Raw genomic sequence first — 104,948 nt, 5'->3', positions numbered from 1 at the left:
TTTGTACAGTGTAAGGAGCCTCCACTCTTAAGCCTCTGACTCCACTGTTTCCAGTTCCCCCTCCCCATGCACTCCATCACTTATAAATGGCCTGAAAATTCCTGGGGATATTTTGTTTTCATTTAAACTCAGGTAGACTCATAGACTTTAAGGCCAAAAGGAACCACCATGATCCTCTAGTCTGACCTCCTGCACATTTCGGGCCACAAACCCTCATCCACCCGCTCCTGTAATAGACCCCTAACCTCTGGCTGAGCAATGTGGGTTCAATTCCCTGGTCTGCAACAGACTTTGTGTGTGACATTGGGCAAGTCACATATCCTCTCTATGCCTCAGCTCCCCATCTGTGGGACATGAACAGTAGCCCTTCCCCTGCCTCGCAGAGTTGTTGTGAGAATAAATATATTAGTGATTGTGAAGCCCATTGAGCTCTGCTGATGCAAAGTGCTATCTTAGAGATAGGTTTTATTAGTAAGCTGCAAATCTCCAAGTACTTCATAAGCCCATTTTTTCCTCAATAGACAACATCACCTCATTTCCAAAACTGCCACTCTTCAAACCACTTACGCTGAAAAATACATATAATTTAAATTTCAGACACCACACCATTTAAATACAAAAGAATGATGCATATCGGACCAAATGTCTCTGTGTAAGTGAACTGACTTAAATCTATTTTACACCAAGATTGGTTTTGGCCTAATCTGTATTTTTGATCTTCAGTGTTTAAAAATCATAATCCAACATGCTGGTATTACTGTAATATATAGTCCCATTAAGAAGTTATAATTGTGTTAAAATAGTTGGGGATAACGCCTCACAATCCCCTGGAAGGTAAGTAAGTGTCTTTACCCTCATTCTGCATCTGTAGCAAGGCAGAAATGTTTAGGGCCCAATTCAGTATTGCCAGGTCTTACAATTTTATCACAAGCCTTACAGTATTCAAAGATTCATATTAATAAAGTGCTTTGAAGATGAAAACTCTCAGTATAATAATGCCAGCTGTCATTGATGATTTCACAGGGAGTGCTACTTAAATTTCAGTGGCACTGTATGGCTCTCACAGTAATTTACATCTATGTTTCTGTTATTTTAGTGACCACAAAACACAGATTTTATGAGGAAAAACTATTTGGGAGCAATCAATATCTCCCAGATGAGTATAAGTATGGCCATCAACAACCATAGCTGTGCTTCTTGACCTTATGTCTTGAGGTCGGAATATGATACGACTATAAATACTGCTATGTCCCCAGCGACACTGACTTGTTGGTGTTCCATTATCCTTTCCAGATATACAGCCTTCCAGAGGAAATATGCCCATATGTTTGGTTTAGCCAGGGATCTCCATTACTTTCCACTTGCAATCAGTACTACTGAGATGGACCCCAGCCCAAAGCCTGTTGAAGTCATTGGATCTCAGGGGGCTGTGGATTGAATCCGTACACACAAACAACCTTTAAAAATGACCACTGGGACCGAGCAGCAATGGGAGGAGGCCTTCTTCCCTTCTGTAAGATATTTTTTATCACATTTCTTTTTACTTCGGCACAACATCTTTTCTAATCTAAATCTTTGGTTTACCATTTTTTTTTATGTTGCTGGCCCAGAGACATACAGGGCCCCAAGTGAAAATTGAGACAGGCGCCCTCATGCTCTCTGCAAGGTTGTGAAAAAAACACTAAGCATGACCTCTAGGATCTGTGGTCCTTGACACTGTAAGTATAAGGCTCATTGTTTCCTAGCCTAGTGGTTCGAGCACTAGATGGGGACTTAGGCAAGCTGGGTTCTGTTCCAGCTTGGCCACTAAGCTGCTGGGTAGTCTTGTTTCAGTTTTCCCCTCTGTAAAATGGGGATAATGGTACTGCCATTTTTGAGATCTATTGATGGAAAGCACTATGTAAGAACTAGGGGTCTCATTATTTCAACAGCAACTGCAGTAGTTTCTCTAAGTACTGGGACTACGCGGCACTTGATTCCCATCCACAGCCTCTTACAGAAAACAGTGATTTCTCCAGGCAAAAGTAAAAACAAGATGGGGGGGAATCTTTGTTTTTCTTTCACTAGCACGAGTGCATTTTTAAATGTAGGGCACTGGACTGGGAACTAGGAGACCTGGGGTCTATTCTTGGCTCTGCCACTGATTTGCTGTGCGCAGGCAGGTCACATCTCCGCTCTGGGCCTATATTTACCTTTCCAGCCCTTGTCTATTTAGACTGTAAGTTCTTTGGGGCAGGGACTGTTTCTTACCATGTCTGTACAGCACATAGCACAATGGGACATTGGTCTTGCCGGTGGCTCTAAGCACTGCTGTGATACAAATTCTACTGTTAATAACAACAGATCTCCTGCCGCTTGCTAGAGCCCGCGTGGCCCTGATTGCAACAAGCAACCAAGATGAATTATTCAGTTAAAGTCCCAGCTAAACACGTAACCTAATTATCTTTATATTCTTAGGGCTTGGCTACACTGGAGAGTTGCAGCGCTGGTGGAGGCTTTACAGCGCTGCAACTTAGTAACTGTCCACACCTGCAAGGCACATCCAGCGCTGCAACTCCCAGGCTGCAGCGCTGGCTGTACACCTGGTCTGCTTGGGGTATAACGAGTGCAGCGCTGGTGGTGCAGCGCTGCTCGTCAAGTGTGGCCACACACCAGCGCTGTTATTGGCCTCCAGGGTACTAGGAGATATCCCAGAATGCTTTTAACTAAATTACTCTCTTTGTTTTGTTGTGAACTCGGGGCTGCGGGAGCTGCTTATCTAAAAAACAAACAGCTCTTGTTTGCTGTGATCAATCTGTAACTGACTGTGAACAATCAATTGAGATAACCCACTACCTTGCTGTGAATGAGGCAGGCAGGGGGATGAGTGTTTGTTTGAGGAGAGAAACAGCGGGCCGGGAGAGTGGGGGGAGAAAGGGAGTCCGTTGGAGCAGCTGCTTATCTGGTCTGCAGGCTATTTGCAGTTAAGAGTAAATGAGGGGTCGAGGAAATTTTCAGATTTTGCAAGGCAGGGAGCTGACACAGAATTTGCAAGGCAGGGAGCTGACACACAGTGTCGGCTCCAAAAATCCACTCTCTCTCTCTCCCCCGCTCCCTGTCACACTCCACTCCACCCCCCTCTTTTGAAAAGCACGTTGCTGCCACTTGAACGCTGGGATAGCTGCCCATAATGCACCACTCCCAACAGCGCTGCAAATGCTGCAAATGTGGCCACACTGCAGCGCTGGTAGCTGTGAGTGTGGCCACACACCAGCGCTTTCCCTACTCATCTGTACGAACACAGCTGTAACTCCCAGCGCTGTACATCTGCAAGTGTAGCCAAGCCCTTTGTCTATAATTTATCAAGTGCTGGCCATCACCACTTTCCACATGGCTACAGCTTTGTTTCTCGGGTTGCTCATTTTGGTTGGACGTATGCCTGGAGGTTTCATCATCGCCTGACAATCTTTAATTAAAGATTAATCTTTAATTCCAGAAGACTCCAGGGCAATCCCGGAGGGTCAGCAACCCTTCCTCTTTGGATGCTATCTATGGCCGCTCATGGCGATGGGAATGGACATTAATGAATGAGACATTGCTGCATGCTGCAGATGCACTGTCCAGGCTGAGCGCTGAGCAGCATTAACAGACCAATACGTACACCCATGACACATTAGCACACACTTTGTAGTGTCTTATTCCTTGGGGTAGCCAAGAAAGGGAGCTCAGCTCCTACCCAAACAAGAGTGTAGCCTTTGGGCCATATGAACTCCAGTAGCTGAGGAAATGGTTCTGCAGGTCCCATCTGCTGCTAGCAATCCCTGGGAGGAAGAGCGCCACTGACTCTAAATGCAGAACTTCCACTCACTGACTGACAGGAGGCGCTGCTGTGCATCCAGGGCAGCCCATTCACCATAGCACACAAGTTCTATCTACCACTAGAGCTTTCAAACAGGGCGTAAATGGGATTTGCCTGGTGTATAAACCTTGCGCTGGCCTGAACTTAACCTTAAGTGAATGTAGAGCCCGTGAATGGTGCTGGATTGACAGCCCCTGCAGGATGCAGAATTAGATCCCCCAAACCTATGAAAACATGAGTACTGGCATTACAAGTGTCTCTCCAGCATGCCCCAAACCTGCCAGGGAGGAGCAATCTGCAGACATAAAAGAGCACAGTTCAGTCTCCACCTCCATGCAGTCTGTGGCCTCTCTACTGACATGGGCAACATGGAGACTTACGATGATGTTTTAACCCGGTTCTCTCTCATTTTGGGTTGATGTTTGCTCACCTCAGTAGTTCTTGCTCAGGTGAGTAGTCCCAAGTCAATGGAGTGCTCAGGTGAGTAAGAGTTTGCAGGATCAGAGCAGTGGATGATCAACAATATTGAAATTCTTCAGGGTGGCATTTGACTCTTCTTGGGCTTTAAGTTTGGAACATGCAATTTCTGTGACAATAATAGTTCCCAGGGCTTTGCCCTGCACCTTCCCAAAGGGCTGAGCAATGGCACGCTTTGTGGGGGCTATTTTTTCCATTTCATCCATGAAGATTCAGTCTATAAAGACTTCCTGTGTTTCACTCACATCCATTTTAATGATCACATTTTCCCTTATTTAGGCTTCCCCTGCCCTCCTCCTCTAACTTATGGGTGCCACATGAGCTTTCACAGCTCGCTACTGAGGCCTAGACACAGAGTGTGCTGCTTTCTGCTGTTCTGCAAGGAACTCTACCTATCAAGAGAACTGGCTAACTAGCTAACTTCTCATTGATAGACCATCCTGCTGGAGAAGGGGAGTATGACACGTATAGGACCAGCTCCTCAGCTGGCATAAATCGGCACAGTTTTGACTTCAATGGTCAGCTACACTGATTACACCAGCGAGGGAGCTGGCCTTTGTTATTCTCTAGAATAGACACAGTTGAAACCCCTTCTCAGCAAAAGATTCTCTCCCTCACTCATTCAGGCTCTGCTTTTGTGAAATGTGTCAGTTTCACCTTTGCCAGTTTCAGCTGCTATTCTCCCTTCTCAAAGAATCTGGGTTTTTTCCTGGGCAAGTCCCACAGTGATTTTTAAAAAATTATTTTAAAGACACACTGTGATAAACTCAGAGTAAAACTGAATTTGACACATATGCACAATAGATTCAGTTCCAAAGGGTGCTTTTCTTTCCCCTGGGCAGGTTGTCAAAAAGGAACTGTGGCAGATGTACTCATTATAACTAACAACAATACCTGTAAGACAGAGCTTCTCAAATTTTTCTTAGTGTGGCTTCCATACAAAGGCAGGGTTTGTCTTGCCCCTTCCGATCCTAGTTACTGCCTGAGAATGCGTTGGGATCAAATATAGCGCTGCGGAGAAGAAGAGCTCTCAAGAAGGCACCTGAGAAGGCCACACCTGCTGGGTTAGAAGCCCAAAGAAGTTCCGGTTAAAAAACAAAGGATTGGGAAGTGTTACTTGTTATTCCTAAATTAAATGACACTAGATTAGATTGAGATACATGGTGCTAAGATGCAGTAGTGCAGAGGTGTGTCTGCTGGGTGGTGGATGGAAGTAACCCATCTTGGGGAACTCCACCAGTGTCGCACCGAATATTATGGAATAAGGTGCCAGAAACCAACTGTACCGAGGAGAAGAGAAACTCCGATTTCAAACTGGGGCAGACAGGGCTCCCTTAGCCTCTTTTAGGCAAGTCTGCACAGGAGAAAGACAACTGTGATTTCAAAGCCAAGCAGTCCAAGCTCGTTAGGCTTGGAAGGGAAGTGGACTGGGGTGGAATCACTGATGCCTGTTCCTACCAGGCCAGCAGGCGGTGTCATGGCATTCCCATAAGCTGGATAAAGTGGATTGGGCTAACAAGACATTACACTGACAACTTACTTCGTATAGAAGCAGTACGGCAAGACAGACTGACATATGGATTTCGACCCAGGCCTATCAAACCTAGCAGATAGAAAGGGTCGTGGATTTCAGATAAGGGTTAAACGTATTACCCATATTGCGAGCTGGAATGTAAAAACGCTATTTGTTCCAGGCCAGACTGAGCTAGTAGCAACATAAGGAATTTATAAGTTCCCTTTGCTGCTATCCAGGAGACATATTGGCTGGGTGCAGGCAGGTTCACCGTTGGAAGTTATACTTTCTGTTATTCCAGACATTCGAGTGGACATGCAAAGTCCAGGAGTGGGGTTGCCATAGCAGTGGATATGAGGACAGTTCTTCAGCGAACAGCTGGAAACCGGTGTCTGTGCAGATTGTCATGGCAAGGTTTATTGCTGTCTACAATAAACTGCACAACTGTGAGCTGATGTTACACACCATCAGAAGGAGCAGAAGAGGAAGAGAAGGATGGGTTTTTATCAACAGTTGGGTAGCATTGTAGACGAGTTTCCTGATCATGATATATGATTTTGATAATGGGAGATGATGATATTCTGGGGTGCCATCCAGACCAGGGAGGGACTGTGTCACCCATGCCCTGCAATTTGGGGTGCCTCACAATGCTTTGCTGCTGTAGCTCCCAACCTGGTGTCCTCACAAACAGACAAACAGCATACAGGTCACCCCTGAGTGTTTGCGTATAGTGTCATGGTTTATATTGTTATGTTCACCACTTTTACAAAACTATGATAAATTTTGTACAAAGTATGCCCTGTGGAATTTCATTTGAAATATCATAATCTGCTGAACATTAGTGTCCTGGTAAAATATGTGTATCACCATTGTATGTGAAGTAATTCCTAAGTGTGCTTTCCTGGGTTCTCAAAATGGGTTGGGTTTTTTGCACTTGGGTGGTGGCAGCACCTACTCATCCAAGGTCAGAGAGAAGCTGTGACCTTGGGAGTTTAATACCAGCCTGGAGTGGCCAGTATTAATTTTTAGAATCCTTGTGGGCCCCCGACTTCTGCACTTGAAGTGCCAGAGTGGGGAATCAGCCTTGACACATGCTAATAATGTTTTTATACAAATATGAATTTGAAAAAGTCAGCAAACATTTGAAAAAGTTGACTCTTTTTTTGCAAAAAAAACCCCAAATAAAATCCCATTTTTGAGAAAAGCTAATAGCCTTCTTTGCACCACGCCACTGATCTGCACTGTCCTTTCTCTGACAGGAGAGTAGGGTTTCTCAAAGAAGGAATCCCACCTTCCTCCAAAGCTTTGCACTGTGACCTTCTACCAATAGGTGGGAGGCCCATCAGACACAGCTGCCAGGTTGAATACTGGAAAGTAACATCGTACTTCCAATGCTCCTTGTTCATACTGAGGACCAGAGCCAGGAATCATACCTCAGTCCATCACAAAGTAGTACTGAGCACCAAACATGGCTACCAACCTACAGAACTTATCTTATAAAGGAACGTGTAATCCAGCACTGGATAGAAGTGACTTGCTGCTTGAGGGGCTGAATGCTTGTGACTTTCATTGACATCAATGGGGAGCTGTGGGTGCTCTGCACCTCTTGTGATGAAGCCACGTGGTTGCATTTGTTACATATCACTAGTTTGGAATAAAGATGGCAATCCAGAGGGATGGCCTGAGGAGCTGATGATTTAGCAGTGGATCAGCAAGGGTGTTTTTATAGCAATATAAATAAAACGTTCTTCCACATGGCAACAGCCCCTATAAAACACCCAGCCTGGGTTATAGGTTTGATGCGAAAGTGAAGTGTTTATTGTTCACCACACTGCAGCAGTATAAGAATTTCATTGGCAAATGTACTCAATTCTTCTTGCCAGAGTTCTCAGGCCTAACTTGGCCCATTTCATTTTGTTGAAGGCGGGGAGGAATTACATTGACTCAATTGAAATTAATTCTTCATTACTTGCAGGGAGCAGCATCAAGGTACCGAGCTGGGTTTTGCAGCCCATATTTCTTTCAGCTCCAGAGGGGGTGTATATCCTCAGCTGCAGACCGCAGCTGCTGGAATGGGACATTCTTGTGTCTTTATTTTCCTATCAGTATTACACAAAGGCAGTTGGCATCGTTCATGTTGGGAGCCCGGAGACCTGCAATAATCCAGTAACCTATTAAAGGCGCCTGGAATGTCACAAACTCATGAAGTATCATTTGGTTCAGGAACCCTCCAGTAAATCGAACCTTCCTCAAAGATGGGCTTGCCCTTCTGTAGCCAGGCTAATTCATCAGGCTTCATTTCACTGTCAGGACAAGGATAGATATGGACGGAGAAAGCATTCAGGGGAGGCCCGGAGAAGGGGGATGGAGAGGTTCATATGAACAGAACAGACAGGCATCCATCAGGGCCAGATTTTCAAAGGAGCTCCAAATCCATGATCACAGCTAGAGTTTGTTGCATGAAAGTGGCATATTTGGAAGTGAATGAAGTCAATGGAGCTAGGTTAATTTACACCAGCTGAGGATCTGGCCTTTGAATGTTAGTTTCTCTTTTACATACCTGCTAAGACTGGATTTCAGGACTGTTTCTCTAGACACAGTTGATGGCATCAGACAACCTATATCAGAGCTTGGGTCCTGGCACCCTGGATCAGCTCCCTCCTGATGGCAGGAGTGCTTGTTAACACCAACCTGGCCACAACGGGGGGTTGAAGTGGCAGGGGGAAATGAGGGGCTGGGAAAGGAGAGGTCCTGCAGGGAAGCCCCTGGGAACAGCCAAACATGGGGAATGAGTTTACATGAGAGGTGATGTTTTGCCATTGTATGGGTACCAACTGAGCCAAATCACCGGAAAGAGAGGTCATGTAAGGGGTGGTCGCACAGATACACCCACCTCAAGGCCCTTGGATGCTCTGAGAGCAGTGAAAAATGGCCTTCGAGTAAATGAGAATCAGGCCCTTACTGTCTAGAATAGGGTGGGAACGTCACTGGCTTGCAGTCGTCCAGGAGAGAACCTATGGTTGTAAAGCCACAGGCCCACAGCCAGACTGCCCTGTCCCAAAGGGAAGGGGAGCCGGGCTGGTTACCCAAGGGGTGTATGGATTCACAACCCTGGGAACACACAGTAGACAGACTCATTGAATGTGGGGTGAAGTTAAAAGCTCCCGTTCCCATGGGTGGCGGGTATAATAGGCAAGGGGAGGCGTTGTCATGAGCAGAAGGGATCCCTGAGTAACTTTACACAGTGAAAAAGCCTTCCAGAGAGGTAGTAGCAGAAATCACTGAAACTTTAAAGAGCCTTTGAAGTGGTAATGGAGCCATTTAACAGGCATTTGCCAGCACCCAGGAAGCCTTTGGCCACATTTGCTGGCTTTTCTATTGTAGGAAAATGTGTTATTGGGGTTAAAAACAGTTTCCAAATGACCCATCAGTTATTCTTTGCACCCAGCAGAAGTAACTGCTGTCCTGGCTCAAGGAGGAGGTGACATAGCCAGTGAGTTTATTTCTTGATCTAGTCATTTTATTCAAACTCAGTAAATGAGCCTGGCCTGGAATTCTGTGTAAGGAAGGTGATTAAACTACTGCCCTAATGCAGGCTGTCAATGACAGGCACTTTTTCAAAAGGAGCGATCAGGCTTCAGGTTGGCGCAGGTAGCCTGGCTTTTCGTCTCTGTCTGTACAGCGTACCCCGAACTCCCCGCCCCGCAGAGGAGAATCGATCTGGCAATTGAGCTAAGCCTGTTGCCTGTTCAGTTCCCTTGGGAAATGTTGTTAGTGCTTTAAGGTGAAAAGGGGAGAGGGTGTCACAGGGAGAGGGGGCAGCAGCAGGGTGAGGAGGTGAGGGCCAAGCCAGCTGCACAGCAGGTGGTGGTGGTCTTGTGGTGGGCAGGGAAAGGGTCTGGCGGGGGGGCGAGGAGGCGAGCAGCAGGTGGGCGAGCGGCAGGCAGGTGGGGGAGAAGGTGAGCAGAGGGAGGGTTGGGGGGGTGAAGAGGTGAGTGGCAAGTAAGTGGTGGGTGGGGTGGAGCAGGGGTGGAGTGTGGGTGGGGCAGTGGGCAGAAGAGGCAGGACAAGGAGCTCGCTTCCCCCAGGGGAAGTTTCACCCACGGCCCATGGCCGTTCCCCAGCAGAACTCCCAGGAAGGGTAGTAGGGCATTTCCCCCTTTCTGTGACCGACAGCAGCAGGCACCAGATGGCAGTAATGTTCTGCATTAAAATGTGAGCTACACTCCACTCAGAAAGTCATTGTGCATTTACCAATGGAAATGGCCTATATGGGAGCCAGAGGCTGCACCGAGTCCTGGGCACCAAAGAACTCTGTGCGGCTTTGTGGGGACACCAGATTGGCTGGCTGGACCTCAGTGCAGATGCTTTCAATGGCACAAGAGGGTGGATCTAGAGTTCCAAAGCCAAGGCTCAATGAAACAAGCCGAAGTGATGGTAAGAAGCCCTGTCTGCCAGATTCCTTAGGGCCCTCAATCTTCTCTCTCTGGCCTTGAATCTGCAAGGCTTGGAAGAGGTGCTGTAATTGTCAGTTTCAATGCAATGTGTAACCGACACCCGTTCAGTGCCGCCCCCTGCCCCCGCCCCTGGTGGTGGCCGGGTCACAGAGAGAGGTTGATGAGCGTGCTCCAGGCTTGGCTGACAGAAGGGGGATTTTTTAGCTCAAGCAGTAGAGGATTGTGCTTTTCAATCCCAAAGTCCAAGGTTCAATCCTCCACCCAATGACCACGCTTAGCGCAGGGCCATCTAGGCATCCTGATCTTGGTGTAACGGGAGCCAGGTCAATGACACACAGTGTCAGAGTGCAGCCTTCCTCCCAGTAAGACGCTCTTCCACAGTCACAGAGCCACCCTAGTCGCCTTCCCCTGGGCCCCGATCCAGTGACGTAGTTAAGCTCATGTATAACTCTGAGCATGTGAGGAATCCCATTGGCTTCTACTCACATGCCTGAAGGGAAGCACCCACTTAAGGGCTTTGCTCGAGCAGGGCCCTCATGTGACATGCAGTTTAAAGAGGGATGGATGAAAGAGCTCCATCTAATTTCAAATCCACCCTACCAGCATGGGTGGGGAAGTCGGGGCAGTCGTATTATTAATGTTGTGTTCTGCTTAGGAGAGACTGCGAAAAAGGCATCAGAAAGAAGAATTCTACTCAACAACAGAGTAAAAGCCTTGGGTCCCATTCCCAGCTCCACCACGGCCTGCTGAGTGTCCTGGGGCAAATCATGTGACTGCTCAGTGCCTCGGTTTCCCCTCCCCATTGGGTGCTGCCTCTATTTAGACTGTAAGCTCTTTGGGGCAGAGACCATCTCTAATGATAGGATTGTGCACTGCCCAGACCCACTGATCTCTGTTGGGTGCTGCTGCATTACAAACAATACACACACCGACCTTTCCAAGGAACTCTTGCCCCTAAAGGGAGGAGAGAAGGGGAAGACAGCAGCCATTCCCTCTCCAAAGCCAGGAATGGGGTTTCTCCCCCCCAAAAGAGCCAAACCACCAGTATATCAGAGATTCAAAATGTCAGAGGAAGTCAATTTCTATAATATTTTAAAATATACCATGTCTCCCTCGTCTTTCCCTTCCTATCCTTCACTTTTCTTAGAAGGCAGAAACCCTCCATATATTTGAGACATTCCCAAGTTTCCCCTTAGACTAACTTCTCTCTACTTTCCCTTCTTTTCACATGTATAGTATAGTATTCCCCCTCTCCCGCCGACCCCTCCCTTTCTTCCGGATCGTTCTCTTTTCTGATTGGTCTCTTCTGCGCCTGTTTTGAACGTGAAAATTTTCAGGCTGGAATTTTCCAACAAGCCTGTCACAGGAGGGGCTTCCTTGCCTTGGATTCCTCTTTGCAAGCATGTGCTATCCCAGGTGATGGGTATTAGTGGTTTAGATAATCCCACTGTAATTCCATTAAGGAATGGGTCGGAAGCTAATAATCATCCTAATGTTTTGTTTGACTGCTGCTTCACTGAGCGTCACACCGTGATACCCAGACCTTTCCCTGAGTTGGCAGAGTTAGTTTAGGGCCCAGTAAGATGTATGAACAGATCAGATTATTTCCTTCTATCTGAATTCCTTTGCATTTTGTACCACCAACTCTCATCCACTCTCTCGCTCCTCTGATCTGAGCTTCTGTTTCTAGTTCAGATCCCCAGAGCGTTACTTGTTGCTTTTCTATCCTTTTGCACCTCTTCCCAAAGTAAAACCCTGGCATAATATTTAGCTCCCCAGGTAAATTCAGATCCAAATAGGGGGCAGACTGCTGTACATTGTTAATTACCCTTTGTTACCACTTGATGGCAGCATCACATCGGTCACTTTCAAGAAAGCCACTATGCTGTAGAAGGGTCTCACAGGCCAGTTTAAGGGTGCCCCAGCTTCAGGAGCAGGCGTGAGAACAGTGGCAGGGTTTGGAGAGATGGCCAGGCTCACATCCATCCTTCCCCACCCTGACACGTAGTGATGTTCTGTCGTGACTAGCACTTGTTTAAATGCAAACAGAAGGAATGCCTGTGCGTTTCACTGCAGCCTGGCGCACGTCCCAGATCTCAGTCCCTGATTACATTTCCTTCCTGAAGGCTAGAGATTAAAACCAAACCAAGTCATGAAGACGCCTTCATCTGCAGCCTTTGTTTTTTAGTGATCAAGGCAGCGCCAGAAAAAGCAGAGCTGCGTCACTACGTTCCCGAGTCCTCTTCCTCACTAGTCGTGTATTAGGCGTTCCTTGCTGGTAACAGTCACGTATTCCAACTTCATGGAATGATGCAAGAGAAGAATGGCTCAATAATATACTCTTGAAGGCCCTGATTTAGCCAAGTACTTACGCATATGCCTCAATTGAAGCACATGAGTAATCCCAGCAATACCCGTGAGTTTACTCACTCGCTTAGAGCTAGGCACATGCTTCAGTGCCTTGCTGAAGCAGGGCCTGATGGCCCAATCCTTCATAATCATAAAGGGCCATAAATTCTAAGTGGCCCCATTGACACGGAGGCCTATGAGATCAGGGCTTTAGGGCTTGTTGACACAGGGATGTTTATTGCCATAACTGTACCATGATGGTTATGATGGTTTAACTCCCTGTTTTGACATGCTTATACCGGTATACCTCCACAGAATAATTATACAGTATAGTTATGCTGGTAAACTTCCCCACCTAAAACAAATCATTTGTGTAGAATTCCCCAGCACTGCATAGAAAAAAAATACCCCCTAACAGTTATGTCCGATTTGTTTTGCTTTCACGTTCAGCCTTAAGGCTGCAATTTTCAAAGCTGTTTGGCCGCTCAATGCCCCATCATATTAATATTAATACAAATGTCTGCTATAGCAAGTCTCTTCTATAGGGAACAGAGGGTTTTATTGACTGGAATTTCAGCAGCGTTGTTTGTGGAGGGGAAGGGGACTCAATTCCCTTCTCTCATCAGCATGAGAACAAATGTTCCCGTGCAAAGTATAAACAGTTAGTTCCTATGACAAAGCTTCTTTTCAACTCTGTTACAGAACAGTAATCGCTCCACAGAGAACACCTTGGTAAATGTGGTGACTGCTATGGCTCAAACTGAGTGGGAAACATCTGCTTTAAAATCTAAGGATAAAAATAGAGTTCACGGAGTTGCACAAAATCTGCTCTTGCAGTCATAACCTGTAAAGGGACTTTGCATTTCTATAGCCCTTTATTATTGTTATCCTTCATCTTACAGATTAGTAGTGTCTAAGGACTCGTGTTTAGATCAGTGCCCCACTATGCTAGGGGCACGGTGCAACCACATAGGAGGTATCTGCCCAGGAGAACTGACCATCTGAATACACAAGACAGCCAAAGAATCGGTGCGGGGGGAGCTTGGGGGGAAGGAAACTGATATCTGCCACAGACAGAGACTTCCTGGGCAAGTCAGCCAATCTGCAATGGGACAGTCCAGCCAGAACCCGCCGGAACTCCCTTTGGGTACTTTTGGGAAGAGTGCGCCGCACCGAGGATGCCATTTTGCGGAGCACGCTGCTCTGCCCGCGCTGGCATGACCTTGCACAGCTAATCTTATTTTGCCTCAATTCTCCATCTGTAAAAGGGAGGTAACGGCTCTTCCTGCCTCCCATTCTCTGTCTCCCTTGCGTATTTAGATTGTAATCTCTTCGGAGCAGGGGTTGCCTCTTACCATGTGTCTGCACAGCACTCTGGAGGAGTCACTCCTTGGCCAGTGCACCTCCTCCTGGCCCATTGCTCCCCCTCCCAGCCGGGCATGCTGCAACAGCATCTCCAGCTCTGGCACCTCCCATCGACAGCCCGTCCGAGCCCGCAGTGGTGGGTCCTTCTCACAGCTCAGCCCTGCAGCCAGGTCACTCATGGTCCCCACTGGTGGAGAGTTTAGCACACAAGGAGTCTCATGACCTTATATGGCAGGTCTGGGCTCTGTGGTCCTTGCCCCCTTGCACCAGGAGGGCTCTTACATCCCTTTTCCTGGTGGCAGGCAGGGGAGCCCAGGGCCTCCCTCTCCTCTGGGTTCCAGCCCAGGCGCCCCGTGCCAAGCAGCTCAGGGCTGCTCCCTCAGCCTCACTGCTGCTGCCCGGTGTCACTTCCCACCTTCATCTGCCTCCAAGCCCCTTTCTCAGAGCCGCTCCTTCCCGTGCTTCCTCCCTGCAGGGTCCGGCTCCTCCAGCCACTTCCTGCCAGCTTGCGGCAGATGCTACATCCCCTCCGCTCCTTAGCAGCCTCCTCCTCTCTGCAACCCTTATCCCAGGCAGCTGTTGATGGTCTGCCAACCAGCCACAGCTGAGGGGTATCTACTCTGTCTCTTAACCCCTTACTGGCTGTGGCAGGATGGGGCTTATACACCCCATCACAAGCACCTAACAAAATGGAGCCCTGGTCTCAGATAAGGCCTCTAGGCACTATCATAAATGTAAACAATAACAGAAGATGACGTCTGTGCTAGTCTCTTGGCTTCTCGACTCCCAGCAGGCACAAGTTTCACAATTCTATTTGCATCCCATCCTAGGGGTTTTTTTGTTTTCGGTAAAAGTTGCCATTTCTTTTGCCCCCTGTTTGCAGCTGCGGGGAGGTGTGCGAAGCCATCATCAGCCTCTGCAAAAGCGGCAAGTGTCTCCTGCCAGGTCCAAGTGCTGAGGCAGGCTTGCAAATAGACAATCATCCAAGTGATGAAGAACCAACTTCTCGCCATCACCACTCAGACAGAAGAGTTTCTAAATATCTTAAAAAAACCAAGCAGGAAGGAAACTGCTCGGCCCACAGGGACGTAGAGCTCTCCACACCTTGTTCTAGACACAGGTGGGTGGGGGTGCTCTGGGGCAGCAGTGAAGGATTGCGAGTGACAGTCAGACAAAGCTCACCCGACACGATTTCTGATTTCTTTGGTCAGCTGGTGTAGAACAGGAGGTGAGACATCAACCACAGCGGAATAGTGGCTAATAGCTTCTTCCAAGTCATTATAACGGAAGCTGGATCAAGCCCTATATGCTAATTTCTTCTCTGGGTTTTTTGCGACATCCTTTGTTATCATGAGGTTTCCAGTCCCGTGTTGCTAAGACTTTTTGCCACTTTAGCCCTCTGGATAATCTGCTTTGAGTTGATCTCTGATATCTGGCTAGTCAGATACCTAACTAATGAAAGCACCTGGGCCCAGATCCTTTCAACCTTTTTTCATTTGTGGACTCCTAAAAAAATTCAAATGGAAGTGCAGACACCTTTGGAAATCTAACACGCAGTCTGCTGACCCCCCAGAGGTCTGGGGACCACAGGTTGAAAATCACTGACCTACATAGTTATATATTCACTGCAGTGTCTGAAATACTGTGCTCCAAAATTCATCTGGCTGCTTCACTGCCTAGTCTCAGTGAGATTCAGACAAGTATCCTGCCTCCTTCCATGTTCTTTGCCTAATTGCTTCATTCTCCTGCATGCATTCGTATTATGCTAGAGACTTGTTTGGGGTTGGTCCTTTAGGGTACGATTTTTCAGCTCCCATTGAAATTAAAGGGAGTCTTTCCATGGACTTCAATGGGCTGCAGATCAGACCCTAATAAAAAGAACAACACTTTTCACTGCCTGTCTATAGGACCTTGCTGCATTTTACAAACACACGTGAATTCCTGTTAACAATGGGAACCTCATTCCTGCTCACCTTGACACGGCCTGTCACTTTTCTTTGGGCGACATGGACTAGCAACCACCACGCACCTGATTTACTGAGAAAGGAAGCACAGGGCTGTGTCCTCACTGTTACGGGATGGGCAGGCAGCCACTCTTTACCAGTCCGTGGACCGGGAAAGTAGTGGAACAGACACATTTTAGGCAAGCAGTTCATAGTCTCAGCTCTCTCCATTTTCAGAGGCATTTTCACTGGCGAGCAGCTGCTTTTATTTAGCTGCACAGTTTCTTGGGGGAATGATTTGGCCAGAAGCCAAGTTTAGCAACTGAAAAAATGGGTCAGTACTCAGGCCATGTTTACACTACTGACCGTTCTGACATTGCTATGTCACTAGAGCACGTGCACGCTTGGCTGCTTTTGCTGGTGCCGCACATTCTCCCAGGAGAGGTTTTGTTAGCAAAAGACATTGTGCACCATGGGTAGGCATCCCAATGTCTTCTGCATCATCAACCAGTGCAATGCCTTGTGGGATATTTTTGCCATGGATAATGGGATACCACCACTTTGCTCAGAGAATCATGGGATCTTGGGGTCAGGGTCCCACAATTCCCTTTCCTCCATCCCATAATTTTCCTTTAAAACAAAAATTCCCAGAGGTCATCATGCTGTTTATTGTTCTCTCTGCCATCCCACCATCAGAACCATGGACCCAGCACAGATCAGCGTCCTTGTGTCTCTTTTAGAGACAGGGCACACAATTCTTCTATATTTGCAGAACTTGGGTCACTATCACTCCCACAGCGGATGGCGACGTGGTGATAAAAACGAGACAGCCCATTTGGAGAAGAATGAGTGAATGCTGCAGACAGCACATAAAAATCGCAGGATGCTGCAGACATTCGTTGACCAGCTACACGTGGTGGAGAGCCCCTTCTGGACCTGAGAGATGAGCACTGACTAGGGCGATTGCAGCGTGAAGCTGATCTGAGGTGATCAGCAGCAGCTGCAGGACTTTCAGATCAGGGGCGGCTCTAGACATTTCACCGCCCCAAGCACGGCATCATGCCACGGGGGGCGCTCTGCCACTCGCCGGTCCCGCGGCTTCGGTGGACCTCCCGCAGGTGTGCCTGCAGAGGGTCCGCTGGTCCTGCGGCTTCAGTGGGGCGCTTGGCGTGCTGGGGCCTGGAGCCACCCGTTTCAGATCTGCAAGGTCACGTTCCCAGATCTGTGTGCGGAGCTTGCCCCAGCCCTCCAGCATAGATAAACCAGAATGAGAGTTTCTTTGACAGGTGGGATCACACTCTGGGAGCTTACAATCCCAGACTACTATTGGTCTGCGGGAAAACAATTCAGGGTTGGAAAGTCCACAAAGGGGGTAATTGTCATCCAGGTGTGCAGGGCCATTAAGTTACTGACTACAGGTTCTGCGGGTGCTGGTGGACGACTAGGAATATTTTACTCATACTACCGTTGGCTGGTCAGGGAAGGTGCATGATGTGCACATCTTTAGGAATACTGGACTATTCCAACAGATGCAACCAGGGACATTCTTCCTGGACTGGCACATTCACACAGGTGGGGTTGAAATATCAACAGTGATTCTGGGGAGCCCAGCCTACCTTTTGCTTCCCTGGCTCAAGAAACTGGATGCGTAGATTTTCTTTGGTGCAATGGTTAATTTCAGAAAAACTGGGAGAAGGATTGGTGAGGGGGGGGGGGAAGATGACAACACAGCATTGTGATACAACAACTAAAAACACCCTAAAAATAGTGACCCTCTGTGAATCATAAGTGATCCTTGCACTGGCCTCAGTACCACAAAGATGCTGACCCATGGCAGAAGTAACTCCCACTGAGATCTATTAATAGGTTACCAGGCAGCCTTGATCCCACATTAACATGTAGTCACTGTCATCTCTCCCAGGATTCACAGTTGCCTGGAGATTGATTTCTTCTCTCTGTGATGAGACAACTATTTTAATAATGCATCACACACAGCATGGGTTCTTTGTGCTTTGCTCCCAGGCTACCTTCTCTCGCCGGTCATTGGTAACGCTCACTCACCAGCTCTCTGAAAAGCGACGAAGTACGAATCAAAACGAAGCTGGGAAATTAATTCGCTAATTTCAACCCAGATGCTGCAGTCCTAATAAATTTCATGCTTAATTAAGACAGGTTGGAATTTTATTCCAGGCCTTCTCCTTTGCAGTCCCAATATTTTCCCCTCTGAACAGTCTGTGGGGATATTCGCTTTGAGAAATAAGTAACATTTGTACCAGAAGTGTATAGATGTGTGTGCGCACAAACACACACAGACACACACAGAAAATATCAGATTCCCAGGGAAAACATACAGAAGGGCAATGGGCCATAGACCTTCAACAGGTGTAAATCAACATAGCCCCACTCACTTAAAGCCAATTTACACCAGCTGGAGCTCCAGCTCATAAGAGAATTGCTATAGAGTAAGAGAGCCAGAAGCCTGATTCAAGCCAATGGGAGAGTTCACTGGGTTTTGCATCAGCCCCCAGATCCGCAGCTCATGTAAACTGGGGTAGCTCTATTGAAGTCAGCTGGAGCTACACTAATTTATACCAGCTGAGGACATGGCTCAAATTATTCAATGCATTGAGATAACTAAACTAAACCTAGTGTATAGCGTCTAACAACCACAACAAGACACTAGGTTGCCAAGAAAGTGTCTAAATGCTAAACAGCTTCTCTGTCATACCGATGAAATACATACAAGGAAATAGAAATACGCCCTGCTGATAAATAGGAATTTGTTCACTTGCAACCGAGTTAATGGATCAGATCCTCAGCTGGTGTCAACTGGAACAACTCCACTGATTTACGCCACCCCAACACATGACCCAATATTTGTAATTTGAGCTCCATGGCTAAAAGATCGTATAAAAAGGGGAAATTATTTATTAATGATTATTATGATAATACTCATCATCTCCTCAGAGCAGCCTCAGCACTGAAGGTTTATTTAAGCCGAGGGCACTGAAGTGCCATGTTTGCCTCATTGTAATGAAGGAGGAAATAGTACTTTCCCTTTTCTGCCCATGTGGGAAGCTCTTTTATTCATGCAATTCATGTCATGTGGACTATGCTTGCTCACATCCTCTTACTGTTCTCCTCAGCCCACAACTAACTCCAGGCTAGTTCAGCTCAGTGTATATGAATGGATACAGGACCCTATCTGTACTGTGTGGTCCTGATTCCCCACATCCTTACACCAGCTGGTGGAACGTTGGCGTCACAAGTGCATACCTGTGTTGGATCAGGGCCATAGGCTTTGGGGAAGGAGTGTTATTTACACTAGGGGAGGAGTGTCTTTAACACAACTCAGTGCTGGCTAAGCCACAGAATTCACTAGCCGTGTTCCCAGGGGAGGCTGCTCACTTTAACCCCTGAACAGATGTAAGGAGCCAGATCTTCAGCACCTCCTAAGGTCTCTCTGCACTGCTGGAAGGGTGAAAGGGGAGCATAACCCTGCCTGAGGCTGGCCAGGATTATGCTACACCTGCCTCACTCTGACTGAGGGGGCATGCTGGGGAAGGAGATGATGCGGAACAGAGGGCACAGCCCTCTGGATGATCCTTGGTTGCAATACAGTCTCTATGGGACTACTCCAGCCGGCATGACTCAGGGCTTGTCTAGATGAACAGTTACTATATGGCAAGCGGGAGTGTAAATCTACCTCGCACTAACGTACCATGCTCAGGTCCCTTTGAGTCGCTGCTTTCTGTGAATGCCCAATCAAGCATGCTTAATAGTGCACCGTTCATTGACAGCAGTTCTCAAAGTTACATATTTGACGGAGGTACTTCTGCAGTCATCCAGTCAAGGACCAGAAGGAATACCATGTGACTTAGCTAACCAATCCCAACTAAGCAATGCAACTCAAAATCCAAATTCTGAGTATCAAATACTCGCAATGAATTGCCTGCAATCAGCCCTTAGAGTAAAATATTTGACAAATAAATGGGTGCCAGTAGAACAAACATCCTCGAGGAAAGGCAGGAAAACAGGCTAGGTTCTTTCACAACACTTAGTCATTGCATATTATTGGCTCAGCTGTAATTATCTGATACATCTTCCACGGGGCTCTAGAGGTGCCATTTGCATGGGGATGGATGTGATGATCTAACAGGCCCCTTGCATCCCTGACTTCCATGATTTATAAGCAAACCCCCAGCTGACCAAAGAGACATAGGCACAACCCACGCCAGAGATTATCATTTATCAGTGCCATCCCTGGAGCTGGCTGGGTGAGTAGCTAGATTGTGGCCCCAGGCTGCTGTAGCATTACCACATCTGGTAGCAGTGCTGGCCCAGAGCCCAGAGATGGGCTCCCACTCGACCACCAGGTCAGTCTTTTATCATCCCACTTAAAACTCAGCTAACGGGAGCAGGAGAGGAAAATCCTGATGAACAGGGATTGAGGCTTCACCTTTTTATGTGCTCCCCATTCCGAAGAGAGGGCGAGATCCTCACCTATTGTAAAAACGAGGGTAGCTCCATTGAACTCAGGGGAGCGATGTTGATTTACGCCTGCGGAGGATGCACTGAAAAAAACAAAACACAAAACATTGCAGAATATGCAGCAAGGAAGAGATCCACTGAGCAGTGATAAGAATGCAAAAGAGTCTTCTATTCCCTCCCTTGGGTTGGTTTTGACACATCCCAACAGCTGAGCTGGTTAAAAAAACCACAGGCAGGAAGGATGGTGGAAACTCCCAGAGCTGCTAACATGGGTCCTCCGAACAGATTCCTCTACACCCGCATTGCTAACAACCTGCAACACAATTCACAGCAGATAGCCTTTCCTATTCATGGTTTGCTCAAGACCAGAGGCACTTTTGGGGACCAATGATTTGTATTAACAGGCTGTTAATTGTCTTAGCTAGAATTGCAAAGAACATACAATGCTTTTGTACAGAGCAAGGAATAAAATCTGAGCCGGCTCCCTCAAAGAATATCAGAACAAAGCAACACTATAATAATACCTGGTTGGAAATATTTATGCATATTCTGAGAGATAATTTTAGCTAAATCTACTGGGAGTGCTTCAATTTGTTATAACTATGCCAGGCTTCATCACTGTACACCACTAGCTAACGACTTTTAATGAAAACTCAGTGGAGGGAAAAAATATAATAATTAAAGTGAATTGAGCAATGCTAGGATAAATGCCTATGGCGATAGATAGATAGATAGATATTACTGCCAGAGCTATTGTGCTCAAGAAGTACAAAAGACAAAATGCATTATTACATAGTAACTATTGCTATTAATATTACAGCAGCACCTACTACCTCAACCAAAACGAGGGCCCCACTGTGCTAGGTGCTGTACAAAAGTCCCTGTCCCAGAGAGTTTACAGTGTAAATCGACACGACAGACAAACGGTGGGAGACAGGAGTATTATTATCCCCATTTTACAGATGATGAACCAAGGCCCAGAGAAATTAGGATGAAGGTTTCTCAAAGTGCCTCGGGATATGGGCCTGAGAGGTACTTAGGTGCCAAACTCCCATTCATTTCAAAGACTTAGTACAAGACCCACTGATTTTCAGCTCTCAATGACTTATGCTCGTAAGTCACTCAGCTGCTTTTGAAAACCCCGTGGGAGCAACAGGGAGCTGCAGGGTGCTCAGCAGTTTTGAAAAATCAGGCCATTTAGGTGTTTAAATATAGAGTTGGACGGATCCCATTGAAAAAAAGTCTTGACACTTGGTCACATAGGGATAGGGTGACCTGATTTTATAGGGACAGTCCCAATTTTTGGGTCTTTTTCTTATATAGGCTCCTATTACCCCCCACCCCCTGTCCCGATTTTTCACATTTGCTGTCTGGTCACCCTACACATGGAGTCGGTTGCTGAATGGGAATAAAACCCAGATCTCTGTAGTCCCCTTTCAGTGTCTTAACCACACTTCACTGTCGTTAGTGCGATTTATTATTTGTGTCACAGCAGTGACCACTGTTATTCAATTGTTGAAACATACATCCCAGACCAAACCTCCCGGCTCAAGAATGTCGCTTGCCTGGACTTTGATACCAAGTGGGGATGTGTAGTACTAGGAAGCAGACAGCTGTGTTGTCATCAGCGGAAATATTGAGGCTACTTCCGAATAAATGTCATTTGTAAACCGATCACAAAACATTAACAGAAACTGCATACAGACGCCCTGTGTTTTGTCTGTGTACAATGAACACTGAGAACAAACACACTGCATCCACAATGCACGTGCAAGGCTTAGGCACGGTGGCTGTTCTTGGAGTAGTTTCAGTAGGATAAGCAGTGGGTTTAAATGCAAAGAAAGAATGGAGAGAAATGAGACTACACAAGGTTTGTGGACAAGCTGGGAGCCGTTTGTTATCCCAAAGCTCTGGGTGACATTCCAAGTCTCCTATCACAAATACACGTGTACCCATCTGCCAGGTGCAGTCAGCAGCAACAAGGGCTGGGTTCGATATCTAGGGGTCCCTCTTAACAATACGAAACAGAACCGCCTCAAGCCCCCTCCCAGTAATCTGGAGAAACTGAACACTACCCCCAGGTGCGTCTTAGAGGCAATTCTTCCCCGCTCTATTAAAAGGGAAAGGGAACCAAGCATTAGTTTGGGAAACCACCATAACCACATTCAAAAGCAACCGACCATAAGCAAATCCGACTCCACAGTTCACTGGGCAGTGTCTTTTGCCTCAGTTTCCCATCTCGCGGTGGGAAAGTGCAATGAATGAATGTCCCCTTAATACACCACTCCCCCCTCCGTCCCCACTCACAGTTGGCTGTACTTAGTTAGCAATGACCCAGAGTTCAGAGGTGTGTTCTATAGGGTTCATCTCCCACCCCAGAAAAGGGAGATGAGGGGTGTCGAGCAATGTCTCTGCGGTCGCTGCATGCCTCTGCAACGGGCTGTTTGCTGCTGCCTCTGCTGCCGCTGGCTGCATGCTGCCGCTGTCAGATGCTCACTGCCATTTCTGCTCCCCGCCAGTCTGAGGTTCCACCACTTAACCCCGCTCTTTAGTGATGTCAGCTCTTAGTGCTTTCACTGCCAGTACAGCCTCTGCATTGTCTTTCCTTGCACCACTGTCCCTGCAGCATAGCCCCTACACCTGCTTATCAGCCATTCAGCTCTAGTAATCACCAGACAGAAACACTAACCAGGGCCACTTGGGGGGAGGGGGGAAGTGGGGCAATTTGCCCCGGGCCCCACAGGGCCCCCATGAGCCCTGGCCTGGCGGCGGTCTGGTCTTTGGTGGCATTTCAGCGGCAGGGGGCCCTTCAGCGCTGCCAAAGACACGGAGCGACGGAAGGGTCTCCCGTTGCCAAAATGCCACCAAAGACCCGGACCGTTGCTGGGTGAGTACAAGCACCGCAGCTCCCCCGCTTTGCCCCAGGCCCCCTGAATCCTCTGGGCGGCCCTGACTCTAACTCTCGATTGGCTCTAATCAGCTCTGTCTTTAGCCACTAGAGAGAAGAAGGTCAAATGATGTCCAGGACTCCTCAGGCAAAGCCTACACCGCTAAGTAAGAACACCTGTCTTCCCCCTCGCCACTAGGCTTTGGCAACCCTACCCCCTGCTTAGTGAGGTTCCGTTTAGGGTGACCTCCCCAATCAGGGCAGCTAAATACAGTCCTGCTGCCCTTTCCTCTCACAATCAGGATAACGACATTCCGTCACCCCCGCACTAAAGTGATTCGTAACCCAACACCAGCCAAAAGTGATCATTTCGACAGAGCAGTTCCATCATGGTGCGCACCTAGGCAGAGGAGGCGTGTCTATGCAAACACGGTCTGTTCCTGAAGTCTTTGTCCCCATTCATCACTAGATGTCAGGGGACAGCTCATGCAGATCCTGCTCACACATGACAATATGGTACCAGGTAAATAATCACTCTATTCCTGGGCCAAATCTATCCCTGTGTAACTCCACTGATTTCAGTAGGGGTGGTGCCAGGATGAATTCGGGCCTATGTGTTAATGCCTGCGTGAGTCAGTTGGCTAATGCCACAATCTAATCATCTCACTCTCCAGGGGAGGTTTTTTGTTTTCTTTTATGCATCGCTGGAGCAACAGAATGAGGGATGGTTTGCTTTGGACAGAAGCCCCCTGAGAAGGCAGCTGCCAGGCCTCAGATTTAGGTTGTGCCTTCCTGAGCTCTGATGTACCCCCCCTCACATCCCCCGACACATACCATTACACATACCCCTGCCCTGCTCTGTCATACCAGCAGGAGCCATTCGGTCCTCAGGGAATGATGGTCTGTGCGTAGCCCTTTTCTCTGCAATGACTGCTGGAGTGCCAACCCCAAGCACTAAAATATGAGTCAGGCCCCCAAAAATCATGAGGTAAAGAGGAAGGGTAAAGTCCAGTAGTTGAAGCACTAGCCTCAGACTTGGGAAATGTGAGTTCCTGTCCCTCTCTTACCACAGATTTCCTGTGTGATCTTTGGCAAGTCACTGAGGGGGTGTCTACACTGCAGTTAGACACCCACTGCCGGCCTGTGCCAGCTGACTGGGCTCAGGCTAAGGGATTGTTTAATACTACAGTGTAGCCTGAGCTCTGAGACCCTCCCTAGAGCCTGGGCTCCAGCATGAGCCTGAACGCCGACACCGCAGTAAAACAAACCCTTAGCCTGAGCCCTGCAAGCCCAAGTCAGCTGGCACGGGCCAGATGCGAGTATCTAATTGCAGTGTAGACGTGCCATTAGTCTCGCTGTGCCTCAGTTCCTCATCTGTACAATGGGGATAATAGCACAGCCCTGCCTCACAGCAGCGTTGTGAGGAGAAAGGCATAAAAAATTATGAGATGTTATGGTAATAGGGGTATATAAATACCTAAGATGGACAGATAAAATACAAAATGAGTCAAAATATATCGTGCACACTCTGATAGTTTGTAAGTAGAAGCTAAGGTAAAGCAAAAGAGGATCAGGGCTGGCTCCAGGGGTTTTGCCGCCCCAAGCAGCCAACAAACAAAAAAAGCCACGATCGCGATCTGCAGCAATTCAGCGGGAGGCCCTTCGCTGAGCGGGAGTGAGAGACCCTCCGCCGAATTGCCACCGAATACCTGAAAGTGCCGCCCCGCTCCCAAGTTGCCACCCCAAGCACCTGCTTGATAAGCTGGTGCCTGGAGCCGGCCCTGAAGAGGATGAGTGGATAGTACAGGAATAGGAGTGAAAGGGCAGAAAGCCGGGTGAGAGAAATGGGACTGAAATTGCTTGTGATAAATTACACCAGTTGAGGATCTGGTTCATTTGACTGAGTGGAGAGAAACAGAGAAATGAAATCACATTGAGTGAGCATTCATTTCCAGACAGCTGTTAGACCAAAAGTCTCTAGTTAAGAAACATTTAAATGTATCCTTGTTAACTAACATCTTTACTGCTTTGCCTTAGGTGCTTCATGCCCTTATGAACACCCTGGGCTGATTCTCAGCTGATTTCCAGCAGCTCAGCATCACCATTGTCAATGAAGCTAGGTTGATTTGTACTAGCTGAGGAGCTGGTCCTGAATTTCACCTTGTCTTTTTTAAGGAAACTCTAGTTCCTATGCCAATAAACCAATTACCATCTATTATATAACCACAAACCTGTGTACATTGTTCTCAAAAGCGTGGCTGCGTCGCCTCGGGAGTGGAGACATTCAAAGACCCCACAGAACTGCCAGCCTTTGATCCCACAGGTGGTTTAGCATTCTTGAGTGTTAATTTAAATGAGCTAAGAGTTCACCTTATTAAAACCAGGCTGATTGTTCAGGGTATCTGTATTTCCTTTGGGTGAAATGAGGACACGCATGCACTGTAAAGATGTTTTAACCTCCCGAACTCATGAGAGTGGTTGGCCCAGTACAGGTTGCTGAGACAGGGATGGACTTTAGCACAGCTAAGAGGGCAGGTGATAGCTGGGGTGGATGCAGATACTGTCCCTGAGGTTAAGGCTGGATCTGAATCTGCAGGAGCTGCCTCACTCAGCCCTACTTATCCATCTAAACCAACTTAAATCTTCCAGCGGCTTTGTTCTCACACCAGCTTCACTTTGTATCTGACTGAAATCTACTGTAGGTACTTACAGGGCCTCCATTACTGTAGTATCTGAGCAACTCTCACTCTTTAATTTCTTTATCCTCACAACACCTCTGAGAGGGAGGGAAGTGCTATCATCCCCATGATGCAGATGGAGAACTGAGTCGCAGAGTGACTAAAGGCTTTTTAAAAGGTATTTACATACCTGGTAGGATTTTCAAAAGCATCCACACCTCCAACACCTATTGAAATCACCTACAGCCTTCTGAAAATTCCACAAGGTGCCTAAATACTGATGAGGTTCAGGGCTAAGTGACTTGACCAAGGTACACAGGAACTCTGTGGCAGAGCAAGAAACTGTACCCTGGGATCCGCATGGAGACACACTCAAAAGAGAGGCTCCAGCTTCCCCTCAGACAACTCCTACTGTTCAGTTATGTGTATTCACAGCAAAATCCCACAACACGGATAACAATTTTGGGTTCAGTGTAAAATCAATAAAAGCAGCAGAATTTAATACCAAATTCACTAATGGAAGGGAGATTGTAATAATTATATGAATCATTTTCAGATTTAAATTAAATACATATGTTCAATCTGCAGCTGCCGCATCATTTCCAGTAGTGGGGTAGACTTAAAGGGTTTTGCCCAGAATAAAGGTCAAGTTTGTCAGAGAACACGTGGTACTTCGGATACCAGGCCAAATCCAAACATGCTGAAGTTTTGGAAGATTTGGATCTGGACTGCGAAACCCTCCAGTCTGAGCATGGTCCAATCCAGATTTGTTATTTGGCCCATTACAGAAATATAAAGTACGGTTCTAAGGTTTCGGTTTGGGCCCATTGCTAGTATAAAGAGGATCATTCTAACAATAGAACATTGGCCAGACATCTGTGATGGAACATATGGCACAATCTTCTTACCTTAGGTAAGTGAGCATTGGAAAAATGTTTCATTAAAATCACTGCTCTATGTAGGGAGGGCTGGGCCCATCTCAACCAGCCCAGTGCTTGGCAAATGCTCGGAAGCTAGGAGAGAAATTCCATCAGGCTTAGCCACCACAGTGCAGAGACTTTCTAAATCAATTCCTTTGAGGTCTCTTGGCTTTTGCAAAGGAAACTCCAGGCTTGATTAAAACAAATAAACAAAGCTGCAGGTGGCAGGACCATACTCACTCAGAACCCACAGACTTCAAGGAATAATTAAGGCTTAAAAACAGTCTCTCACCCCCTGGCCTTTCCTGTTTTTCGTTCTCCCCTGCCAAATGCCGCAGAGTGCTCATCTCTGCAGTGATGCTGGGGGCTGCCTGTCTTGTGTTCCCATAGGAACAGGCAACGCCCGGCAGAAGTGCTGCAGTGGCATGCAAGTACTCAAAGTAGGGTTGCCAACTTTCTAACTGCACAAAACTGAACACCCTAGCCCCGCCCCTTTGCCAAGGCCCTGCCCCCTGCTCACTACATTCCCCCTCCCTCAGTGGCTTGCCCCCCCACACTTTCACTGGGCTGGGAAAGGGGGTCATGGTCTGGGAGGGGGTGAGTGCTCTGGCTGGGGTTGCAGGCTCTGAGGTGGGGCTGGGGATGAGGGGTTTGGGGTACAGGAGGGGGGTCTGGGTTGCGAGAGGGGTTAAGGGCTGGGCCAGGGAGTTGGGGCACGAGCTTACCTCATGTGCTTCCCAGTAAGCAGTGCAGCGGGGTTAAGACAGGCTCCCTGCCTGTCCTTGCACGGCGCTGTGCCCCAGAAGCAGCCAGCAGGTCCGGCTCCTAGGCAGAGGGGCCAGGGGTCTCAGTGCGCTGCTCACGCCCACAGGCACCGCCACCCCAGCTCCCCCTGGCTGCTATTCCTGGCCAATAGGAGTGCAGAGCTGGTGCTTGGGGCAGCACATGGAGCCCTGTGGCCCCCCCCCACCCCTGCCTAGGAGCTGGACGTGCTGCTGGCCACTTCTGCGGCACAGCGCGGTGCCAGGACAGCTGGGAATAGCGCCTGCCTTAGCCCTGCAGCTCCGCCGACTGGACTTTTCACCGCCCGGTCAGCGGTGCTGACCAGAGCTGCCAGGGTCCCCTTTCAACGGGCGTTCGGGTCGAAAACCGGACACCTGACAACCCGAGCTGAAAGGGGCCGAGCGCTGAGGAGGCTGGTTTGAAGAGGAAGAGCAGCAATGTCTCTAAAGCGCTGAAGACCAACATTTTCTAGAAGCTTCCTCTCACGTCGGAGGCACCCCATGGTAAAGACGATTGAAGAGGTGGGTTCTCAGCACCTCTGAAACGCAGGACTGAGCTGTCTCAGGTTCAGCATCCAAAACCAGGGGCCTCCCACATTAAGTCTATAAGGTCTCGCTCCTCTGTCGAATCCCACCTCAAGATTCATTTTTCCTCTGACACCAGTGAGAAGCCAGCCCTGAGCCAAGCAGTAATGGTTAGGCAGCTAGCTGGGCCACCTGGAGAACAGAGCAGCTACTGAGGCCTGAGGGGACGCGCTGCTTCATCAGCCTTCCCCGGCCCACAAGGCGGAGAAGGGAGCTCTCAGCTGGGACGCTTACACATGCCAGGAGCCGAGGCCAAAGGAGAGGAGTCAGGCTGCCTGGAGAGTGTTGCGAAAGTAACCTCGTCCTTGCAACTACTCACCGACCCATTGGACACCAGGGAGCCTTCTGATGCCCGAGCCCTAGCTTTGTGTGTGTGTGGGTGGGGGGAGCAGCACCGGGATGGGAACGAGGGGCATTCGTGGCAATAAATTAACGCTAGCAGAGACTGTAAGGGACACTCCACAGCGTTCCTGGGACCCTGCCCACACCGTTCCTTCGGTAGCAGGAGTTATCGTCCCCCTCGTCCCTTACAGTGGAGAAACTCCTGTCTGAGGGGCCTCCACGACCAGGACCCCCGAGGATACTCCCTGCAGCCCACCCACGTGAAGGATACTCTGGCACAAGTTCTATGAGGAGCTGAAGGAAACACAGCGATGAAGAGAGAGACTCACCTTCGTCCAAGGACTGGGTCAGATCTTGTGACCAGGCAGTAGCCGGCCAGTCAGCCTCTGGCTGGGTGGAGCAGCCGCAGGCACTGCAGCAGGGGGGTGGGGAGAAGAAGAGGGTAAATTGGGGCCTAGATGGAGCCACCCCTCCCCCATTAACCCCAGCTCCAGAACTGTGCAGGGAAGGACCCCTCCCCCCACCACTCCAGGGACACTAGTACCCAGGTGATGCCTCCCCTCTCCCACCCTGTGCGGCCTTAGGGGAGAAAAGCAGAGACTCCAACCACAGGGACAGGAGCTGCCCAAGCAGGAGGCTCTGGACAGTCCAATCTGAACTGTGTCTGTGCTATTCCTGCCCAGCGGTGACTGGCCACTCGCTCCAAATCCCTCTGCCCCGCCCCCCGTTTCTTTACTTCAGCTTCCCTCCACACCTGCCCTACTGAGTCCCCTTCAGCCCCCTCCCATTTAGCGGAGCCCCTCCTAACCTCCCCCCCCCGCCCAAAAGCCCAGCCCAAATAATAGAACTCGTATAACATTTGGCCAGACAGTTCACTCTGCTTGTGTGTTCTATCCTTTCACTCACCCAGATAGTCCATCTGGTTTACCTAGACACTATTGTTTCCTTGGATTCCCATCTGTGCCCAGCTGCTGTCTCGTTTTAAATGTGTATTTTAAACATTTGGGGCAAGGACTCATTTTGTCCTGTGTTTGTACAGCACCTAGCACAAAGGTGCCTAATGGATTTCCTAATGGAGCTGCAGGAGGAGGAGGCAGCAGGGGAGTACCCTGGCATCATACACTGGCACAGCTGCTGATGCCCACTATGAGATCACAGCAGAGACTGGTGGAATAATGTAGTCATGCAGACCTGCCATGACCAGCAGTGGGTCCAGAAATGGAGCACTGGAACTGATCCAAGAGGTGAATATAGCTGAACCACTTGATAATAGCGACCATAATATAATTCAATATATCATTGGGGGGGGAGGGGGAGGACACCAAAGAATCCCACCACCTTAGCTTCAGAAAGAGGAACTACACGAAAACGAGGAAGCTAGTGAAATGGAAATTAAAAGGTACAGTCACAAAAGTTAAATGCCTGGAAGCTGCATGGGAACTTTCTAAAGACACCATAATAGAGGCTCATATTAAATGTATACCCCAAATTAAAAAGCACACACCACCAGCAGCAGTTTAATATGCTGCTCTCATTGGGTGTACAGCTCAACCTACCCAAGCAATGAAACGTGCAACCCTCTAGTGTAGTTAGTACATCAGTTTGTAAATTATGTTGTATTGAAAACTGTTAACATTACAAGCTATCACTTTAAATTCTCTGGGTCTTCAAATCATGCAATCTGGGTCTTCACTCAGGCTGTAAGAGAGCCAGTCTGGTGGGTTAACAAGCACTTGGGCATCTTTCAAGATAAATAACTGAATTAAGAACATTTTAAAATTTCATCACAAGCTGCAGTCTTACAGATTTATGAATCTGGATCTGTACCAAATAACACCCCTATGATTTACTACTAAACAGTTGGCTTCAAACCAGTTTAATAGTTAATGAAAAAGAAAAATTAACAGCTGTTTTTAAATTCAAATTTATTTTATTTTTTTAAATAAAGACAATTTCCAAGTACTGTGCTGTTTGTGGAGGACAAAAGAAATTTAACTACGAGATATGCAAGGCAAGCTAAAAGAAACCCTTTGCCTCAAACTATTCAGTGGTGCAGGCCCAAATACATATTTGCAATTGTTCATGTAATCAATTCTATACAGCAACAACAGTATTTAAAGATTATAATACAAGCTATCAATTTCATTGTCAATTTACAACAAGGGAAAAATAAATATTTGGGTTGTTTTTTTATTAGACATGAACACTTCAGTAAAAAGTTATAGCTGTTGTGTTGCCATGACAGTATCTTACAAGGTACAAATTGAAGAACATGCATACATACCTAACAGGATTTTTTAAGATATAATTTTGGAATAAATTACAGAGGACAGACATCAGCCAATAGAGGATAAGGATTATCTGAGAAATCAATTTTGAAAGCAAAAATCACAGCTGTTGCAGAATACAAAAAAGTCAGTAGTCTGTAACATGTAGTAAGATGAACTGTAGTTGGTAAAAACCTTATTTGAATATACTTACATATAGGCTCATGGTTTTAGGCAACAAAGATTAAGTGTTTTAGTTCATCCCTGCTACCCTCCCACTCAACTAGCACCTCAAGGATGCAAGGACCATTGCAAACACCTATAATTTCATGCTTAATACCTGAAGCATGCATTTTGTAGAATTTGTGCATTATATACTTTTGCTCTTTTAAGATTGTTGTGCAACAATAAAGTTCTTAACCAATGAAAAATCTTTTGTGTGTGTCTAAAGTTATTTGCAACGTTTTGAGGTTTGGCAGGGTTGTGCAGGATTAATTAAAAGCTGTACTTGTGGTTCGCCCTTAACTGCCATATATAGACTTTATGCCATTCAGTTGGCTGGTAAAGAAAAAAAAATGGCAGCAACCTAAATGTTCTAACAGAGTGAGAAAAATCAGTTCACGTGCACTGCAGTTTACTTAAAAATATATCTATACTGTATATACACACATTTTAAGATGGCACAAAGGTTTTTTACAATTGGATGCATCAGTGCAAATACATGCATATGAGGTACTAATTTATTCAGGCCAGATCTAATTATGCATACATTACAATCACTCCCCTAATCTGATGCCAGATTAGTACTGGAATCAAATCTATGACAAAATGATACATCAGCAGTTTCAATATCATATCACAGTAACCTCTAGAATTTCATCTTTGAAACTACCACACCTCAGATTGCTCATTTTATAAAAGTTATGTTTGCACACTGTTACAGTACTTGGTTTCGATTTTAAGATTTTGAACTTGTTGATTGTGATATTTAAAAATTGTATATGTAAACTAGAACAATAATTATAACTGGCCTAACATTTTAACAGAATTTTAAATTCTAGCAAGTACTGTCTTGGAATAGGAACATAGTTATTGCTCAAAAAAATGAAGGCATAGATGGCACTGCTCCAATGGTAAAAATTAAATACAGAAAGCAGAATCTCGCCTATGCACACTTAAGTATCTGATAAGTTATCTATGCCATTCATTTCCATACGGCTATTACGACATTTACACAGAGACGTGGTGCTAAAGTGGCTAACAGTGGGACATGTACAGAATTTCAGCTCTGGTAATTCTTTCTTTAGACGTTCCAGCTGCTCTACCTGGAATATATTTGGTTGTTCAGGCATCCAGTCATATATCCTGAATAAATGAGAAAAGAAAAGTCTGTAAGAAATGATGTTCTACAGAAATAATGCTACATAAAACTGTTAAATTTCCATTTTTTCTGCTTAGAGTGAAATTAGGTAGCTAACACCTCTATAAATTAGTACATCTGTACTTAACACTTGAAACTTGTCTCTCTAAACCATATCCTGCAATAGAAAGTGGTAGTCCTTTATCAGCATGGTTAACGGTTTGACTGGATATGCTAAAAAGCAAGCAACTATGATCACTAACATCCACTTATTCTTCTGAAGTCATGACTTTACAGGAGGTGTTGTACTCATTTAGATGGAATATATGAGCCAAAGATATTAACATAACCCAGTCACTATCCAACATTAAACAGTGCTGGACAAGGTCCGGAGTTTCGTATGCAGAGATTTCAGCCGGCTTTGTACCATTGCAAACACCACTGAAAAACCTTTTAAACCTTCTTTTATTGAAGATAAAGAAGAGGAAAAACACTTATAGCATTTGAAATGTAAAGTGGTAAGAATGTTAAAATGAAACATTTCCTGTTTTCCTGTTCTTTTCTCTTTAGCCGGAGAGAGTTTTCAAAGAAACCTCCAGCCCCTTGTTTGACAGTCCCTTTGAGCAGCAGTCCTCAACCAGGAGTCTGCGGCCCCATAGGGGGCTTACAAGCCAGTTTCAGGGGGTCCGTGAAGCAGATCCAGTGTTAAACTGGCTGGAGCCCCGGAAGGCTGACATATATCCAAATAGTCCAAATTCAAGTTTGCTGTTGCAAATTATAAACGTTTTTTTAAGGAGCATTGTTCGTGTTTAAATAATCCCAACAGAAATTGCCACTGCATTCTATATTGGTCCAATTTTTAAGACAACTCACTGGCAGCAGTGTAGTAGAAAAGAGGTGTGTCTGTTCTTCTCCACTATCTCTTGAATGGCTCCTAACAGGATGAAACTAATGCCCTCAATGGACTTGCATCCTTTCCAATCTCCCAGAAACTCAGCAGTTCATTCCATTCTTCGCTCAGTAGCTCCCAACTTTCATCTTTGCTTGTCAACTCACTTATTTAACCCCCAATAATTAGCTTTTTAAGAAGAGTTCATTTAGACATTAAAGTATAAAATGTTGTACTTTAAAAGTCCAATTAAAGCTTTGTATTAAAAACTAGTTCAAGTGCCACCAATATCAAACACAAACTAACACAAAGGCATATCCGAGTGGTTCTGTGATCAGTGTGATGTTCTGTTGTAACTAGATACTGACGCTCATGCAGTATAAAACTTAAGGGCCCAGTATCAGCCTTAGAAGGTGAAATTTCCTTGATTCACATATCGTTATAGGAGTGTGTTTTAATACTGGGTGAAGTACACAGTGTTTCAAGATTCTCGTGCCAATGAATAAAACAGCAACAGTTTGGCTTTCCATTCCACTAAACATTTCCATCTGCTTTACTAAACACTATTAATTCATCTACACTAGTTTTGTCAACTGGAATATTTTTCTTTTAAAATAAATGTTCAGGTCCAAAATACTCAAATAATTTCAGACTGGGCTTTTCAGGAGTACCATTTATAATGCATAATAAAGCAGAAAGCTTGTAACCAGGGAAGCATGTAGCAACACAGTAAAGTAAATTTATTTCAGAGCTCAACAATCATTTAAAGAGTGATTCTTTAATATTTGTTTTTCAGTTGCACCCATGGGCCCCCAATCAGGATTTAAGACCCACCATGCTTGAGACTATGTCCATGTCCTCAAAAAAATTACAGTTCCAGGCAAGTAACATAGGAAGGGACAGTGTGAAAGGGAAAATATCAAATACGTAAGTTTACACACAAACTAAATATAGTACACCTCTACCCAGATATAACGTGACCTGATATAACACGAATTCGGATACAACACAGTAAAGCAGTGCTCCGGAGGGGCTGGGCTGCGCACTCGGCGAATCAAAGCAAGTTCGATATAATGTGGTAAGATTTTTTGGCTCCCAAGGACAGCGTTATATCGGGGTAGAGGTGTATTATTAAATGGCTTAAAAGTGAAGAAACCAGTATGACAGGCAGAAAATCTTTTTAGGAAATATCTATATCTAATGTTTCTGTCATCATGCTATTTAGGTGCCAAACAGTAATTATACAGTAAACATCTTGTCAGTAGAATTATTACATGCAGACACTATATCTATCTGTATACTTACAATATCTGTCTTTTATTAAACATAGTTAGTTGAATATAAATTAATGTTTAACATTTATTAAACATTAATTCATCTAATAAAACACTATTTAACTTTAATTTTACAGGAAGGCACTGCTAATTTACATGAACACTTAGGCAATTAAGGCCCCAAGTTTAGAATTTGTATAACTTTTACAGAACATATGTTGTTTTTTTAAAAAGAAGTTATTCCAGTGAGTTTGGATTGAACATTCCCCTGTAGTATTTGCAACACAAATTCTAGAGCTTTGCATCAGTGCATAAGAATTGACTACACCGGGCTGCCAATAGTGTCTCATCTATGCTAAAGCTTCCATTTTTGTGAGTACACATGACAACAATAGTGAGAGAAATTAAGAAAATACCGTTAGGTGGGGGAGGCCCAAGCTGTAAGTTATGTAAAACAATTATGTACCAAAACTAACACTGGAAATGTTTTTCCTTGATGGTTTTAATTGCAATTAAAGTTTGTTAGATTGGATGTAAATATTCCACTGTGTTGGTTGCAACCTAAACATTGCAGTTTTGTGCTAGAATGTAAGAGCCAGAAAACAAAACTTCAGTTTCGACAGCTTTACCAAAGTGAAAAAATAAATGGTGAAAAGTTTTTTTTAATTTAGGTTTAATATATACTTTCATACAGAATTTGTTAAATTATTTTAATCATTAGCAAGTTCTTTAACTTTTTAGCTATTAGTCACTTAATTTTCTGTGCCTCTGGTTTCCCAGCTAGACCCCAGTTCTTTCCGGAGTACGTAAGTTCTTCTGTCCTCATCACCCCTCTTTACTGTAGTATCTCAGCACCTTGAAAACATTAATGAATTTTCAACATCTCTGTAAAATAGGCAAGTGCTAGCCTCTTTTCACAGCTGGGAAACAAGAGGCACAGAAAGTTAAGCAACTTGCCCAATGTCACAAGTTTGAAAGGAAAGGAAAGGAGGATGGTTTTGTGGTTGGGTAGTAGACCGGGACTCAAGATATCTGGATTCACTTTCTGGCCCTCCCTCAGTCGGCAGATCCATTCCTATGGCAATCCTCTCTGTTACACCACCAGCTATAACAGTTGCAGTACATGGAGGAACAACTACCTTTTAGCATGTTCAAGAAAATTACTATATAGCATTTATTTCCACAGCTAAGGGTATGGCTACACTTACGGTTTGCAGCGCTGGTAGTTTGCAGCGCTGGTCATCCAGCTGTGTAGGAGCAGCGCTGGTGTGTGGCCACACTCACAGCTACCAGCGCTGGTGTGTGGCCACATTTGGAGCATTTGCAGCGCTGTTGGGAGTGCTGCATTATGGGCAGCTATCCCAGCATTCAAGTGCACCAACGTGCTTTTCAAAAGAGGGGGGTGGAGGGTGGTGTACTGTGACAGGGAGCGGGGAAGATAGAGAGAGTGCATTTTTGGAGCCAACACTGTGTGTTAGCTTCCTGGATTGGAAAAATCACAAAATGTTCATGAGCCCTTAGTCTTAACTCTAATTGCAAACAGCCTGCCTCCAACACGGACTCCCCCCTGTTTCACTCACTCCCTGTGGTGTACTGTGACAGGGAGCGGGGAAGAGAGAGATTGGAAAAATCACAAAATGTTTGCGAACCCTAACAGCCTGCATCCAACACTGTTTCCCCTGCCTCTCATTTGATCGTTCACAGCCAGGTACAGATAGCTCCTGTTTGCTGTGATCAGTGTTTGTTTTTATAGATAAGCAGTTCAAACGGAGCTCTGATCGGCTCCGTTCTGTTTCATTCACTCTCCCTGCCTCTCATTTGATTGTTTACAGCCAGGTACAGATCGGAGCTCGTTCACAACAAAACAAAGAGAGGCTGCATAACAAAACAAAGAGAGTAATTTATAAAAGCATTCTGGGATACACCTTATTCCCTGGAGGCCAATCACAGCGCTGGTGTGTGGCCACACTTGATGACCAGCGCTGCAGCACCAGCGCTGGAATCCTTATTCCCCATGCCGAGTGAGGTGTACGGCCAGCGCTGCAGCCAGGGAGTTGCAGCGCTGGAAGTGCCCTGCAGGTGTGGCCACTTACTAATTGCAGCGCTGGTGGAGGCTTTCCAGCGCTGCAAATCGCCAGTGTAGCCATACCCTAAGAGGCATTCACTTTCAGCTGCAGTTTAGGAACTGCTGCTGATTGAGGTGTTAAGTCCTTTCGATCAATGAAAACAGCAAAGAATCCTGTAGCACCTTATAGACTAACAGACGTTTTGCAGCATGAGCTTTCGTGTCTTGCATCCGAAGAAGTGGGTATTCACCCACGAAAGCTCATGCTGCAAAACGTCTGTCAGTCTATAAGGTGCCACAGGATTCTTTGCTGCTTTTACAGATCCAGACTAACACGGCTACCCCTCTGATATTCGATCAATGAGACACTTTTATGACAATTTCACCAGTACCTCCCCACCTCCCCCAAGTTAGGCCTAGCCCTTTTCATAACCTCAGGACACAAAATAATCAGTCTTCTCAAATCAAAAGACAAGGTGGGTGAGGTAATATCTTTCACTGGACCAACTTCTGTTGGCGAGAGAGAGAAGTTCTAGAACTTACCCAGAGTGCTTCTTTACTAACTGGTCCACCAATCATATTATAGGTGTGCAGGGGTGGTGTGCGCGCTCCGGGAAGCTATATGCAAGCCTCTCCTCTTATATCTCATTATTTCCTTACTTTAAAGGAGATGTAGCATTCTACTGCAGAGTTGGAGAAGAGATGTGACACTTTGGGGTTCAACCCAGACCAGTAAAGAGGTTGTGTCACTGTGTTCTCTTTTAGGAATCAAACGCAAGGCCACACAATAAATTGGCCATCCATGTACTTGCATCCTCCTCCTACAGAAGGAAGAGTCACCTATGTTTCACATATGCAACTGAGACAGTATGTGAGTTTTAGGACAACTGTCTCTTGAACTTGGGTTTACAGACACATACAGAGCAGGATATTCTAACACCCACTCAAATCAGGCCAAAATCAAAGTGAAGTCAATGCAGGATCAGAAAGAACAAACATTTCATATGCTCACTTTAAGTATTGTAATTCTAAAGAAATATCTGAAGAAATAAATACCTGTCATATATTAGCCCATTAATGCCATATTCTCTCAACTTCTTCCTGTTCTCTGGGTCATTCGTATCATCACCCCAACAGAAAATAACTAAACCTTTAGATTTGGCCTCTTGAATATATGATGGGTCCCTAAGTAGGTCTTCAGTGTGCACATTAATTCCCTGAAAAGTTATAAAAAAAACACTTAAGAAAACACAAATATAATCTAGACTAAATACTTTTAAAAGTCAGCATTTCTAGCTTTTGATCACTGAAGCGTTTCACAATTTTTAGACAACTAAAAGAAAAAAATAAAATGAATTAAAAAGGAATTCAATGACTATTGAACCGTAGTTAAAGAAGCAAGTCTTTAAAAATGCAAGAGGGCTGAAGTGCATTCTTAGTACTTTAAAGCAATGAAAATTCATTACTTTAACATGTTTACTAAATGTTTATGTATTCTTTTAACAGTTTGCTTGTCACCTTATTCTGCTTCCATATTTTAAAAGTCAGTTTATCAGCAATTATGGAATGGAGCAATAAGTTAGTTTCATTTCACAGAGTAACAAGAGCATGACAACTTACCAGCAAGTTTTCAAACTGGGCAAAGCTCATGGCAATAGGAGTTGTACGAGACCTGAGATCCATAAGTTCTGGATAAATTTCAGATGTTCCTTGTGTCAGAAACAACACAGGATACTTATTTTGCTTTTGCCGAACCCTGTAAAAGAATATAAAAATACAATTGCAAAGGGAAACTTCAGTAGTGTTTCTCTCACACGGATGAGAATATGAAAGCAGAGTCACCATTCCCAAACTGTACTGACATGTAATATGCAAAGTATTAATCAAGGATTAGGCAGTTTTGTGGGCAGACACCAGTCTGTCTAGACAGTTGGATATGACTAAAAAGTTAACATAATGCAGTAACCTTTACTATATTCCAGAAAAGACAAGGCAAATGTTATGAGAAAATGGAGAAATTCTTTTTCACAAGACTGATTTTTTTCTCCCCTTTCTTCCTAAGCAAAAGGGACATGACTGCCCTGGATTTTAATTCCAGAAAGATAGTTTGGCATAGTGATGTCTCTCTTTCCTGCATAGTAATATGCACATTTGCATGTTTGAACACATTCACTACAAATGACAAGTTCAGTCTCATGGTTAGAAGGGAATACTTTTACTTATTGGATATTCATTTAATCCTTTGCAGATGCAACAGATAAACACTGCAGTTTTGCCTCAGTGTGTACAACATACCATTGTCCCTTTCACCACTTTAGAGATTTACATATTTCAACTATTTAAAGTAAGCTAAAGTATGTTCCTCCTCCCCAAAGTTTTCCATATATAAAATTCTAGAAGCAAGTAGCCTTCTATCATTTTTCCCTTTGTAAAACACACAACAGCAAATGTAAAACATTCCCAAGCCACCTTGACCGCTTTAGAGTTGGTTCACCAGCACAACTATGAAATAGTAATAGGCCGAAGTAGTATTCTGGCCATGGTGATTCATCAACTTTGACTCCGTCACTTACTCTTCACCTTTCATTGCCCCCTCCTAACTAGCCCCTTTGAACCCTTCTTCCACTCTTTTTCCCAGGCTGTCCCTTATGTTTGGAAGTCCTCTTATTGTCAAGTACCCGTCTTCTTTCAAATCTCTGCTTTAAAGATTTCTTCTACACCAGGGGTAGGCAACCTATGGCCCGTGTGCCGAAGGTGGCACATGAGCTGATTTTCAGTGGCGCTCACACTGCCTGGGTCCTGGCCACTGGTCTGGGAGGCTCTGCATTTTAATTTAATTTTAAATGAAGCTTCTTAAACATTTTGAAACCTTATTTACTTTACATATATAATTAATCTATTGTTGTATTATAGACTTATAGAAAGAGACCTTCTAAAAACGTTAAAATGTATTACTGGCATGCAAAACCTTAAATTAGAGTGAATAAATGAAGACTCGGCACACCACTTCTGAAAGGCTGCCGACCCCTGTTCTACACAGTCTTTCAATAGGGAATTCTGCAATATTTCCATACAAAGACTGGTGTAGTATGTCGATTACTCTATGTCGTAGACCATAAGTTCCCTATTCAGGGTCTGTCTCTTCTTTATTCAGCACCCAAAAAACCAACATAAGATGTGCCACAACAGAAAGCCAATATCCACTAACTGTATTTATGTAATTTAAGAATTTTCATGTTTGTATTTTTAATCAGAGATTTATTGAAAATTGTCAATAGAGAATTCTATCATTATAGATGTATATTTAATTTGCGTGCACTAAATAACTGCCAAATAAAGATGATACGCCCTGTTCTAACATGGTCGCCTATTGTGACAAGAATTGGTTGTTACCAGGTAAGTGTACTGTCTTGGCATTTGTTTGCACAGCAGCATATGGACACTGACATTACCCAAAACTGTCCTATACCTGAAGAGACATTAGAGCTGTTATCTGGCCCTGACTTTCCTTATGCAGTACTGTGAAGCAGAGCATTTCAAACAGGTATTTTCTTGTTTTGAGACTAAATATTTTATCCTCCAGCTGAGAGGAAGGAACAGTTTGACACATGCTGGAATGGCCAGGAAACTGAAGCCAGAGGGAAAGTGAAACCCCAGTATAAAGTCTGCTCTTTTCCCTGTTTTAAGAAAATAAAATGTTTACTCAGACAACTGAGCCACTTTAACAAATAGTAAATTCTCTATTTTTTCCAATGCCTTTTCTCTTAATATGTTGCTGGCTTTGTTTTCAGATTATATTTTTGGGCAGGAGTCAGATGGATGAAAGGTCTAAATCCATGTTTAGCAACTAAACTTAAGCATGTTGGCATTCAAACTCAAGTCACAAAAATAACTTCTTAATGAGTTTTCCATTGTGCACTAACACCGAAAGTGAAATCTATTGAGTCAAAAATGGTTTAAAGTTGAGTTGTAACTTACATTGTGCAAATGTCCGCATCAAATGAAGAAAATATAATTCTCCTTCTTCCAGCATTTTCTAGAATAGTTTTTAGAATGATATCTAAGAAGAGGTTCATATCAAAATAGGTTGACAGGTTGCCATCCCATTTCCCATCCTATAAAAACAAGAACAAGTAGCTGAACTAACTCAATGACTACTATAATTATTTCAAATGACAGGAGTCTATTATTTAAGTTGAGTGAAAAAAGAATCCAGCTCATCAATATGAATAAAAAAATAGCACTCTTCTCCAGTCTACCAAGTGCTATTTGCAACACTATAGAGCTGGCTTTCAACAAAATTGTTCAGAAATATTCAGCTTTTAAATCAGTGTTTTAAGTTTTATAACTTTAAATGGACTTTTCAAGATTCATTAAAACAACTTACTTTATTCCTAGGAACATCAACTATACATGAAGTATATTAAAATTAAAAGATCATTTGCATAATAAAATAATTTAAATATGGGTTATATTAAAATATAAAAATGTAGTATAATATATTATAAAATATATTAAAAAGCCAAATGTAGTATAAATTAATAAAGGAAAGGGCAACTAACATTAGATGTTTTGTACAACCATCTGTAAGTGTATAAATGTTGTAGCAATATTTAATTATATAAATAACTCAGGAATCTTTTCATCTTTAGAAGATGATTGCCTACAAAAAATGGTCAGTTCTGCATTATGATCCCAATACAAACACTTACGCATGTGCTTAAAAGGGAAGTATGTGTCTGTTTATTTGCAGGTTCAGTGTCTTATTTTCTAGTTCTAAAGCTAGTAGGATACACTGTCAGTGGAACAAAACTGCCTTTTACTGTTCAAAAGAAAAAAAGTCTGGGTAAGCCTAATTACTATTTTACAGCTATTTTTATTTAATCAAAGTTGTTTAGGTCTGTGTCACATGCAAACTGACTTATCAAGATATGCATGGTAGTCTGCAATGTAACACAAGTTATCACAACAAGGAACATTATACATTGCTTACTCTTTGTTGGCAGATCCATTTTATTTCTATGTTAAACCCGACATCTTCAGGAAGGGATTCCAGAACCTGGATACAACAGTATTATAAAAAGGGACCAAATCACATGCTGCTCATTAAATACTATTGGCAAGGATAAATACAGAACAAAAAATGCTGAAACATCACCCAGCAAGGGCCAAGAAGTACAGCATATATATGATTCTTTAACACTTAAAGGCACATTATCCCTTTTCTACTCTGGTCCAAAGTGGGTCAATGGAATAATGAGAAAAACCTTCAGGAATTAGCTACAGCATTATCTGCAACTAATTTCTTATGTACTAACACTTTGGGATGTATATTATTTACAATTTATAAATACTTAGTGCATACATTTTCTGTTTGGCTACTTATTACATATGTTTACATATCAAAAACAATTGCTCTGATACATGAAAAAAGTCACAATTTTCCTGGTTAACTGCCAAAAATTGTCTAGGCCAGTTCATTATCCATTTATTCATGTTTACCTCTCAGACAAAAGATAAAGATTTAATTACTTTCATTTGGATTTGGGAGAAAAGTACCCAGCAATTGCTGTAAGGGGCAAATAGAAGCACAGTTCAAGAAAAAAAAAAGTTTCAAGCATTATCACAGACTAAGTCTGGTGAACAGTTTCTGAAGAAAAAGCCAACTCAGAAACACAACTTTGGCAAAGATTAGTTATTAATGGAATATACTGGAACTGTACTCACTCAGTGATATATGTGCCTGTGCTAAGTGGCAGAAGCTAAGTGGTGAACAAATGCAATTCTAAGGCTAAAGTTTTGAAAAGCGGCCACCAATTGCGGATGCCTCAAATTTGGTGCCCAATTTGTCACTCCCCAGAGGTCTGATTTTCAGAGATGTTAAGCACCTGCGGGTCCCAAAAACTTCTAGAGTTGTGGATGAACAGGATTTCTGAAAAGCAGGCTCTAGGTGCCAAGCTGGACACCTAAAAACTGAGCCATCCATAATTAGTGGCCACTTTTGAAAGTTCTGGCCCATAGCCTCCTTTTAGTGCCACTCCACCCATTTTCTTTGGCTTTAATGCACCGTTGCTGGTAAAAAGCGTCTTGTCAACTGCTGGGAAGAAGTATTTCATTACCCACCAGTGAGCTCTTATTGCAAAAATCAGGCTGATTCAGGAACTGGCAAGAAATGGAATTTTTTTTTCCAGATCATCTTTTTTGGCTTTTCCTCAAAATTGAAGCAGTAAATCAAAAGATGTCCCATTTATAATTCATGTTGGAAACTGAAGAGGTTTTGAATATGGCTGATACATTTACAGTGGCTATACAACCTACATTGGTTATTTACTAGACAATTACAGCATTTCAGTGCCCTGAATTTATGTGCACGTAGACAGTCAAAAAAATGTTCCATTTTGAACCCTTTCCTCGTCCTGTGACAAAAACCTTTGGAAATTTGTGTTCTAGACTCCACTTCTCCATTAAGCATGCAAGAACCCAAACTTATTTATAAATATTTGCAAAATTTCAATTTGCCTAGCATTACATTGCTCAACATTGTCTAGTTCTATACTGACTGCTGCTTACCGTCTGGAGAGACGGAAATGGTTGGTTCTCAGAAGCAGGGCTTTCCTCCCCTTTAAAAGATGCTGAAATTAAATAAAAAAATATATTTAAATAAAGGTGAATACCAGTATTGCCAACCCCCAAATTAGGAGACTGTCTTCAAAATCATGAGATTTTAAAAGAGATTAACTTTTTTTGAAGTTTGTCTTTTGATTATTTAACTCCTCCCACCCCACCTCCAACATGTGTGAGACTTAGGCCTGGTTCACACTGGGGGCAGTGTCGAGGTAAGATACGCAACTTCACCGTAGCTGAAGTCGAAGTATCTTATCTCGACTTACCTCCCATCCTCACCGCTCGGGATCGACGTCCGCGACTCCCCTGTCGACTCCGCTACCGCCACTTGCTCCGGTGGAGTTCCGGAGTCGACGGGAGCGCGTTCAGGGATCAATATATCGCGTCTAGATGAGATGCGATATATCGATCCCCGCAAAATCGATCGCTACCCGCCGATTTGGCGGGTAGTCTGGACGTACCCTTAGTGTTGCCAACTCAAACATATAGTGAACAAGGTGATTTTGGCCCATGCTGCATGAGCTTTTCCTCGAGTACTCAACTGAGATCGGTCCCATTTGCGCTATGGTCTGTCCAAACATATAGTAAGAAAGTTATGCCCTGAAGAGCTTACAATTTAGTGCAAAGTTTGTGACAGGGCAGCTGAAAGTTGAACTCCGAGGCTACCAGACTTCCTTTAAATGGGAATGCCTTTTTATCCCTGCTGAGCTGGATTTCATACTGGTGACCTATGGCTGAAAGGCTCTACAGCTCATTAGCAATGCCCTGAGACATACAGAGCATGTCTACACTGCAATAAAAACACCCACAGCTGGCCTGTGTCAGCCGACACAGGCTGCGGGGCTATAAAATTGCCATGATGATGTCCAGGCTCAAGCTGGAGCCCAGGCTCTGGGACTTAATTGGGCGGGGAGGTTCACAGACCCCAGGCTCCAATCCAAGCCTGGACGTCTACACTGCAATTTTGTAGCCCCACAGCCCTAGCCCCACAAGCCCGAGTTGGCTGACATGAGCCAGCCATAGGTGTTTTACTGTAGTGTAGACAGACTCATAGTTCCCTATAAGTGCTAATGGTATGCTTTGAGAATTAAGCTTGTTTTCTAGAAGTTCTGACCTTTTTGGAAATTAGAGACAATATCTTCCACTCAGGAAACAGAGTCTCCCACACATTACTCTCAGCCTCAAATACCTCTCTCTATAGGCAGTCTTAATCTCACATTCTGTTCTTAAAGTGACCACTCCCATTAAACCAAAGTACAAGCACAAAAAAAATGCAACAGTAACTTAATACCACATGTAAAGTCACTTCTAAATGCAATGTTTTGCAATATAAAACCATTCCAACTCTTACTTCAGGGTCCTATACTAACTTTTATTCAGTATAAATTATTCATTTTATACACACACACACACACACACACGTTTCACTCCCACATGGGTCATTGTCAGAGTTTAAACCTTCTGTTCCACAGCACACATCTCTTCTACTTCCACTAGAGTAACTGGTGAAAGGAAAAGCATGCTGTTATCCTCAGTAGGAGCCTGTCCATACATCATACACACAATGCCAGTGGATTACACAGCATTTGAGAAACAGCCTAACACTGGGCATCAGAGTTCTTGGTTTTTTCTTCTGGTTACAGGACCAGATTGTGGTCTAGTGGTTACAGACAGCATAGCTAAACAGAACAATACCCCTGTAGGTTGTCTTTGAGGAATGAGACAGAGACCTCTGGATGTAAAAGCACAGGCCTTTACCAGATTTTTTTTTTAACACGGAAACCATAAAAGTCATAAGCTGCTGTGTGTGGTGATAGAGCCACACTGTGTTAGCATGGGTTACAGAAGCACCTAATTTGCCACATTCCTTTGGCAAACTATCAAAATGGGTAAGATTTGGCTCTCTTATATTGGATACCTAGATTCGATTCCCAGCTTTGTCTAAAATGACTTTATACACATTCTCCATTATCCTGTGAAATTGATGAATGATACTTAATCCCTTCTCCAAGGCAAAAGTATGAGACCTTGACTCAATTGTGAAGGGCACAGATATATTAAAGAGCTGAAACTAAAATTCATGGTCTCTTGGGCTTGCAGTTCAGTGCACCTTCCTCAAGACTACAGTGTAGTATGTGGGGAGCTCACTCTGATTTTGCTTTCCCCAAATTATATAAATGGAGGGAGCTTTTCACATCATTACAAGACTGCCTATAGGAGGTGGCCAAAATCATGTTATTTCCAATAAATCCGAGTTGGCAACACTGCAAATTGCAAACACCTAATGCTGGAAGACATGTATCCAATAATAGCTAGATAAAAAGAATAATATTTATCAAAATTAAGCTAGTCAATGGATTCTATACATGAAAGTGGCAGTCAAAAGTTCAGTTGCACAATACTTTAATTGGCATCTCCAGCTAAGTGGTATTACTAAAACTTTAAAAAACAAATTACAGTACATTTACTAGTTCATGATGAAATCTTAATATATTTTGCCACTTGTACTTCAATTTAATATAGTACAGTGTGATGCGCAAAACTTGGGACAATTTGCTTCTGGATTTGTATGCCAGTCCTCAAAATTCAGTAATTTTGAATGCATTTCCTGGGATATGCTCACTAGTAAAGAAGTTAAGATTCAACTACAGTTTGCATAATGGATTCTGAAAAGGTACATCTTTTTTATGGAAATATTAAAAAAGTATGTTACCAAGCCTGAGCAGGATAATGGTCTAATTCAGGAGTCGACAACCTTTCAGAAGTGGTGTGCCGAGTCTTATTCATTCTAATTTAAATCTTTGCATGCCAGTAATACATTTTAATGTTTTTAGAAGGTCTCTTTCTATAAGTCTATAATATATAACTAAACTATTGTTGTATGTAAAGTAAATAAGGTTTTTAAAATGTTTAAGAAGCTTTATTTAAAATTAAATTAAAATGCAGAGTCCCCGGACTAGTAGCCAGGACCCGGGCAGTGTGTGCCACTGAAAATCAGCTCGCGTGCCGCCTTTGGCACACTTGCCATAGGTTGCCTACTCCTGGTCTAATACATGCAAGTCATATACAAACTAAAAGGTTCAATGAGTGATCTTAAGGAAGGTTTAAAAGACCATAAGTCAAATAAAAATAAATTCTCACATTTTTCTGATGAAGCTTATTATGAAAGGCACCAAGGAAAATGGCTGAGAACACAGAATTCTGACATCTGATAAGAAACTCCTGCTTTGAGAGACTCCTCTAGTTATTCTTATTTCCCCAGGGCCTTGTTTCAATAATGTACTCATGCTTTGAGCAAACCCAGTAAATTGATGATAGTGTTCACTTCATTACATCAACTGCGCAATGGCAACACAAGTGGTAAAGAAATTCAGCTCAGTTTACAAATTTAAATAGTGCACTAAAAGCTTTTGTAATGCAGCAAAATTACGTATTTCACTGTTATCAGAACTAACTAAATCCTGGTGATATTTAATTCTATAGTGAACAGTACTATGAAATTCTGCAGCAAAAGAGACCGTGTTACATATTTTATAACAGCCCAAGTTTACTAGCATTTTAGGGCACACTGCAAGGTCCATCTTTTGTCCCTGGAATATCAGGAGCTGAGAAACTGGTACGGTCAAGAAGCTGTTGGAGGGAGACACTGGTGGTGATTTTGTTAGTGGAGTAATTACAATTTTTCTTAAATATGTTGGAGAATGGTATTACATGCTACCAGTGATGCCGTTATACATAACTTCCCTGTGAAAATACTATGTGATAAATAGCGCTCTCAAATATTTGAAAATCTCAACTTTCAGTTTCTAGGAATAAACAAAATTGATTGGAAAATAAACATTTGAATGACAATATAAATTCTTACAAACGTTTTTATCTGCTGCCTTATATTAGTACATACCATTGTGATCTTTTAATTTCAAGGCAGTCACATGAGCCAGCTAAAGATCACAAAAAGAATATATTAAATTAACAAGTATTCTTTTATCTGTAGAGACTGTACTATTTTGGTAAAGAACAATTAGATTTTTCCTTCTGAATTCCCTTACATTTGTTTTTAAAAGTTTAAAAAAAAGTCTGCCAAACATGCAGTTCTGGTAGGAAGACAGACAAAAAAATTCTAATACAAACATCTATTTTCTTTCCAACTTGCCTACTTTAAGATTTTAGGGAGAAATAAATATATATATAATTATCCAACCAAAAAAAATGTACAAGTGGACAGGGCGATAAGGATAGAATTTAAAAGTTAAGATGTGTAAGGCACATTATGAAAATTGTACCTTCTCCTTATGCAATGACCATAACGTGCATCCATGAAAACTCATCTAATCTGTCTGTATACTTTCTGTACTCTGGGCCCCACTACAAGCAGAGGGCTGACCACAGTTTATGGGATGGGGCCATGCATCTGACTTAAAATACTGTGGGGCTTCAGCTGAGACCCTGCATCCACTCAATTTTCTCTTTGAGGCTGAAGGAGAAAATTAGGTAATTTAAGAAAATAAGAGTACCTAAAATTCTTGTTTCAGTCACATCTTTCCTTGACTCTGAAATAAGCAGTTTCACCCCCCGTTTTCAACTCTCATGCTTCCCAGACTCATCTCCTGTTCTCTATTTTTCCAGAAAGTCAATGTCCCCACGGTATCCATAGTGACAGGCCAATATCCTACTCTCCAATTTTGCCTGACCAGGTTAGATTGGATTATGCATCATTCCTAACCTTTGCCCTCAACTGCAAGGGTCTGTTTAGATTAAGCCAGGATTATCTGATATACCCTCGATGTCTTTTCCTAATGCAGACAAACCCCCAAAATAACAAATGTAGTTTTTATATCCCTTCCTTGGTAAAGATTCTGAACTATCAGCTTTAAATGACTTCTAACACCATCTTCAGGCTATTCTATTTTTTTTTAAACTCATATTGTTGTAATACTCAATGTTAATGGGTCATCATCTGGGTCTGTTTAGCATGCTGTTCCACCTTTCCACCCAGTGTAAGAGTTATAAGGACAGAACAAGTTGAAAACAAAGTAGCATTTGATCAGAAAATAAGCTATTTTCCTTAAAAGCTATTCGATTGATCACAACAGTAAAAATACCTTAAAAATCCTGTTAACATGAAAAAAAAAAACCAAAAAACAAAACAAACTAGTGCCAGATTTTTAGAGTTACTGAGTACCCTCAGCTTCCATTAACTTCTATGCAAGATGCGAATACTTAGCTCTTCTGAAAATTAGGCCCTTGACCTCATCTTCAGTATATTCGGAGTATCATGGTAGTGATACTACAGATATGGCCATTGCATTTTAAACCCCCTACTCCCAATCTCTTATATCTTTGTCCAAGAATCTCTCTTTTTATTAAGTTTTTGGGGACGTAAAGGAGATCCACGTAGTCATCTACAACTAAGAGGTAATTTTTTGTGCTCAGTAATTCATATGGCTTAATATTTAAACTCCCATCTTGATATATAGCTAGTCTTCCATAAGGAATGCTCTCTGCTAAAATTGAAAAAAAATGCTTTTAAACTACTTATTGTGTAGTACATACAGAGCAGCAGCAAGAGCTCCCTCAGACCGTAAATATTTCAAAATGAAGATCTGATATCCAGTTTTAATACAAACATCTACTGTGCAGCAACATACTAAACTAGCCTACCATGACATTACCTTTAATAATTGCAGTTGGTCATATGAAAGTTCTTTTACTGGTATCTCAAACAATTCCAATGGCTCAGCATCGTATTTCTTGGAAAAAAATATGTATTTGACATAAAATGTTGAAAATGCACTAGTATAAGCAATACACTTATTTCAAGACAGACATCACTAAAGCATTTAGCCAAGCACACTGACAAATATGTTGTTTACCACTGATAACGTTAAAATGGCACTTTATCAATTTATGGATGAGAAGACCAGTTTTCAAAAGTGGTGTTTTGATGTGCAAAACAGTAACTGTCTTAGTGCACTTAGTTAAGGCAAAAGTAAGATTTGCAAGCACAATTTAGGACTTAATTTTCAAGTGGTGAACTATGCACTAGGCTGTTGCTGTACGTTATTAAAAATTCTTGTAACTGCCTACATTTGTTCATTAAAAAAGATTAATTTATTGAATGCAGAGTAACATCAACTTGAAGTTCACAAGATGGAAAGTGTACAATAAAAATTCTAAAACCCCAAACACCTCATTTGACAACCCTTCCAAATTTTTGTTTTGAACATCTCAAAAACATTGATAAAGAGAACACGTCATTTCATATGATGTCCTAGTGTCCCAAGAACTTCTTTCAAGACATCTGTCCCCATTTTTCATTTCAAATGTTCTCCCCGTTCCAACTAAAAAGTTTTTGTTCAAACATTGCTATACTGATTTCAGATGTTTTGTACACCCATTTCATTACTCACATACTGAGTGCACATTTCATGCCAACCACAATTCAAAGCCAAAGCTTGTCATGTGTCAGGTGACAATATTGCAAGCTGAGTATGAGGAGTTGATAACCCTGTCTACTCAGTGAAAAACACTTGCTCAAGCTTTTCAGGGGAAAGGGGGTGCAGATCTATCAAGTTCTCCACCTTCACTTCCTTCTTCTCTATGGATGTCAAAATGTAGCGAAGAGGAAAGAAAGGGGAAAACGTAGGGTTCAGCCTACCTGACCTGGTCTGCTGACCCATGTGGACAAATCCAATGAGAGAATGTGATGCACTCAAGCATTTTGTGACAAACTACCAGAAAAGTGCCTCATTTTTATTATGAAATCTATAGTCACCTTTTTCATAAACAATATTCAATGGTCTGTATGCTATGAAACTTGGAGGTTTAAGAGAAATTCTACACGTCTGCTGTAAGATTGTGCCCTCCTTAGTGAATTTCTATCATAATCAGTATGCACTACAACAGTGTTGCTCATCCAATGAGTCACATACAGGGGCCTCGAGAATCATACTGTGAGAAAGCAGAAGAATTGTTCTGGCAGGTGACTGAAGAAGCATCTTGTTTCCAGGACCTTTCTTCCTACTACTATCACTTCTGCCCTGGCTCCATCTTTTCTGGCCTAACACTCAACCCCAGGGAAGTTCTTCAGCCCCAATTTTCCTCCCCACAAAATGTTAAATACTAAAATAGGGTAAGCAGTGCTTCAAGGGGCTGAGAAGACAAAAAAGGCCAAAAAAATCCAACTTGTGACAATATATTATGGCCACAAAGGCTTGCGAGATATGGTAGATTACAGGAATTTCCTGCGATTTTGTAGGTCATGGACTAAGAGGTTGAGAACCACTGCACTACAGCATAGAAGGAAGTATTTCAGATCACATATCTGAAGGGCCCCTAATATCAAGATAAAGAATTACTATTAAATTAGCTCATCTTTTGTGGTATATTTTCATACAAAACCATAATTTCCAATATATTAAGATTGTATTGTTTGTTTCCATTCCATACTTTTTCCTGAGTTACCGAACTATTTTTACAAGACATCTTGGAATTTCAGTCAAATAATTTGAGTTCCAGTAATTGTCACACTAACAACAGAAATTTGGTCAGCACATTCATATATACCTTTTTCATAGCCATGCAACAAGTAAGATCGTGATATACAACAGGCACATGATCCTTAGAGAGATGTACATCAAATTCCACAAATGCTGCTCCCTGCAGAGAAGAAAGTAAGAACTGCATATAAGAACTAGAGAAGAAAGTTTTCATATTTATAAATTTTATATATAGCATGTCAACTGATATACAATAACTACAGTAGCTGATAAAAGTTAGAGTTCAGTACAGCATTGTAGGGAACTACTGGTTATATGTTGACCAAATTCTTCAGTTCAACAACTGATAAACGATGTACAGGAAAAAATATTTAAATAACCAGTATGCAAGTCTGATAGCTATTATTTATTCAATCTCTTAAGGGTTCAAGTGTGTGTCAGAGTATTATGCACTCTTCACTGAAGAAAAGCCATGAGAGGAGATACACTTCATATACTGAAATTTACACACCTTTCTCTGCTCTGACATATAAGCCAAGGTCTGCTCAAAGGGGTGATTTGAGATACTGAAATTGCTGATGAGCATTCAAGTATCAGTTAAAAACTAAAGCAGCAGCATCAAATAAATAAGTGTAACCTATTTGGATTGAGCTAAATTGTTATTTTTTATGTTATGACTATATAAAAGCACTTAGAAAGTTTGTTCTTTTTAAAGAATAAAGCTGAAGAACAACATGTGCTGCTTTTATTAGAAAAGTCAATTGAAGACCAGTTTTATTTTTGGTTGATTAAAGAGGAATTATTCAGAAGTAAATCAAGTCCTCTGAAGGTAGCACTCAAATTCTCACACCTGGATCATATGTTCTCTCTCCATTAGCTTTAGAAGCTAAATAGAAAGTCTAGGACATTTCCACTCTCTCTCTCAGAAGGATTATTTATATAGTACCTTCACAGAATTCATTTTTTAAATTTTCCCTACATCCAATGCTTCAGAGGACTGAAAGACAGGATCCTGATCTACAGACCACTGCTGTTTTTCTCTCCATTGGTAATTCCTGTGTTCCCATCACGGTCGTCTGTTTCTTACTCTAGCCACCAAGAGAACATCGGTACAGGTGGATCAGTAGAGAATAAAATAGAATTAGACCCAATTTCCATTTCTTGAAAACTTAGTTTCATAGAAAGACCACATCTCCACTGGACTAAACAGGAACTTTGTTTTAAGTGAATGACTAGTATCAGCGTTGGCTAACAAAAATCCCTGACTCTGAGGGAAGAAATTACTCACCTTGTGCAGTAACAATCGTTCTTCAAGATGCGTGTCCCTGTAGGTGCTCCACTATAGGCATGTCTGCATTCCTGCGCTGCTGATCAGAGAACTTTGGTAGCGGGGTCCGTTTAGCCCGTGCATGCACAGTCTCCTCCCCCTCGTATGCTCTGCCACAAGGCTAACCAGCATTGTGCAGGCGACTCAATTCCTTCTCTACTGCTGAGTTTATTATGAGAACTCTGAAGTAGAGGGGAGAAGGGGGGGCGTGGAGTACCCACAGGGACACACATCTCAAAGAATGATCACTACTGCACAAGGGAAGTACCTTCTTCTAGTAATGTCCTTATAGATACTCGACTATAGATGACTCCTGAGCAGTATCCCCCACTGGAGGCTGGGACTTCAGAGTCGAATATATTTACGGATGATAGTACCCTGGCGTCAAATCTGACATCTGCAGCAAAGTCTCCTAGGATCGCATAGAGTTCTGCAAAGGTATGTGCAGATGTCCAGGTAGTTGTTCTGCAGATGGTGACTAGCTGGGCTTCAGCGACAGAACACAACCTGCCGAGACAATTGTCCAGGTATGGGTAAATCATAATACCCTGGGAGTGTAGGTGGGTTGCCATTACTGAGAAAACCTTGGAGAATACTCTGGGGACTGATGAGAAGCCAAACGGAGTACTCTGTACTGATAATGGTCTTGGCCTAGTGTGAATCTGAGGTATCGTCTGTGACTTGGTATGATCAAAATGTGGAAGCAAGCATCTTGAAGGTTGAGGGACGAGAACCAGTCTCCCTTTTCTAACGCTGGAATAATCAAGTATCGGGGGTAGCCATGTTAGTCTGTATCCACAAAAACAACAAGGAGTCTGGTGGCACCTTGAAGACTAAACAGATTTATTTGGGCATAAGCTTTCATGGGTTAAAAAACCTCGTCGCCAAGGTGACCATATTGAACTTCTGAGCCTTGACAAATTTGTTCAGCGCTCTGAGGTGTAGTATGGCTCTTCAATCTCACTTTTTATTGGGTATCAGGAAATAGCAAGAGTAAAAACCTTTGCCTTTAAGATGTATGGACACTTGCTATAAGACTCCTACACTGAGGAGATAGCCTCCGACAAATGAGTGCTGAGGATTATTTGAAATGAGTACTCCATCCATTTCACCTCTCTCCCAGCCCTTCTCCATCCCTTTTCAGAGACCCTTCTCACGAGAGCCTGCTACAATAAGAGATAAGCTATCTGTTACAAGGTGCTGCGGAATGGGGTGAGTCATCCACAGGGATGAGTAAGGTTTTCCAGCATCAGATGGTATTGAGGAGAGTGGTCTGATGGCACCTCAACCAATTTGTCAAAACTGTAATTTTGTGGTAGATGGCTGTGAAGAAGCAAGCTGAGAGCCTGAAGGTTTCTGTACGGGGAACCTGCACTTCTTTCTTTGGGGTTCATATGATCGTTGAGATGAGTACTGTGATGAACGGAGTCTGAATGAAGGTTGAGGAGTATATTCTCTTCTAACCAGACGTAGATTCTGAACATTTGAAGAGTAACTCTGCAATCTTTAAAGTGTCGATGGAAACATCCGTCTTCTCAATGAACAGTTTTGAAACTTCAAATGGAAGGTCATCCACAGTTGTTTGCACCTCCTTGCAGAAACCAGGTAAGTGCAGCCAAGAGGCTCGTTTCATCACAACTGCAGTAGAGATGGAGTGTGCCGCCATGTCAGCTGCTTCAAGCGCAGATTGGAGTGATGTCTTTGCCACCAATTGGCCTTTTTTAACAATGTCTTTAAATTGTTCTTTGTGAGAATTTGGGAGCTGCTCAATAAGGGAATTTAGTTTTGAATAGTTTAAGTAACCATATTTTGCCATTAAGGTTGATAGTTTGAATACGGAATTGCAGGTTGGCTGATGAATGTTTTCCCCCCCCAAAAGATCTAGACGCTTCCAGTCCCAGTTGTAGAGGGTAGATTTGAGATGGTGCCGGCAGCTCCTTGAGTTCACCATGTCCACGAATTAAAAGGTAGGTCAGAGAAAAGAAGCTGTCTCTCTTTTGCTGGCACATAGTACTTTTTGTTGGCCCGCCTGCATGTTGGTGGGACTGATGCAGGGGTCTGCCATATGAGTTTGGCAGGGTCCAAGACAGCCTCGTTAATCGGGAGGGTTACTCTGGACAAGGCAGAAGAATGTAAAATGTCCACTAGTTTATGGTGTGGCTCAGTCACCTCTTGTAATGGTATCTAGAGTGCCTCTGCCACCTGCTGGGCCAGCTCCTGAAAAAGCTTAAAGTCATCTGTCAACGATGGTGGAGGGTGCATCACTGTATTATCTGGTGATGATGAGAAATTAGTCTGGGGGGTAGCTATCTCCTCTACTTCAGCCTCCTGTTCCTCTCTTAATGGTTCAGGGGACTTGGATGCCCTTGATGTGGAAGCCGAAGCAAGGTGTCTCCGTGGCTCTTGATAGGCCATGCTAGTCCCAGTAGGGCCATTGAGAAGATGGGAAGGGGCCCGATGGTAGATACCATGGCCACCCATATCAGGGAGGCTGCAGATCAGAGGGGCAGTACAGTTGAGGTCCATACTGGAAATGGGTACTGTAGGATGGGTGAGAAGAGCAGCAAGAGACCACGTCCTCTTGCTCACTATCCAACTCAGTACTTGAAAATGGGGGTGCATGACATGATGTTGCCTCCAAGTCTGGAGCTCTGGGCAGACTTGTACCAGGGCCCCAGTACCAAGTAGAGGTGAATCCAGTAGAGCAGGTTATGAGATGCCTTATGCTTGTCCAGACCTTTCAGTGTCTGACACATACCAGAAGTCCTGTGGTGCCTAAGACGTCATTACTTGTGGCGGTTGACGGTGCCAAGATGTCTGCACCGAAGGAGCCTGTGATGTGGACCTGATAGTGTAGTCCATCAGTGTCTAGTGTGCCAAAGACCGTACTGATGTAGGCTGAAGAAGCCTTCCCCATGGCAGATTCTCTGGATTTCTCACGCCTTGTTCATACCAATGATTCCTTGCCTGTGCCCATATGGTCCTTACGCAGCCCAACATGCTCTGTCGAGTTGGTACTGTGTGAGCTTTGGGTACCAGACTTAGATGCCTTCGGTGCTGTAAGTACTAATAATATTGAGCGAGCCAGAGATTGTTCTCAGCTCGGTTGGGGCTCACAGTGGGGACTCACTGCCCTTTTCTTAAAGGCCTCATGTGAGTGGCTCATTGTTGCCTTCTTGGGCTCACTACCCTTAGATGTAGAGGGTTGTGGTGAGGCTTCCCACCTTCTGGGGTCTTGGCATGGCTCTGAGAGTGGTAGAAGGGACACCTCCATTAGGAGAAGCTTGAGTCTCAGTTCTCTATCCTTTCTGAATCTGGGCTTCAGTTACTGGCATAAAACCACACTTCTGGGGAATGTGGTCCTTTACCAGACAGTGGATACACTGAGAATGTCAGTCAGTCATCGGGATAGATTCCTTGCAACTGAGACACTTCTTGAAGCCCACTGAACTGGGCATATACCCTGTCCAGGGGGGTTGAAGAAAGACTAAGTCTAAATAAAGCATAGGATTTTTTGTTGTTGGTTTGGTTTTTTTTTTGTGGTGGGGGTAAGAGGTTGGTTGGTAAACAAAAGATAAAGGAGAAAAGAAAGGGAAGCTCCAAAAGGTAGCTAAAAATTAACAATTCTAAAGAAGTTAAAATCCGCTAATGGACAGTGAAAGCTCCCTTGCTAGTCCAGGTGGTTGAGAAGAGTTTGCCCACACAACTCTGGTTAGCCTCATAGCAGAGCGGCGGGGAGAGGGAGCAGGGAAATGGCGTGGGGGAGGCAGGGCATGCAGAGGCCAAACAGACACAGCTATCAGAGTTCTCCAATTGGCAGCGCAGGGACACAGACAAACCCACAGCGGAGCACCCAGAGGGACACTACTCAAAGAAGAAATAATAAATCAGACTTTCCTTAAAAGTCCTTAACATGAATATGTAGTACATCTGGACTGCAACATCCCTGAAGTAGGCAATGAAACCTGCTCTGCTGCATACTACATGCATTGACATGGCATTCAGACAGCAAGTTAACGATGCCACAGCAGAAAATAACGCTCAATCACCTTTCAACTACAGACTTTGAGAGAACACAGTGACAAGGAAGTGATAAACAGAAAGGTCAAGGTCGGTCTGCTCCTAGCAGACTTTCAAGGATGCGTAATGCCAAGAATCTATCTCACAGCAGCATCTCCTCAAGAGCCTCACCTCATTCCCAGTGTGAAAAAGGGAGTGGGACAAGACATCTCATAACCTGCTTACCACCTTCCTTTCAGTCCGAGTCCATTAACACTTCCTTCATCTTAGGCTGTGTCTACACTGCCACTTTCAGCGCTAAAAGATGTTAGGGGTGTTTTTGTTTTTTTAAATCGCCAGGAACGCTCTCCACCAGTGATAAAAGCATGTCTACACCGCCCATGTCACAGCGCGGCCATGGTAGTACTGCCGCAGCTGTGCTGTAACATGGGTAGTGTAGACATACCTATCCTCTGATCAAGATCTTTGGACAGGAAAGTCTGAATGCAACCTCAGACTAAATGGCAGAATATCGGCACTGTGAATTCTAAATGAATATCCCCAAAATTAACCATGCAATCTTTAAAAAGTCAGAGATACTAGTTCTCGTTGAAGACAAGTAAAAATTAGATTTCAATATAAAACACATTCTGAAAAAATGAAAGATTTAATTTTTCAAACTCATCTCCAAAATGTCTTTTCCAATTAACCTCCAAGACCATAATCCTTAAAAGATTTATGGAAATCAACTTCATATACCTGACCAGTTCCCACTGGATGAAATCCTGGCCCTACTGAAGTCAGTGCGAATTTATCCACTGATTTCAGAGCCAGAATCTTGCCTATTGCCTTCAGTAAGCTACTCACATGCTTAAAAGTTATGCATTACGTGTGAGTTTGTAGGATTTGAGGTTAGCTCTCTAAAGTTCTCCATGTGTTAGAAGCAACATCTGCAAATTTTAAGGTGGAAAGGTGAGTTTGAGAATGAAAGTCTAAAGTGAGCTTATAAAAGAAAGTAACAACCATGCCTATGGAGTTGCTATTAAAATTCCATACTTTGTGTATTTGACTATTCTTTTCTTTTCACTTAAGATTTTCCTGACTGAATTGCTGAATAACTAGATCCTTAACACAACATATCAGATGTATTTTTACAAATAGCTTGTTTCCATATACACCCACACATACATGGCTAGCAGCATTCCGCAGGGAAGCAACAGTGTTCTCCTGAACTTTAGCAAGTCTGAAATAGAAACAGAGGGAAAAATTGTTAGGAGTAAGACAGTACACACACACACACACACACGAGTACCTATCAGCAATTTTAGTTTTAAAGGAATACTCACATTTAGAATAAAATCACTTAAAATCTGCTACGAGTTTTTCATAAAAATTGACCTGGCAAACCTATTTACACAAGTGGATACCTACAAAAATGAAGTATGTGGGACTAGACAAAATATCACAATTCCGGTACACATTTACTTACTTGGTAGTTGTTGTAGAGTTTCCTGCACCCCTATGTCCAACATCAATTGTACTTCTTGGTCTCCAGTATTTAGCATAAGAAGCTTTCATATCACAACTGTATCCTGATATCGGCTTTATAATTATGTAGTCCACTATAAAGAAAACACATTGTTTTGAATGTCAAAAAGGTGACTGTTTTAAGTAAAGCAGTCTGGCTATATCTCTGGAGCTGATTCAGAGCCACTGCACTTGAGAATTTACTGCAAGTCTACAGAATTTCCTGATGTACAATAACTATGCACACAATGCTAGGAAATTAACTTTAAATACCACCACAGCCATCTTAAAGTGAAAAAAAGAAATTAAATTTCTAAGGCTTGGTCTACACTACGATTTTTGGTCGAATTTAGCAGCGTTACCTCGATTTAAGCCTGGACATGTCCACACGATGAAGCCCTTTTTTCCCCCAACTTAAAGGGGTCTTTAAATCAATTTCTTTACTCCACCTCCGATGAGGGGATTAGTGCTGAAATCGGCCTTGCCAGGTCGAATTTGGGGTAGTGTGGATGCAATCTGACGGTACTGCCTCCGCGAGCTATCCCAGAGTGCTCCATTGTGACTGCTCTGGACAGCGCTCTCAACTCAGATGCACTGGCCAGGTAGACAGGAAAAGGCCCACAAACTTTTGAATTTCGTTTCCTGTTTGGCCAGCGTGGCGAGCTGATCAGCAGAGGTGACCATGCACAGCTCATCAGCAGAGGTGACCATGGAGTCGCAGAATTGCAAAAGAGCTCCAGCATGGACCGAACAGGAGGTACAGGATCTGATAGCTGTATGGGGAGACGAATCCATGCTAGCTGAACTCCATTCCAGTAAATGAAATGCCAAAACATTTGAAAAAGTCTCCAAGGGCATAAAGGACAGAGGCTATAACAGGGACTCATGTGAAAATTAAGGAGCTCAGGCAAGCCTACCAAAAAACAGAGAGGCAAGCGGCCGCTCCGGGTCACAGACTGGATATGCTGCTTCTATGATGAGCTGCATGCCATTCTAGGGGGTGCAGCCACCAGTACCCCAACCCTGTGCTTTGACTCCGTCAATGGAGTAGGATGCAACACGGAAGCGTGTTTTGGGGATGAGGAAGAGGTTGAAGATAGCTCACAGCAAAGAAGTGAGAAAACCAGTTTCTCCAACAGCCAGGATCGGTTTCTCACCCTGGATCGGGAGCCAGTAACCCTAGAACCCACCCAAGGCAGGCTCCCGGACCCTGAAGGTGGAGAAGGGACCTCTGGTGAGTGTACCTTTGTAAATATTAGACATGGTTTAAAAGCAAGCATGTTTAATGATTAATTTGCCCTGGCATTTGCGGCCAGTACAGCTACTGGCAAAGTCTCTTAATGCGTCTGGGGATAGAGCAGAAATCCTCCACAGACATCTCCATAAAGCTCTCCTGGATGTACTCCCAAAGCCTTTGCAAAACATTTCTGGGGAGGGCAGCCTTATTCAGTCCTCCATGGTAGGACACTTTACCATGCCAGGCCAGCAGCACGTAGTCTGGAATCATTGCATAACACAGCGCATGGTCCTGGTGTTTGCTGGCATTCAAACATCCGTTCCTTATCTCTCAGTGTTATCCTCAGGAGAGTGATATCATCCATGGTCACCTGGTTGAAATAGGGTGATTTTATTAAGGGGACATTCAGAGGTGCCCGTTCCTGCTGGGCTGTTTGCCTGTGACTGAACAGAAACGTTCCTTTCTGTTAGCCGCACGGTGGGGGGAGGGGTGAAGCGATCATCCCAGAGAATTGGGTGTATGGGGAGGTTAGTTGGCTTTGTGCTGCATGCTAACCTGCAAACTGCAGCCCCTCCTTTTAAACTGCCAACCCATTTTAAATGGCCAACCCAACGGCCGCTTGGTATGGGAAATGCGGGCGCTGCTGTTTGAAACCATTCCCACATGTTATGAAGGTTAAAGAAGCCAAAAAACAGTGTTTTACCATGCAAGCCGAATTCTGTTGCCTGGCCCTGCGTGAGTGATCTCTCACACCAAACCAGCAGGCCCTCCCTCAATAAGAGGCAAAATGCGACCTTGTAACTAAAGCACATGTGCTATGTAACGTTAACAGCAAGGTTTACCATGAAAGAGTGTACCCATTGTTCTATAAAATGTGTCTAACTACCACTCTCCCCTTTTTTCCCCCTCCACCAGCTGCATATGTTTCTTCTTCCCGGAGGCTAGCGAAGATTAGAAGGCGGAAAAAAAAAACCACACTCAGGATGAAATGTTCTCTGAGCTCATGCTGTCCTCCCACACTGACAAAGCACAGCAGAATGTGAGGAGGCAGACAATGTCAGAGTGCAGGAAAGCACAATATGAACGTGAGGAGAGGTGGCGGGCTTAAGAGAGTAAGTGGTGGGCTGAAGATGATAGGTGGCGTAAGCTTGCTGACAGAAGGCAGGAGTCAGTGCTCAGGCTGCTGAAGGATCAAACTCATATGCTCCAGCATATGGCTGAGCTGCAGGAAAGGCAACAAGAGCACAGACCACCACTACAGGCCCTGTGTAACCAACAGCCCTTCCCTCCAAGCTCCATAGCCTCCTCACCCAGACGCCCAAGAAGGCAGTGGGGGGGCCGCCGGCCACCCAGCCACTCCAACCCAGAGGATTGCCCAAGCAACAGAAGGCTGGCATTCAATACGTTTTAAAGTGCAATGTGGCCTTGTCCTTCCCTCCTCCCGCACTCTACCCGGTGCTTCCCTCCTCCCCCACCCCGCCTGGGCTACCTGGCAGTTATCCCTCTATTTGCGTTATGAATTAATAAAGAATGCATGAATGTGTAGCAACAATGACTTTATTGCCTCTGCAAGCGGTGATCGAAGAGGGCAGGGGAGGGTGGTTAGCTTACAGGGAAGTAGAGTGAACCAAGGGGGGAGGGGGTGTCCATCAAGGAGAAACAAACAGAACTTTCACATCGTAGCCTGGCCAGTTATGAAACTGGTTTTCAAAACTTCTCTGATGTGCACCACACCCTCCTGTACTCTAACTGCCCTGGTGTCTGGCTGCGCGTAATCAGCGGCCAGGCACTTTGCCTCAACCTCCCACCCCGCCATATACGCCTCCCCCTTACTCTCACAGATATTGTGGAGCGCACAGCAAGCAGTAATAATGGAAATATTGGTTTCGCTGAGGTCTATCCGAGTCAGTAAACTGTGCCAGCGCGCTTTCAAACGTCTAAATGCACATTCTACCACCATTCTGCACTTGCTCAACCTATAGTTGAACAGCTCCTGACTACTGTTCAGGCTGCTTGTATGGCTTCATGAGCCATGGCATTAAGGGGTAGGCACTATAGGCATTTCAACATCCCCAACAGTTATCTTCTGGTGTGGGAAGAAAGTCCCTTGCTGCAGCTTTTGAAACAGACCAGAGTTCCTGAAGATGCGAGTGTCATGTACCTTTCCCAGCCATCCTACGTTGATGTTGGTGAAATGTCCATGGTGACCCACCAGTGCTTGCAGCACCATTTGGTTTATGTACTCGCTGGCTTGGTGCTCCGGTGCCAAGATAGGGATATGGGTTCCACCTATTGCCCCACCACAGTTAGGGACTCCCCATTGCAGCAAAGCCATCCACTATGACCTGCACATTTCCCAGAGTCACTACCCTTGATATCAGCAGCTCTTTGATTGCATTGGCTACTTGGATCACAGCAGTCCCCACAGTCGATTTGCCCACTCCAAATTGATGCCCAACTGACCGGTAGCTGTCTGGCATTGCAAGCTTCCACAGGACTATCGCCACTCGCTTCTCAATTGTGAGGGCTGCTCTCATCTTGGTATTCTGGTGCTTCAGGGCAGGGGAAAGCAAGTCACAAAGTTCCATGAAAGTGCCCTTATGCATGCGAAAGTTTCACAGCCACTGGGAATTGTCCCAGACCTGCAACACTATTGCGGTCCCACCAGTCTGGCATTTTTTCCGGGCTCAGAATTGGCATTCCATGGCATGAACCTGCCCCATTAACACCATGATGTGCACACTGCCAGACTTCTCACAAAGTACGGGCCCTATGTCCATGTCTATGTCTTCATCACTCCCGTCACCGCGCTGCTGTCATCTCCTCGCCTGGTTTTGCTTTTGCAGGTTCTGGTTCTGCATATACTCCAGGATAATGCGCGTGGTGTTTACAGTGCTCATAATTGCCGCAGTGATCTGAGCGGGCTTTATGATCCCAGTGCTATAGCGTCTGTGCTGAAAAAAGGCGCAAGACAGTTGCTCTGACGGCAGGAGGGGCAACTGATGACTTGGCTTACAGGGAATTTAAAATAAAAAAAATTAAAAAAAAAAACAAAGGGAGTGGCTCTGCATCAAGGAAAAACACAAACAACTGTCACACAGAATGGCCCCCTCAAGGACTGAACTCAAAACCCTGGGTTTAGCAGGCCGTTGATTTCACGGAGGGAGGGAGGAGCAAATGAATACAAACCAAAACTGGTCTATTTCTTGTTTTGATTCACTCCATCTATCTTTTACAACCTAGGCTGGCAGCAGACGGTGCAGTACAATTACTAGCCATCTTCATCTCCTGGGTGCTCGGCAGAAGATGGGAATGACCTGGCTGAGTCACTCCCATGTCTGCCCAGGACTTAATGGACTTAGAGCATTTTGTGTGGGGACACACACAATCGATTGTATAAAAACGATTTCTAAAAAACCAACTTCTATAAATTCAACCTAACACATTAGGCTATGCATTCTGAAATCATTGGATTAAATGGCCAAACGCAGCACTTTAAACAAAATTGTCAGTCTAATTTTAAGTTAGTTTATGTTGAAATTCTTATTTTGTATCAACCATACCTCTGACTTTTCCAATCGTTTTTCTTGAACTTCTGCTCATAATAGGAAGTGTGAGAATTCCAGCACTCTTTCCCAGTTCTGCAATCATGGAGGATAACAGGCATGCAGTACCCACATGACCTGGAAGTTCATCTCCTTGTAATACTCTTTCGCTTAGATCTTCCTAAAAATGACAAGTATTAGGTTTTCTTTTTAAAAAACAGAACAAGACATTAAATTACGGCTATATGTACGAATGACAATATAAACTCTCCATAGTCATGGAAACTCTGCTTGACGAGCAAATTTACACAAGCACTTATATAAAACGTGTGCTTCATTATGAGATCCCCCCCCTTTAAACTCAAATGTACCTGTGTTACACACAAACCTGACCTCATTGTTATTGTAAATTATCAGAAATATAAAATCTGAATTTGATAGAACTGTAGGAAAAAATGGTTAAGAGACCCTTACAGAATTTCAGCCACTCTTTTGGTTTGCAGTTTATTTTGGCTTTATGACATACAAAGCCCATTATCTTATTCAGGACTTGTAATCATATATTTAATAACCTAGTTTAACTATACTATATACAGTATTTTTCTGGGGGACGGAAAAGGTCAAAGGGTATGCAGACAGAAAGGACAGTTACCTGTTCTGTAACTGGCGTTCGAGATGTGTTGCTCATCTCTATTCCACAGTAGGTGTGTGTGCTCACCACATGCACTGGTGTCGGAAGTTTTTCCCTCAGCAGTACCCGTAGGGGGAGCGCTGCTGCGACCCCTGGAGTGGTGCCATTATGGCGCGCTATGAGGGGATCCGCGCGCTCCCCCCACCCTCCGTTCCTTCTTGCCGGACCAATTCTGACAGTAGGGAAGGAGGGTGGGATGTGGAATAGACATGAGCAACACATCTCAAAGAACGTCAGTTACGGAACAGATAACTGTCCTTTCTTCTTCGAGTGCTTGCTCATGTGTATTCCACAGTAACTGATTACAAGCTATGGGTGAGGGAGGTGGGTAGGAGTTTATGGATCCCCTGGCTAGAGCACAGCCCTACCAAAAACAAACAAACAGTCTCCCACACCAGGGATGACGCTATCACATAGTGCAACGTGAACATGTGTACTGAGGACCAGGTAGCGGCCCTACAGATTCCTGGATAGGGACGTGGGCCACAAAATCAGCCAATGAGGCCCGAGCCTTTGTTGAGTGAGCCCTTATGATAGGTGGTGCGGGAACCCCTGCTAGGTCGTAGCATGTCCAGATGGACGACGTGATCCACTGACACAGTCTCTGGGTGGAGATCGGTTGGCCCTTTATGCACTCTGCCAAGGCAACAAAGAGTTGCGAACACCTACGGAACGGCTTAGTCCGCTCCAGGTAAAAGGCAAGCGCCCTGCGCACATCGAGAGTATGGAGGCAGCGTTCCTCGTTAGAAGCATGTGGCTTAGGGCAGAAGACAGGTAGGAAGATGTCCTGGTTCACGTGAAAGGCAGAGACCACCTTGGGGAGGAATGTGCATGTGGTGAGCACGCACACCTACTGTGGAACAGACATGAGCAAGCACTCGAAGAAGAACCTTACTTTACACTCATCCAAATTATAAAATCAATTTCAAAAAGGATATTTCATTTTGTACATGTACTGAAGTCATCATTCTTTAATCTTCGAGAACATTTATGGTCAGATGTTTTAGAGTAGCTATTGGTCACTTCAAACTCACGTTTCCACTTAAAGGTAAAAACCTTTGCTGTTTCTCAAGTGATGGCATAAGCCTCTTTTAAAATGTATATTATATGAACTGCAAACGTTCATATAACAACTACTTGATATTGTTATATGAATAGTATGTACAAGTATAGCATGATCATTTGATCGTAAACTAATTACTAATTCAGGAAGCCATTTAAATACGCTCATCCACTTTTGGAAGACAAGAATTCTCTCTCCAAACTGTTAAGAGTCAGTGACTTTTTAATTATTGAAGCTGAAGACTTTATAAGAGCTATTTAACTTGTAAAAAACTGTTTGAGGACTAAAACATAAGAAACAAGAGTGTTTGGACCTTTTAAAAATAAAATTATATATTCCCTGTCAAAAATCTAATAAAACTGAAAGACTGTCAAAAAGTGGACTAAATTAAAAAGAATTTTTTGAAAGTTAGTTTTTAACTCATCTGAATCTTTCCTGCCACAAAAATACAGAACATTAAAGAAATGTTGTATATGTATTAACAAACTATATATTCTTAAAGATGAAGGGGCTCCTAGAACTACCATGAAGACATGAAACCAATTAAAGGGTGACAGCAATCGACCTGAAATATAAACAAGCTTGTGTTTTCTCTTATAATTTTACAGAAATAGGAAGGAGAAGAGTACAAGACTCTGGAGTGAGTAACTCACACAATCCTGTTACTCTGCTTAGACAGCAAGCACTTTGCAACTCATCCTGTCCATCTCTACAAACAAGCTGCCACAGACGCATAAGAAAACTTTCTCTCACCAGTCCATGTTGAAGTTAACTAAGACACTGCCAAACTATTAGATTTAAAAACAAACAAAACAAAAACAAACAAAAAAAAACCACCCCACACCCTTTTGTAATGATTTTGCTGGAATAGTGAAATGCTGTTGTAACTTAAAATATTAGCAGTTTTACTCCTGCTAATCACAAAATGGTTAGTCCATGTATTCCTGGACAGGAGATAAATGATAAACACTGATAAACAGAAATAAATATTGGGAGTTACATGGATTTAAGGTTCTTAATATGGTTAACTGGCCTGTCTCAAGACAGGCTCCTTAAATGGCTTCTTCTAAGTAACTGATTTAAATATCTTCTTTGATTTCATAGACATAGTTACAATTGCTTCTTTACCAACTATAAACGGACTGGCTATTTATTAATAACCAACAGGTACACTTGTCCTGAAACAAATTATTTTGACCATCTATAAACATTTAGTTAACTACAAATATACTGAAGAGTCACAATATATTGTTGATACGGAAGAGATTGTAATGGAAGTAACCAGTTTATCACTTGCTCTCTTGTTTAATGTTTTCTTTTTGGTAATAAAATAGCCCTGGTTAACAGCAGTGATTATTTTGCTTGGTCTTAAATCACAGGGACTCCTAAGGTATGTAAAGAACTCCTTGACTAAATAGTGGGACCCATACCTGAGTTGGCAGTAAGTGAAACAATTAGGAAGAACTGGCCTACTATTTCTTTCTTTTCTGGACTACTGGCTCTCAACCTTTTCAAACTACTGTACCCCTTTTCAGGAGTCCGAGTTGTCTTGAGTATCCCCAAGTTTTAACTCACTTTAAAACTATTTGCTTACACAGACAAAAATGTCACAGCACACAATTACTGAAAAATTGCTTGCTTTCTTATTTTTATCCTATAACTATAAAATAAATCAATTGGACTATAAATATTGTATTTGCATTTCAGTGTATAATATATAGAGCAGAATAAACAAGTCACTGTCTGTATAAAATTTTAGTTTGTACTGACTTTTTCTGTAGCCTGTTGTAAAACTAGGCAAATATATAGATGAGTTGATGTACCCACTGGGACACCTCTGTGTACCCCCAGGGGTACAAATACCCCTGGCTGAGAACCACTTATCTGGACTAAATATTTTTAGTCATTTTTAAAATAAAATTGCTAGCTGGTCAGCAATTTTAAATGACCCCTTCCTGCACCAAGAACTCATCACTTCTAATATACATGCCAGACAAGTACTCACTTCAAAAAAGTCAAAGACTAATTCCAAGTTATCTGGTTCCATTGTCTGTATGCTGTATTCTGTCCATCGATCAGGCTGCAAACCATAACCACATTCTGGTTGAGAGTGCCGAGATTTGTATTCAGTATCACTTATTAAGGAGATCTCCAGAGTGTTTGACATTTTCTGAGCAACAGTTTTATCTTGGTTGTCGTCATCGTGATCTTCCTCCAAGCCTTCTAGAGTCAGCTTTACCCTATGCACCAAAAAGAAAAACAAATCAGAGGCTAGAAAATTAGTGACGCATCTTCAGTGACAGCAACAACTCCAAAGCCTACAAAATACTAGGTCAGGAGATCTAGTAGGATTCTGCCCCACAAAAACTTTATATGCCACTGTATTACCTATATTTCCCTAAACATCATGATGACCCAGATCTCAAGGCACCATTAGTGGGATAATACTTCCCTACTCCTCCCATCCTGGAGCCATTACTCTCTAGTTATACTTTCCAAAACACCTCTATAGATTTAGATTTTAACCTCATAGCTTATGCTCTTGCACATCACAAAAGCTCAAGACACTGGGTAAGATTTTCTAAAATGCCTATGTGACTTAGGAGAATTGGAGTTGTCTACATGAGTTAGCATGCAGCAAGCCACAGTGTGACTCTATAGTGTGCTAGTTTGCCACACTCTAATATGCCAAGTGGACCTGCTACTGTGCATTAAAAGCTTTGCAGTCCCAAAGAAGGGGATATCAAAGCTCACTACAGAACTTTCAGTGTAGCAGGGTCCACATAGCAAGGTAGCACATAGCAAACAGCATGCTGTAGACTCACACCCTGGCTTGCTGCACGCTAACTCACCATGTAGACAATCCCTAAGGGTATGTCTATGCTACAAACTAGGGGTGTGGTCTGCAGCTCATGTACACCAACCCACACCCTCTTTCATCTGAGCTAGCATACTAAAAAACAGCATAGACAGCAGCCTGGCCACTGGCAGCACAGGCTAGCTGCTGAGTACAAAATGGTACCCTGGAATCCCCATAATAACCACTGTACAAAACATATCATAATCATGTCACAAAGTATACCTTGTGAGGTATCATTTGAGAAGTCATGATCTGTTGACTATTACTACCCTGTTGGATTGTGTGACTCTGAAGCTATGAAGTATTGCTATGTGTGTGTTACTGAAATATGTCATGAAGTTGGGAGATGCCCACAGCTAGCTTTTCGGTGGCAACCTAGTAAAACAGATTTACATCAGGACCAGCTAGACATTTGATTGCCCACTGAGAAGAATCCACTCTCCCAGAGACGACTCGGAGAGGACACATACACAATTGGGTCTGCCTAACCTCCCATCACAGCAAGGATCTTTCTAGTAACTGGAAGTAGAGGAGAGGGACAGTGACATCACTTGGCCTCTCTCCTCCATCTCAACACCTCGAAGATTGTTCGGAAGACAAAGACTTTGAACTGGGGAGATAGGGTGGATTTCCTTCCCAGCCTGGGACCAATGTATTGGAACTGTAAGCTGCCTGTAACATCTATTAGGGTGAGAAAAGCTGTTTGATTCAAACCTTACTTAGTCTGTAGAATTTAGACTGCGAGTTCATTTTTATTTCTTATGTAGCCAACTTTAAGTGATTATAAGTAGCAGGCATAGAGCTCAATCGATCTTTCTGTAGTTAATAAACCTGTTTTATATTTTACCTAAAACAGCATATTTTAGGTCGAAATGCTTAGAGAATCTCAGCTCAAGCTAACAAGGACTGTTGCATGTCTACTACCCTTGTTGGAATGGAAAACTAATGAGCTTGCACTGTCCAAGTGAGTCTTGAGCAGAGTAAGACTGTATTTGCTGGTGCCTCTCTCTGTATAATTCATGAATGACTGGGAAAGCCTTCATGCAATTTAGCTGTGTGTGGGTCTCCACATGCTGATGGCTGGGCAATCACAGCACCTGGAAGGGTTCACTGCTTTTCACTGGCTGGCACTGCATCATAAGAGACAACCCAGGCTGGAGAGTTAAGGAGGCACAACAGTCCCACAATTTCAGGTTGTAGCCTGGGGATCCCATCACACAACCATGGGGTTCAGGCAGGTTTGTATTTGGGATGGCTAGACTGTACCCACCACTGCCCAAGCTTCTGCAACTACGCTGCTATTTTTAGCATACTAGTTCAGATGGAAGCTAGCATGAGTACACATATGCAAGCTTGGAATCACACTCCTCACTTGCAGTGTACATGCAGCCTGAGTTGCATGCTTTCAGAGAAACTTAGGCTCTAGTGACTACATTCCATTTTTCAAAAATGATTAATTTTGACTTATAAGTGCACAAGTTACTTTTGAAAAAAAAATAATTACTGGATGTTTTGAAAAGTTTTCCCACTGTCTAAAAGTTAGTAATCATTACTGACTAATTATATGGGTGCCAGAGTGAACAGATGGCCTCCTTCAGGAGATTACCAACAACCTAAAGGGTCACCTGAAGGTAACTGAAGACTAGGGTAATTGTCACCATCAGCCCCTCAGCCTTGAGCATATGACAACTGATGTATGAATATGCACACACAAATACACAAGTTCTGTAATATTCCTAAAGTCAAGTAATATAAGTAGGTATATGCGGTGCTATTGATAAGCCACAAAGATAAATGCAAAAAAAGAGTAAACCTCAGATTATTTTTAAATAAACACAAAATTTAATTGAATGTAGTGCTTATGAAGGTTCCCAGACTGAAAATAGTAAGTGGTCCTGCATGGAAAGTGGAGAATTCTCCCTGACTTCCAGTGTGCCCAATTCTAGCAAACAAAGTTGCATCCAGCAAACATTATCATTCCATGAAACAAGTTTTCTGCCTCTTTGCTTCCTATCAAAGGAAGTATATATAACCAGGTTCCAATCCCTTTCTCAGTCCTTTACAAAGAAAGCAAAGTATATAAAGAGCTATTTTTCCTCAATGGTTACAAAAAGAGGTCCACATAACTCTAAAAGCAGCAAACAAATCCCACTGAGAGAATGCTGCCAGTATAGAGCCTCTACATCAAATCTGTATCTTCAATACCACAGAATGAAAAATCTCAGTCCAGAGACTGAAACTAACTCTCCACTACAGGACCCCACACAGTGGAAATGGCTGCCACAAATCACCTTAATTGTGCTGTTCTAACTATCCAACGGATTTCAGACCATCCATCCTTTCATGTACCAGAACTCTACAGGTCCTTGGTGCATTATACACCTCTTCTGATATTTAGATCACTTAACACATGCAATTTCTGGTTCTAAAAAGAAAGTTTGAGTGTGGAACTCTTCTATGAAAGGTGTCTCAATGCACCCATGTCACTAAAAACAGCATTTAGCCATCCAGATCTAATTGAAGATTACCACCAGACCTATCAGGCCTCCTGAGAAAATTAGTCTAGGTATGAGTCATGAGACCAAGCTTTTGTAAAATGATTGAATTGTTACATGCAGACTTACCTCCTTTGTCTGACCTGGCACTGCCCAGAATTCCCAGTTTTGGCAGGGATATCGAGCTTAGACATCTTTATTAGAGTTCTTATGAATCCCAATTTTGGGGGGGGGGGGGGGAGAAAGAAGGAGTGTAATGTCTATTCAATCTGCCAAGCACATCAGGACTTTGGTGACATGAATGGTCCTAGGCAGCAGAAGAACCGATGTACCACAGGGAAAGAGGTTCAAAGCCTCTCCCTGCCCTCCTGAATTGCTAACAACAAGCCAGGTCCTTGAAGTAACCAGCAATTAGGCAGTGCACTGATTCTCAGGAAAACTAGGATCAGGTTTCAAGAATTACTTTCTCTCTCTTGCATGCCCTGCCAACAGTGTGCCCCAGGAAACAATGTAAGGTGCTACAGTATTGGGACAGAGCAAGGGCATATTAGGTGCAATTGTTCTCAGTAAGGCAATTACCTCTCCAGTCTCATGACAAGGTTGAGTGGGGTGGGGGAAGGGAAGGTGTCCCTACCATCTTAGCTAGGCGTTCATTATGACAAGGCTCTCAAAATTACGGTCCATGATCTGCAGATTACTTGGTGATGGTATGTGAAAAGCTAGCTGATCACATGATGTGGGCTCAGTATCTGACTTCCAGCAGCTAAATCACATTGATAGTTAAAAATACACACAATTTAATATTTTTTCCATGTAAACAAGTATAACCCAATCCTCTAACCAATTGAAAACTGGAAGGCAGGTGGTCAGCATGATTGAGAAATGGGAGGAAAAATGACACCAGATACGCTATTTTAAAAGCTGGAGAACCGCTGCACTATCAAAAGCTGTATAAAATATTTGACAGCTAACTGCGCTTAACACGATCAGACTTATATATATATAAAAAACTTGAGAGATGAATCACATCTAATCACTTAGTTTATGCTTTCTTTTTCTAGGGCTAAGAGAAATTAAGACAAAGGGATATGTGTGTGTACCTACTGTCTGTTTACCTCCTGGTATATGATGCTATAATACTTGCTACAGTAAAAGCTGTTTTATCCAGCATGTTGGTGGAAGGGGGGTGCTGGTAAGTGAAAAATACTGGTTAACTAAGAGGGAAGGAGTTTGGGTGCAGGGCTTGGGTGCGGGACGGGGTGCAGGCAGGGGCACCTCCATCTAGAAGTAGCTGGGATAGGTTGCCACTTGTCGGGAGCCACCTGAGGTGAGTGTCCCCCAGACCCAGCACCCACCCCAACACCCCATGCCAACAGGATTATAAACTGGAATTTCAACGAAGATCAGAAATGCTGGTTTATAGAGCTTTCCAGTTGATGAAGTGCTGGATAAAACAGCTTTTATTGGATACAGATTTTTTTTTGTAGTTTGAGAAAAGGGACCTATTAAAATAACTTCTTATAAAAATATAAAGACTGAAAATGGGCTAATACTGAAGTAGTCCTTTCATCTGAACGTACTGCTTCATTCTTTCATAAAGAGAACTCTTTCAATATTAAATATTTAATGAAGAATCTCAAGAAATATAGCTCTGAACAAAATCAGAGGACTACAGTAAAAATCAACTGAAGTAAAGATTGTAACAGCTATTAATTTCTTCACATTCATCTAAATCAGAATGGAGTATTAAAAATACCAAATTAATTATTTGTGTCATTTGAGAGCACACGTAAGGATACATAAATATCGCATGTATGACAGTATCCCCCCCCTCCCCCCCACTAGCTGTAAAATAGGTGGGATGCTAACATACATTGTGGCCTCTTAACATTTTTCTTTTGAACAATCAAGTTAGCAATGGGAGAAGCCTGAGGAAAGCAGCACCACTGATTTAATGTTATCAACAGATGTGAACTTGTGATGGAGCTTAACATTACAAAAATTGCAACTTATGATGATCTTACCTAAACCTAGAATTTTTAAATTTGTTCTTGGATATTGAGACAGGTGGTTTTTCAGAATAATGTAGACGTAATCTTATTTCAGTCTGACAGGACAGCCACCCAGAATCCAGAGTCTGAACACCATCTGGCAAAGTAAACATGATGAAAAGTAGTAACAGTTATATACAGCCGAAGAGATTTTCAAAAAAGAAACATACATCAATATAATTAAAAACAGAATATTGGTATAACTTTGAAATAACGCGATTTCACATAACTAGTTTCTTTGGCAGAGTCCACCATACCTTGTAACCAATGTTCCCTCTAATTTTTTCCACCCATGTGCAGAATAGATACGTGAGTGTAAGTGTGAGCTGGCTAGAGGTAGAGAAGAATCCTCAGCTTCTCAGAATGAGGAAAGTAGTGCAAGTGGGGCTGCCAGGAAGGGGTGCAAGGTACCAGCTATCAGATGAGGTTCTGAAATTGGCTCTGCAGGTCTGAAGCTGCTGAGAAGCAACCGATTAGTGTAGCAGTGAAGAGAAGTGACAACTTTGGGGACAGGAGTAAGAAAGATAGCTTGGGGAGGGGGACAGCATAAAGCAAAGACAGGAGAAAACAGAAGTTAAGAATTTAGTGGAAGGGACAGAACTGATGTGTAAGGTGTGACGGAGTAGTGTCAAAGTGGGATAATTTTGTAGGTGTTAGAGGGCCAAGCAATGAGTGAATGGTGGAGTGGTTGTGAGGTGTGTGAAAAAACAGTTGTAAAGTAAGGGAGAACTTGGTATGAAGCCTGCAAGTGTGGGAACATATATAGAGAGCAATTGGGGAGGTAGCGTATTGATGGCTGTTGGTCTGATAACGGGTATGTTCAATTTAACATTACAAATTTTGACAGTTAACAGAGCAGGAAAGAGCAGTGCAGGATCCACCCTTTAACACAGAGATGGCGAGCACACAGTAAACATGGGCCATTGAAAAATGCCACAAACCCACGATGCGCCATGATCCATTCTGCCAACCTACAAATGCTAGCAGCAGAAGGTAGTGAGGAGGGCTGTGGGATAACTACCCATAGTGCACTGCTCTCACTGTTGACGCTACAGCCCCAAGTGTGGATGCGCTCTGGTGATGGAGAGAGTGTATTATAGTGCTTTTTGATAGTCAATATAACTTTTGTCAACATAACTCTGGAGTGTAGACAAGACCTAAAAGATATTACCAAACCTAATAGCTGACACACAGCAGCAGAAAGGGGGAGGATCTGAGGAGGATGAAGATCATGGCCAAAACATGATGCCACAGCATCCTGCGATCAGTGGAATATCTCCACATGGCTAGTGCTCTTCGCCCTGAAAAGGGCATCACCAGTCAGAAGCAGGCCCTCAGGCACTGGCAAATGTTTTGTTTAACATGTATAATTTCATTACATTTTTCATCACTAACACTTGACTTCTTAAAATTCATACATGCTGGTAAGGATTTTAAAGTAATTAACACATCTTACTTACTATGGATTCCAAACTGTCCATCATCAACAGTGATGTCATTTTCTATAATTGAAGGGAGGGGAAACAGAAGGAAACTAGTTAGCATTCTTACCTTACACAGAGTCAAATGTCAAAATTGAACTACTATATTTAAAATTTAGAAGGAAAAAAGTAGACAAAGAATAAGCATATTTATTGCAAAATTCTATTAAATACATTCTAAAAGTTTGGTTTTCTTGCAGATCACACTATATTGCTAGTATTCTGCATTGCTAGTGTTCAAGATCCGTTTAGTATTATATATGTTGACAGTGTTTAAGAAATGTTTCTTGAAAGCATACAAGCTTTTTGCTATGAAAAGCTTCTAAATCACGTTAGTCATAATTAAAATAATATTCTGTGCATCTGACAGACCCGTTTTCCTGGAACGGGACATTCGAAGTGTTTCTTCACTTTTACCCTACTCAAAAAGGTTATAAAAGCAGGAAACTCAGGAAGTATGCAAACTCGCCAGCATAACCATAAACTTTCAGAGCTATAAAAAAAAACCTAAAATAATCAACCTTTGTTTCTCAAAATTTGAAAACCAAATTGGACTTAATCATATTTTGCCAATAATGCCATTAGCCTTTTGTAAAAAGCACCACAATTCTGCCCTCAATCTTTAATAGTCATTAAACAACATTTTGTTGTGTAATGACAAGTTTTCTATCAGCATTAACAGGCTGACATTTTTGTGACAAAAGAGACATGTTTTATTTTTATTATGAACTTGCGAAGAGTGATTTCTCTGACCGCAAAAGTTTCCACACAGCTCTAGAACTCCAATATCCAGGTTTCACTAGATCAAGAAAGTACTTTTTCTTTAAAAAGATTGTTTGTTTATAAACAGCTGCTATATTAAATAAATAGATCCCTAGGAAGTTAATTTATTAGTACTTTAGCTTTCCTAGGAAATATATTATACATTTTAAATAATCACCCCAGAACTCACAGGACCAGTGTATTTTTTTCAATGACTACAGGGTTAAAAAGAATAAAGTTGAATATTACTTAAAAATTCAAAACTGTTCAGAGTAAGGTAAACAAATGTATTAGAGACAAAGTTCAGAGTGTGGTATATAGACCAGAATATTAATTCCTGATCAATATACAGAAAAAACAATTTGCTGCAGGAATAGAAATCCTTAACTGCTCTAATTCACAAACTAACTAGTAAGCAACAGTAATCCCTTATGGTACACATGATTAGTCCTAACAAATATTTAAACAGAAAATTCTAACTAAAGGGTACATGCTCTCCAGGAGCCAGAAGGTATTTAATCTATGTAGAATGAACTAATACAGATTTAGGAAACACTGGCCTTCTGATATATTAGACAAAAATATATGTAGAAAAGTGCCATCCTATGGCTGATAAAGAGATCTGAACTACATTCAATGAATGAACTACATTCAATCACTTTTTAAAAAGAAAGTTTGGATTTCAGAAAATTCTTAGGAACTTAATCAAGTTCGTATTGTATGCCCCTACAACAGAGTGGGATTTCTGGTATTTACAGTTAGAAAAAAACTCCATCACCTTGAATTATGTTACTATTGTTGTTAGTAATATCTACTTAAGATGCCCACTTACTGGGATTAAAAGTCCTCTTAAAGTTTACTACTGAAACTTCATATGAACAAGGGTAAGTTCACATCCTCCCCTTCTCCACACTTCTTTTAAAAATATAAGTATGGATCCTCAGTCTCAAGAGTGACAAACATTAAAAAGTTATGTTAACTCCAATTTAAATAGAAATAGGCAAAAGATAAAATTTAGGAAACAACTTCAAATCCATTGCTTTTTTTTAAAGCAGTTGCTCAGAGTTTAAGATTTGACAATTTTAAGGTTTTGAGAATGAGGTCCATGATGTATAAAGAAATTTTTTTACCTGTAACAGTACTAAATTTAAATATTTTAAAGCTATAAATTGTTGTCAATCCCACTGAACCAATGTGCAGCATATTAGTAATCTTATGCATATGCCTCAAACAGATGCAATTGATGCCCATACCTAAAGGGGTTATTGATCGTGGTTGAAGATGAGTCTCCCACTTGTGAATTATGACTTGGCAGGGACCATCGATAGTCTGTAATTTAAAAGTTAAATGTCTGCAATAATCTCTTATGTTATATCTGATATTCTACCCACAATGCCACTTTGGGTGCTTGTGATCTTAATTTATATGCTAAAGAATAAGAAAAGACACTAAAGAATAAGAAAAGATAAGGCTTGCTTCTTACCACTGAGACTGCTGATGCTGCGATTTGATGAGTCAGGTCACACTATGACAAACTGACAAATTCAAACTGGGAGCAGAGAAGTTGGATGGAATTATTAAATCCTCAGTGTTTATAGCTACTTTATTGGAAAGTTATGCTTTCCAACAAGAAAACAATTCTCACTGAACTGAGGTTTTTGTTTTAATTTGTGGTACTGCAATAGATATTCAGATAATTAATGCTAACTATATTACTTAAATTTATTCCTTCAGGTAGGGTTCTAACGAATCTAAAACAAGTTTTTTTTGGGGGGGACGGGGGGCAGTTGAAAGTTTGAAAAAAATATTTATTTTATTTGGTGAGGAACTCAGACTGACACAAAAGTGTTTTGACTGTGGCAGAGATTTTGCTCTTCCACATTATCTCATTAAAATTCAAATAGAAGATCTGAATTTGGTTCACTGCCACAAAAAGGAATATAAAAATTTATACTGCTTAAAAGGCATAGCAAAAGCATGAAGAAAGTGTTCACAATGCTCAAAGGGAGGCAGAGAGGTACATCATTTTAGGTGAACCATATATCCATGTTAAATATTTTACATATAGACTATTCCTGGGCAGAGGAGAAGAATCCACAAAATAGGGATGAAGATACCAGGGCAGCAGACTAAGAAATCCCACTACAAAAATATGCTTCTAGCTTTATTCACAACAAGCTATCAGTGAAGTCCTTTGTGGTTAGACCAGGATTAAATTTGTGGGTCTCCCCCCATATATTGCCAATTGTAGGGGGCAATATTTGGTTTTAGTGAATCTGGTAGAAAACCAATTAGATATTGAGACCAAAGATTGTTTCTCTGTTGCGAGGATCAACAGAACTTTTAAAATGCTTTCTAAGTTAGAGCTTATAGTGAATCATTTGGCTGGCTGCAGAAGCAGGAACCGAGACTTTGTTGGGCCCAAGTCTCTGGATAATCTGTACTGATTGGACCTCTTAATGACAAGTTATTTTTCTGCCTTTTTTTTCTTAAATTATCTACTTCCCCTATCAATACATGATTACCATTTTCTACAGAAAGTGCTGTTAGCTATCTGCGGGGTTCACCATCCTGGTATTTTGGCTAAGAAGCCACTCTAGATTTCATCAAGCCTACATTGTCCCTTCTCTTACAAAGCATCACAAGCTCCAACACCAGTTTTACCTCAGCAGAGTTTAAAAAGAGACAAAAACATTAAAATTTGTTTCAGATTAACAGAAACAACTTAATTTTCTGATAAAAATAGACAATTCAGTCAAGCTTAAAATCCAATAGTAATAATCAAAATATCTAAACACTGTGAATGTTTATGGCTCAGTATCTTTTTTTAGCACCAGCTGGGACTTCCTGATATTATGTTAAGGATATGAAATCTATGAAGGTTTTTGCATTAGGTGACCCCAAAAGCCAAAGATTTAAAAGCATTCAGTAAATTTAGGTTTGATCTCTATATCACTGCTAAAAACAAATGCAAAGTTCCCATTTAGCTCAAAGCTGCATATACCCCACCCAAAGCCACTTCATGCAAAATACATATCCAAAGTTATTTAGCACTTGATGCTTTAAAAGGTAGAATACATCTAGTTATAAAACAAGATTAATATTACATTATTAATCTCTCTTTTGGTAATATTATGCTAATTAACAGCACGCGTGCACACACACAGAAAGATAATAACTGCAAGGATAAAAGAGAGGGAAAGGGAAAACAGAACTGTCTAAAATATAAGTTGAAAAGAATGTGAAGTCAAGTTTCTTCCCTGTTTTCTTATAACAGACCCACATGCTTTTGGCTGACAGACACACTCTGGATTCCCATAGTGAAAACTTTGTCTGCCAGCAGGGAGGCAGGTGCTCACAGCTGCTCCTATCAAGTAGGCTAGTGACCTCTCCAAAAGCTAAAAACCAATGATAGCAGGGCATGAACAAAGGAAGTCAGTCTCTGCCCTGAAGAACTCACCAGTGGAATCTGTGCAAGTGTTATGCCAGGTGCCTAAACGGGCATTGAACATGCACACCATAAGTCCAAGATTCTCAAAATGGAACCTATGTGCCACATAAAAGCTGGGTAAGAGCACAAGGCAGCTGAATGCCTTAGAAAACTAAAGCATACTTAACATTGCACTTTTGACAATGGATGTCTATCTACCTAGGTTTTTATACCACACTGATAGACAATATTTGAGCACATCAACCAGCACTGGCACAGAATCTGAAAGCTCAAAGGGTAGCTGACTTCACAAGGCACAAAGACTCAAGAACGCACATTTAAGTTACCTAACACAGAAAACACTAGGCTAACTAGTTTTCAGTTACTGTTTGAAAATGTTTCAGGCAATGATTTAACACACAACTTGCTGCTGTAGCACAGTAAAGTGGAGAACCCCTTCGTTGCTAGCAGTTAGGCAGAAACTAGAAGTTGCTAGCCTGCTACTGACTGACAGCCAAAGGATTTTGCTAGGGTACTCTAATAGTAAACAGAGTATGAACCCAAGATTCATCTTTGGAGTGTTTATTACTAGAAAATTAAGAAAATACAAAGCTCTGTTAAAATCCCCATGAATATATCAAATGGTATTCTGCCAATATTTAAAAGTGACTGAAGAGTGATGCCAAGTTTTCAAAGCTTTGCTACATCCACTGGTGGCTTAGTCACTGCATAGTTCCTTGAAGGTAATTCCCTAAATGTGCAAACTTATTTACTGGAAGGGAAAAAATTAAATAAAGGACAAGAGTTTATGTATTTTATTTATTCTGTATTGACCATAATGAGCTTTTTAAAACATACTTAATAGTATAGTATATTTAATATATCTATATATAATATACATGCATGACTTATGTTCCAAACAGGATTGCTATTTTTTTTTCCAACAGGTACCTAGAAGCAACCTGCTCAAATAAAGAACTTCATAAAAATAGAAAGAACTGTGAAGCAAAACAGTCGTAATAAGTGAGTATATCTTCAAAGACATATATATGTTTGAAACAAAAGCTCAGCTTGTACAAAATAGCAGAAATATCTAGATACCTTGCTTCAATAACTATATGTAACCATTTGTTCAGAAAAATGCACAAGATAACTTTTGCAATAGCTTTTATGCATCTAGAATTCATTAAAAGCTTTTTCCTTCTGCATGGATGTGCTGCATTTCATTAATGCACCCAATATATGCATTAATTGTACACGAATAATTTATGTTCATGAATTTTCATTTATACACCTCTACCCCAATATAACAGTCTTTGAGAGCAAAAAAAAAAAAAAAAAAAAATCTTACGTTATAGGTGAAACTGCGTTATATCAAACTTGCTTTGATCCGCTGGAGTGCGCAGCCCACTCCCCCAGAGCACTGTTTTACCATGTTATATCCGAATTTGTGTTATATTGGGTCGCGTTATATCAGGGCAGAGGTGTATTTATAAATGGGGGGAAGGGGGGAGAGATGGCAGCAAAACAACCCAAGACAGTTACTAACTGGTATTAAATATTCATATTGATTGTACACAAATACTTCAGAATAAACTGCCCTTTTAATTTGACACTATATTTCAAAGTGAAATAAGACTGGTCAGAGATACTACCCAAAATGGCAATTTACAAGATTGAGGGAAAGGATTTTTTGGCTTATTTCTTCTTGAATATGAATACTGATTAGAAGCATCTTTTGCTGTGCTAAAATGTTCAGCTTCTCATTTGTATTAGTATTTTGTTTCTAGATAGATATAGGTGGAAGTGGTCAGTTTCCTACGACCTTTAGCTTAGCCAATATTCACATATATATCAATATGATGTTCTGATTCAAGCATATGAGGCACCCCCAGTTCATGAAGAAATGTGAAACAGAACTACTAACCACTTTACATATATAAACTGAGTTTGTCTTTAGCATTTTTTATTCTAATACGTTTCAGTTTGTAAACTTATAAACATTATGGGACTATAGTACAAAAGGACTTTTTCCAAAACGTATTTAGAGATACTTAACCCCCTAATTTGTTTATTAGCTGAAGGATTAGCATATAAGTATTCAAGTGATTATTCATAGATAGATTAAAAGTTCAAGATATATGAAGTACCTTTCAGACCCTTACTAAATTTTATGTTAGTGCAACAGTACAGATGCAACGTTTCAGATTTAGAAGTTAACCAAGAGTACTAAATAAAAACAGCAGGAAATATATAATACAGTCCAGTGATTGAAAAGTGTTTTGAATCTAAAATTATATTAAAAACATAGCTCTTAGTTATTACATTATTGTTTCATCTCCTTAGGTTCTCTGTATACCTTGTTCATTTGTGTTGCACCTTTTATTTTGTTCTTAAACTTGTCCACTCCACCCATGCAACTGATCTTTCCTATATTCATAAACAACTTAAGAACTAAAAAAAGGAAAAACCACTAGAAAAGCATTTCTAGACACAAAAGCCAAATTTTATTAAAAAATGAAGTCAGGTGTTTGTAACAAGGTGCAATTTAAAGTTTGCGGGTGGATAGTTCTCACTATGGCTATTTATATGGGTTTTTATATACAGTAGCTATTTACTCTGCTATTCCATAAAATTCATACTTACCTTGGCAGCCTCTGCATCACACGGTACATAGAGCGTGCACGATACAGAGCACCTACTTAAAGAAACACACTCACCAATATATACTGTGAACTTTTGCAAATATTACAAGGGAAAAATGTGTTTTACTAGCAAAAAAATCCTTGCCAATTTTCTTTAAATCTAAGTGTACTTTTTCCCCCAGTTTGTTACTGCTTACATTTTAAATATTGGGGTATGTGAACAATTAGAAGGATACTATCCGATTTGTTAGGCCTAAAAACTGACCTACCTTGACAGGAGTACCAATTTATAAATTTCTCATCTTGAAAAAACCATCATTGCACCCTCCTCTTATGCCCCCAGAATATTTCACAAATATCTATTTTAAGTCTCAGTTTAAGATTGGTTGATTTCACATGCTGGAACTGATAAACTAACACTAACTTTTAGAGTATGTGTCAAATAAGCTAATATTAGAGAATTTTAATAATGTATTTTTCAACTCAAGAAAGAATTTTTCCTAATCTCCAAAAAATGAAAACCAAGAACAGTAAATTTTTAGACCTATTAGCCATGAAATAATTTAAAATAATTGAGCTATACATAGAGGATGCACGATTCTGCAGCCCTTCTTCCATGCATTTACTTACTACTGAAGTCACATATAATTGACAATGAATTGTGCCCAGGTGAAGAACTACAATATATTTGTAGACGTAATAGGTGCAAAGACAGTTGGGTGGGTTTAGTGGACCCCTTTTCTTCAGTATGGTGGATTCTAGGAAAATGCAGCTGAACAGTAGCTATTTGTCTTCCCCTACATCTCCTTGGAGCTCTCCTATCCTTAATCCCAAGAAGAGCTTGGTATCCACAGATGAGTATGCTGCCTTCTAACTCCTACTCACATGCATCTTCAGTATGAATCCATGTAAAAACTGCAGGTGTATAACTCATGCAAATGCCTACATAGGAACTATGGAAAATATTGGAATGCTCTCACTCTTTTTTGGCTTTTTTAAATGAAAGCGGTTAAGATGTGGCAACTCCACAAGAAAAGAGGCAGTTAACATTTAATGTTTTATCAAAAAATGTAAATATTAAAGACAGCCCGGTAAGGCAGAATTTTAGCGTGTTTACTGAAATTACCAATAATTTTCTTCTGCTATTATACATTCACATTATTATGATGCAATACTCTTACTCTGATTAATAAACTTGTTGGCTTTTAATGATTACTTCTAGTGAGAACAGATAAAAACGACCTGCAGTTATGATGGATTTTGTAGGTATTTAAGCTCACTCTTTTTTGGTGGAACAAAAACCAGCAATTGTGGGGCAGGGCAGTAGGCATGACTAAAGTAACAAACTCCATTTAGTAACAGTAAGTTGTCGCAGACTAAGTTTGTGTCTTTTATTATTTTGCTGGAGTCATAAGACCTATTCCTTATGAAGTTAAAGTATTACAGTAAAAACTAAAAAAAAAAAAGCTTAAAAAGTTATCCATACCTTGGGTTCTAAGAAGCACCCTTTAAAATACCGATACTGAACAGCAACTCCTCTAGTAAGTTCAACAGTAGTTTTCCATAACGTACTGTGGAAAAATAGTTTTTAAAAGTATTTGGTTACATGAAGGTTTTCAAAAATTTTTATCGTTAGCCCAAAACTAAAAGTTTTATAGAAACAGGTAAGTATACAAACATGGCTTTGAGAAAAATATGATTTTACTATCAAAGTACATTTCTTACTACCTTTTAAGAAAGCACCAGGGCTGTTTAAAAAAAAAAGTTAGTCAACGAAACAGATTCAAAAGAATGCTAGCTTAGTGTATTTGTGAAACTTGAATAGCAACACTGAATTTATGTAACAGACCTCTAAAATGGTTTGAGAGGCTGAAAGCATTTTACAACATTTATAATGAAGTTGCAGTACGATTTTATTGCTACAACCATCTATTATCAATGCTGCAGTCGTGATTCAGTCATTTAGAAAGAGACCACATCTAGAATGTTGTGGTAATACAAATATGCAGCATTGTCAGTTTTTCCATTAAATATAAAAAGCTTTGAAACTTGATTGTGATCTCAGACATAAGTGCATGTTCTCATATGTCTTGTAAAATAAACTACATGTAAAAAAAAAATCACAAAAAGTTCTGTTCTAGGTGACTTAATTAAGCATGCATCAAGTAAAATAAAATACATAGCACTTCTATTGTGCCTTTCATCTGTAGATCTGAGGTGTTTTACAAAGTAAGGGAAAAAATTTTCATTTAAAAGTTAGGGAGAAAATGAGAAACAGTTAAATGAATAAGGTCACACACAGTCACTGGCAGAGTTAGAAACAGATTCCATGCATGCTATTCCCCAAACCAGAGAAAAATAAGCAACATATTGTAATTTTAAGAAAATGGTTGACTCTTTCTGCAGTATTTATTCTCATACTAAACCATTTAAAATGTATGCAACACAAGTGTTAGTGTTTGATATTCCCCCACTCATTGCTACACAAAAAAATTACTCTTATTACAGGTTTACAGTCACAGCAACAGAAGTTTTTAGTACAGATCATCCATAACTGCACTTTAAAGAAGATTTTGCAAGTGTACTGCTGAGCAGTGCTACCACCCCACTCCAGTATGTGATATCACTCATAACTGGAAAAGCACATGTGTAAGTTACAAATTGTATTACATTAGTAAACAACTTTTTTCTAAAAATGCATTCCAAATGATCAAGCAATGGAGAGACCTGATTAGATAAACATGTTCTATGAATTGTGTGTATAGTTTTTAGAATTCTGAATTCAGTATCAAAATGCAAGTATTAGATCAGTGTTTTTATTACTAAAAGCTTACCCATCAGCATCATCAGCCTGAAGTACCACTGCAGTTTGAGGATTCCAGTTTCCTAAAGCGCTGCAACTCCCACATATTGCAAAAACCTCTCCTAGGAAGATAATCATCATATTTATTTAGACTTGTCTTCAATTAGAAAGGACATTCTACACAGTGGTTGAAGGGATTTAAAAACTTGTGATACATGAAAGACACCAATCCATCTCTCTTCATTATTTTTGTTTCACAAAGGATATTTTACTACAGAACTGACTGTGCTTCACATTTCATCTCCATCTTGAAGGCTTCACCTCCAGTTTACAGATGGGCAGGTCCATTGACAGTCACTGCTAAATAACAGGGACAACCACACAAATGCTTCTGCAGACTATGGTAGAGGCAGATTCCGAAGCACAGATGCTTAATGCCAAGTCAGTTTCCTTGAAATTCATTTCAAATACATAATAGTAGCTCAAGCAGAATTTTACACTCAATAGTCAGCAACTACTTTGTTGTTTATTTTTAAGTCTCTTAACTGGTGTCAACAAGCAGGAAAGCACTGATAAGAGAGCAGGCTGCTAATTTATTTTGGTATTTTCAAACTTGAATACTTGACTTTTCAAACTTAATCTTGTTCTTTTAGGGGTTTTTTATGTTTATATGAATAGAAAAGCAACACACAAAATTAATGGATTGTGCATATGTACATTACACCTGCATTAAAAGGATCTGCAACAGGGGCAAGTTAAGGGGTTAATGCTTCTGTTGGGACGTTAACATTCAGAATCTCAAGAATTTTCCCCTGGATTACTTGAACTGCACAACTTTAATGTTCTTCCTTTTCTTGATGTTAAAACAGTACTTTTGGAGGTTTGGGGTTTTTTGTAGTTTACACAGTGAGCATTGCCTCCTCTCCCTCATGCAAAGTGTTCCACTTCAGAGCAGTCGTCTACACATGCAAGAACATAGCAATATTAACACAGTGATGGGGTTTCATTTGGCTCTGCTGTAAGTTTTAGGAGAAGCTCACTGAGCTTTTCCCTCTACTCACCACCTCCCTCCCCAAAACGCCTATAAAAGTATTACCCCTTCATTAAGAACAATTTGCATGCAAAAATTTCAAATGTCAGTCATTTCTACTAGAACTGTTCCTAAAAAGTAAAAACCAGGATTAGAATTTGTTTCACCCTCACTAAAAACTGAATTGTCTTAATGTCACCTTTGGGCTGAGACCAAACATGCAGCATTTTTAGCCCAAAAGGAAAATAGTTCTTTAATTTCAGTAAACATGAGCATCAGAAAAATGGGATTAATGAAGACTAACCTACCTGTTATGACAATGGGTTAGGTATTTTCAACTATTAAACTTGAACCAATCTTACAGAGACACAGGAAGCCTTAATAAAAAGCTGTGAACCTGTGCCACAAGTCATTATATCTGACAGCTATTTCAAATTCTCATACTGGGAAAGAATATATTGCAGCTTGGAGGTAGATGCAAAACTTACAACTTTAAAAAGGATGTTACCAAGTTCATTCAGTCCCAGTAATAGTAATTATTCATCCCATTTAGTATTTTGCCAATCAAATTTTGCATCAATATTTTCTTTAAATATTAAAAAGAAAAAACAGAACACAGACCTACTTTATAGTTTGTTGTAAACCTACAATGGCAGATGGGTAATATGACAATGCACTTACTATGTAACTGGTGCGCACAAAATCAATGCAAGTCAGGTGCTATTCTTTAAAAAACACGTGCTACAGAAAAGATTTGTTTAACACAATGCAGCTACAAAGGCAAGAGATTCCAAAATAGAATTGTTATAGTAGATTAATATTAAGGTAAAAACATTTGGAACACTCTTAAAATACAGCAGATTCCATTTAACAGCAATGATATTAGTAACTTCCAGTTAATAGCAACATATTGCTGGAAATAAATCCCACCTCATTAACATCAACGTTAATTGGATTTGGGTATCAGCAATGGCATACTGCTTATTAGCAACATTTGGGGGGGGTGAAGAAATGCACCATCTGAAAGCAGGTTTGCAAGGCTGCAGACAGGGAAGGAAGTGTTGTAGTGCTTAATTTGCACTAGGGCTTACCAGTGCTGAGCCCTGGCATTTCTGGGCTTGCCACATCAGTTATGAAAGTTAAAAAATTGCTTGAGCTCTAGCATTACAAATTTAAGCACTGAAGTGCTGGGATATGCCTCTCTCTGGCTGCAACCCCACAAGTTTGCCTGTGGCCAGTGCTCAGTCCATCCCAAAAGTTTTCTTTCTGTGATTGCAAACCTGTCTGCACATAGGCCCTGCATAAGCAGTAACGGGCTGTGGGAAGAGCCATAGCAGGGAGTGGGGCTGCAGCCTGGCTGCATGGTACCTCTCCCTAAACCCTTCCAGAAGATTGCAGCAGGGAAGGAAGTGCTGGGAAGCGTTGAACCCCGATCACCGGACAGCACAAGGAGATGTACAGTGCAGCTCCATGGGTCTCCTGTGCTCTTGCTGCCCATGGAAGCAGGGTTGCAGCACCCCACCCCACTGCTGTCCTCTACACAGGCAGGCTTGTAGTGCTGTAGCCAGGGATGGCACGTCCCAACGCTTCTTCCCGGGCTATTGCCTTGCAAACCTGCCTTCCACTTTTCAGCAACTTCTGGATAAGAGCAACTTTTTTCTGGCAACTGAGGGGTTGCTAGTAAGTCAAATCTACCTAGTAGCTTTTAGCAAGTTTTTAAAGCATTTAAGAAGTTCACGGCCTGGATTATTCTGAGGAAAGAAAAAAAAAAGGTGGGGGGGGACACAAAACAAAACACAGATCTGTCCCACACGCTCATCACACATACCAGGTCTCTTGTCTTAAGAGTAAGAGTAAAGTCTGTGTACTGGCCAATCTCTAGATTAGATAATTATATTCTGCCTCTCTAAATTCCCCTGCAGTTTTATTTAGCAATATTCTTCATTTCTTGTCCTAAATGTGTGAAGGTTTGGCAATTGCTCACCACACAGAAAGCTGCAACACACAGGTGGCTATATTTAAATGATAGAGGTAGTGAACCCTTATGTACCTTCAGAAAGGTGTTGTGAGGCTTAATTAGTGTTTGTAAAATGCTGTAAAGTCCCTAGATGAAAGGCACTAGAGAAACGCAAGTATATTATAAACTTGAATTCCTTAATGTTAAGAGCATTTTCAAGTTCACTGCAACACTCCATAGCTGAATACTACAGAAAATAGTACTGTAGTGGGACTAAAATACATATTCTCTCAATGCACTAGGCAAGGATTCTCATTTCATACATCACTTACTATTTATAGCTGTGATTTGACAAAATTCACACACACTATGTCTAGATAAGGAGGAAAAAATATATAACTGCATAGAGAACTGCTGAAGCCTCTTGGAAAGTTTGTTTACATGTCCACAAGCCTGCTTCCTGCCTCTGCTGATACCCAAAGCACTTCTCCACTAGTAGCAGCAAAATGAAACTAAGGGCTGGTCTTCATAAGACCTGCTAAATTGACGGCAGAGCGACCAAGAAGAGTGAGGGAAGTTGACTGGCGAGGTCCCCCCCTCAACACAGCGCAGTAAAGACACCACAGTAAGTCAACGTAAGCTATGTCATTATTCACGTAGCTAGAGTAGCGCAACTTAGGTCGACTTACCCCCGTAGTGAAGACAAGCACTCATGTCATGTCAGTATTGTGGTGCAACAGAATCCCCTTATGCCATCCACATTCTGTAAGTATTTGCCACAGAAAGGCTCCCCGCAAACCACTGACAGAAAAGGAATTAATTTTCTCTAGCCTTATTGTTTACTGTTGCTATTGCAATTAGAAAAAAAAATCTAAAGTCTGTTCTGCTGGGGACAACAATGTCACAACTAGCTGCTTTAGAAATAACAAGCTTGTAACTACAGGAAGGAAATAAGCAGCACAGCAGAAGCTTTTTTGGAGAATTGTGGCTTTTTTTGTTAGTTATTTTTAATTTTTGCAAGTTTTCAGAATTCTACAAAAACTATGACATACAACTAGAATAATTTTTAAACAAAATACTCTCCCTGAGGCATCGAACAGTTCTTACAGATTGTGACAACTAGAATCATGGAGAGTCATTATTTTAAAAATACAAAAATCAAAGACACTGCTCCTTAGCCAAGGCTAGATATTCATATTGGGTTTCAGGTTCCAAGCCCTGGACATTTTGCCTGTACAGCTGTTTAAAAAATTGCAAGTTTTTTTTTATACCGGTAAAAGTATATTTTTGCCCTTCTGGCCTCATTCTCAAATATGGCTGAAACATTTTGCTCAAATGCAACGGAAACTTATGCAACCAAATATTTGCCAATGTAGTAAGAGGTGGCCCTAAGATATAAACCTTGGTATCAGAGGCCTGGTATGAGGCCTGAGGCCTAAAGTAATGCTCAAGACTTTGCTAACATAAAGCAAAGTTAAGCTGTGAGCCAGAGGCAGGCCCTGCTCACAGAAGCAAGGAAAGGGCTGATGTTGCAAGAAGATACGTACCTAAAAGGTACTGAACACTAGATATCAGAACATTCACATACTTGCACATTCCACACAGATAACAAAGAACAGGCTGGCCCATCCCAATGACAGGGGCAAAAGGGTAATATGATGGATAGAGTTGTTTTGATCGAACCAACATGTACAAGGTGAGAGGCGGCACCTTGCTACGTAGAGGGGTTGTACCTTGCTACGTAGAAAGGTTGCACCTCAATACGTCAGGTGTGATGTGTAACTTGTTTGTATCTGTGTATAAGAATGCATTCCTAGGGCGGTGTCTTTGTCCGGTCTAGGGGGCAGTGGAAAGTCCCGCCACTGACTGAGCCGGGTCCATTGCCAAGAGGCACTTTCTCGTAGTATGCCCTGAATTAGGCTAAGAAACCTACAGGGAACTGCAATTGTGTCCGAGGTCGCAATAAACCTAGCTGACGTGGCTTTGCATCTTACTGGACTCTGTGGTTATTGGGGGTTCTCGTCGGGTCTGCTGTGTCAGCTATCTGCGGAGCTGGGGCAGCACACAGAGGGAACTCACGCACGCAGCCGAGTGATATCAACAGGGAGAAAGCAGAGCACCACACCGGTAACACTCTGACAACAGCCAATATTCATAATTACATGTTCAGCTGTTTCTGTTGAGCAACAGCTACTGATTTATTTTATGTGAAATAAATGAATGCTACTTCAATCTTATTGCAAATTTAAGTTTTTGTAATAAACCGCAATTGGTTATTGGTAAACATTTGCACTTGATCGTTCAAGCATTTGTTGATAGTTCAACAAATTATCAAGATGTTGGCATTGGTTTCTGTCTCAATGCATATTTCTGTTTTAATAATCTGTTACTTCTCCTCTTGTTACATATCATAAGCTCAGTGTAATTTTAAACAAAAAAGATACAATTAATGCTTATCGTTTTGAACTAAAATGTGACAGAAAGTGTGCCCCCTAAGGAGTTTCAACAGATGACTAGTGAAAAAAGGCATCTATTATATATTCATTATTTTGCCAATATCATTGTAGTAATAAACCATGTATGGTTAACTGTTTCCCTGTTTACTTCCAGTTTGTACTTCTTGTTGTACTAATTACCGCCAAATAACAAAACATTTTTATATCAAAAGAGCAGAATGATATATTGAAGATTTTATTAAGTTGCCACATAAGCTGCAGTAATATTGGCCAGCTATATTTCTTGCCTCCTCCTACCATGCAAATGGTACTGTTCAAAATGGCCCCTTTGAAATCACATGCTACAGAAAATAACGTCTCCCAGGCTCCTACCTGCCTCCTCTACAAGCACTTTTCCAAGATTGTTTATAACAAAAAATAATTCAGATTTTTGGTAATGGGATCTAGATTCATCATTTTAAGTTGAAACTCGAAACTCTATGATAACCCATAATAAGCAAGAACTGCAACATCGGGTACAGCAAAAAGTACAGCAAAACAAGGGTATACCCAAGTGGCATCTTTGTAGCAACACAAATGCAGATTCCATGCATCTTCTATCTAATGACTAGTTGCTTAAAGAAGTCACAAGAAGGTGTTTAACTGCTCTAGGCTTGTCTACGCTTACCAGGGGGAAAGACACGCAGCGATCGATGCATCAGAGGTTGGTTTAGTGGGTCTTCACTAGACCCACTAAATTGACCACAGATCGCTCTCCCATCGACTCTTGTACTCCACTGGATCGAGAAGAGTAGGGGGAGTCGAAAGGAAAGCATCTCCTGTCGACATCGCGTAGTGTGGATCCCACAGTAAGTAGGTCTAAGCTACGTCCATTTGAGTTACGCTATTCACATAACACAAATTGCGTAGCTTAGATTGCATTTCCCCTGTAGTGTACACAAGGTCTCTGATTTGCAGCATGGAAAGAATGTAAAGGGACCAGTGGAACATCCTGAACACCTATTGAGTCCTCAACTTCACCAGCAGAGGAGGGGGCGAGAGCTAAGCTCCCACAAGTCCAAGAATGGGAATTTTCCCTCTGATTTTAGCAGAGGGGAGCAAACAGTGCTTAGTCATACCTCCACTAAGTTTGGCATAGCAGAGTATGCTCAGTAAGAAGGGGAGGGGGGGCTTCTGGTGATTTTAGTGATTTATTATTGAATGGTTGCTGATGCCTTCTAGTGATTTATTAGAGTTGCTAACTGTGAATTTAAGCATTATAACACTGTATAAACAGTTGTGTATATACAGTTAGGTACTGCTATGCTGTTAAACAGGGGAGCATGTATGGTTAGGCTGACCAGGATGACTGAGAAGATGAATACCTTAGATATGTTTGTGGCAAATCAGGGTGGATAAAAATCAGTGATTTTTTTATTTAAATCAGATTTTTTTTGATAAAATGCTTTTTGAGAAAAAACCTATTATAGCTCAAAGATATCTCATCATGGAATAGGGATTATAAATTCTATAGTATGAGATAATATATTCATGTAACGTTTAAGAAAAGTTTTGTAAACGAGTTCCAATAGTTCATGGATTAGTGACCCAGTCTTATGGGGTTCAAGGGGCTTTATAGAAAGATTAACCTAAATAATCTACCCACCCAATGGGACTTAGTGCTCAGCCTAGAAGATACCATCAGAGATGCTTAGTTTTGCAGTTCTCAAACTATGGATTTGTCTCCCCAGAGGTAACATGCTTGTTAACAGCACAAATGTTTTTAAACAAATAAATATATAGAAGTGAGAAACAACAGACCTCAACTCTAATATCCCTTTGCAAATGTGTCAATCCCTTACCTCTCTCTAAAAGTGCAAAGCTTCAAAAAGTTCAACAAATAGAAGATTATTGGGGGCGGAATAGATCTGGATAAGTAGAAGAAATCTTGAGATAAATGTGAGAAGTGAGGGACATATGCTTGTTTTGTTAAAATATTATATGTTTGCCGTTGAAGAAAAAAATCCAGAATATTTAACGTTGTTGTTTTAAATACAAAACAAAACAATTTAAATGTCTGTCTGGTGATGTTCTCCTCCTAATACAGCATGGCAAGAAAATCCTCCAAATATTAATGATTAACCTGTTGAATTGGAGATATTTATGAAGTCATTGGGAGGTGAACTATCTGCTTCAATTACCTTTGGTAAATGAAATAACCAATCATTCATTTTCTGATATAGCTGTAAAACTAATCTGAAAAGTCTTCAAAATAAAATCACTGTTTAAAAATGTATAGCGTGTACCTTCTAAAAATGAAACCTACATCTACCTCTGAGTTGTGAAGAATATATATTAAGGTTACAACAACCAACAAGAATGCACTTTTATGTAGAAAACCCATGATTAAATCGAGTCTTCCTGACTAGTGATTTTAGTCATGATTTAAATCAAATCCACCCTGTGGCAATCATATAATGACTCATGGAGGAAGCACTCTGTTTTAGATGCAGTCAACCACTGATTGGGGGGGGGGGTCTGTCTCTGAATTAGAGGAGGTGAAAGATAGGAAACTCAAAGGAATAGCTACCCAGTGTCTGCTTTTGGCTTGTAATGATTTAGGAAAAAAGGTTGAAGGCAAAGATTCGATAACATCCCACTGGCTAGACACAGACAGAGCTAACAACCCAAACCCAGCTAAACGGAGATATTGGTTACATTTCCCTTCTGAGGTTTCAGAATACTGGATAAGATGGCACACTGTTCTGATCAAATATATTAACTTGTGTTCAAAACTCATTCTCTTGTTATATTTGGTTCAACAGGAACCCTCTGCAAACGTATGCACAAACTGAGGATTTTCCATATGCCTGCATATCTGAGGTCAGGATTAATGCTAAATATTTCCACTTGATAAAGTAAGGTTATCACAAATACAATTCTAATTTTAAAAGTATTCAGACTATTTCAGGGAGTATATCAAAATCTCTAGTATGCTAACATTTTTCAAACAAGTTATTAATAAATAAGATAAAATTCATTCCCCAACTCTCTGCTAAAGAATAATTATTTTGTAAAGCTCCTCTTTACTGATCCACCCTCCTGAACCTTGTCATCCCAGGTATCAAAATTATATGATTCTTTGCCTTCTAACTAAAATAAAAAAATATTTTTTAAACTGTATGGCTTGAAGATTTTCTTCTAGTTTTACCACACACACACACACACAAAAGTGTTTGACAAGTGTGATTTGCGTACCGTGTACTGATGTTCCTCTTACTTCAAAGGTAACTTGAGATGGGGTCATACTTGCAGATGATGACTAAGGAAGTCTGATGTCTCCTATTAGGAGGGGGGAAAAATAAAAAAGTATTTCAGTAACAATATACTGCCTCTGTAGCGGTCTCACTAAAAGCTAGGGTATGAACTTCAGTCATCTATAGGGGGGTGACCAAGTATTGGTCTTAATGTTCTGAGCAAATGGCAGTACTTGTGAGCTCTGGACCATCCCACAGCAACCCAAAGAAAAGGACTGCCCAGATCAAGAAACCATTGTCCAGTCAGCAAGGAAGTCAGTGTGACACAGGGCCTATCTACAAGATTAACAAGTGTTAAATAGAAATAGTGAGATTGATATGTGGAACGACGAATAGCACTAATTCAATATTTTTAGGGGAGGATTTCTCTAAAGCAGTGCTTCTCAAGCTATCTGATGTGAGGGACTGGCAATTTTTTTCCCCAATGCACCAGGGACCGGTGCCATATTATCATCATCCAATTCGATGCTCTTATGAGGAAACTCGCCGCGGACTGGCAGCCGATGGCTCGGTCCGCAGACCACCACTTTGAGAAGCACTGCTCTAAAGCACTCAGCATTTGCCTAATTCTGCTCTCAATGAAGTCAATGGGAGCTTTATCATTAGAGAGAGAGTGAAATTATACCCTTCAATGGCCAATGGCTTTTCTATGGGTAAGGAGCTACCTTTTTAAGCTATTCTTTACTTTTACTTAGGGTTGTCAATTTTGGTTGGATGTATTCCTGGAGATTTCATCACATGACATCTTTAATTAAAGATTAATCTTTAATTCCTGGAGACTCCAGGCCAATCCTGGAAGGTTGACAACCCTACTCTTACTTTCAAAGCTACTCATGAAAAATAATGCCTCAAAATAACATGGCAGCAATGAAAACATGATGATAGTTTACATAACTATAGCAGTCCTATTTTAATAACCAGGAAAAAAACCAAAATCACATTTACTCAGAACTGCTATGACTATTAAAATATTATCTATGCTTTATTGCCCTGCCGTAAATATGCAAGGTATTTTAGAGTTGAATAAAAGACAGTTCCTAGTGACAACACTGGCAGTCCTAGATAACTATGGATTTGAAATGTATAAGTTAAAATAATTTCCTTTTCCATTACTTATAAAATAATTTCAGAGTCAATGAAGGCCATAATGTTTCTATATGTAAACAGCATGCACTGTATGTAAATGCACTACCAGCAGAATGCCAAATAAGCCAAATGATTTTGAAAGGGTTATATACACAGCAAGAAATTTTAGTTCTGTACTCCCACCTCGTCAGTTTCTGAACACTTCACACCGGGTTTCAAAAAATCCAGTTCTAAACAGAAGTACTGTTTATATAATACAATGCTGACAGCAGCATGCCTATGTTGAGAGCCTTAGTGTTACTGAACAAAAAATATCCAAGTTACAACACTAGAGGGCAAGCCCCAGTCCTCCAGTGATTGCAAAACGTATACAGAGCTGAGAAGGAGCCCAGAAGGCAGAGTGAGAAGATCTAGAGACCAAATAGGTGAGAATGCAGAAAGGTAGCTCTTCAGAGCCCAGAGCAGAAAGTCAGAGAGCTGAAAAAAACAAGTTCTAATGTTTGAGTTTCTTCCTTCTGTGTCCTCCACACTTCTTCCCTTTGGGTCTGTCCCTCATCTGCCCCACACATTATTTTACCTCTTTCACTCCTGTTCTTTTCTTATTCACCCCACCCCCTTTCTCTTCCATCTGTGAACTGGAAGGGAGGAGATTTCACTTAAGTGGAAACAGGAAGGAGCTTTCCCCCACCCCACCCCACCCCCAACAAAGAGAAGCTGAGGGACAGAGGGGAAGGGAGTTGTCCAAGACTATCACGCAAGTAACTGGCACAGCTGAAAACTAAACCCAGAGCTTCTGGTGTCCCAGACCAATGTCTTATCACTGGATAACACTGCCTCCAACGATGATGCAGCGTGTCTCACAAAGCTAAGGTGGATATGAAAGAGACTATGCCTATGCTACACTAACTCTGAATTCAGTTTCGAAACTAATTGGGAGTCAATAACCTGATCTTAAATCTGTAAGGCTGCTTTAAGTGCTTTATAAAGTTCTATTCACTCATTTACCGACAGATAATATTGAGTTTGGGCTTTTTAGTTGACAGGCAAAAAGAATTAGTTTTTCATTATAATGTTCAAGGGTGGATGAATGGATTTTGAGCCTGGGCTGAAAGAACTTTCATTTGCAGTTTTGCAAAGCTTCTTTCAATGGAATGGAAATGATCTACCTCGAGACTACCTCAACTTCCACAGGGATAATACACCTGAAAAAACCCTAGTTTACACTCACACACACACAGGAAATAGAACATTTTCAGGGACATTACTGCAGCTGTAGAACTCCTTGCCAAATATATCAGGCTTATGATTAGTCTTACCAGGTTTAGGTAAAAAAAACCTAACAATTTTCAAGAAAGTTCCTGAAGGAAAGCTATGCCTGCAAGTATGGAATACAATACAAATTCACACACACACTTCTCTGTGGCATCAAGTTACTATATTTCAGTTTAGATTTCCCTCTAACTTTACAATAATGCATCAAAATCCATGCTGTATATTATTCTGCATTTGTAAAGCGCTGTGTACATTTGTGATACTGGATGAACAACCTGATATATCTTGAAAAGAATACACAATGAAACTGTCCAGAAGGCTTTAATTTTATTCCTTTAAACTCTTGCAAGGCAAGGGGAAGAGTTTCCTGGCTAAGAATTCTAACTCTCTGGCTAGTCAGTGTCATGTAAATTTTATAAGCCCCGGATCCTATTGGTATGCAAGACTCCCTACCCAATTAAGAGCAGTCAAGGAAAATTCCCTATTTCCTCATACGTGCAATAATCCTCAGAGTTCTGAAGAGGCTGATGAATCTCCAGAGCTGAAGAGAGAAAGGAGCATCTCCCTTCTCCCTCTGAGGAGATGTGATCAAGTCTGGATGTACTGCAATTAAGTATAACAATTGTTTCCCATAAAGACTGTATGTAGCATAGTTTAGGGCTGTTAGCATAAACAGGGTACTGGTCTAATTTTTGGCTACAGGCAGGATGTACCAAAATAAGTCAACATTTTGTTAATTTCAAGCTCAGGTGGTATTAATCACTTCATGACTAGACCTCCAGTACAGCTCTTTGCAGCTATAGTGCTCTTTTGAATTTTCCAACTTTCACAGGAACTTACCAAAAAAAAACCCTCAAGTATTACAAATCTTGAAGAGTCTCTTGCTTACATTAATTTATGACTTTCAGAATCAGAAAGGAGACAATTTTGAGACTAGAGATTGACTGAGCTACTTTCCATTCACTATCCAAAATAGATGAAGAATTGTTAGACCCTGAAAGAAGTGTTGATTTTGTAAACTACAGTATCTGGAAGGGGAGCAGAGTAGCTGAGTATTGCATCATCCCCATAAAGACAACTAACATTTTTACATCTTAATGAAAAGAATCCAGTACGAACCTTTTGCAATTTGGAAAGTAAAGAAAGGAGACAAAATTCCAGCTGGTGCCAGAATAGAATTCAAAGCAGAAAGAACTAAAAGGTAGGACAAGAAGTTAAGTAAATAGCTATTATTTCCAGTAAGTTAATTGGAACTACTCCACCATAATGCTATCTGAAGATCTGACCTAGAGACTTCAGCGTATCAAAATCCTTGGGTTTTGTCGTATGTACAGCTAGATTAGACAATTTACATCATATGAGGATTTGGTCTTCTAGGTGAACCTTACCCACTGAGGTTAATCAGTATTTGGCAAGCTGTGTTTTAAGAGGAGAATTTTAAGAGTATGACTGTTCAGCTCGGAAAAGAGACAACTAAAGGGGATATGACAGATCTATAAAATCCATGAATGTTGTGGAGAAAAAGCATTATTTACCATGTCACATAACACAAGGACCGGGGTCACCTGAAGAAATAAATAAAGGAAGTACTTCTTCACACAACAGACAATCAACCTGTGGAACTCGTTGCTAGGCAATGTTGTGAAGGCCAAAACATAACTGGATTCAAAAAAGAGTTAGATAAGTTAATGGAGGATAGGTCTATCAGGGGGTATTAGCCAAGATGGTCATGAATACAATCCCATGCTCCAGGTGTCTCCAAGACTCTGACAAACAGATGCTGGGACTGGACAAAAGAGGATGGATCTCTTGATAACTGACCTGTCCTCCTCATTCTCTCTGAAGCATATGGCATTGGCCACTGTCATAAGACAGGATACTGGGATTGATGGACCATTGGTCTAACTCAGTATCGTCATTCTTATGCTACTTTTTTTTATGAGAAAGCCAAAAGGAGCAGGATTTACCTGGAACTAAGCTTTGCTTATGTTATATAAATTTCCGGATCTAAAATAACATTTTCCAGCTGACAAAAGACCATCAGAAACTTCTGATTGGCACATACTCCACCAACCTGAAACTCACCTAGATAATGTTATCTTGAAGGAAGAAATTGTAATGTAGAACTCAGATCTTTCATTGGAAAAAAAAATCTCTTACTTGCTATTTATGGAAGGTCAGATTTGTACAGTTATTTAGCTGCCTAAAGATGCAAACAGGCATCTAGTGGGATTTTCGGACACCTATCTTTAATTTTAGATATTTAGAGGTATTTAGGTGCATAATGAGTTTAAGGGACAAAGTCACTATGCTAGAAAGTTTGCTTAATTAGCCATATGAAAATAATGGTAAACACATAGCATGTTTGTGTGAACGTCACACTAATCACCAAACAGATCAAAGTGTACAATACTGGTACTGCAGAAAATAAGTATTTTCCTTAATTATATCAAAATGTGACTATATTTTCCAAACCCAAAATTCATAGGCATATACATGAGGGTTGCATTACAGTGTTTTTAAAATTGCATGTTTCCATCTTAAGCAGTCCTTCTCCCTATTATAATATCCACAGAATATATGGATGCTATCAACACCTGTCCCTACTGACAGGAAAGTACAGACAAGGCACTTGTTGGCCCCCCTATTTGCCCTACCCTAAAATCATATTTATTGTTTTACATATATTTAGTATATATGGAACAAAATGTTCAGTAATGCAGGGAACAAAAAAGGAGACAAGTGCTAACTAACATTCTAAGATGTGATTTTTACACGTCTTACAGAAATAAGCCCTCAGATGCCAAATATCAACATAAGTTGCTTCCAGCATCACACAGTGTTTAAATGATTTCCAGCAAAAACTCATTAGGCTAATGGTACAAAGAATAGAATTCTCTTCTGCTCATACACAAGATATCAGAAAGTAACAAATCAGATACATGCAGTACAGTGACTACAGGCAAATGAATCAGCAATAATCATATAATGTTCGACATCAGAACCAGTGCCAAGGTTGGACAGCATATAAAATCATAACTGCTATCATTCTTTACAAAAAGAGTTCTGAAACCCTCTGTTTCCATCTGAATAGTCACAGACAAAAAGGACCTTATTTTTTCATCTTTCCTACATAGGTAAGCACCTCTACAAGTTCTGCAGCATTAACATTTAGATATGAGCTAAGCTAGGTGCAAGATTTGAACACACAACTTCTGATCCAAAAGCAGAAATTCTACTGACAAAACAAAATCCTGTTGTACATTTTAATCCATCATTTAGGAAGAAGCGAAACAGAAATACTATTTCAAGAAATATCAGAATATGCCTGGGGTTTAAAATAGCAACACTAACATTTAAGGAAATTGTTTATCTTGTAAGTATCTGGAAAATTAAATATGTCCCCGAAGGTGAGTACTTACAACAATAGCCCAACATCCTGCCCCAGCCTCCTCCTGCATCCCAAACTCAATATCAGTTATATTTTAGTTGCTACCATAATAAAACAAATTTGCAGCTAACATTAGCTTACATTGTCATCTCTTAAAAAACAGACAAAACAAGAAATAACTGAACTCTGCCTATATGCAAACTGTTCTTCCAGCTCAGTCATTTAACAGCAATTCTGAAGAATGAGTTCCTGAGAAAAGAAAGTGGAAATGATCTGGGCATGTTTGCAATGGCACCAAGTTGTGTAGGTATTCTTTGTTTGTTTAGTGTTTTAATAAAGATCTAGTTTGGGATGAAATATTTCAGTGCTGAAACTTGACAAAAAAAGTCTCAGTCTAGGAGCAAGTCCCCCCTCTCGACCTCCTCCCTCTAGGGTTGCCAGGCATCTGAATTTCGACCAGAACGCCCAGTCAGAAAGGGACCCTGGCAGCTCCGGTCAGCAGTGCAGCAGAGGCCCAGAGCTAAGGCAGGCTCCCGGCCTGCCCTAGCTCTGTGTGGCTCCTGGAAGCAGCTGCCAGGTCCCTGCAGCCACTAGATGCATGGGAGGCTCCATGTGCTGTCCTCGCCCCGAGTGCTGGCTCCGCAGCTCTCATTGGCCAGGAACTGCGACCAATGGGAGTTGCAGGGGTGGCACCCACAGGTGCAAGGGCAGCACACAGAGCCTCCCTGGCTGCCCACATGTCTAGGGGCTGCAGGGACCTGGCAGCCGCTTCCCATGAGCCACAGTAAGCACTGCCAGGACCCCACACCCGCTCCCACACCCCAACCGCCTACCCCAGCCCAGAGTTGCCCCCGCACCCAAACTCCCTCCAGGAGCCCAAACCACCCCCAACATCCCAACACCCTGCCCCAGCCCTCTCCTGCACTCCAAACCCCTCATCCCCGGCCCCACCCCCGAGTCTGCACCCCCAGCCGGAGACCTCACCCCCCCACACACACCCTAACCGCTTGCCCCAGCCCAGAGCCCTCTCCCATACCTTGAACCCCTCATTTCTGCCCACACCCCAGAGCCTTCACCCCACCCTGTGCTACAGCCCAATAAAAGTAGATGGGGGAGAGTAAGCGAGGGGGGGGGAATAGAGCAAGCAGGGGTAGGGCCTTGGAGAATGGGTGGGGCAGAGGTGTTCCGTTTTGTGCAGTTAGAAAGTTGGCAACCCTACTTCCCACATACCAACTTGTGATAAAAATGAAATGGACACTTAATCACAAATTTCCAATGCTCCCCACAGTCCTTGGACTAAAAAACAGCTTTTTTTTAAAAAGTGCTTTTAAGTTATTTACCCATTATGTGGAGTACTGAATTCTGTTTTTTTGGAAGTGAGAAAGTCAGCTGACTATTTCGTAAAGTGGCCACTATTCAAGCCAGGTAATTTTCCCAGGAAGATTTTAAACATACTCTACACTTGTTCCAGAAGTGACAGTAACACAATGGATTAGTTTTGGTTTACAGGTGTGACATATTTCTGTTATGAAAATATTTTATGACGTGACTGTTAGCCCCTCGGAGGGGGGGGGGGCAGAGCTGCACACTCCAGGGGATCAAAGCAAGTTTGATATAACACAGTTTCTCCTATAATGCAAGAAGATTTTTTTCGTTATATAGGGGTAGAGGTGTATCTATGAAAGTACCCTAGTTTGTAAATTTGACAAGTCCTCCTAATCCCTTCACATCACCCCTCCTTTTACTCTGGTCAAAAGAAGAGATAGGCACATGTGGAACAAGACATTAATTAAGGTAACCAGCATCGTTTCTTGTTTTCCAGCTCAGAAGCAGCCCAAAGGATGGCGACCCCATGTTTCGTGAGAGCGCTCCCGAGGAGACCCAGGAAGCAGTGGGAGATAGCGCTGTCAGTGACTCATCGTGCTCCTAACCAGAGAGCTGTCCCGACACTTGCTGGCTGCAGCTACCCAAGAGCCGTCTCCTCAGTCTGAGAGCGGGTTACATAAGGTGAAGTGAAAGGCGATTTAAACAACCTTCCTCTGGGGGGCTCGTCACCGGCTCTGCGCCCAATCAGGGCAGTAAACAAAACCTCCCTGCATGAAACAGCTGCCCGGACAGCACCTGCCCCGACTGGCATCACCCTTCACCGCCTCCTCCGCAGCGCCGGGCGATTAAGACACCGCAGCCTGCTCCAGCCCCCCACACTCCCCCGCTCACACCCACACCCCGACTGCTCCCGCCCCACCGGGAGCCCCGCTCTTCCCCTCCTTCCCCACACCCAGCCCCCGACTGCTCCCGCCCCCCGGGAGCCCCGCTCTTCTCCTCCTGCCCTGACACCCGGCCCCCGACTGCTCCCGCCCCCCCCCCAGGAGCCCCGCTCTTCCCCTCCTGCCCTGACACCCGGCCCCCGACTGCTCCCGCCCCCCTTCTCCCCTCCACCCCCCCCGGGAGCCCCGCTCTTCCCCTCCTGACCCCACACCCGGACCTCGACTGCTCCCGGCCCCCTTCGCCCCTCCACCACCCCCCGGGAGCTCCGCTCTTCCCCTCCTGCCCTGACACCCGGACCCTGACTGCTTCCGCCCCCCTTCTCCCCTCCACCCCCCGGGAGCCCCGCTCTTCCCCTCCTGACCCCACACCCGGACCCCGACTGCTCCCGCCCCACACACCCCTCTCCCTGCCCCCGACTGCTCCCGTCCCCCCAGAGCTCCGCACTTCCCGCCTGCCCCCGCGCCCCGGGAGCCCTACACGCCCCTCTTGCCCCCACACCCGGACCCCAGCTCCCACCTGTCAGAGACCTGCCCCCGCCCCCAGGCGCCTCTCCTCCACCCCAGCGGCCGCGGGTGAGACCTGGAGGCTGAGCGCGGCTGGCGGCTCCGGCTGCCTTTGTCTGAGGAAGCGGCGGCCCCGGCTGCAGGACGCGCCGCGCGAGCTCCCAGCCGAGCTCTGCGGTCCCCAACCGTCCGCACAAACCGGTTCCAACCGCCCGGCCGAACCGGGCGTGAGGCGGGGACAGCAGCGGCCACGTGACAGCACAGCCAATGGGAGCGGAGAAGATTCCTAGAATGCGCAGCTCCAGGGGGCGGGGCGTCGGAGCCGGCCGGGAGACAGGCGCTGAGTGGAGCAGAAGCAGGAAGGGCTGGGGGGCGGGACTACGCTAAGGATGTCGGCCAATCAGTAGCGCAGCAACGGCCAGCCAATCAGAGCGGAGAGTGCCCTGCCGGCCCGGGGGGGGACACAGATGTGATGACTCGGACTGGGGTGCCAGCGCCGGGAGGGAGCAGCGGAGCCGGGGTGCAGCCAGGCCCCCCCCACCTCCGGAGCCCTGCACTCCCCTCTGGCCCCCCACATCCGGACCCCACCTGCCCCCTCCCCCCCCCGAGCCCTGCACTCCCCTCTGCCCCCCCACACCCGGACCCCACCTGCCCCCTCCGCCCCCCCCCCGGAGCCCTGCACTCCCCTCTGCCCCCACACCCGGACCCCACCTGCCCCCTCCGCCCCCCCCGGAGCCCTGCACTCCCCTCCTGCCCCCCCCACACCCGGACCCCACCTGCCCCCTCCGCCCCCCCGAGCCTTGCACTCCCCTCTGCCCCCCCCGGGAGCCCTGCACTCCCCTCCTGGCCCCCCACACCCGGACCCCACCTGCCCCCTCTGCTCCCCCGCAGAGCTCTGCATTTCCCGCCTGACCCCCCCGGGAGCCCTGCACTCCCCTCTGGCCCCCCCGGGAGCCCTGCACTCGCCTCTGGTCCCCCACCTCCCCCTCCACCCCCCCTGAGCCCTGCACTCCCCTCCGCCCCCCCCCGGAGCCCTGCACTCCCCTCTTGCCCCCACATCCGGACCTCACCTGCCCCCTCTGCTCCCCCCCGGGAGCCCTGCACTCGCCTCTGGCCCCCCACATCCGGACCCCACCCCCCCCTCCACCCCCCCCCGAGCCTTGCACTCCCCTCCACCCCCCCCCCGGTGCCCTGCACTCCCCTCTTGCCCCCACATCCGGACCTCACCTGCCCCCTCTGCTCCCCCCCAGGAGCCCTGCACTCCCCTCCTGGCCCCCCGGGAGCCCTGCACTCGCCTCTGGCCCCCCACACCTGGATTCCACCTGCCCCCTCTGCCCCCCCCCGAGCCCTGCACTCCCCTCTTGCCCCCACACCTGGACCTCACCTGCCCCCTCTGCTCCCCCCCAGAGCTCTGCATTTCCCGCCTGACCCCCCAGGAGCCCCACACCCAGATCCCACCTGCCCCCTCCACCACCCCCCTGGGAGACCTGCACTTCCCTCTTGCCCCCACATCCAGACCCCGCCTGCCCCCTCTGCCCGCCCCCCCAGGAGCCCTGCACTCGCCTCTGGCCCCCCACACCCGGATCCCACCTGCACTCCCCTCCGCCCCCCCCGAGCCCTGCACTCCCCTCTTGCCCCCACACCCAGACCTCACCTGCCCCCTCTGCTGCCCCCCAGAGCTCTGCATTTCCCGCCTGACCCCCCAGGAGCCCTGCACTCCCCTCCTGGCCCCCCACACCCGGATCCCACCTGCCCCCTCCACCACCACCCTGGGAGACCTGCACTTCCCTCTTGTCCCCACATCCAGACCCCGCCTGCCCCCTCTGCCCGCCCCCCCGGGAGCCCTGCACTCGCCTCTTGCCCCCACACCTGGACCCTGCCTGCCCCCGGGAGCTAGGGAGTTGAGGGTGCAGAGCTTTGGGCAGGGTGCTGCAAGGGCCAGGAGGAAGTTGAGGGTGCAGCCAGGGCCAGCAGGGAGTGGAGCAGAGGGAGGGCAGGATGCAGCCAGGGCCAGGAGGAAGCTGAGGATGCAGCTAGGGCCAGCAGGGAGCTCAGCAGGCAGTGGGTTCAGCCAGGGCCACGAGGGAGAGGTCAGAACAGGCCTGGACGGAGCTGAGCCCTTTAGGGGACCAGTCAGGCTGTTTTCCTGTAAAAAATAAAAAAAAAGCCCTAAAAGCACTAGTGTTCTGGAAAATCTCTCGCTTGGTGGGGCTGTTTTGGACTTCTGTGCCTGTGCTGGGTGTGGGAATGGGCTGAGGCCAAGGGAAACGTGTCTTTGAGCCTCCTTTGCACAGGACAGGGAGATGTAGCCATTACAATATTACTGTCATTTTATTTGACTACATAAATACCCATATGAGTTATCCTAAAGGATTGTTCAGGCAGATGGAAGATGACTTCATACCATAACCTGTTATTAAAAGCCATTTTTTCTCATTCTGATCCTCCGGATTATAAAAGTCCTACAGATTTCCAGGAGGGTAGCACCATGCACTTACAGATTTTGTTAAAAGGCACCTTGAATTTAGATGGCATGCTGTAGTGGGGCCTACTGTTTTGTAAACACCCACATATTCTGAGTGGAAAACCATTTGCTTTAAAAACCTTTCAGATGTCAAATTTTGGACGCTTTTAAAGTACTTTTTTAAAATAAGTGTATTCATATAAGTAGAGTGAATTCTTAATTCACTCATTATCTGTTCTAGCTGTCAGTAAAGTACCTATCTCCATGGTATAGTAACAGTTTTATTTCAGAGAGAGCTGTAGTAACCATTATTATAGATCCTCTGCCACACACACACACTCAAATAATAATTAGAATGTTTGTCTCCTTAAAATGAACTAGTTTTTAATTTTGTTGAAATCAAACTGCAGCTTTGACAATAGGCTACCTTGAGGGGAGAGAGAGCTCAGTGGTTTGAGCATTGGCCTGCTAAACCCAGGGCTGTGAGTTCAATCCTTGAGGGGGGCCACTTAGGAATCTGGGCCAAAAATTGGTCCTGCTAGTGAAGGCAGGGGGCTGGACTCAACTCAGTGACCTTCCAGTTTTAGGAGATTGGTATATCTCCAATTGTATTTTTTTATTTATTATTTAATGTTAAGGTAAGTAATATTAATGGGATTATAGCTAAATAAAAAGACTTCCTTGCAACTAAACACTCCTAAAACTGTTTGCTGAAAACCCAAGATCCTGCTTAAAGGCTGGCCATAATTACACAAAGGGATAAGGACTGCTCTAAAGGTCACTGATAAAGTGGAAAGACTCCCATTACCTTCAGTGGGTGTTGGATCAGCCTGCTATTGTTTGCACAGGAACACAACCCACTTATAGGCACCTAACTACCTTTAAAAATCTGGCCTTTGGAGTCAAAACTCTGTGCTTGAATCAGGGGCGTAGCCACAAGTGGGTCTGCGTGCACAGTTACCAACTTTCATGGGGTAAATAAGCACCCCGACTTTCACAATAAGCCAAAAATCAAGCGAATCCTATTTCAAAAGAAGGCAAAACAAGACAATCCCTAAGAATCCCAACACTCTGTGACTAGATCCCCCCCGGCCTGCAGTCTGGGACTGTAGTGGGCCCGCTGTGCACCCCTGACTCTCTCTCCTCCTTACCCCAGCTTGCCACTCACCCCTGCTTGCTGGGGGCCGTTCAAAAAAAAAGAAGCCAAACAAGCTACAAGCCAAAAACTAGTCAACAAGAAACTCACAAGCCAATTAAGCCAAAAACAAGCCCAATTTCTGTGGGTTTTATGCGGGTTTGGCATGTCTGCTTAGAATCCAGGCCCTCGCCCCCTCCTCTGCTCCGGCCCCAGCGCTAGCCCCACCCAGACATGGAGGACACCGCACGCTGGGTGCACACACACACGGCCCAACCGGAGGGGGCGGGACAGCAGCATCGTGCTGGATGAGTATGTCATGCAAGCACGTCGCAACAGGTGGAGGGAAGGTGAGCGGCATGGCAGAGGCGATCCTCAAAAAAGAGATAGGCCTGCCACCTCAAGGAGCTGAGCCCAGCGTGGGATGGGGCTGGGTGCCGGCCGGGAGCCATGCATACTGGAGAGTGGTGTCTCCTTCCAGAGCTGGGTGCACGCAGGGGGCCCCTGGCCAGAATGTCCATCACCTCCCTGATCCTTCCTACCACCTGCCACTGTCATTGCCTGCCCACCCAAATACCCCATGCTGGCTACGCCACTGGCTTGAATTAACAGAGCAAGTGATCTGAGGCACAGAATATAGGAACGCAGCATGAGTGGCCAATTTTGTGTAGAGTTCAGCCCGAGTAGTCTTGGCTATTCTAGCTTGTGCCTGCTAGTAACAGCCCCTAAGGGGCTCTTACACTAGCTGAGGATCACCATCATATGTCCATTCTCAGCTGTGCCCCCAACATGCTGCCTGGGCAGGAAAGTGTGAAGGGAATAGGGGGAAACAGGCTATGCTGGCTCTGTGCCACCCGAATTGGATTATTGGATATGCTGGGTTTCTGGCCCCTTTGTGCCACAGAGCAGTCAGTGCACAGGGTTCTGAACAGGGCCAAGGATCTGGCCCAATGAAATCACCAGTGTAACAAAAGTTCAAGTGAATCAGAGCAAAGCAATTAATTTTCAAACGCAGGCCCTGATAGATGCATTGTAAGCATCCTGTTTCCTGATGTGAACTTTCCTACTGTGGCACTGAGATGAAAGTATGTTGTTTCCTGTTTTTTTAAATCTTTATAAGAGAGGGGAGTGTTCCATTAAAACACACACGGAAAAGCTGAGAAAGTATGAAACTAAAGTTCCAAAACCTCCATCAAAAATAGAAAATGGAAAAGATTACAATTGAAAGCCAAGACCGGGAGACTTCTGACTCCATCCCGTTGGTATTACTGCTAACCTTCCAACTATTTCCTGTTTGTCAAAGTTTACTCCAGTGTGGTTTGTAGTATACTGTACTCCAAACAGAGACTTCAATTTATAAATACATAAAGTGTCAATAAGATTTGTTAACTTTGCACAAAGCAGATTTTTCTGACACCTTTTGGCAGACATTTACAAAAAAATTTGCTTTCTTTATAATTAAAGGAACTGTTTTATAAAATTTTCTTCCAAGTCTTGAAATGGCAAACTCATACCCTCACTGCAGTCCTAACTGCTAGACAAAGCAATTGCACTGTTGTGTTACTCCTT

General features: G+C 43.0%; 1 protein-coding gene across 2 annotated transcripts; it reads right to left on the bottom strand.

Moving 5' to 3' along the window:
• Nucleotides 1-30,535: 30,535 nt before the first annotated feature.
• GPCPD1 (glycerophosphocholine phosphodiesterase 1) lies at nt 30,536-100,013 on the bottom strand. 2 transcript variants are annotated; one of them, XM_045009794.1, is made up of 20 exons: nt 99,857-100,013; nt 91,202-91,285; nt 82,553-82,643; nt 81,205-81,289; nt 74,897-74,972; nt 72,861-72,902; nt 71,374-71,497; nt 66,000-66,234; nt 62,259-62,421; nt 57,421-57,553; nt 57,120-57,174; nt 50,673-50,765; nt 48,779-48,856; nt 47,008-47,047; nt 43,053-43,114; nt 41,476-41,541; nt 40,461-40,597; nt 38,103-38,238; nt 37,539-37,699; nt 30,536-32,259 (listed from the first exon to the last, which is right to left on the bottom strand). In XM_045009794.1, the coding sequence occupies exons 2-20, from the start codon at nt 91,248-91,250 to the stop codon at nt 32,070-32,072; spliced, it is 2,016 nt and encodes a 671-aa protein (XP_044865729.1). In that variant the 5' UTR covers nt 91,251-91,285; nt 99,857-100,013; the 3' UTR covers nt 30,536-32,069. The 2 variants fall into 2 exon arrangements, with proteins under 2 accessions (XP_044865729.1, XP_044865730.1); XM_045009795.1 differs by lacking the exon at nt 99,857-100,013 and adding an exon at nt 99,794-99,810.
• Between the last annotated feature and the right edge of the window lie 4,935 nt (nt 100,014-104,948).

The sequence above is a fragment of the Mauremys mutica genome, chromosome 3 (genome assembly GCF_020497125.1).
Source record: "Mauremys mutica isolate MM-2020 ecotype Southern chromosome 3, ASM2049712v1, whole genome shotgun sequence".
NCBI classification, from domain to species: Eukaryota; Metazoa; Chordata; order Testudines; family Geoemydidae; genus Mauremys; species Mauremys mutica.
The sequence above is the reverse complement of the archived record's forward strand: the minus strand, read 5'-3'. Positions and strand labels throughout refer to the sequence as shown.

Bases quoted from the DNA above. Each gene is read 5' to 3' on its own strand.
- GPCPD1 (XM_045009794.1), bottom strand. From the start codon at position 91,250: ATGACCCCATCTCAAGTTACCTTTGAAGTAAGAGGAACATCAGTACAC. The intron at 82,644-91,201 runs GTACGCAAATCA...TTATCTTCCTAG, and splicing joins AAGAGGAACATCAGTACACG to GAGAGGTTTTTGCAATATGT. The intron at 40,598-41,475 runs GTAAGCAATGTA...TTGTTTTTATAG, and splicing joins AATGGATCTGCCAACAAAGA to GATGGGAAATGGGATGGCAA.